This window comes from Diplotaxodon limnothrissa, linkage group LG11 (assembly GCF_057381915.1).
Source record: "Diplotaxodon limnothrissa isolate DT_005_m linkage group LG11, D_limnothrissa_male_GT1.1, whole genome shotgun sequence".
Classification (NCBI taxonomy): Eukaryota; Metazoa; Chordata; class Actinopteri; order Cichliformes; family Cichlidae; genus Diplotaxodon; species Diplotaxodon limnothrissa.
The window spans coordinates 338,143-482,321 of record NC_140606.1 but is presented as its reverse complement, the minus strand read 5'-3'; the positions used below and the strand labels follow the sequence as shown (position 1 = coordinate 482,321).

Here is a 144,179-nt window from a genome sequence, read left to right as displayed (position 1 = left end):
TGGGATCTTCCTTTCCAACGTACGCTCACTCAGGAATAAGATAGACGAGCTGGCCCTGATAAGAAGCATGAACAGAGACTTTGCCTCCTCCTGTGTCTTATGTTTTACGGAGTCGTGGCTCTGTGAGGACATCCTGGACAGCGCGCTCAAGCTGGAGGGTTTTCATCTGCTGCGCGCGGACCGGCAGGCCTCTCTCTCTGATAAGACCACAGGTGGAGGTGTCTGCTTCTACATTAATAGTGGCTGGTGCACAGATGTAACAGTGATTGCTCAGCACTGCTCTTCCTCTCTGGAATACCTTTTTATTCACTGCAAACCGTTTTATTCTCCGCGGGAGTTCGCTTCATTCATCCTGGCCGCTGTTTACATCCCGCCAGATGCGGATGTGCAGGCAGCTCAGTGCGCACTCGCGGAGCAGATACTGCACATGGAGCGGACATTCCCGGACTCTCTCATCATTGCTCTTGGGGACTTTAACAAAGCCAATCTGAGCCATGAGCTTCCAAAATACAAGCAGTATATTAAATGCCCCACCAGAGAGGAGAGGACATTAGACCACTGTTACAGCACGATCAGCGGGGCCTGTTGGAGCCAAGTCCAGGCCAATAATTTCACTCAGTTACATCATGCCATATTTAAGTATTTGTCATGATCTTTAAGTTTCCATTATAATCTTGATCATTTTATGTTATAATGTAATATGCTGTGCTCCATAAATTAATCCTGCTTTATTAGTCTGTTGTTGTTGTAAAGTGTTGGTAGATGTCGCCTCGTTTTTTTTGCTACCGGAAGGCATCCAAGCGACTGAACAAGAGCACGAGTCAGAAACTTTACGTTCTGCAGAAGCGGCAAAGAAGGACCGAAGGCTGCCGCTACAGGGCCCCGCGCTTCACTCGGACTTTCTGACCACGTCATGATCCACCTAATCCCCGCGTACAGACAGAGGCTGAAGCTCTCCAAACCTGTCGTGAGGACCAAAAAACTGTGGAGCAACGAGGCTGTGGAGGAGCTTCGCACGTGTTTGGAGTCTACAGACTGGGACACAATGAAGGCTGCTTCTAACAGCTTGGACGAGTTTATGGACACTGTCACCTTCTATGTCCACTTCTGTGAGGACAGCATTGTGCCATCACACACCAGGGTGAGTTATAACAATGACAAACCCTGGTTTACTCCTAAACTCAAAAAGCTGTGGCTGGAAAAGAGAAAGGCGTTCAGAAGCGGAGACAGGGACTGCTACAGAGAGGCCAAGTACAGGTTCACTAAAGAAGTGGACGTTGCTAAACATCAGCACTCTGAGAAGATGCAGCAGCAGATCTCAGAGAATGACTCGGCCTCTGTGTGGAAAGGTTTTAGGAATATCACCAACTACAAGCCTAAAACCCCCCACTCCACTGATGACTTGCTCTTGGCCAACACCCTCAACGACTTCTACTGCCGTTTTGACGAGCCATCAGGCAGCCTTCACACCTCCAACGGCCCCAACAATAGAGACACTTTGGACACTCATTCCCCCACCTATCCCCCCTCCATAGAGCCATCACCACCTTCAAACCGTTCACCTACAACACCCCCCTCCTCACCCCACACAAAAGAGGATTTCACACCACCTCCTCCCACCACAACTCTTCATATTCATGAAGCAGATGTGAGGAAGCAGTTTAAGAGTCTGAATGCTCGAAAAGCTCCCGGCCCAGACGGCGTGTCTCCTGCCACCCTCAGACACTGTGCAAACGAGCTGGCCCCAGTGTTTTCTGGCATTTTCAACTCCTCACTGCAGGCACGCCATGTGCCTGCCTGCTTCAAGTCCTCCACCATAATCCCTGTCCCCAAGAAACCTAGGATCACTGGACTAAATGACTACAGACCCGTGGCTCTGACATCTGTGGTCATGAAGTCATTTGAGCGCCTGGTTCTCTCCTACCTCAAGACCCTCACGGCCCCCCTCCTGGACCCCCTGCAGTTTGCATACAGAGCCAACAGGTCTATAGATGACGCCATCAACATGGCTCTACACTTCATCCTGCAGCATCTGGACTCCCCAGAAACCTACGCCAGGATCCTGTTTGTGGACTTCAGCTCTGCCTTCAACACCATCCTTCCAGACCATCTCCGAGGCAAGCTTTCCCAGATGAATGTGCCTGATCCCATCTGCCGGTGGATCACTGACTTCCTGACGGACAGGAAGCAGCATGTGAGGCTGGGAAAGAACGTCCCCACTCGGCGACACATCCGCCGGGGGTCAAACTCTGGTAATTGGTGATTCTGTTCTCAGACGTGAAGCTAGAGACACCGGCAACCATAGTTGTTGAGAGATTTTTTAGTTTTGTGTTATGTTTATTTGTAGCCTCATTTAAAGGAAGAAGAGCTTGTGAGTTGGACAATTGAAGGAAGGGAGTGAGGCACTGTGTGCAGAAAATATGTGCTGTGTCAGCTAAACAGTTACTTCCTGTTTCAACAGATAAGCTCCGGTTAACAGACAAGTTAACGGTCTCTCTCTCTCCTTTTATGGAAATGTTTTGAGATCTATACATACCAAGCTATCTCCTGTTTCAACAGACAAGCTAAAGGTCTCTCCTTTTAAGGAGATATTATCAGTTCCATACATGCCACTCCTACTGCTCTGGAAACTTGCTTGAAGTATAAATAAAGAATGTGCTAAGAGCCCTGGGCGGTTTCCTCTGTGTCACATCTGTTGTGCACACGTTGGTGCAGAACAGATCGGACCGTGACGGGGGATCGCCCATGTATATGTACATGTAAAAAGATATCTGAGTCTGAGTTTCTTTGCCTTCTAACAATTTTCTCCTCACATTTTCTTGGTCCTCCGAGCCGGAGTAGGAAGCATCAACTGTATTGTTGCGACTCCAAACAGAGGTCTACACTGTATCCTGCCGTCGTGGAAAGCTGCGCTGAAGTCTGTCGACAGCCTCCTCTAGGTAGGAGTGAAAGTCCAGAGACGTGAAATTCGGGTTCTGGCCAGTGTCATTAAGTGGTCCACGACGTTGGGATCCAGTGGCTGACCTTCAACATAGCCAGAGAATCTTGGGGAGGTAAAGAAACCACTCACTTACACTCGCGTAAAACGAACTTAGGTCTTATCCGCCGAAAGGATTTAATGAGTCTGATCCACTGCACGGATCTGTAAAAATAGGAGTAATCCACCGAAAGGATTTCAAATTAAAAGTTTTTAAGGACTGATCCACCGAAAGGGTCCACGTGTAAGAAAAGGACTAAATCCGCCGAAAGGATTTCAAATTAGGAATTTTTAGGACTGACCTGCTGAAAAGGTCTGCGCGACTGTGTAAATGTTTGTGTTTTCTGTGTGTTGAGAGTGAATTGATTTAAACAGCACAATACGCTGCTGAATCACTCTCACTGTTATTGTTATTTTATTTCCTGTCAGTAGCTGAAGTACTGGTGACAAAAGAGAACGGTTGAGTTTCATCTCATAAAACTGACACCGCTCCAGAATAGCTGGAGTAGAAGGGCGTGTCAATAACCACTCTTATTCGTCTAATACCAGAGAAGGCTCTGCAGTTCTGTTTTAATGGGTAATCAGCCCACTAAGTTTACTGTTGACGAACAGTGGTTAGAAAAGGAAGGAAAATGTAGCCCATCTGCACTATCGCAACTTAAAGAAGCACTACTCAAAGAAGTAGGAGAAACAAAAGATTTTTTTAAAAAAAGGAAAACGCACACAAGAATTAGAATATTTCCAAGTGTGGAAGCGAGAGGTAACAGACAGGGACAGAGAGGAAATACAGGCAGAGGAAGAGGAGGATTTAGAGGAAAAGGGCCAGAGATACGTAGGACAGACAGACTTATGCGAAAGAAGTGAAGAAAGAGATAATACGTGCTGGAATTGTGGCAAGGAAGGGCATTTTGCCAGAGATTGCAGACATAAAACAGACAAACAACAATATTCAAATGAATGACTAAATGAGAAAAAGCCAAATGAAAATGACAAAAGTGACGCAGAAGTATTTAATGTCCATCAATTAGTTTCTGAAGTAAAAGGCAAACCTACACTGACAGTATATGTTAATGGCAAACCAGTGCAGATGTTATGTGATACAGGAGTATGTAAAACTGTTTTGAACAGAAAACCACAGGAAGTACAATTCTCAGAAGATACTTTAATAGTAAAATCAGCATCAGGTCACACTACAGTGCAGTGACTGATAAAACCCTTATTAAGTGAAAACTAGAGATCAAAATAGTTTAAAGTAGTTTAAAAAGGTTGGAAACAGACCCCACCGAATAGATATAAATATAAGAAGTACAAAAATAAAATAAACAAAGACAAAATTACATTAGAACTTATTTTTAACGTATTGAAACTAATAATAGGAAGGATAACAACCTGTAAACTGATATTAACAATGAAACATAGTTGGCATGACGACCATGCCCAGAATGTATAAAATGAATAAAAGGAAAAAAATCACACGAAAACCTTTTAAATAAAATAGAGAGATGTATAAGGTACATTAAGGCTGTGTCATTGTTCAGCCAAGGAAAGTGTGTGAAAAGGTAAATGTCTCCAGCTTGGGAAAGGGTGAAACTGCAGATCACCCGAAGCCCTTGATGGATACAAAATAATATATAAAATATATAATAATAAACTACTTGGTTCGCCATGCAACAGAGAGAATGAATGTGACCGAAGGTTGGATCTGAGATGAGACAAACAGAAGACCAGTCTAAAAAGTAGGCACAAACCTGCTCAGAGAAAAAGCAAATTTGTACAGATTGGATGAATTCTAAATTATCTGTTTGCTGAGTAAGATGATCCTAACTATTAAATTGGCTCAGTAGTAGTATAGTGGTATACACTAATAAAATATTGTAATATACTATTGTTATTATATAGAAAGAAAAAGATGATAATATTAATAATGATATAATATTAATAATAAGAAGCAACCTAGTCAGTTATGATGTGAGATGGACGATTGTTATGAAGTAGTCTGCATCAAGCTTAAGGTTTGCACAAACTCAGTATAATGACATATGAGATGAGGAAAATAAAGAAACTATCTAAACTAATTAAGTGCATAGAGGCACTTGACCTGCTTAAAAACCTGTCATTTATTCTAGTTAAAATATTACTGAGATATAGAGCACATCACACAATAACAACTAATAAGCCAAACCCTGTAGACAACAGCTAAAGCTACAGGATTGAGAAGCTGAATTAAATATGTGGACACCGCTAAGTTGATGAGCATGTTACACATTTTCTTTTATTTTTTATTTATTTGTTTTTTAGAGCAGAAGCTGCATAAAAGCCAACACATGCAGCTGTCTGTGAGCTCAGTTTTTTCCCCTCACACTTCTGCTCTGTTTCAGTAGCAGCATTTTTCTTTTTGTGTCCTGACTCATGTATGTTTTCTGTTTTGTTTGATTATTTTATTTTGTTGGTTTGGAAGCGAATTTGTGACCATACTTGTGGATCACAGTGACACATAGTGATTAGGCATATGATTTACAAATGCCTAGTTTTAGAACTGTGAGCAATTCAAAGTTTAAAAAAATATATATATATAAAAAACCCTAACTTCAAAGTTTGAAATATGTAAGATGTGTGAGATGGGTGAATTCTTTGAAAAACTAGAAATTACCTAAAAATGCATTAAGTGAAAATGTAATGTTGCATCTATAGAGAAGAAAGAAGAAGCATTCAGTTATTTAAAAATAGGCATTACAGACAGATACAGTTTTAGCACTGCCTGACTATGATAAGCCTTTCTACTTGCGTGTAGATAGAGGAGCAGGTTATATGAAAGCTGTGATAACACAGGCGTTTGGAGGAAAACAATGCTCATTAACATTCCTGGTGAAACTTAGACTCGTGTAAATTAGACTCTGTTGCGTCAGGCCTGCCTGCATGTGCAAGCCTGTGTAGCCGCAGCAGAGGCAGTAAAAGAGTCAGCTGCACGTATGCAGTCATATGTACATATGAATTGCACGCAGGCCAAAATATAAATATATACACTGACAGCCAGTTTGTTCTTTCAGCAGTGCACCACTTTGCAAAAATTTGGCATAACAGAGGTATGGTCACCTCTACGGGTAACCCAGTGCAACACGGCAGCTTATTAAAAATCTTATTGGAAGTGATCACCTTGCCAAAACAATTGGCACTTTGCAAATGTGCAGCACATCAAAAAGACAATTTTATTGTCACAAAAGGAAATAATTTTGCAGATCAAGCAGCAAAACAGGCTGCACAACAATCGGCAGAGCTACTAGTATCCGACTACTGCCCACAAATACCACTTGATGTACTAAAAACCGAACAAAAAGCTGCAACAATCACTGAACAGAACAAGTGGCTGAAATGTGGAGCACAACTGAAAGATGACTTAATGGTCTGTGATGGAAAACCAATATTATCAGAGTCGTTACGCAGGACAGCGGCTGTAGTGACACATGATGTAACACATGTGTCAACAGGAGGGAAATATAGTATAGATAAACAATACACACTTTTACACTATAAATTTTGAAACTTCAGCGAAAAATTTGTAAGAACATGCCTATTCTGTCAAAAACACAACTCACAAGGAAAAGTTAAGACCTAAGAGAGGCCAGTTCTCCACAACATCCACATGGATTTTATTGAATTGAATGAATGTCAAGGATCAAAATATGCCTTAGTGATCATAGATGTGTTTTCAAACTGACCAGAGATATATCCAGTAAAAAGCAGAGGCAATCTCCATTGCAAAATGTTTATGTAATCATTTTATTCCAACATATGCTATCCCTTCTCTGACAAGATCAGACAATGGGACACATTTTGTCAATGATGTGATCAGTAAGGTCTCTGAAGCACTAGGATTCAGCATAAGAAATCATTGTGCATATCATCTATGGAGTGCAGGGTTAGTAGAGAGAACTAACGGCACCATAAAACAGAGACTCAGAAAATGCCTGCAATACATAAAAATGCAAAGAGTTTAGTTTATTTAAAAGGCAGTGTGTGTGAGAGGATTATGAAATTATTGTGTGAATGACGCTACATTTTAGATTAAAAGTTAGTAGAATTACAGAGGGTTTGTAGATTGTAAATACAAAATGAGTTTGATTAGCCTGTAGAAACACAAAAGAGAGTAACAGGAAGTGTGTGTGTGACAGGACCTTTGCATGCCCATAAAAGGAGTGAGCACCCAGAGAGAAAAACAGAAGAGACAGACTCTAGCCAGATGAAGCAAATGGAGGCTTTAAGAAAAGAAATGAAAATGATATTAATGGTATGGTTTAGTGTGTCAATACAGGTCACAAATAGATAAAGGTGGACTTTTCTCAACCTAGAATTTTGAGCATAGCAGCAAAATCATAGATTAACATAATTGTGAGAAAACAGGCCAAAGTTTGGCTTAAAATTTTACAGCTTGACCTCCCACTTGTCCCGATCCTGAGAAGAAGCTCAAAGGACAATTAATCTCCCGATGAAGACCAACAGAATATCGTGAACCTGAAGAATTAACAGCAGGCTGGTAAGAACAGTGTGACATAACTGTTTAAAGGCACTGAATGTGATATTTTGCCTGGCTGGGACTTAATCTAAAAGGAAAATACTGAAAAGAAACAGAGAAGAAACAGATTGTGTTTGCTGGAGATTTAAGACAACAAAGGACACTTTGAGAAGGGTACAGGGGCCAGTGGGAAGGTGAAGCCCAGAGGAGTATAATTGGGTTGAAATTGAAGCCTGAACTCATGATGGTGTTTAGAGATGTCCACCAGATCACAACAAAGAGGTAAACAAAAATAGAAAACACACATATATAAATTGTTACATGTGAAATTATTTTTGGAAAGAATCAGAAGTAAGATAGTTTGAATCAGACCTCAGTGAAAAGATGCATGATTTGATGCAAGTGAACCAATAGATAAATCTGTTAGAAAGACAACTTTAGTAGAATGGATAGCAAAACTAGTAGAAAATAGGGATATTGTTTTGAACTGCTGTGCGACGCTTCTCAAGTCTCTTGCAGATTAAAGCCAGGCGATTGGGTCCTTATACAAGTACTCCAGAGAAAGAATTGGAACTCACCCCGGTGGGAAGGTCCATACCAAGTACTCCTAACGACGCCAAAAGCTTGCAAAATCGCTGAGAGGCCCTCTTGGATCCACCAGAGCCATTGCAAAAAAGTGGAAGTGAGTGACAGCACAACCTAAAAGACACCACCACCCCGACTCTTTGGTGATCTACAGGTGAAGGGAGGGCTGATTGGGTATATCCCGCCTTCTACTTCTCGCCTGTAGTCTACTCACCAGAGTAAATCGGTGTGTCTGGTCATCATGAAGATTATTCTGTTTACCACCTTGGCCCTGCTGCTTACAGCATGGACCCTGATGCACTTAATGGATCAAGAAGCCAACTTGCATAGGAGGGCATGGACATATGACAACTCACACCTGGCTGAAGTGACACAGGACCACATCCATCCCTGGATGAACAACGCCTGGTATAGATACATATATAATCGCACAGAAGGCAAAGATTGTTATATATGCTTACACATGCCTGCTACAACACAGCATGCTACATTATATGGCAGACCTATGAACATGACTCAAGTGACATGCGCAGCAAGCTTTGCCAGTCTAGGTTATCAATATTCAGGAATTGTCCTAAACCACAGCGACCCCCTGACTATTGGACTATCGTTTTGGGCTGTTTTTAAATGCATCGACCACCATCAACAAAGAGCAAAATCAGGAAATTGATGCCATAAGAATAACTGTTATGCAACACCGAGTTGCCCTGGACATGATCTTGGCAGAAAAGGGCGGACTGTGTGTTTTGTTCAATACAGCTTGTTGTACATATATTTCAGACAATGTGCATTCTGATAATATGACAAATGCTCTACAATTACTTAGAAATGTTCAACAGGCACAGGTAACCGATTGAGCAAATTCACAAAGTAATTGGTGGGATTGGTTTATGAGCGGCTCATGGAGAACATTGATGTTTAAGGTTTTGATGTTTATTGGCCAAATACTTATCATGTTTTGTATCTTTACTACATGCATTATCCCCTGTGTAAGAGGAATGGTATCAAGAATGATATCCCAATCTCTTGTTGCATATGTCACTGTGCCAGACGAGGAGGAAGGAGAAGACGATGAGTATGAAACTAATGTGACGAATGATTATGTTTGAATGATACACATTTTATGACGACCAGACCGAAAGCACTCACAATGTAGGGTCTATGACTGAAACACATTGAAGTATCTGTTTAAATTTGCTACAACAGGAGAGAATGTTGAGAGATTTTTTAGTTTTGTGTTATGTTTATTTGTAGCTTCATTTAAAGGAAGAAGAGCTTGTGAGTTGGACAATTGAAGGAAGGGAGTGAGGCACTGTGTGCAGAAAATATGTGCTGTGTCAGCTAAACAGTTACTTCCTGTTTCAACAGATAAGCTCCGGTTAACAGACAAGTTAACGGTCTCTCTCTCTCCTTTTATGGAAATGTTTTGAGATCTATACATACCAAGCTATCTCCTGTTTCAACAGACAAGCTAAAGGTCTCTCCTTTTAAGGAGATATTATCAGTTCCATACATGCCACTCCTACTGCTCTGGAAACTTACTTGAAGTATAAATAAAGAATGTGCTGAGAGCCCTGGGCGGTTTCCTCTGTGTCACATCTGTTGTGCACATGCTGGTGCAGAACAGATCGGACCGTGACGGGGGATCGCCCATGTATATGTACATGTAAAAAGATATCTGAGTCTGAGTTTCTTTGCCTTCTAACAATAGTCAATTGTCTTCCAGGGGCCAGAGCAGGCGACATTGAAGGAAATTTAAAACTGCTGGCTAAGGGTAAACGTAAATTCAGTAAAATCATAATTCACGTCGGCAGTAATGACACCCGGTTACGCCAATCGGAGGTCACTAAAATCAATATTGAATCGGTGTGCAACTTTGCCAAAACAATGTGGGACTGTAGTTTTCTCTGGTCCCCTCCCCAATCAGACCAGGAGTGACATGTTTAGCTGCATGTTCTCCTTAAATTGCTGTCTGTCTGAGTGGTGTCCCAGAAACGATGTGGGCTTCATAGATAATTGGCAAACCTTCTGGAGGAAACCTGGTCTTGTTAGGAGAGACGGCATCCATCCCACTTTGGATGGAGCAGCTCTCATTTCTAGAAATATGTCAAATTTATTAAACCCCCCAAAATATGAGTATCCAGAGTTGGTACCAGGAAGCAGAGTTGCAGTCTTACACGCCTCTCTGCAGCTTCTCTCCTCCTGCTACCCCCCAAAAACCCATCTCCATAGAGACTGTGTCAGCTTCCAAACAGACAAAAAACAAACTAAAAACCAGCAACAAACAACTTAAACATAAACAATTACAAAGAAAGAACAATACAGTATCCACATCTGAACCAAAGAGTAAAACAGTGAAATGTGGATTATTAAATATTAGGTCTCTCTCCTCCAAGTCTCTGTTAGTACATGACTTAATAATTGATCAACAAATCGATTTACTCTGCCTTACAGAAACCTGGTTGCAGCAGGATGATTATGTTAGTTTAAATGAATCAACACCCCCGAGTCATTCTAACTACCAGAAATCTCGAAGCACAGGCCGAGGGGGCGGTGTGGCAGCAATTTTTCACACCGGCCTATTAATTAATGAAAGACCAAGACAGACTTTTAATTCATTTGAAAGCCTGATGCTTAACATTGTCCACCCCAGCTGTGAAACTCAGAAACCAGTCTTACTTGTTATCATCTATCGTCCACCTGGGTCTTACAGAGTTTCTGTCTGATTTCTCAGACTTTATATCTAATTTAGTTCTGAGCTCAGATAAAATAATTACTGTGGGTGATTTTAACATCCATGTAGATGCTAAAAATGACAGCCTCAACATGGCATTTAATCTGTTATTAGACTCAATTGGTTTCTCTCAAAATGTAAAAGAACCCACCCACCACTTTAATCACACTCTAGATCTTGTTTTAACATATGGCATAGAAACTGAACATTTAACAGTGTTTCCTGAAAACCCTCTCCTGTCTGATCATTTCCTGATAACATTTACATTTACAATAATTGATTACACAGCGGTGGAGAGTAGACTTTATCAAAGTAGATGTCTTTCTGAAAGCGCTGTAACTAAGTTTAAGAATATAATCCTCCCACTGTTATCATCTTCAATGCCCTGTACCAACACAGAGCAGAGCAGCTATCTGAACGCTACCCCAACAGAGGCTGATTATCTTGTTAATAATTTCACCTCCTCACTACGTACGACTCTGGATACTGTAGCTCCTGTGAAAACTAAGGTCTCTAATCAGAAGTACCTGACTCCGTGGTATAATTCTCAAACACGTAGCCTAAAGCAGATGACTCGTAATCTGGAGAGGAAATGGCGTGTCACAAATATAGAGGATCATTATTTAGCCTGGAGAAATAGTTTGCTGCTTTATAAGAAAGCCCTCCGCAAAGCCAGAACATCTTACTATTCATCACTGATTGAAGAAAATAAGAACAACCCCAGGTTTCTCTTCAGCTCTGTAGCCAGGCTGACAAAAAGTCAGAGCTCTTTTGAGCCAACCATCCCTTTAATGTTAACTAGTAATGACTTCATGAACTTCTTCACAAATAAAATTCTTATCATTAGAGAAAAAATTACCAATAATCATCCCACAGATGTAATATTATCTACAGCTACTCTTAGTACCATTGATGTTAAGTTAGACTCTTTTTCTCTAATTGATCTTTCTGAGTTAACTTCAATAATTACTTCCTCCAAACCATCAACGTGTCTTTTAGACCCCATTCCTACAAAACTGCTCAAAGAAGTCCTGCCATTAATTAATTCTTCGATCTTAAATATGATCAACCTATCTCTAATAATCAGCTATGTACCACAGGCCTTCAAGCTGGCTGTAGTTAAACCTTTACTCAAAAAGCCATCTCTAGACCCAGCAGTCTTAGTTAATTATAGGCCAATCTCCAACCTTCCTTTCATATCAAACATCCTTGAAAGAGTAGTTGTCAAACAGCTAACAGATCATCTGCAGAGGAATGGTTTATTTGAAGAGTTTCAGTCAGGTTTCAGAGCTCATCACAGCACAGAAACAGCTTTAGTGAAGGTTACAAATGATCTTCTTATGGCCTCTGACAGTGGACTCATCTCTGTGCTTGTCCTGCTAGACCTCAGTGCAGCGTTCGATACTGTCGACCATAATATCCTATTAGAGCGATTAGAACATGCTGTAGGTATTACAGGTACTGTGCTGCAGTGGTTTGTATCATATCTATCTAATAGACTCCAGTTTGTGCATGTAAATGGAGAGTCCTCTTCACACACTGAGGTTAATTATGGAGTTCCACAGGGTTCAGTGCTAGGACCAATTCTGTTTACATTATACATGCTTCCCTTAGGCAGCATCATCAGAAGACATAGCATACATTTACACTGCTATGCTGATGACACCCAGCTCTATCTGTCCATGAAGCCAGATAACACACACCAATGAGTTAAACTGCAGGAATGTCTTAAAGACATGAAGACCTGGATGGCCGCTAACTTTCTGCTTCTTAATTCAGATCAAACTGAGGTTATTGTACTCGGCCCTGAAAATCTTAGAAATATGGTATCTAAGCAGATTCTTCCTCTGGATGGCATTACCTTGGCCTCCAGTAACGCTGTGAGGAACCTTGGAGTCATTTTTGACCAGGATATGTCCTTCAACGCACATATTAAACAAATATGTAGGACTGCTTTCTTCCATTTGTGCAACATCTCTAAAGTTAGAAATATCCTGTCTCAGAGTGACGCTGAAAAACTAGTTCATGCATTTATTACTTCCAGGCTGGACGACTGTAATTCATTATTATCAGGATGTCCAAAAAACTCACTGAAAAGCCTTCAGCTAATCCAAAATGCTGCAGCAAGAGTCCTGACAGGGACTAGAAAGAGAGAGAATATTTCTCCTGTATTGGCTTCCCTTCATTGGCTTCCTGTTAAATCCAGAATTGAATTCAAAATCCTGCTCCTCACATACAAGGTCTTAAATAATCAGGCCCCATCTTATCTTAATGACCTTGTAGTACCATATCACCCTATTAGAGCGCTTCGCTCTCGCTCTGCAGGCCTACTTGTTGTTCCTAGAGTATTTAAAAGTAGAATGGGAGGCAGAGCCTTCAGTTTTCAGGCCCCTCTTCTGTGGAACCAGCTTCCAGTTTGGATTCAGGAGAGAGACACTATCTCTACTTTTAAGATTAGGCTTCGAACTTTCCTTTTTGCTAAAGCATATAGTTAGGGCTGGACCAGGTGACCCTGAATCCTCCCTTAGTTATGCTGCAATAGACGTAGGCTGCCGGGGGATTCCCATGATGCATTGAGTTTTTCCTTTCCAGTCACCTTTCTCACTCACTATGTATTAACAGACCTCTCTGCATTGAATCATATCTGTTATTAACCTCTGTCTCTCTTCCACAGCATGTCTTTATCCTGTCTTCCTTCTCTCACCCCAACCGGTCGCAGCAGATGGCCCCGCCCCTCCCTGAGCCTGGTTCTGCCGGAGGTTTCTTCCTGTTAAAAGGGAGTTTTTCCTTCCCACTGTCGCCAAAGTGCTTGCTCATTGGGGGTCATATGATTGTTGGGTTTTTCTCTGTATCTATGAAGCGCCTTGAGGCGACTTTTGTTGTGATTTGGCGCTATATAAATAAAATTGAATTGAATTGAATTGAATTGAACGTCTTGGACTCCCCGACCATCAGCACCGGCTCCCCTCAGGGCTGTGTTCTTTCTCCTCTGCTCTTCTCCCTGTACACCAACTGCTGCACTCCACACTGTATATAAATGCCACTTGTTTTGCACATATTCAACTCTGTATATTTTATATATTTTATTATTATTATCATTATTATTATTTTTTTTTTTTTACTATTTAATTTGTAAAAATGTGTATACACACACACACACACACACACACACACACACACACACAGGAAAATATTTAGTATACACATCCAGAAATGCATACACTATTATATATTGTACATATATTTATTAGTTTCAGGTTGGCCATTCTTGTATTTTGCTCGTTTGTGTTGTTGTGTTTGCACATCTGTTGCTTGTGGGGCTCGCACACAAGAATTTCACTCGCATGTGCTGTGCCAGTGTGCCTGCACATGTGATGTGACAATAAAAGTGATTTGATTTGATTTGATTTGATTTGATTTGATTTGCTGCACCTCCACCCACCAGTCTGTCAAGCTAATCAAGTTTGCAGATGACACCACCGTTATTGGACTCATCTCGGACGGGGATGAGTCTGCCTACAGGAGGGAGGTTGAACGACTGGTGTCCTGGTGCAGCCACAACAACCTGGTGCTGAATGCCCAGAAGACAGTGGAGATTATTGTGGACTTCAGGAAGCACACAGCCCCACTCCCCCCCATCATCCTGACTGACACCCTCATCACCTCTGTGGACTCATTCCGCTTCCTGGGTACCACCATCACCCAGGACCTGAAGTGGGAGCCCACCATCACCTCCGTCATTAAGAAAGCCCAGCAGAGGATGTACTTCCTGAGGCAGCTGAAGAAATTCAACCTGCCAACACGGACGATGATGCAATTCTACACTGCAATTATCGAGTCCATCCTCACCTCCTCCATCACCGTGTGGTACGCTGGAGCCACTATCAGGGACAAACAGAGACTGCAGCGTGTTGTGCGCTCTGCTGAGAAGGTGATTGGCTGCAGACTCCCATCTCTGCAGGACCTGTACACCTCCAGGACACTGGGCCGTGCAGCTCGGATCTCAGCTGACCCTTCTCACCCTGGACACAGTCTGTTTGACCTGCTCCCCTCAGGCAGGAGGCTCCGGTCCATTCGCACCAGAACCTCTCGCCATAAGAACAGTTTCTTCCCCTCTGTTGTTGAACACATGAACAATAACCGTATGACTGTTCCCACCACTAACACATGACCCTACGCTGTGTTCACTGCATCATTCCATGTTTGGCATTGATCACCACCTGCATTCATGTATATATCTATCTACTTAGCACTTTTAATTCTTATTCTTATTTTTATTTTTATATCTATTTAAGCGTTTATGACAGTATGTTTGCACTAAGCACCACAGCAATTTCCTAATGTTGTAAACCTGCTCAACATTTGGCAATAAAACCCTTTCTGATTCTGATTCTGATTCTGAAAAAATATGAAAACAAAAAGAAGATGCACATTCTCTGTCATATAGACCTGCATGAATAAACTTTCTGAATCCTTTATCATCCGCAACTGAAAATAGTTGTGGATGATTACTATACCTTTCTAATGTGACGTTGTTGTCCCTGGCTCTCTTTCTCTCTCTCTCCCTCCCGCTCTGTTCCTGTGCTACTGCGAGTGTAACTACCGCCCCTCCCCCCTCTTCCCAGCACAAAGCACAAGGCTCGCGTGCGGAGTGAAGCGGAAAAAAAGTGCGAGAGAGAGAGAGGGTGAGAGAAAGAAAAAATAAACCCACGACTCCCAATAAGGAGCCGGCTCGCGTCATTCACTTCAATGAGTCGGCTCTAAGAGCTGTTTCGTTCGCGACTGACACATCACTAGTTACACAGAATCGAGGAAGATTTGAAGCTGTTGTATAATGGTGTCAAAATCCAAACACGGAGGGGTGATATGGATTTGTTTGGTGCTGTTGTCTCAGTTTGTGGTGATACACTTGCACAACATGAGCTGGCCGGTTTTAAGGAATAAGTTGGATTTGCATATAGTAAGTGTAGGCATTGCGAAATGCAAATAAATTTTGATGAACAGAAGTTTTACTAAAGGGACAATAGAAAAACATATTAAAGAATGTTGCGAAATAGAAAAAGCTTCTTGAAATCAGCTCTGAGAGCCACCTATGGTTATAAACAGAAGAAGTAAGCTAATTGATTTTCCTGCATTTGACTTAATTCAGCAAACTCCACGAGATATAATGCACATCATTCTAGATGGTGTTGCGCCAATGGAAATTAAGTATGTGTTAAGCTATCTTCTTCTCTCTGGACAGCTTGAGTTGGATGTGTTCAATTCAGCCATGCAGAGTTTTCCATTGTCACCAATAGACATATGTGACAAACCCTGCTCCATCAGTGTCAGTACCCTGGCTTCTAATGACAATAAACTTAAACAGTCTTCAGGTCAAATGTTGATACTGTTAAAAATCATTCCTTTTCTGCTCAACACTATAGAGAAAAATGAATATGTCCAGTTTATTTTATTCAGATAGTTCAGGTTGTTTTTGCACCTGTTTTATCTGTACTGTGTATTAATACTGAAAAGTATGATTGAACATCATTTGAAACAGTTTAAGCAACTTTTTCCTGAGAATAATGTAACACCTAAGCAACATTACATGCTGCATCTTCCTGATCAAATTCTTCATTTGGGGCCTTTGGTAAGGTACATGTGCATGAGATTTGAAACCAAGCACTGTTTTTTTAAACAGTGGTCATCTAAACTGAACTTCAAAAATGTATACAAGTCTCTTGTGAACCATAATCACAGCTTTTTGAATGCTGTCAAAATGAAATGGGTACTCACCATCCAATTTTTGAACATAAAAAAGATTTGGGTCCTGTCTCTGAAGTTACAAACATGGAGTACATTACTGAAAAGATGAGAGGTTTTTTGGGAGTTTGTGGCATACAACATGGAGTCAAAGTAAAGTGGCTCATTCTTAATGGTAATAAGTACCTAAGTGAAAGATCTGTAATAATCACCAATACAAGTGACACAGTTCCTGTTTTTGGACTTATAAAAACATTTATGTGATAAACAGTTCATCATACTGTTTTGAATACCAGCTTTATGAGATTGCTGGCTTGAATTGAGATCTTTTGGCGTATGAAGTTGCAGTGCCCAATCTTGCCCAGGCAACAGAATTCATAGATGCTTTAAAGTTGGTTGATTATGCATTATATTATCTAGTCAATTTCAAAAGCAGTCTGTATGTTCCTATGTATGCACCCTGGACCCAGTGCAGGTGGTGGGAGACAGAAGGACTCTGGCCAAAATAACATCTCTGATGGACAGAGTCTCCCAGCCCATGCATGTAAATGTTGCTGAACTGCAGAGCTGCTTCAGTGACAGACTGCTGCATCCTCGATGCATGAAGGAGCGTTTCCGCAGGTCCTTCCTCCCTGCAGCTGTCAGACTGTACAATCAGAACTGCTCCCAACAAACATAGATGTTTACATCTGCGCTGTAACTGCAATAATTTAACCAACCGATTCGCACTACAACCTGGCTTTGCCTCTTATCTGTAGTTAATTTTATTTAATTTAATAACTGTACAGTACTCTGTTTATAGTAACCACTGTCCTTGATGTAAATATGTAAGAAAAAAATGTCTATGTTTCTGTTCCGTGTCTTGTGTGCTGTTTGTTTGTATATGTGTCTTTTTGGCTGCTGTTACAACCAAATTTCCCCTTGTGGGACAATTAAAGGATTATTCTATTCTATTCTATGTTCTGATAAAATATAAACTTGATGATGCAATGGCACTTAAATGTTAAAACACTGAAAGATAGGTGTTCAGTATATATTGCATGTAATTAGTTATTGTTCATGCTGTGGTAAGAATTTTATTGAAAACCTTGAAACAAGTTTTCTCTTCTGAAAATTATTAGTTGAGTATGCACCATATTGTCTAGTCAATTTCAAAGTATGTTCAGACAAAATATAAACTTGATGATGTAATGGCACTTAAAAGTTAAATGAACCACCACACTTAAAACATGTATGATGTTACACTGAATTTTGAATAAATGTGTCAATGTTGGTACAGCAAGTGTGAGTAGTTATTGGAAAACCTTGAAACAAGTTTTTCCTTCTAAAAATTATTCTGAAATATGCTGGATAATCTCAAATACAATCCTGTGAGATAATTTTGCCTAAAATGCATGCAAAACAACTATTTTTAAGATCTGGTAACTAAGTAAGAAATAATAGACATTTATTCTCTAAACAAGATTAAAATTCTACCATGTTCTGTTTTTGCTTAATATATTAGTCTCAAAACAAGAGGAAAAATACTTTTTGGCTAAATACAAGATTGCAAAACTTGGTAAGAACGACAATTTTTGCAGTTTGTGAAGCCTTGTTTTATTATTTATTGCTGCAGTCAGTGGAACATTTATAGAATAATGATACATTTCATGGAAACAAGTTTGAACTGATTATATCTAAATGAATCTCTAAAATCAGCTCCAAACAAATCATTAAAGAAGAGCAGTTCTTCACTGTAGTGAGACAGGAAGTCAAAGTTTCTGGTTAAAACAAGTAGAAGAAGAAACATGGAGCTGATAAAGTGTAACATGAGTTTGTCATGAAGAGGCTTCCTGCTCTGCAGCAAACTGTTAACTTTAAGTTGGATTAAGGACAAAGCTCAGCTAACAACAACTTCCATTAACACACTGAGCGTTTCTTTGATCTGCAGTCAAACAGTTTAAAGTGTCACTACAATAGAAACTACAATAGAAACATCATTTTAATGCTGCGCTCAGTAACAGGACAGAAAGCCTACAGCAAACATTTCTACATGTTGCTAAAGTCCAGACTCCATTTCTGCTTTTGTTTCATCCAAACTTCCTCATAAAAGCATGCCTGCTCAGTTTCACATCACTTTCCTGAACTCAGTCTCAGATGATCGTCTCCACCACAAACAGCACAAATCTGCTGCTCCATAGTTCACAGTAACGGGCTCACAACTGCATCAACGAGACAGAGTGGAATCAGAACAGCAGCAGGTTTGAATGTATCTTTTCACTCTGATATTACAGGAACCTTGTTTATAGAAGTTTAGACTTAGACTTTCTCCTTATCATCTTTTGGATAGGATAATAAAAATTCCCTCATGATGTCATTTTTATCTCCATTTGAATTCATATTTTCAATGAAAGCCATTTAACAGTGTTAACATTGAAAATAAGTGATGTGCAAACAGAATGATCATTTCTGAGGCCACAGAGAGAAAAGAGGAGCACAAACACTGGCTGTGAGCTCACTTCTCATGTCAGCACTCATGAACTAGGAGAGACCAAACAGCCACTTCACAAATGTATGGCACAACATAGAAGAGCCACCTCCACGGGACAAGACTTGGCTGTCGATCTGCATCTAAAGGACAAAGGTTACTCTTTCGAGGATGCCAATGTTCACATTTTGGACAGAGAGGACAGATGGTTTGAAAGAGGAGTAAAAGAAGCCATCTATGTCCACTGTGAGCGACCATCTTTGAACAGAGGCGGTGGTTTATGACACCAACTGTCTATAATCCAGTTTTGAGATCCTTTCCAGACGCCTTAACGCCCACTCACATCCTGGGCCATCTGACCTCAGGAAATCGCATGATAGGGTGGGGCCAGGTTTCACAATGAGTTCACCCGAAACCTTGGCTGATTGTGATTAGGTAGAGGATCATTAGGGGGTCCATTGTCCCTCTTTGGTGGGTTACTCCCACAGGGCTTAAATCTGGGACTCCCCACCATTTGACCCTAGAACTGAAGAAGCTTCTCGGATGAGAGGTGAAACGTCTTCAAGCAACTTAAAGAAGTCCAGACGCTTTTCTTTCCAAGCTCCTTAGACTACGATGACCTGGATGACTGAGAACCTTCACAGACAAAATTTCTTTCATGTTACACATTATATAATGAGTCAGTCAAAGAGGCCAGATCCTCTTACTTCAATAATCTCATAAATTTTCATAAAAATAACCCAAGAATTCTATTTGATACTATCAACAGTATTGTTTCTCCTCCAACTCAGCATGCTGTGTTACTTTCTGATGAAGACTGTAGCACTTTCCTCAATTACGTTGTAAAGAAGATGATGGACTTGAGATCCAAAATCTCCTCAAGTGCCTCCCCCTATGAAGATGCCCCTTGTTGTCCCGGGTCGTTTACTTCTTTTTCTCCAATCACACTCAATGACTTAATTGCAGTAATAGGTAAAATGAAATCCTCATCATGCTCCTTAGATATATTACCTCCCTCTGTCTTGTCTGGGACTCTCACCAGCATTGGTCCCACACTACTATCCATCATCAACAATTCACTGAGGCAAGGCTGTGTCCCGTCCTATTTTAAACATGCTGAGGTAACCCCTCTGTTACAAAAACAGAATCTAGATCCTACCTCCCCTAGTAGTTATCGTCCTATTTCAAGATTGCCATTCATAAGTAAATTACTAGAAAAGATTGTAGAAAATCAGTTCAGGTTAGGGATGGGTATTGATAAGATTTTCACGATTCCGATTCCATTTTCGATTCTGTTTAACGATTCGATTCTTTATCGATTCTCTTATCGATTCTTATTTTTATAAAAGGAGAACACAAGTTCGATTAGCTTAGAACTTCGTTTTATATCTTCTCTTTGAACAAGATAGAAATTTAGGAGTAACATGGCCTTACAAACCCAACAGTGAGATCTTAAGAGATCCAGCCTACTGCTCTTCAATGGGGTGTCACAGGGTCCCCAGGAAAAAAAAATTGTAAATGTAAAATAATAAAATAAATATTCTTCTGTAGCAATAACAAAGTGTAACATAAATTATTCTGTAGCAATTACACAAGAATATCCAGTAATGTCCCTGCCTACAATTAAACACATTCACTTACCAAAGTGAAATCGAGGGCATCTGCTGTGGCAGCCTTTTAACACAAACTTAGTCACTGCTTGGTGACATTCGTCTATCCTGGCCTGAAAGGAGACGCTACCGGTAGACTGCAGCGAGAACTGCCAGCATCTGAGCCAGCCAGACTCTGTCTGTCTCTCTCATCATGGTCACCTAAATGCACAGTAATGGCAGGTTTGTAATAAGGCAGATTGCGCTAACATAATATGCACTGTTAGTTGATTATTTACGTGCCGCATTAACGGGAGAGGACGTGCAAACGTTACCGCTGCTGCTGGGTTGAGATTCACGAGTCCGGAGCGGATTTAAAAACACGACATTCATTTAAGGTCATCGCGTGTTTTGTGAGCAAATGCTTTTGCATATTCGTAGTGTTTCCTCCCTTAAATGAAATATCTACTTTGCAAGTAAGTTGCCCTGTTGTCATCCGTTCTCGTAAAGTATAATCACACTTTTGAGTGTTTGAGCCGCTTAGGCGCCGTGTTTCCTGCCAGATAAATGACGCTCCGCAACGCGGTGACGTCATTCGGGGCGACTGGAATCGATAAGGGAATCGTTTGCAAAAATGGCAAACAATTCCAAGGAATTGAAACAGTGGGAACCGGTTCTCAACAAGAACCGGGTTTCGATACCCATCCCTAGTTCAGGTCCTTACTATGCCGATTGCAGATCTTTGACCCTTTTCAGTCTGGCTTTCAAAAGCAGCACTCTACGGAGACCGCTCTCTTAAGGGTCTATAATGATCTACTAATGGCATCTGATGCAGGAAATTGTTCCGTGATCATTTTGCTAGATCTTAGCGCAGCCTTTGACACCATCGACCACAAAATCCTACTCAACAGGCTGAAGGTTCTGGCTGGTGTATCTGGCACCGCCTTAGACTGGTTTTCTTCCTACTTATCAGACAGGACCCTTTCCGTTAGGACTGATAGGTTCTCCTCTAACACTGCTGCCCTAACCTGTGGGGTTCCACAGGGTTCAGTTTTGGGTCCATTATTATTTTCTTTTTATATGCTTCCTTTAGCTGGCATTATTCAGTCTTTTAGTGACCTGTCTTATCATTTCTATGCCGATGACATTCAGCTGTATATGTCCTTTAAGCCTCATCAGCTGGATAGGCTGTCCACCCTAGTCCAGGCTTTAACTCAAATCTCTGATTGGCTTTCTAACAATTACCTTGTTTTAAACATGAATAAGACAGAGACCATGATCATAGCTCCTCCTGATCTATATTCTAAAATGAGTCCGGTCCTTGCCCCTTTCTGTTCTTCTGCTGAGCCAAATATTCGAAATCTTGGAGTAATATTTGACTCTTCTCTGGGCTTTGACTCACACGTAAAATCTCTGTCTCGTTCCTGTTTCTTTCATTTAAGGAATATTTCTAAACTGCGACATATGGTCTCCTTAGCTGAACTGGAAAAAATTGTCCATGCATTTGTGTCATCGCGTTTAGATTATTGTAATTCCCTGTTTACCAGCTTGGATAAATCATCTCTTTCTCGCCTCCAAGCTATACAAAACGCAGCAGCCAGACTACTAACTCGCTCTAGCAAGCGAGCTCACATCACTCCTATTTTATGTTCTTTACATTGGCTCCCAATAGATTTTAGAATTTGTTTTAAAATCATTGTTTTAACGTACAGAGCACTAAACAGCCCCAGATTATTTATCCAAGCTTCTCACAAAATACACTACTGCTTGCCGCCGAGTTTGTTGGTTGCTCCCAGAACACGTCTGAAGACGAAAGGGGGCGGAGCCTTTCAGTCTGTGGCACCAAGGCTGTGGAACAGTCTGCCTCTACAACTACGTTTGGTTGACTCTGTGGAATCCTTTAAAAAACAGTTAAAAACTTTACTGTTTCAACAAGCTTTCTGTTGACCAATGCTTTTTACATTTTTATATTTTTAATTTACATTTAAACACTATATTGTGTATACTGTGCATTTTGCTATTTATCGTACCATTTATTTTAATCTCTGTGTGCAGCGCTTTGTGACTACCTGTCTATGAAAAGCGCTTAATAAATAAATTTTACTTACTTACCTACTTACTTATCAGTCTGTGAGCTGAAATCCTCTTTAGTGAAGACTGAATATAAACTAGTTTACACTAATGGACTCTCTGACACAAACAGCATGCCCAAGGTAATCACGCTGTCAGGGTTTCTGGGTCGTTGACCCAGTATTTTCAGTTCACGTTCACTGTTTATCTACTGCCTGTTCCACTTCCTGTTTTATTGTGTTAGCCTTGGTCTGTGTGCATTATGTTCAGTCCTCTTCCCATTTATCATTAGTTCATTAGGTTCAGCTGTTCACTCACCTGTCTCCAATCGTTGTCATTGTAGTCATGTATTTAAGCCCTCTCTTCCCTTCAGCCCTTGTCGTGTCATTGATGTTATGTTGTCGTTTCCGCCTGCGTTCAGTCAGCCAGCCATTCAGTCAGTCAGTCCTTCATTCATTCAGTCAGTCGTCCAGCCAGCCAGCCATTTCCTACCTCTGTTCTGTTTGTTCACTCACTTAAAATCAGAATCCGAATCCGAATCGTGTTTATTGGCCAAGTATATGCACAGACACATACAGGGAATTTGGTTCCGGCAGATGGTGGCTCACAAGCACAGCAATGTAAATCACACACACACACACACACACACACACATGTGTCTATATACACACATTACACATACATACACATACATACACAAAGCTGTGTAAACCAACTATAAATAACGAATCTAAACTTATATACATAAAATACAGAAATGAAATGAGGTGGAATGAATACTACAGAATGTACATAAGGTGCAGTTGCAGTCTGGCAGTGGGAGCAGTGTGACAGGTCAATTGTTAAGAAGGGAGATAGCGAGGGGAAAGAAACTGTTCCTATGTCGGGTGGTCCTGGTCTGCAGGCTTCTGTACCGTCTGCCAGAGGGCAGCAGATCAAAAAGTCTGTGTGCAGGGTGTGAGGGGTCTGCGATGATTTTCCCTGCCCGTTTCCTGGTTCTTGAGAGGTACAGATCCTGGATGGAGGGCAGGGGCGTGCCGATGATCCTTTCTGCTGCCCGTACAGTCCGCTGCAGTCTGCTCCTGTCCTGTTTAGTGGCTGCTCCATACCAGACTGTGATGGAGGAGCACAGGACAGACTCAATGACCGCAGTGTAGAACTGGATCAGCAGCTCCTGTGGAAGACTGTACTTCCCCAGTTGTCTCAGGAAGTACATCCTCTGCTGGGTCTTTTTGAGGATGGAGTTGATGTTGGTCTCCCACTTCAGGTCCTGGGAGATGGTGGTACCCAGGAACTTGAAGATCTTCACAGTCGACACAGGGCTGTCTGATATGGTGAGGGGGAGCAGAGTTGAGGGATGTCTCCTGAAGTCCACTGTCATCTCTACAGTCTTAAGAGTGTTCAGCTCCAGATTGTGCTGACTGCACCAGAGTACCAGCCGCTCAACTTCCTGCCGGTATGCAGACTCATCACCATCCTGAATGAGGCCAATGACAGTGGTGTCATCTGCAAACTTTAGGAGTTTGACAGCCGAGTTCTTGGAGGTGCAGTCGTTAGTGTAGAGGGAGAACAGTAGTGTCGAGAGGACACATCCTTGAGGGGCACCAATACTGAGGGACCGAGTTTCAGAGGTGATCTCCCCCAGCCTCACTTGTTGCTTTCTGTCTGTCAGGAAGCTGGTGATCCACTGACAGGTAGCTGGTGACACGCTGAGCTGGGAGAGTTTGGAGGAGAGAAGTTCAGGCACAATGGTGTTAAAAGCCGAACTAAAGTCCACAAACAGGACCCTGGCATAAGTTCCCGGGCGGTCAAGGTGTTGCAGGATGTAATGCAGCCCCATGTTCACTGCATCATCCACCGACCTGTTTGCCCGGTAGGCAAACTGCAGAGGGTCCAGCTGGTGGCCTGTAATGTCTTTCAGATGGGCTAACACCAGTTGTTCAAAGGATTTCATGACCACAGACGTCAAGGCGACAGGTCTGTAGTCATTCAGTCCTGTGATGGTGGGTTTCTTGGGAACAGGGATGATAGTGGAGCGTTTGAAGCAGGAGGGAACTTCACACAGCTCCAGGGATCTGTTGAAGATGCGAGTAAAGATGGGAGCCAGCTGTTCAGCACAGGTTTTGAGGCAGGAGGGTGAGACACCGTCTGGTCCGGGGGCTTTCCTGGGCTTCTGTTGAAAGCTGAATGTTCTAAAGCTAGACATTTTAAATGAGAATAAGAAAGAAAAGTATGTCTTTGTGCCCCCTTTTCCCTGTTAATGCCCTATCGGCCCCCCTGGCTAAACTTTGCTAGATCCGCCCCTGCACAGTTACCAGCCGTCAGCTACGTAGAAAAAGATCCTGGTGTAGAAAGTAATAGTAAATAAATTCTAACAACAGATTATCAAGGTTAAACGTGCTGCTGTTGTTCAGCCGCTGGTTTCCTCTTTCTGGTGCAAAGTGGGCCAAAAACAAACGAGAGACGGACTCATGACAGAAAAGCCGATCAGCTGATCATTGATCAGTTTCATGATTGAAGTAGCAGCAGGAGAGAGAGGGAGAGAGAGAGAGGCAGTCGCTCCATATATCGGTTGTTAAGCTTAATGCTGGAATGCTTTACAAACATTCAGAGATGAACTTACATGCTTGCTTTACTTTTCTCTGGGATAACTTTGTCAGAGATGAAATGCTGGGTTGTTAGCGAGGCTCCAAATGCTCAACCAGACTGCCGACTGTCACGGTTCTGGGTCAGTTTGACCCAGTATTTTGAGTTGTCATGTTTTTGCAGGTCTAGTTTAGTTCCATGTGTCATTTTCTGTCTGTCTCTCAGTGTCGAGTCTGCGTCTTTGTGTGATGGTTTCTTGTTCCTGTTTTATTGTGAAGGTCTGCGTCTCATGTGAGTGTGTGTGTATGTGTGTTCAGTTTTACCTCTGTCTCGTCTTGTTGATTACTCCCAGCTGTGTCCACCACCTGTGTGTAATTCCCCTGTGTTTCTCTGTGTGCATTTAAGTCGTGTCCTCTGTCATTGTAGTCGCTGGTCCGTCTGTGTATCCACCATGTCTCACCCGTGTGTTCTCCCTGCTGTCCATCGTCATTCTCCTCTGCTCGTTCTCATTCTTGTTCAGGTTTGTGCTCTGTAGTTTAGTTGTTTCCAGTCTAGTTCGTGCTCCATTTGCTGTTTGTCTATATTTATTTCGTATTTAATAAACCACCCTCACCCCTTTACAAGTGCCTGCTTTTGGATCCTCCTTTATTTCCCACACGGCTCATCGCACTCGCCGTGACAGTACGGACCAGCCCGATATGGATCCAGCGGCATTCACCCCACCCACGGAGCTTCTGGACATCATAACGAACTCTGCTTCAAAATTAATCAACCTGTGGCTAGAGCATGAGGGAGAAGCATTTCTCTACCTTCTGGAAGCCAGGCTACAACAGCTTATTTCCGATTATCCCTGGCTATTGGACTCACTGCACCCTCTGGTACAAAACTTCATTCTCCACGAACTACACCTCCACCCCCCCGCCGCTACTGCTCGCCCGCTCGCTTCAACGGAGGACGTGCCGTCCGTACCTCTGGAGGAGTTACCCGGCCCGTCGGAGCCGTCTCCACGGAGGAAGCGACGTTCGCGCCGCTGGCGCAGCACCCCACAGCCGGAGTTCAGAATGTCAGAGCAGCCGGCTGTGGTGAGTGAAAGGGACACTTTTGTTGACTCCGTTGCTTCTGTGACTGTTGTTTCTGGGGCAATTTTTTGTGTTTCTTCTGAGGATAACAATGATTTCTCACCCATGGCCATAGCTCCTAAGACTGCCTGTTCTGAACCCTCGTTCCATGTTTATGACCGTGTCCGCTCCATTGTCCCATCCTCACTTCCATCCCAGTCAAATGCCAGGCTTGTAACGCTGCCCTCAGTTCAGTCAGCATCCGCGCTGCCCTCAGTTCGTCAGCCACTCCACCACTTATTACGACTCCACTACAATCGTCTCCACTACCTGTAGGTCAGTCTGTAGCCGTATCGCTGCCTATTGCACTGTCGCCACCAGTTCAGCTGTCTGTCCGCTCGTTTACTCAGCCACCATCCTCACTGTCTCATTCAAAGCAGGGAACACACTTCACCACGATATCTGCTGGTTCTCTTAAGCTGGCCATGTCAGAGACAGTTGCTCCCTCTAGGGCCTCCCCAGAGGCTGGATGTCAGTCACCAGCCAACTCTGGACCGCTAGAGGTCAAGACGCCCCTAGAGGTCACCCGTCCGCCTCCGTCCTCTGCTGAGTGTATTTGGGAACACTTTCAGCCCTCCGAGGACTGCATCCCACTGTTGCTGCCTGAGTCAAGCCACTGTGCTGCTCAGCCCCAGCCAGTGTCCACACTGCCAGAGGTCTCCGTACCTGCTGTTTCAGTGTCTGTCTCCACTGGAGGGCCCGAGGAGCCCGTCCAGTCTCAAGCCACGTTAGCTGGGGGTTCAGGTGAACCCAGCCAGCGTCCTGCCTCATCGGCTGGAGGGCCAGAGTCGCCCGTCCGGTCTCAAGTCACGTCTGCTGGAGGGCCCGAGTCGCCCGTCCAGCTTCAGGTCTCGTCAGCTGGGGGTTCGGGAGAACCCAGCCAGCCTCAAGTCTTGTTAGCTGGAGGTTCCGAGGAGCCCGTCCAGCCTCATGTCACGTCTGCTGGAGGGCCCGAGTCGCCCGTCCAGCCTCAAGTCGCGTCTGCTGGAGGGCCCGAGTCGCCGTCCAGCCTCAAGTCGCGTCTGCTGGAGGGCCCGAGTCGCCCGTCCAGCCTCAAGTCGCGTCTGCTGGAGGGCCCGAGTCGCCCGTCCAGCCTCAAGTCACGTCTGCTGGAGGGCCCGAGTCGCCCGTCCAGCCTCAAGTCGCGTCTGCTGGAGGGCCCGAGTTGCCGTCCAGCCTCAAGTCGCGTCTGCTGGAGGGCCCGAGTCGCCCGTCCAGCCTCAAGTCGCGTCTGCTGGAGGGCCCGAGTCGCCGTCCAGCCTCAAGTCGCGTCTGCGTCTGCTGGAGGGCCCGAGTCGCCCGTCCAGCCTCAAGTCCCGTCTGCTGGAGGGCCCGAGCCGCCCGTCCAGCTTCAAGCCAAGTTAGCTGGTGGGTCCGAGGAGCCCACCCAGCACCACGCCTCGTCTGCTGAGGGTCCTGGAGGATCCAGCCAGCACATCCTTACATCTGCTGACGGTCCGGGGAAGTCTGTTCAGCCGTCATCTGCTGAATCATCCCCTGCGACTTCTACATCATCGCCATTCGCATCATCACCATTTGCATCACCGCCTGCAGCCGTCCCGCTGCCGTCGGGTCCCGCAGCCGTCCCGCTGCCGTCGGATCCAGCCTCTGTGTCTTCATCCACGCCTGGTCCAGCCTCGTCTTCGTCTTTGTCTGGTCCTGCCTCGTCTTCGTCTTTGTCTGGTCCTGCCTCGTCTTCGTCTGGTCCTGCCTCGTCTGGTCCTGCCTCGTCTGGTCCTGCGGTTGCCACACCGCCGTCAGGGCCAGCTCGACCCATTCCGCCTCGCCTCTGCCGGCCGTTTTCCGGGCCTCTAAGTCGGCATCATGGCCTTCGGGGACGGCCTCCAGAAAGAGTTTGTCGCCGCCGCTGGCATCGCGGCCGACCTCCGGACCTGCTCAGTGGCCGCCACTGCCTTCCAAGTGGTCGGCCTCCAGAACTGTTTGCCCGCCGTTGCCGTGTGCACGGTCGGCCTCCAGAACTGTTGGCCTGTCGCCGCCGTTGCTGTGTGCACGGCCGGCCTCCAGAACTGTCTTGGTCTTTGTGTTGTCGACCCCCGGGTCGACCCCCTGAACTTTTCTCGGACTCTTGTTGAGCTCTGGTTTGGTTTTGTTTTTGATCTGTTTTCCAGTGTGCTTGAACTGTTTGCTTGTGTTTTTGGACTCTTGTGCTCCTTGTTTTTTGTTTGGTTTCTGTCCCTCCGTCCTTGACCCCCTCCGCCCGCCCTGGTCTGGTGCTCTGTTTTTGTTCTGTTTTTTTGTTTTGGGCTGTCGGGAGCCAGCCCTTGGAGGTCAGGTTGTTTTGCAGCTGAGCTCTAATGAAACTCTGAGTCTATTTTGGTTTGTGCGACATGAAAACATTCGGGTGCCTCGGGCTGCACGCTGATCACAGTTCACAGGTTTTAAACAAGCGAGAACACGAAGACGACAAGTGTTTCCTTTTTTTTTTTTTTTTTTGCCTGTCCCGTTTGGCTCTTTTGCCATCAGAATTATTGTCTAAAGGCAAAGAAAGCTGCCCAACGGATTTACTTTACCAAATTGACCATCCCAGCCTTGCCGTAATGGTCCATTTGATTCACCTTTTATTGTTTATTTTATTTTCACTTGCTGAATACGGGACAGACTTGACTGGGGGAAAGAAGGGGAGAAAGAAAGAGGGAAAGAAAAACAGCTGAGAAGAGGGATGGGGGAGAAGGGCAAAAAACAAAAACCAACAGAATAAGCAGAGAAAAAAAATGCATATATCAATCACCTGGATCACCTGTTGAGAAAGAAAAAAAAAACAAGCAGAAGAAAACGAGAGCAATACATTAAACAACATCACGATGATATATGGGAATATAACAGTAAATACTAAATATTAAACATTATTGTGCAGCACGTAAGATCGACAGCGCACAGTGTGCTTTTAGGTAGGAGCGGAAAAGGGTGTAGTCTGTGTGTGTGAGCACCCGTGTGTACACCTGTGAGCATGAACGTGCTTGTTTTTAAAAGGTTCCTTCATATAATGTTCTGCTAGAGCATAGGTGTCAAACTCTGGCCCGCGGGCCAAATTTGGCCCGCAGCCTAATTACATTTGGCCCGTGAAGCCATACCAAATTACTATTACAGCTGGCCTACTGGTATTATACAGCTAATATATATATTGTTTAGTATTAAGCTTTGCTTGTTCCATATTAAGTTTTTCAGCAAAACGTGTTTGAGTCCATAAGAAAAGATTAATTCTTATATCTGGAGGAATAAATATATTTCAATAAATATTAACGTTAGCCTGCGACTTTGTTCCAGTTTTGAATTTTGGCCCACTGTGTATTTGAGTTTGACACCCCTGTGCTAGAGGGTGTGGGGAGCCACAGCCCCGTCCACCAGGGCATGAAGCAGGTATGGAGGAGATCAAAACTCCAGACATCCAGAGGCCCTCAGAACACAAGAGACCAAGGAAGACCAACAGAGGGGCAGCTGCGCCACTGTCCCAGAAAGAGCTGACGAGAGTCCCAGATGAGGGGTCACTCAGCAGCCGCGGAGGAGAAGCCAGGGGGGGTTGCAGTGACGTGCCCGTGAGCTCCGCAGGCAGCCAGCTGTGCCAGAGTGACCGAGCCCCAGGCCGAGAGGCCGAGGGCACCCCACCCCCGAAGTGGCCCGAGTGAGCCCCAGGCTCCAGGCCCCGATAAGCAGCCACCAAGGAGTGAGCCGGTGTGTACCTGGACGCCCATCCCCGGACACAAAGAACGACCAACGCACCGATGTCTGAGGGCGTCTGCCATTGGTAGGGGAAGTGGTGGGGGAGATAGGCCTCCATACCTTGGAGGACCTGGGATGTCCCCAGAGAGGTGACGTCTGATACGCGACCTGACATATGGACACAGACAAACAGGCACACACAGATACAAACATCCATTCGCCACCCTCATGCTCTCATAGATACAGAGAAAAACCCGACAATCATATGACCCCCTATGAGCTAGCACTTTGGCGACAGTGGGAAGGAAAAACTCCCTTTTAACAGGAAGAAACCTCCGGCAGAACCAGGCTCAGGGAGGGGCGACCATCTGCTGCGACCAGTTGGGGTGAGAGAAGGAAGACAGGATAAAGACATGCTGTGGAAGAGAGACAGAGGTTAATAACAAGTATGATTCAATGGAGAGATGTTTATTAACACATAGTGAGTGAGAAAGGTGACTGGAAAGGAAAAACTCAATGCATCATGGGAAGCCTACGTCTATTGCAGCATAACTAAGGGAGGATTAAGGGTCACCTGGTCCAGCCCTAACTATATGCTTTAGCAAAAAGGAATGTTTTAAGCCTAATCTTAAAAGTAGAGATAGTGTCTGTCTCCCGAATCCAAACTGGAAGCTGGTTGTGGTGGAGCGGGAAGAGGGAGGCAGCTGGAGATGGGGAGGGAAGAAAGGGAGGGGCAAGTGACCCCTCCCTGGGGCCAGCTCCCCCGCTGACCCCAGTAGGTACCCCTATACTCCGCAACCCGCCAGGGAAAGGGGGCCCAGGCCCATCCGGACCAGGGCCCAGTACAGCAGCGCCGCCCGGCCGCTCAGAGCCCGGTACAGTCCACCCGACCCCACCTCAGAGAAAACTGCACCCACCCCGTCATCCACTCATCTTCCAGACTACACAAGACAATAGACGCCCAGGCTGAGATCTTCCTCCACCTCTCCTGTATCTCCCCCTCCTGCAGAGTGAGTTCCTGAAGAGAGGACAGCTCCTGCAAGATGTAACAACCTCCCCCACCAGTTGAAGAGCCCCCCAGGTGGCTCGATGCACCGGCGGCACCCTGCGCCAGGACTGGGCCCCCATACACCCACCCACAACCCCGGCAACACACCAACAAGGACCCAAGCCCCCGAGGCCCAGCCAGGGCCCCAGCCCAGAGACGGAGCACCCCCAGAACCTCACGCCCGTCCCGGACCCACCCAGAGGCAGCCAGGCTACCAAGTCAGTAACCCACGTCCGTCAGCACAGACCCTCCCCTAGTCCCGCTGCACGCAGCCACGAGGAAACCGTCACCTAAGAGCCAACAGAGCCCTTAATAGGCCATGACCGCTACCCCGGGTTGAGCCCTCCAAGGAAGATGCTCCTGGGATTATAATGTTGATTACACCAAATATGTCTAGGGGAAGGTTGCTTTCCCTAACCACCATCTTCCCTGGTGTCCACTTTCTCTCTATATACTCAGACTACAACCTCTGTCTAACAAATTTTCAACCTTTTATAGTCTAACACAGTGTCTTCCAGGTTGGGCGATTCTCTCCGCTCTTCCTGCTCTTCTTACCCCTGTAGTTGAGGTCTCAGGTGTAACTAACAGTGAAGTGTTCCAATGTTTTTCTTGTGTTTATATTTGTAAGTTTCCTTTAATTGTGGAACTTTGTTTTGTAATTGGTGGTAGCGGAAGTAACATGCAGCACGGACTGAGTTTGTGGTGACACAAGAGCAGAGAAGCATGGCGCTCTGTGAGTTCTGCTGCATCGTCCTACTGCTTTAAACTGGACTTAAGTTTTAAAGAACACATAAGCTAAGTTAAATTAAACCCAATTGTGGACTCACAGTTGAGAGGAGTAGCGGCTCGCGCGAAGAACGGACTTTCTCCCGTTTGGCTACAGCAGGCAATGAGGGTGCCTCCGTTAATTTCAGTTTCAATGAAAGTGCCATAAAAAGGCATTTATGTGTCTATACCTTTGTTGTTTGGATTTACTGTGATAAGAGTTATTGTAAACATGTTGCTTATTGTAATTGTTTTGATGATGATGATGATGATGACGACGCTGAGTGATCTTGTCGCCGAACATTGAATAAATCATCTGTAAACAAGAACTTGTCCGCGTGGTGGCTGACGGGAGCTACATCAGGGCTTTGGACCTGCTCCGTCAGGTCCTCCTGGATTTCCTTCACACTCCGTCCGGGCTCCTCGGCCAGAGCACACTGGCTCCAGTGATACCAGGTCTCTCCCTTGCCTTTCATCTGGACCGCATGGGAGGTCCACTCCACCACCTCGAACAGTCTGGTCCACCTTGGCTCCTTAGTGTTATTGGTAATGCATCCAACCAATTTATTTTGGTCTGTGCACAGATTTTAGCCTATTTGTTTTTCAGATTCTGGTTCATTCTCTCTTCTTTACTTTGTGATTGTGGATGGTAAACTCTCTTTCCTTTGGTGGCCCATGCCTCTGGCCACCTAGTGCATGCATCCACACACACACACCAGTACATACCTACAACCCCTTAACTGTGTTATCATATCTGTAAAGTCTACGAAAATCTCCTGTCCTGGCTATGACAGAAGTGGGAAAGCCCCCATCTCCTGTCTCACTGTTGGTTTAGGGTTATACTGGTTGCAAATTGGGCATTTTTGCATGTGTAGTTTTATCATGTCTCTCAAGAATGGGTGCCACCAATGACACAAATCCCTCTCCTTTTGGGCAGTTCCCACTTGTCCTAGTCCATGGGCCTCTTCAATGACCCCGGTTCTGATTTCTGGGGGCAACACTGGTCGACTGTCTGGTCCTCTCCACAGTCCTTCATTCTCTGTTGCCCCTCTCTGCTTCCATACTGTCTTCTCTTGAGGTCTCACCCCCTTTTGAGCCTCTATGATCACCTCTCGAGTGACTTCTGGGTGATCCTCCCACTTACGCCTCATACTTAACATCTGTTTCCCTTCCTGATTGCCAGCAACTTTATTGGCTTCCTTGGCTGCCATATCATTTCCTTCGGCCACTTGAGTATTAGCCCCCTCCCCCTTTCTTCTGAAACAAAACTCAGCTTACTACACCTTTTGTTTTAGAGACATCTAAAAAGAAGTCTCTGTTATAATCAGGCACTGCCAAGTCTTCTGCCTTCGACAGGGCTTGTTTCAGTGTGATAAAATCCTGCTCAGCCTCCACTATCCAATTAAGTTTGCCGGTGGGGTTACGCATAACTTGCTCCTTCACCAAGTCACATAAGGGTTGAGTTAAACCCATGCAGTCTGGAATGTAGTGTCTGCTATACCCTGTCAAACCCCAAAATGACAACATGTCCTTCACCCTTAATGGTTTTGTGTGATTCAGAATCCCCGACTTTTGTAAGGAAATCGGTGTATACTGCGTCAACTCAAAGTTCAAAAGTGCGCAGTCAGTTAAGCCAACATCAGTGGGACCCTGACACCAAAGAGAGTTGGGCAAAGCTGCCAATGCCCGGAGAGCTTTGGATGATCCCTTTTTTTTCTCTTCCATGAACTCTGCTGATTCAGGGTTAGGGTTAGGGTTAACCAGTAGGACCATGTCTAAAGCCTCAAGATCAGTCCAATAAGTTTTACACCTGGAACAACAGGTGACACCAAGTATTTGTGTGAATACCCAATCAATGGATTTACCAGCCATTCTTACCATGGGACCCAAATCCTTAGCTTGGTGTTCTACATGTAAACCCAGTGACACATGGGGGATGGATTCATCCTGCATCTTATACCACACCATCTGCTCTGGTGTTAGTTCAACTAACGTAGGCACCCTCCATGGGCCAACATAAATCCCCTTCGAATGAATCTCCCATGATTTCTCTCCCAAATAGTTATCAAATAGATCCTCATACCACTCTGTATATTTAGTGTCATAAAGCAGAGTGACATGGTAGGGGTCCACAAAAGGAGAGTACATGTCCAGAGCCAGAATCCAGGGTTCCCACTTCAGGTACTGTGCCGGAATGCCTGTATCAGTGGTTAAGCACCCCCAGAAGATCTCTGAGTGTGACCGGAAAACCACAGTCAACAGTAGTGCCGTCTGGCAGGGTCACCAGTGGTCTATCAGGGCCACGTAGGATCATTGCTCCCAGTTTCATTAAGAGGTCCCATCCCAGAAGATTCACCGGGACAGAGTGAGAGATATCAAAAGGATGTGTGACTGATTGTCGACCCACTTGAGTTTTCAGTGGTTCAATGGCAGAGTTTGAGGTACCCCAGAGAAACTAAATTACTTCAACAGTGTCGTCAGATAGATGTGAACATCATCTTCATGATGGAAAAAGTTGCTCTACTGTCCATTAGGAATGGCAGTTCAGTGCTTGCCACCCTTAGAGACAACATAGGGTCCGCCTTTCCCTTGTTGTCCCGGTCTCCCTGTGGGGCGTGTCATTGCTGGTTATTGTGGCTCTCCTAACCTTGGTCGTCCCCCGACATCGGGAATTGGTGACACTTCTTTTTTCCTTTCACTTACCTCTCTTGCCCGCTTTCTACATTGTTCTGCCTCCTCCCCGAGCTTCACCGCTAGGGACCCTCGGTGCTTCAGGTCCACGCTTTTCCTTTCCAGCAGCTTCCTCACATCCTCCTGAACTTTCTTCTGAGCCTTATCCGGATCCCCGGAAGTGGAGGTGGCACACACTGCCTTAACCAACAGGTCCACCTGATCTCCTTGAGATTTCCACCATTTTCCTTTTCCCCATCCAGTGTCCTGTAATTCACGAACAAATTCTCCATCCATCCTGAAATACTTTACTTCTCACCTTTAATTCGCTAATTGTATTTATTTGTTTTTAAATTACTACTATTTATGTGTTATTATTATTATTTATTTATTATTACTATTTATTTATTATTATTTCACAGGCAATCCACTTTAATCCACTCTGTCCCTTTATTTTTTTACACACTCTCCCTTCACTTCTCGTTTTATGGCCTTCCAAACACAAACTCTGACTTCCTGTTACACACACACACAGCACCGTGCTGGAATTCTCTGCTTCTCTCAGGGTGCACACTAGTCTAATAACATAAAATAAAAAACAACCTTTTATTCAAACAACAACTTCACACAATGAACTGATAAGAGCTCTGGTTTTTAAAGAGTGTTCTAACTAATCCCAGTTTCTTCTCTGGGCCTCCAAACCCTTTACACAATTTCTGTGGGTACTTTGGAAAGGTCGCCGTTTTCCTTTCCAGGCCACCAACCCTAGTGCTTCCTTTAAATACAATTTTTCAGCGAGAGAGCAGGATTCAGGGGAGTCTTCTACTCAGCCATATATCCCCCTTCACGGCCTCACCTTTATGTGATATTTTCGGGGATCCTGAATTCCCCGGGCCTCCCAACCCAGTTTCTGGAACACCCCCGGGCCTGTACCCTCGTCAGGCGTACAGGAGGAACAACCACCTCCAAGGACAATGGGAATTTCGGGGGTCCTGAACTCCCCGGGCCTGCCAACCTAGCTCTGGAAATGCTGTCCGGGCCTATTGCCTCGTCAAACAATAAGTGGGATGCCACTCCAAGGGCAAAGACGGTGGTGCAGGGGAAATGTATAGGTTTCCCAGTCACCAACCCTCTATACAAGCACTTTGTTTTATCACAAACTTCTCTTTTTATGTTATTCTACACACGTCCCTTTTCTACTTTTACACAGCTTCTTATTATAATGTATATGAAGACAATGATACTGGAGATGTGAGCCCAATCATACTTTGGTATGCATTAAAAGCAGTTTTATGGGGAAAATTAATGGCTCTAACAGCAGCACAAAAAAGGCACGATTGGCTTTATATAAAAACTTAAATGTCTTGAGAAGGAGCACAAAAAATCTAAAAACTCACTAATTTTAGAAGAAATATCAGGTATTACAAAGTAAATTAATCAATTACTAAGAGAAGAAATAGAAAAAAAGGCAAGGTTTACACAGCAAACCTATTATGAATCAGGGCCGAAAGCAATCAAAATCCTAGCAAGAAGACTACGTAAAAAGCAGGCATCGATGACTGTTAATAAAGTTAGAAACCTGGACAGTAACAAACTACATTATATGCCCAATGAGATAGAAAATGAGTTTAAAAAATATGCGACTGTACTCATAACCGGTTGCAGCAGACCACGAAACAATCAGAAATTTCCTTGATCCACTCGACCTGCCCTCTGTAGGGGACAATCAAAACAAATTATTGATCTCACAAATTACTGATAAGGAATTAGAAGCAGCCATTGGCAAGCAGAAAACTAACAAAGCTCCAGGAAGTGGTGCCATCCAGTCTGAATTTGTTTAAAGAAGAACTCTAGCCACTCCTTTAATCCTGCTTTAATTGGACTTTGAAGCAGGGAATAGCCCCACCATCATGGGGAGAAGCCATTATCACAATTTTACCAAAAGAAGGCAAGAATAAAGAGTATTGCAAAAGAGTATTTGTGCTGAACAGTGGGGGGGGGGGGGGGGGTCAAGATCTCTGTCTAAATAAATAAATAAATCTGGGTAACTTCCCAGATGATTAAACATGCAACTATTTTGCTGGTAATAACTGAAATGAGTAAAGAAAATCAACAGCCTATTTATGCAAGATAATTCATAATTTTATTGGGGGAGTTATATTATAATAATGGATTGCATTTATATAGCGCTTTTCTAGGCACCCAAAGCGCTTTACAATTCCACTATTCATTCACTCTCACATTCACACACTGATGCAGGCAAACCACATTTATAGCCAAAGCTGCCCTGGGGCAGACTGACAGATGTGAGGCTGCCATATCGCGCCATCAGCCCAACATCAGTAGGTGGTAGGGTGAAGTGTCTTGCCCAAGGACACAACAACCAGGACAGATAGAGCTGGGGATCGAACTGGCAACCTTCCGGTTACAGATGAGCTTCCCAACCCCCTGAACCACAGTCAGTTGGTTGGATCTGATTATTGGGGGGGTCATAACCCCTCTAACCCCCCCCCCCCGGAATTTATGTCTCTGGCCTGACGGACAGAATTCAGCTTCATAGAGGTATAAAACAGGGCTGTGTCTTGTCACCAATTCTTTTTGCATTATATGCCAAGCCACTAGCGCAAGCAGTGTAGCAACACCCAAATGTAGTGGGAGTTACTCTAGTCAGACATCAGATTATTTACTGATGATATCGTTTATTTTCTTACGAGATCCTGAGAAATGTTTTCCAATTCTGATGCAATTATTCCATACTTACGAACACCTATCGGGCTACAAAATTAATGTATCCAAAACACAAATTCTATCATTTAACTATACACTGTCTCAAAAGATTAGAGACGAATATAAACTAAAGTGGCACTTGAACACCATGAAATATTTGTGCATAACATTGACAAAATCATTATCCGCTATGTTTGAGACAAACTACAACCAGGTGGAAGGTAACATAAAAAAGAACGGTGGTCAACAATACCTACAAATTTCTACTCTAGAATCAAGATAATAAAGATGAACGTTCTCCCAAGATTGCTATACTTGTACCAGTCACTCTCACCTCCTATACCTCAAAGTAAATTTAAAATATGGGACAAAATAATCTCAAGGTTTTTAATAAGATGGGAAAAAGCCAAGAACAAGGTTAACAACACTGCAACTCCTGAAGTGTAAGGTAGGGATGGCTTTGCCCAATCTAAGGGAATACTTTTACACAGCTCAATTTAGACCCCTTGTTTGTTGGTGTAGAACAGACTATGAGGCATGGTGGAAAGAAATTGAGAGAGAAATTGAGGGAAACAAAATACAAATTTTTATTTCCGACAAACAACTAATAACCTCTTATAAAAGTAGAATGAACCAATTCGTGAAATTTACATTAGACATATGGCACACAGTAATAGATAAATGCCAGTTAAAGGAAAAATTTTTTTTACTGAGATGGTTCAGACACGATAAAAATTTGATCAGACGTTTAAGCAATGGGAGTTAAAAGGGATTACAGCCGTTTGTACACTAATGAAAAATGGAACACTAATGAGTTTCCAACAACTAAAAAATAAATACAAATTGGAAAATAGAGACTTTTTTAGATACCGTAATTGTCGGGCTATAAGCCGCTACTTTTTGCACAAGCTTTGAACCCTGCGGCTTTTAGTCAGGTGCGGCTTTTCTATGGATTTTCCATGATTTTTGTGATATCGTAAGACGATTTGTTTTGTTTGTTCCGCTGTTGTACGGCACTACGTTGCCTGGCGGAAGGATCGAGGTTCAAGAGTGGTATGTTAGTCACATGTCCGTCCGCCAGGCAACGTAGTGCCGTACGAAGTAGCGCGAAAAACAAACTTCAAAGTAGCGCTACGCATTCAGCGGGAGGCGTGGATGACGAGCGGCGATAAACTTGCGAAAAGCAAGTTATGCCCAACTCCACCGGTGGATTCTGACATCGTGGAAAAGTGCGAAAACATCCACGATCACCAACGGATTTTGAAGGGCTGGACTGCTGCATGATGGAGAGGAGGACACCGCCACGGCCCTTCTGAGGGTGTTCGACTCTGACACTGACAACGAGGATTTCTTTGGTTTTGAAAGTGACAACGAAGGAGAGAAGCGGAGAGTGGATGACGAAGCCATCCTGAGCCTGTTCGTTTCCGACATTGGAGAAGAGGACTTTGGTGGTTTTAGAGTGCAGGAAGAAGAGAAAGATGGTGAATGACTGACTTTTCTTCTCCGTGTCACTTCACCTGAGCCTAAAAGGTAGTCCGAATCTATTTTTCTGGTGTGCTGTAGGTTACTGTTATGTACTACATGTGCAAATATGTACCCATAACTTGTTTTTCAAAATATTAATAAAAGGGGTGTGTCTCCAAACAGCCATCTCTTTCCTGACAATTCCCTTTGTGCATATTCTCTTACATATGATAAGTCAACATTGAAACACCTGCGGCTTTTAGTCAGGTGCGGCTAATGTATGTACAAAACAGGATTTTCCCCTGATTTTAGCTTGTGCGGCTAATATTCAGGTGCGCTTTGTAGTCCGGGAAATACGGTACTTACAAGTAAGGGACTAGTGTGCAAAACAAATAAAGACCGACTGGTTTGAAAAACCATTGGGTATAATCGGACTACTGACCACTTGCTATGAACAAAAACTGTTCAAAGCAATATCCACGTTCTACAGATTATTAGAAGAAGGTAGACAGGATACAACCTTTTACCTTAAAAAGAAATGGGAAACTGAACTGACAACAAATATAACAGAGAAGGAATGGTTCATTATATGTGAGATACAACACAGTTCAACGAATTTGCCGTTGTGGAGGGAATTTTGCTAGAAAAATTTGACCCGTTTTTTCTTTACACCCAAAATTAAAAGCAAACAGGTCTTAACTCCACAGAAATGATGGAGATTGTGTGGAGAAATGGAAGCTGATCATTCACAGGTATTTTGGAAGTGCATAAAAATAAAAAAGTATCGGGAAGATCTTAAAATGAACATAAATAATATTCCAGGTTATGCACTCCCAAACACCTGTCAAGTAATGTACCCTGGAAACATAAAGGGACTGGTAAATAAGGAGGACATCTATCTAGTAGAAATAATTCTAGCCACAACAAAGAAAGCAATCACAAAGAACTGGTTACAACCAGACCCTCACACTCAACAAGATTGGATTAGGATTTTGGAAGGAATCTCAGAGATGGAAAGAATTACATACAATATTAGACTGATTGGGTGTAAATAAGATAGACAATGGGGGAAGTGGAAAGCATTTTGAAGTGGTACTAAAAACAAGACATAATAAGAGATTTGCATGCAATGGAAGGTGAAAAAAAGAAATGTTGATCATGTCTGTGCTATTTAGAGCTCAGAGAAGCAGACACAATTTGTGAAGTCAAAATGTGTCTGCTTCCTGAACCTGTTGGTTAATGAGACGTCGAATGGCCGATTTAATGAATTCAAAGTAAAACTACTCTGTGTCCACCGGAATTCAGACTAAATGGAAATAAGGTAAGAAATGGCCAAAGGATATAAGCAGGAAGCTTCACTTTTCACATTATGTGAACTTTACTCTGACTTTGACTCAGTCTGAGCAGTTGGACGTCATATTTCTGGAGTGAACACATGAAGGTGTGGCCCTCTTACACGCTTCAAGTGTAGTCCCGCCTCCTTACAGGAAGCAGCTCACCTGTGTGTCCGTGTTTAGTGTCCAGGTGTGGAGTGGAACTTGTTGTTGGTGTGTGTGTTTGAAGAAACTGTAAGTTTGCTTTGTTTCCTCCTTTAAAAGTTTGTCTTTAAAATCTTTTGTGCTCTGAAGCAAATATCTACTCTGAGGGTTTGATGGATTTGTTTTTTGTTCATGACACTAAATTGAATAGTTTCAGACTGATTACGCTGCAGTTAAATCCCTAACTGATATTTTATTGAAAAGCAATCGGTCTAGAAGATAACTTTGAGTCTAAAAATGAATGAAATGTTTAACTCTGATTGGCTGGCCACATTAATCCTGAACTCACAGACACAGAGCGTTAGAGGATGGAGGAGGGTTCTTATTATTATTTGGGGCGACCATGGGTTGGGACGTTCATCTTGTAACCGGAAGGTTGCTGGTTTGATCTCCAGCTTTGTCTGTCTTGGTCATTGTGTCCTTGGGCAAGACACTTCACCTACCGCCTACTGGTGATGGCCAGAGGGGCCGATGGCGCGATATGGCAGCCTCGCTTCTGTCAGTCTGCCCCAGGGCAGCTGTGGCTACAACTGTAGCTGCTCTACCAGTGTGTGAATGTGAGAGTGAATGAATAGTGGAATTGTAAAGCGCTTTGAGGGTCTCGAAAAGCGCTATACAAATGCAATCCATTATTATTATTATTATTATTATTATTATTATTAACAGTGAGTCAGTGTGTGTCAGTGAATGCATTGTTTGTGCTTCCCAGCTCCATCTAGTAGACTGATAGTAGAAGTAGAGCAGCTGATGGCAGCTTCCTCTGCCTCACACTGCTGTCTGACTGCATTCAGCTGACGCTAAGATGAAGCAGGAAAGAAGCAGCTTGGGGACATTTGGACAGCACACATGATGGAAAGGAGGATTTCAGTTGATGTGCACATGAATGATTTGTGGTTCCTCTGCAGGTGAAGGTAGAAAGTGTGTGTGAGCTGATGTGAATGTAAATTCAGCAGCATGGATCAGTGTGAGGACAGAGAGGAGGGAGTCCCTCCCTCTAAAACCACTCTAAGTGGGGAACATGAGAACCAGACCAAAGCTCAGAGGTGAGATGAACCCAGCTGTGTGTCCTTACTTTCCTGAAAATTGTTGCGTTGATTTTATAGCCAGAAACCCCCTCCACAAAAAACAAAAAACCCCAGAGTCAACATATTTCAAATAGTACAGAGCCCCGCAAGGGACATGGGAAAAAAAAAAAAGAAGATGAAGTTTTATGAGATCTCGCAAAACTTTTGCTATATTTGAAGTTTACACAGCTACATTCTCGCCTGAAAATATTGTAAACGTTTATTTTGTGACCCAGAAAGAGTATTAAAACTAAGTAGCCGCCGCCATTGTTGGAAACTGGAATTTGCTGGGCCGCGCTTTGAATTCTGGGAGAGGTGACGAGCAAGACTGTTGGAATAGAGACAACCAATGGCACACAAAACAAGACGAGACAGCACTCTTTCACTTGCAAGGGAAGCTGGCAAAGGCCAAGAGCTGTTCACCCTTCACTTGAACTTAGCCAACCTTGAACCTGGCTTCCTTTGCAGCCCTTTTATTGAGTGAAAGCAGTTACATTGGAGACAAGCGTATGGGAGCAACGTCAGCGTCTGTGTGTGTGTGTGTGTGTGTGTGTGAATGTGTGGGTGTTATCCCCGCCATACCATACAAAGCATGACTTCTTATCAACGTTTCCAGTCGCCCCCACACAGGATTCAACATTTCAATGAACTTAACACACACGAGACATATATATAAGTCAGAGTCTCGCTGAACTATAAAAACCGGAAATTGCAAAAATTCATGCTTGCAATGGAAATGTTCTGAAGCTGAAAACAAGTCTTCTTATCATCTAGCTCTTTCTGCACAATGACAACCATATTAGGACACATAAAAGCAATGGTTATGTCTCTTTGCACAAATGACAATCTTAAAATAATCAACTCTAACAAAGGCGGCGAAGGCTATCCCAATTCAAAGGCTGTTACAAATGTGTCCCTCCTTGCCCAACTCCCAGCACATCGTGCCTCGACCTCCTGGTCAGCTTCACGCTGGCGGCCTCCGAAGGATGCGGCCTATTTTGCAAGATCTCACAAAAGTTTTGCGAGATCCTGAGTTACTTTTGGAAGATCTCGAAAAAGTTCATCTTCATTTTTTTCTCCCATGTCCGTCGCAAGGATCCGTAAAATAGAGTGGAATGAATGATTTTAATTAATTATTTTAGTGCTGAGTTGAAATTACAACTGAATTGTTAAAAAAATTAGGAAAAATGCAACAATTTGTTCTAAAAAAAAATCTTCATCATACAAAATAATTCAGTGTTTCTATAATGATTAGTTCATAGAACAAGATCTATAAGTATAACATACAGTTGATGTAACAGATCACAGATCATTTCTTTAGGTCTTAACAAGTCTTACAGCTGCTCTGTCCTATTTTCCATTTTTCAGTATTTTGACTCTCATATTTTATAGTTCAGAGATGGAGGAGTCTGTTCATGAGCAGCCCCTTGAAATGCTGGAGAATTTGGAAGTGGAGGAACTGGAACGTTTCCACTCCTACCTACAGGATGTACCTGTAACCATCAATAAGTGCCAACTAGAGAATGCAGACAAACTGGAAACTAGAGATCTGATGGCGCAGACATATACTAATGACCATGTGATGGAAGTGGCGACATCAATTTTGAAGAAGATGAAAGGTCAGTCAGAGGAAAAAGACATGAAACCCTTGGTGCAGTATGAAGACACAGAACTGGCAATTGTATCTCGTGAAATGTATTAAAAATTTACTCTGTATTAGTTTGATTTTAGTCTAGATTTGTGACTTAAAATTAGAGATGTGCAAAGCAGCTGATATTTGTATCTGTATTTGTATTTGTTGAGGGGGGAAAGGTATTTATATTTGTATTTGTATTCGAGTAAAATTCAAAATAGGCATAAAATTTTTGTGTTACACTTCTAATTAACGTTACAGAGTAAGTATTCTTTAATTATATCCAATATAATAATTATGAATATGCAGTATTAGTTGATGTTTTCCCATAAATGTAACGTCATTGAAAAGAAAATAGCATAACAGCCATTGCCTCATCCATGGTTAAACCAACAACTAATAAAATACCATTGGAACATTATGAACCCCCCCACCACCCGTCCTCTTGGAGGACGCTGAACAGACAACGAAACTGACTTGCAGGGGCAGAACATGGCTGTGATGATGAATTGGTGCTGGTAGAGGGGTTGGAGTTTGGGGGGGGGGGGTCCTCTCAGTACCAGGAGAGGATGCTTTAAGCTCATGTGATTATGCAGATGTTTGATATCTCTGCGTTTCACCTAAGTTAATGAGTGACGGGAAGCTATGCTAAGGTTAACTGGCCTATAGTCTACATCTTAAACGTACCATATAACTCACACAAGTGCATACAATTCAACACAACTACACAAGCATTGTTTTAACCTTTTTAACCGAACGTTAAGGTTACTCTGTCAACAGCCTGTTGTCTAAATTACCGAGCTAACAGAGCTACGTAAACAGAGTGAACATGAGAGCACTGCAGACGTCAATAATGCAGCGTAATGGAATAATCTCCCGATGTTTGCAAAAGTTATAATCTGCCTCCAGAACCCAGTTAAGGTGTAAAAAAATCTATTAAAAAAAAAGAAAAACTGATTCAGTTCAGTCTTTTTTTCGCTCAGCCAAGCCTTCTCTGTTGCTGTGTGAGGCAGCCCGTGTCAGTCACCTCTTTCACATATCACTCACTCATCTGGGCATGCACTGCGGTCTCATAAGGAAACTCAGCTTTTTGATATAAAGTTTTTCCTTGTTCCCAAATACAAATATTTTTTAAAGTATTTGTTCGAAATAAATATTCGTAAAAAACACGTTATTTGTGCCTCTCTGAATACCGTATTCGGGTTCAGCTCCACCCCTACTTCAAATCATGTTTGCAGGCAGATATTTTCATGTTGTTTTGAAGCCTCACAACTTTTTACTCTCAAAATACCAGTTTTATCATTCGTGATCTGCTGATAATATAACAGAGCAGCTAAACCGGTTGTGTCAGTTTGAGTCCAATGAGGCCAACGTGCTGAGACGAGTGTCTTCCTCACCTGCCCCTATCAGTGCGGGACTAACTTTTGCTTGACATAGTGGAAACTGTAGATCTGATGGTGCAGACATATACTAATGACCATGTGATAGAACTGACTACATCAATTTTAAAGATGAAAGAAGGTCAGTCAAAGGAAAAAGAAGACAAAGCCAGTTTTATTATTCAAAATGTGCTTGTTCCTTCAACAGGACATTCCTCAACCCAGGGAGCGTCACCATTATCACCAGAAGGTAAGAGTCAACATCAGCTATGGAAAAGCTAAATCTACACTATTACACATCATCACTGACATCACTGGGAATCAGGCAGGAAAAGAGGTCAAAGTCTTTAATCCCATGGGATACAAGCTGATATGGGCATTTGGATGTGGATTAAAATTTCAGATCAAAAATTCATGAAATTATTCATTCAAGATCCAATAAAGTGAAAAAAAAGTTACTTTGTCATATTTATACCAGACCTGAGGAACTAAGTGCTGACACTGATGCTTAGAACAGGTTTACGGTCCCCGTTGGACAGAAGAATTAGCCCTGATGAGCAGAGAAAGGTCCAATCTGAATATGGGGCAGACCAGGTGAGAAATGTGGTGGAGAGCAGAAAGGCAAGCAAGTAGGTCTGAGATGGATCTTCCTTTTTGTGGGTAAGAATTTTGAGATGTGTTGATAGAAGTGGAAGCCAGTAATAGTCTAACTGAGGAGTCTCTGAAACGGAGGATACGGGAGTCTTGTATTATTGTAGTCTTTACCTTGCAATATAAAGTGACTTGGGGCAAATGTTGTTGTGATTTGGCACTAAATAAATAAAATGGATTTGAAGGAGAGTTCGTCCGCTAGTCGAACCTCAGATACAGGAGGAACAATGCGGTTTTCGTCCTGGTCGCGGAACACTGGACCAGCTCTTTGTCCTCTCAAGGATACTTGAGGGTGCATGGGAGTTTGCCCAACCAGTCTACATGTGTTTTGTGGACTTGGAGAAGGCATTCGACCGTGTCCCTCAGGGTGTCCTGTGGGAGGTGCTGCGGGAGTATGGGGTGTCTGGCCCATTGCTACGGGCCATTCGATCCCTATACAACCATTGCAAGAGCTTGGTTCGCATTGCCGGCAATAAGTCGGACTCGTTCCTGGTGGGTGATGGGCTCCGCCAGGGCTGCCCTTTGTCACCGATTCTGTTCATATTTTTTATGGACAGGATTTCTAGGCGCAGCCAAGTGGAGGAGGGCTTTCACTTCAGTGGCCTCAGAATCTCATCTCTGCTTTTTGCGGATGATGTGGTTCTGTTGGCTTCATCGGGTGATGGCCTCCAGCTCGCACTGGAACGGTTCGCAGCCGAGTGTGAAGCAGCGGGAATGAGGATAAGCACCTCCAAATCTGAGGCCATGGTTCTCAGCCGGAAAAGGGTCGAGTGCCCACTCCAGGTCGGGGATGAGTTCCTGCCCCAAGTGGAGGAGTTCAAGTATCTCGGGGCATTGTTCACGAGTGATGGGAGAAGGGAGCCGGAGATCGACAGACGGATTGGTGCGGCGGCTGCAGTGATGCGGACGCTGCACCGGTCCGTCGTGGTGAAGAGGGAGCTGAGTGTAAAAGCGAAGCTCTCAATTTACCGGTCGATCTACGTCCCTACCCTCACCTATGGCCATGAGCTGTGGGTAGTGATCGAAAGAACGAGATTGCGGATGCAAGCGGCGGAAATGAGCTTCCTTCGAAGGGTGGCTGGCCTCTCCCTTAGAGATAGGGTGAGAAGTTCGGCCATCCGGGAGGGGCTCAGAGTAGAGCCACTGCTTCTCCACATCGAAAGGAGCCAGCTGAGGTGGTTCGGGCATCTGACAAGGATGCCCCCTGGGTGAGGTGTTCCAGGCATGTCCCACTGGGAGGAGGCCACGGGGCAGACCCAGGACACGCTGGAGAGATTATATCTCTCGGCTGGCCTGGGAACGCCTTGGTGTTCCCCTGGATAAGCTAGAGGAGGTGGCTGGGGAGAGGGAGGTCTGGGCTTCTCTGCTTAGGCTGCTGCCCCTGTGACCCGGCCCCAGATAAAGCGGAAGAAGATGGATGGATGGATGGAGTTGAAGTCAGGGAAGTTAATAAAAAAAAGGTCTAATCTCATAATAAGCATCTGAATCAAAACTGTGGCTGTAGTGAACTGTTCATCTAACTGATGGTTAAATGAGTCTAGTCAGATACAGCTAAGTGCTAATACAATTTAGCACATTTTTAAAAGCACTGTAGCTGTTTCTAATTGGTAGGTTTAAGCCTCCTACAGTAGACTGTAGGTTACTGTCTCTGGGTCGATGAGTCATGTTATGGGTCAGCTTCGGTCAGCCTGTCTGAGAGGTTTCCATTGCACAGTTGTATGCAATAGGCAGAAAGTGAAAGATAAAGAAACATAACCCAGTGAGTGATTGATTAGTTGATCATATGATCAATTGGATGAACTTCTGTTTATTTCCTTCTTGGAGTCTGCTGTGCCACCAGCTAAGAATCCTGGGGTACCTGCAAAACATGACTTAGTGGAGTACTTGGTGCAGAACCTATTTTTTTGGCAAGCATAGTTGTTTGGAGGTTTGCACACATCTCAGGAGAGATTTTGGCCCACTCCTCGTTACCTTTGCCTGCCACTTAGGAACTTGAAGTTTCAGCTGAATCCACAGACTTTCTACAGGACTGAGTATGAGGAGCTTGGAAGGAAAAGCATCTGGGCTTCTTTAAGTTTCTTAAAACTTAAAAAAAAACTTAAAGAAGTCTTTCCAAGTTTAGACTACGATAACCTGGACGTCTGAGAACCTTCACAGACATATAGGACTGAGGTTTGCAGACTGGCTAGGGTACTTGATGACCTTAATGTGCCTAATATTTATTTCTACTTTGCTGCCTCAGAGGTATTTATGGGGGTCACTGTCATGCTGCAAACCTCAATTCACAACCCATCTTCAGCATTTTGGCTCAGGGAAGAAAGCCCATGTGGAAGCCCTGCTTGGCATCGGAATCAGAAATCATACTAATCAGTTACACACAGGAGGGGTGGAACCTTTATATTCATAAATATAATTTTATCAGAATTCACTCACATAAAAAACTGAATTGTAATCTATTTGCACATCTTTCAAACAGAGTTAAGTTTACTAAGTGTCACGTTCCTGGGTCTGTTGACCCAGCGTTTTAAGTTTTACTTTATTTTGATATCTATGGTTTATGTTTAAGTTCATTGGGTTTTCTAAGTTCATTTGTTTATTAGTTTCCCCTTGTGTTTTCAACCCCTGTGTTAAGTCTTCCTTGTCCTTTATATGTTTCATGTATGCATGTCTTTTTAATTCTCAAGTTCATGTTGTCATGTTTGCATTTCATTATGTTTCCTGTTTAAGTTTGAAGAGGTCCTGTGTTCCTGTGTTCAATGTGTTTAGTTTTACGTTTCCCCTGTGATGTCGTTATGTGCATGTGTGTCAGCTGTTTCCCCATGTGTTCCCACTTCCCTCATTATCCTCCTGTGTGATTTAGTCCTGTGTTGTCAGTCATTCCTTGTCAGGTCGTCTGTTCTTTTCCATGCCATGCTCCTAGGTTTCCATGTTCCACGTTTAATGTTCCAGGTAACTTTGTATCAATGCCAACTTTCATGTTTAGGATTTTTCATGTTTATTTTTAGTTTCCCCAGTTTAGGTTGTTTGTTTAGTCTCATCTTTGTTTGCCTTAGTATTTTTCCATCAGCCATATTAAATGGCTCACTTCTTGTTAACATTCACGTTTTGTTCTATGTGTCTGCATTTTGGGTCCACTCCTCACATTTATACAGTCAGCTTCGCAGCCTGACTGTGACACTAAGTGACACATTCATGTTCATTTCTTCATCTATTAGAGGAGCTTGCCATGTTACGGACAGAATTTGTGAGGAGGGTGTCAATAGAAATCTTTACACAGCTCCTTGAAGCCCTTGTAAGTGATGGTGTTTTGGATGATCTGGAGAAAGAATCGATATTAGAAAAAAACCAAACCAGAGCAGATAAGGCTCGCTGCCTTATTGACACAGTGAAAAAAAAAGGAAACAAAGCCTGCAGGATAACTATCAACCATCTTGGGATTATAGATCCAGTTCTCTCCTCTCAACTGCATCACTCCTCATCTACAAAGAAAGGTGAGACCACATATCTGTAAAACAAAGGTTTTTTTTTTGTTTTGTTTTAACTCATTTTCATGTTTAAACAATTTTATTTAATTAGCAAACTGTTACATGTATGTCAATATTTTTGAAAATACATGTATTAAATTTTATTCATAAAACTGTTATCAATGAAGTTCTTAACACACTTGCCAGTTTATTAACATTGTAATTCATTATGGACTCATGTTCTCCAGTGTGATATCTCTACAGTTATAATAATTGAATTATTCATGCATTTTTAAAATTCTTATTCTTATTCTTATTATTACTGTAAAATAACTAGCTTGTAATTTAACCATGTCATCCATAGTTATTTTGGAAAAAAATGTTTACATCCAGCTGACGAAATACCTGTAAATACTTAGGACGTTTATGTACTTTATTTCTATTTGAATGATGCCATATAATATTAGAACCTAAAAACATCCTTAACATACCCTGAGGAGCTAACTTAGCCTTAGCTCCTCAGGTGTGGTACCCTACCCCCTAGGGTACCTATATGAAAACAATACAAACAAAATTTATTTTTGTCTTATGATACTGTAAAAGTTTCATGTCATATGAACATCTCACTTACATAACACACACAAACTTGTGGTTCTGAATCTACACAGTAACCCAAAGACATTTAAATTAACTTCAGTGATTTCTAAGTATTTATAGGCTGATTTTAAAACTTCCTTTTTATTTCAGAAATGTAATATTTGCACTGTAAGTGCTTACTTGACAAATTTCATCAGTTGGGGCTGGATCAAGTGAACCAGAAACATTCAATGTTAAACTATGACATTTCTAAGTTTTTCATTAGTCAATGCAGTGTTATTTTTGGCCTGCTAACATGGTGTCACTTAAGTCAAGGTTTTGAACTTTTGACTGGATTTTTCTTTTAAACTGACAAGAATATTAGAAAAAAAAAGTACATTTAATTGTGTTTTAATATAACATAAACAACTTCATCAGATAAAGATCTGTAGGAAAAGTATGTTTCCTGATTTTTGCCACTTTTTTCTTCTTATTTTAATTTCTGTTCTTTCTTCTTTTTTTTTTCATTCAGAGACTCTGCAGCCATGTCCGTCTAAATTCAAGTCTCATCTGAAGAAGAAGTATGAGCGTGTGGTCGAAGGGATCTCTGTAACATTAAGCAAAAACCTTCTCAATCAGATCTACACAGAGCTCTACATCACAGAGGGAGGGACTGCAGAGGTCAATGATGAACATGAGGTCAGACAGATTGAAACAGCATCCAGGAAACCAGACAGACCAGAAATAACAATCAGACAAGAAGACCTCTTTAAAGCCTCACCTGAAAGAGATGACCAAATCAGAACAGTGCTGACAAAGGGAGTGGCTGGCATTGGGAAAACAGTCATAACACAGAAATACACCCTGGACTGGGCTGAAGACAAAGCCAACCAGGACATCCAGTTGATATTTCCATTCACTTTCAGAGAGCTGAATGTGCTGAATGAGGAAAAGTTCAGCTTGGTGGGACTTGTTCATCACTTCTTTACTGAAATTGAAGAAGCAGGAATCTGCAGCCTTGAAGACTTCCGGGTTGTGTTCATCTTTGATGGTCTGGATGAGTGTCGACTTCCTCTGAACTTCCACAAGACTACAATCCTAACTGACCCTAGAGAGTCCACCTCAGTGGATGTGCTGCTGATAAACCTCATCAGGGGGAAACTGCTTCCCTCTGCTCACCTCTGGATAACCACACGTCCTGCAGCAGCCAATCAGATCCCTCATGACTATGTTGACATGGTGACAGAGGTCAGAGGGTTCACTGACCCACAGAAGGAGGAGTACTTCAGGAAGAGATTCAGAGATGAGGAGCAGGCCACCAGGATCATCTCCCACATCAAGACATCACGAACCCTCCACATCATGTGCCACATCCCAGTCTTCTGCTGGATCACTGCTACAGTTCTGGAGAATGTACTGAAAACCAGAGAGGGAGGACAGCTGCCCAAGACCCTGACTGAGATATACATCCACTTCCTGGTGGTTCAGGCCAAAGTGAAGAAGGTCAAGTATGATGGAGGAGATGAGACAGATCCACACTGGAGTCCAGAGAACAGGAAGGTGATTGAGTCTCTGGGAAAATTGGCTTTTGATCAGCTGCAGAAAGGAAACCTGATCTTCTATGAATCAGACCTGACAGAGTGTGGCATCGATATCAGAGCAGCCTCAGTGTACTCAGGAGTGTTCACACAGATCTTTAAAGAGGAGAGAGGACTGTACCAGGACAAGGTGTTCTGCTTCATCCATCTGACTGTTCAGGAGTTTCTGGCTGCTCTTCATGTCCATCTGACCTTCATCAACTCTGGACTCAATCTGATGGAAGAACAACAAACAACCTCTATGTGGTCTAAATTATTTAACAAATCAAATCTTCAAACTCTCCAAAAGAGTGCTGTGGACAAGGCCTTACAGAGTCCAAATGGACACCTGGACTTGTTCCTCCGCTTCCTCCTGGGTCTTTCACTGCAGACCAATCAGACTCTCGTACGAGGTCTGCTGACACAGACAGGAAGTAGCTCACAGACCAATCAGGGAACCGTCCAGTACATCAAGAAGAAGCTCAGTGAGAGTCTGCCTGCAGAGAAAATAATCAATCTTTTTCACTGTCTGAATGAACTGAATGATGGTTCTCTAGTGGAGGAGATACAACAGTCCCTGAGATCAGGACGTCTCTCCAGAGATAAACTGTCTCCTGCTCAGTGGTCAGCTCTGGTCTTCATCTTACTGTCATCAGAAAAAGATCTGGATGTGTTTGACCTGAAGAAATACTCTGCTTCAGAGGAGGCTCTTCTGAGGCTGCTGCCAGTGGTCAAAGCCTCCAACAAAGCTCTGTGAGTAAATATGTGATCATACCTTTATTTGGACATAATGCATAGTCAGTGATGTTTTTGATCAGAAGTCAGTAATTGATGATGACTTTGTGTTCTATTATTGGAAGAACTTGCATCTCTAAGTAGGGGAATTTTCTTCTTCAACTGTAACATTTTTCATGGCTTAATAATGTACTATTATCAAATTCACTGTAAAAAATAGAACCCAAACAAAAAAAAAAAAAACAACAGAAAAAAACTTTCTGTCACTGTCAGTTCTCACTCACCTATCTTTTCATCTTCCCAACAAAAAGTTGTGAATAACACAGAGCTGAAGGGTTTGTTTGTTTGTTTGTTTGTTTGTCTGTACAGTAGATCCTTCCTCAGTCAGTGTTTATCTATCTTGAGGCATGCTCATTCATTCAGGTAAAGAAACCTCAGAAAGTTTATTCTGTTCATCTGGACGTAGGATTTTCAGCGGGAGAAATGTTTTGACATCCAAGTGACTTCTTCAGTCTTGGCTGACTGCAGGTTTCGCCAACCTTATAAATAGTACCTTTCCATAGTGACTTAAACTAGCACACTTAATGGCTGTGAAGTCAGTTGCATGATTGTTAATATGCAAGTTGTCATGAGCATTGATCTATGGCAATTGGTTCCATTTATATAGAGATGAGAACTGCTGCAATCACAGCATTGTAAGATGGTGACAGATGTACTGTTAGGCCCTTCCTCGATTCAGATTTGGTCTTTCCCTTTTCATGCAAATGGCCTCCTTGACTCCGTGCTCAAACCAGTGTGTCACGGTTAACAGAGTGAGCCGTGTGGAGGAATAAATGAGGACCCAAATGCAGGCACTTGCTGATATGCCAGGGAGGTTTATTGCAAAACAAAACACAATGCGAAGATGGCAAAATGGAACCAAAAGTAACCTGAACTGGGAGAAACTAAACAACTAAAAAGCAAACCTGAACACGAAGGATGGAGAGCGAAGGTACATGAAGGATGACGTCAGGGAGAACACACGGTAGATTTACAGACAGACCAGCAATCAGCACACGAGTTCACACAACCTAAGTACACACTGAGGAACACAGGGAAATTACACACAGGTGGGGGTAACAGCTGGATCTTATGAGACAGGGGAAACGCTAACATCAGCGACCAACAGAGGGAGCAAAAAACAAAAGTCAGAATGCCAGTTCACGAAACCATAATAATAATAATGATAATAATAATAATAATAATAATATACAAAACCAAAATCACTGAGTTCATGGACTCAGGACCATGATACAGTGTTCCTCCGTGTCCTTGATGTGTACATCCTCATCATTGAGTGTCCACTGGCTTGTAGGTGTAAATAGACTGAAGCTTTTCTGAGTCCTGGCAGTGTTCATGCCTTTTTTTTCCCCCCACTTAAGCAATACTTGTAAGTCTGGTAGACTCACAACCTTTTGGAGTTTTAAATCAATCCAGCCATAAAGCAAATTATGTAAAGCTATGATGTTGTTTACTCCACCTTAGTTCCAAGCAATACAGACCACATGTACAGTGAGTATTTTGTATTTTTGCATTTCTTAAAGCACAGAGGGAAAAAAAATAAATGTTTAGCTTGAACAAGTATGTAAATCAAGGTTTCTTATTACTACTGATGCTTCCTTCTTTGCGCTTAATTGGAAGTTAAACAGATTCATGTCAGTCTGTAACAATAAGAATAACTTTCTACAATCTAGACTGAATCTACACTTGCTGGACTCCCTGTCCATCCTGAACACACAGTGTTTTTTGTTTTAGATGTTTAGCTTATTGATTAACCATGAATTTTATTGCTCACTGGCATTTTTCTTTGACTGATTATAATATGTGAACTGATATAATTTTTATAACAAATATTGCTTATTGTTCGTTGTTTTCAGGCTGACTCACTGTAACCTCTCAGAGAGAGTCTATAAAGCTCTGTCGTCAGTTCTTGGCTCCCAGTGTTCTAGCATGATAGAGCTGGACCTGAGCTACAACAGCCTGGAGAATTCAGAACTGGAGTTTCTATCTTCTGGACTGAAGAATCCACAATGTAAACTGAACACACTGAGGTCAGTTCAAATGATATTTTATTTTTCATCAGTTGACAAAATTAACCAATTAAATATTTTAGCCAAAACAAGTGAATTTAATTCATGTATTGTTATATATTACTAAGGAATTATGGGTTCCTGAAAAAATTGTATTGGATGTTATCAAACTTAATGACTCCTGATCACACTTTTACACAAGCATTGGTTTTAATGTTTGTCTTATTTTTCAGACTGAGTCAATGTAACCTCTCAGTGAAAAGTTTTGAAGCTCTGTCCTCAGTTCTCTGCTCCTCTCGTCTGAGAGAGCTGGACCTGAGCTGCAACAACATTTGGGATTCAGAAGTGAAACTTCTGTCTTCTGGACTGGAAAGTCCACAATGTACACTGAACATGCTGAGGTCAGATCAAATGATATTTTATTTTACATCAGTTGACAAATAACAACCAAAAAATCTGATGTCATTCATGTGTTGTTACATCTTAGTAAGGCATTTGAACACCAGTATTTCTTTATTGTTTGCTTTTATTTTTTCCCCAGGCTGAGTCATTGTAACCTCTCAGAGAGAAGCTGTGAAGCTCTGTCCTCAGCTCTCAGCTCTCAGTCCTCTAGTCTGAAAGAACTTGACCTTAATAACAATAGCCTGCAGGATTCAGGAGTGAAGTGTCTGTCTGTTTCACTGCAGAGTCCTCACTGTACACTGGAAACTCTCAGGTCAGGATTAAAACTTTTCCACTGATATATATTTTAATCTTAATTATATTATTGTGTAAACAGAAAAGCTTTATACAAAATATACACTGCCAGTCAAAGGTTTGGACACAAATTCTCGTTTAATGGTTTTTCTTTACTTTCATTACTATTTACATTGTAGATTATTCTCAATGAACACATAGGGAATCACATAGTTTTTTAAAAAAAAAGTGTGAAATAACTCAAAATATGTTTTATAGCTTGAATTACTTTAATTACTGCTTTGCACACTCTTGGCTTCATGAGGTAGTCACAATTCTTCTCCACTCATCTTAAATACACGAACATCACAGTGATGTGTGCTGAGCCCCTGCTATATTCCTTGTTCACACACGACTGTGTCGCTAAACATAGGTCCAACACCATAATCAAGTTTGTGGATGACACAACCATCATAGGCCTCATCATGAACAATGATGAGACTGCACTATTGAGAGTAGGTGATGGCACTGTACAAGTGGTGTCTGGATAATAACCTGTCTCTCAATGTCAGCAAAACAAGGGAAATGATAGTGGACTACCGGAAATCACCAGTCGGGGAACACTGGCCCATCCACATCAACGTTGTCAAGGTCGAAAGGGTAAGCAACTTCAGATTCCTTGGAGTCAACATCACTGAGGATCTCTCCTGGAACCTTCACACAGACACTGTAATCTGAAAAGCTCGCCAGCAACTGTAACACCTGTAGAAGTTTGAGATCATGTTGGCATTCATGCCAAACTTCCTCAGCCTCCTCAGGAAGTACAGGTGTGCAATTGAGAGCTTGCTGACGAGCTGCATCGCAGTTTGGTATGGGAGTTGCTCTGCCAGCAGCCAGAAATCACTACAGAACGTGGTGAAGGCAGCAGAGAACATCACTGGCATGAGGCTTCCTGCCATTCAGGGCATTTATCTTCAGCGGTGCCTCTGTAAAGCACACAGCATCATCAAGGACCACAGCCACCCAGCACGCCAGCTGTTTTCCATGTTACCATCTGGCAGATGTTACAGGCGCCTGTCTGCTTGGACTACAAGACTTAAAAACTGTTTTTACCATCGAGCCATTCGACACCTCAACACCTGAAAACACACCTCACTTCACAGGATGCAAACAGATACTGTCTTACAGTTGCTCAAGTACACTCTACAATCTGCACTGTTCACTTCACTTTTATCAATATTCACAAAAACTCATACTCTGTGCAATACTATACTGACTGCCACTTTTAATCTTGTACTGCACATGAACTTGAACCGCTGCTCACTCCTGCCACTTTATTCTCATGTGCAATTACGTTGACACCCCCCCTCAAGATTTCGATGGATAGGTATTGCTCTCCTTCTTGGTCATATTGCCCTTTACACAGCCTGGAGGTGTGTTTGGGGTCATTGTCCTGTTGAAAAATAAATGATGGTCCAACTAAACGCAAACTGGATGGGATAGGATATCACTGCAGGATCCATAAAGGCCTGATTAGCACAGTCTCCTCTGAAGAGTGGATGTAGAGAAATGTCTGCTACTGGAACTCTGTGTGGCATTTATCTGGGCTTTAATCTGAGATGCCCTTAACTTTTGCTTCCTGAGGCTGATAACACAGAAGAATTTATCCTCCGCAACAGAGGTGACTCTTAGTTGTGATATAGAGCGCTGTGGCAGGCTGGATCAGGAGTGAACTCACGGAGGCAGCTTTAATGCTCTATCAAAATTTAAATAATACAAAACCGGGAATAAGAAAACAAATCTAAAAAAACTGGGAAGTTAAGAACGTAGGAAAGTAGAAACCAGAAGCCTGGGAAAAACGCACAGCAATGTGCAAAGATGTGACTAGGGGCCCATAGGGCTTAAATGCACAGAGGATAATGAGGGAATGGGATACAGGAGCGAAACACAGCTGGAACCAATGGCAAATACTGAGACCCAGGCTGTATCCCAATTCAGGGTCTGCAGCCTTAAAGGCCGCATTTTAAGGCCGATTACGTCACAGCGACGCGACGAAGGCTGTCCCAATTCAAAGGCTGCTCGAAATGCGGCCCTCAAATGCGTCCTTCATTTCCCTGAATTTTAAGGACGTGGTGGTGTAGACTTCGTGGCCCAACATATCCCAGAATGCATAGCGCAGAGGTGGGTGTGGATAATTTTGCCGAAAAAAAAAACGGCGGATGAGGGGTGCCCGAAGAGTAAACTTTAAGTAAGTACTGAATATCATGTCACTTATTTATGTGCAAATGTTTAATAACGAAGATCATCAAAACATGACTGTTGGCCACATGTCGGCAAAGTTATGTGACATAAGTGACGTTTGTACTAACTTGGTTTTACAGCCTTTACTTTAAAATATACGCTGTTCAATAGCTGACCTTAATCTTACAGAGAATGATCAAAGCTCATGTAGAAACAAACAAACAAATGAACAAAAGATTTTCTCCTTCATTTCTGTCAAACAAAGCTGTATGAAACGTTTCCAGCTGTTAGTATCATGGTTGCTAGGCAACCTGGGCAGCGCAACGGAGGCTAGACCGTCCCATATCACAAGCCTCGCACTTCCGGCCTTAGCGGTCTTTAAGTACGCGGCCCTTGAGGATCGTTGAGGCTGCGTACTTTAAGGCTGCAGACCCTGAATTGGGATACAGCCATTGATACAAAACTGAAAACACTGAACACAGGACTTGGAACTGTCAAAATAAAACATGAAACATGCAACATTTACAAAGACGCGGACTTGACACTGTCACGGCTGACGAGGCAAGCCATGTGGAGGTGAAGAAAGGACCCAAATGCACCCAGAGGTTGTGATTTGAACGAGCTGTCAAAACCAGATGACTATTGCACACACTAGAGAGCAGGCTGGATGGATGCACTGGACCCTCCAGTGGGGACCAAAGATGGCTGAAATGATCCAGATGGCAGATGGCTGAATGGGCCCCTCGGACCCTCCAGAACCCCAAGCGGACACAAGGAAATGCTGGCTGGGCTCTCTAGAAGCCCCAGTGGATGAGGCAGATGCCGGTGTGGGAGCCACGGAGTGCTGGTTTGGCTAACCTGAGCCTCCAGCAGATGCAGGGCCAGAAGGTATGGGGACCCCTGGCTGTATGGGTAGCTGAACTGATGGCCGAACTGACGGTTGAGTAAATAGCTGAGCTACTGATTGAACTGCAGGCTGTGCTAATGGTTGAGCTGCACACCAGGGAGAAGGTTGAACTGCATACTGAGGAGAAAGCAGAGCTAATGGTTGAACTGCAACCTGAGCAGGTAACTGAACTGCAGACAACAGAGCAGGAGACTGAGCTAAGGGCGACTGAGCAGGAGACTGAATTAGAGACTGAGCAGACAGCAACACAGGAGACTGAACTAGAGACTGAACTGATGAAAAAACAGATAGCAGAGCTACATGGGTTTTGTCTACAAACCCATGTACTGGAAATCTCGTTTGGCTCTTTGTGGAAGAACTTCTAATCCCTGATCCTATGAGGTTCTGGAGCTGGTGTGGATGAGTCACCCAGCTTGACTCCCTTGGCGTACTTAGCCCTGCAGTTTAAATCTTATCAGTCACACTTGTGTCCCCTGGTTTCTTTCAGCAGCTCCTCTTTCTGGCTTCTCTGTATAAATTTACATGTTCCATACATAAAATGAAGCAAGATCACATACAGGCCAAAGTGTCATGCCATTGCTGGTCTGGATGGGATACACTGCCTGAAATGGAGGCAAACTCTAACCCACAGGTGAATCGTCCACAGTTACACTTTGCCCAGTGTCATAAAAGGCAAGGCAAGGCAAGGCAAATTTATTTGTATAGCACAATTCAACAACAAGGTGATTCAAAGTGCTTTACAGAGACATTAGAAACAAAAGCAAACAAAAAGCATGATTTAAAATTGATTAAAACAAGCAAACAAACAAACTAACTAAACACACACATTTCACACCTGTTCGCGCGATCTGAACCCTTATCGTAAGGGGAGCTACCAGTCCTTCTGTGGACGAGCTACTTTCTATTTTAAATTCCCTGAATTTAAAATACTCTCTAGACCCAGTCTAGACCCAGCTGGGGAGCTACCCAGAGCTCTAAACCCACTTAACAAACAAACAAACAAACAAACAAACAAACAAACAAACAAACAAACAAACAAACAAACAAACAAACAAACAAAACAGTATATAAAATCAAAACAGATAAAATCAGAACAGTAGATAAAATCAGTAGTTAAAGTTTTGAAATTTAAGCTTAACAAACAAACAAAACAGTATATAAAATCAAAACAGATAAAATCAGAAATAGATAAGATCAGTAGTTAGTGTTAGTATAAAAGGGGAACCCGGTCCACCCACTAGTCCCACACAGTGCAGACTGCCTTCTAACATGTCTTGATTCAGGATAATCAAATCTGATGATCCTTGAGAGCTTTCATGTGAAAGCTCTTCAGAGACATTGTAGCTCTAAAAATTTCTCTCCATGTCTCAGCATCCCTCGGACTTTCAGTCAACTCCCCTCTTGACCTGTATACACCAAGGATGAGGATCCCAATGTAGGCCTACAAATGTGTGATGTCTTCATGATGTTTTTTCTGCTGGTCACTGAAAATAAGTTTCACCTCAGGACTGGTTATATCCAGAATAATTTTCTGATTGACTTGATATCTTGAAAATGACTTGCTGCAAACATGTATGTCCTGGTAAAATTCGTCTTATGTTAGCAGCTGAGCAGGGACTCTGTCACTGAGGGATTCCAAGTGACGGCCACCTTTAGATTTACTTTCAGAACCAGAATGAAATTATTTCTAAATTATCCTCCTATTGTGAGACATCTTCCTCTTCCATGTCACTGTATGCCTGACTCTCTTCAAATATGAGTTCTAGAGTCCTCTGACAGCTCAACCTTTTGGTCACACTGATTGTGGAAGATTCTGTAATGTGACATGGAAGTGTTTATCTCTTTTGCCCTCTGGACTTGTGTTTTGTGTTTTTGTTTGTTTGTTTGTTTGTTTGTTTTTCTGTTAAAAATTTCAAATGGGTCAATATGAATATTGTACAAGGGATAAATGATCGCTCGATTCAACAGGTCTGTCAGTAATCAAGCCTGGGTGTGGCTAGTGAAATTGAATTCAGCATTCCAAAATGCAAATAAAAAAATATTGATCAATCACTCAGTTCATAATTTAGCATGAAAGGGAATTATTGTTTCACTGAGGTACTACATAGCCTGTGTGTGGTAGGCAGGAATATTTTTTTTCAATTCAGAAATGAAATCTTCATTTAAAAACTGCATTTCCTACTCAAGTTTTAATTTTCCAATATTAAAATTAATTTGATAGAACAGAGGCAACATTTTGTATTTTGGTCTAGACAACCCAAAATGTGATGTCAAATCAAATCAAATCACTTTTATTGTCACATCACATGTGCAGGTACACTGGTACAGTACATGTGAGTGAAATTCTTGTGTGCGAGCTTCACAAGCAACAGAGGTGTGCAAAAAATACAATAACGTAAAACAAGCAAAATATAAGAATGGCTAAATCTGAGACTAATAAATATATGTACAATATATAATAGTATATGCATTACTGGATGTGTATACTAGATATGTTTTTCTACATGTGTGTGTGTGTGTGTGTGTTTGTGTATACATATTTTACAAATTACATAGAGTAAACAATAAAATAAAATATACAGAGGTTGGTAGTTGGACATGTGCAAAACAAGTGGCATTAATGTACAGTGTGGAGCGCATAATGTTCAAGTTCCAGTAGTGAAGCTGAGGTGTCTATGACGTGTTCAGCAGTCTGATGGCCTGATGGAAAAAGCTGTCTCTCAGTCTGCTGGTTCGGGACCGGATGCTGCAGAACCTCCTTCCTGATGGAAGTAGTCTGAACAGTTTATAGCTGTGGTGACTGGAGTCCTTGATGATCCTCCCCGCTTTCCTCAGGCACCGCTTCCTTTAGATGTCCTGGAGGGAGGGAAGCTCACCTCCAATTATCCGTTCAGAGCACCGCACTACTCTCTGGAGAGCTTTGCGGTTGTAGGCGGTGCTGTTGCCGTACAAGGTGGTGATGCATCCAGTGAGGATGCTCTCAATGCTCTGCGGGGGCTCATGCCGAATCTTTTCAGTCTCCTGAGAAAGAAGAGACACTGCTGCGCCTTCTTCACTGTTTTGTTTATGTGTCCTGACCACGTAAGATCCTCAGCCAGATGTACACCAAGGAAGCGGAAGCTGCTCACTCTCTCTACAGCAGCGCCGTTGATGGTGATGGGGGTGTGTGCTTCTCTGCACCTCCAGAAGTCCACTATCAGCTCCTTTGTCTTTGCGACGTTGAGGGTGAGATGGTTGTCTTGACACCAGTGGGTCAGGGCGCTGACCTCCTCCCTGTAAGCCTCTCATCACCGTTGGTGATAAGACCCACCACTGTAGTGTCGTCCGCAAACTTCACAATGATGTTGGAGTTGTTAGTGGCCGTGCAGTCATGGGTGTAGAGTGAGTACAGGAGAGGGCTCAGTACACATCCCTGTGGAGCACCAGTGTTCAGTGTGATGGGGGATGAGGTGATGCTGCCCAGTCTGACCACTTGGCTTCTGTCAGACAGGAAGTTAAGGATCCAGCTGCAGAGGGAGCTGCTCAGTCCTAGATCCTGCAGTTTCCTGTCCAGCTTCGAGGGAACGATGGTATTGAATGCTGAGCTGTAATCTACAAACAGCATTCTCACATACGTGTCTCTCTTCTCCAGGTGTGACAGGGCAGTGTGTAGTGTCAGGGCTATGGCATCATCGGTGGACCTGTTGTGGCGGTATGCGAAATGTAGAGGGTCCAGTGAGTCGGGTAGTGAAGAGCAGATGAAGTCCCTGACCAGCTTCTCAAAGCATTTGCTTACGATGGGGGTCAGGGCTACAGGTCGCCAGTCATTCAATGAGGAGATGGTGGAGGATTTGGGTACAGGGACGATGGTGGCCATTTTGAAGCAGGCTGGGACTACAGACAGAGAGAGGGAAAGGTTGGCTGTATCCCAATTCAGGGTCTGCAGCCTTAAAGTACGCAGTCTCAACGATCCTCAAGGGCCGCGTACTTAAAGACCGCTAAGGCCGGAAGTGCGAGGCTTGTGAAATGGGACGGTCTAGCCTCCGTTGCGCTGCCCAGGTTGCCTAGCAACCATGATACTAACAGCTGGAAATGTTTCATACAGCTTTGTTTGACAGAAATGAAGGAGAAAATCTTTTGTTCATTTGTTTGTTTGTTTCTACATGAGCTTTGATCATTCTCTGTAAGATTAAGCTCAGCTATTGAATGGCGTATATTTTAAAGTAAAGGCTTTAAAACCAAGTTAGTACAAACGTCACTAATGTCACATAACTTTGCCGACATGTGGCCAACAGTCATGTTTTGATGATCTTCGTTATTAAACATTTGCACATAAATAAGTGACATAATATTCAGTACTTACTTAAAGTTTACTCTTCGGGCGCCCCTCATCCGCCGTTTTTTTCGGCAAAATTATCCACACCCACCGCCGCGCTATGCATTCTGGGATATGTTGGGCCACGAAGTCTACACCGCCACGTCCTTAAAATTCAGGGAAATGAAGGACGCATTTGAGGGCCGCATTTCGAGCAGCCTTTGAATTGGGACAGCCTTCGTTGCGTCGCTGTGACGTAATTGGCCTTAAAATGCGGCCTTTAAGGCTGCAGACCCTGAATTGGGATACAGCCGTTGAAGATGTGTGTAAACACTCCAGCCAGCTGAGCCGCGCATGACTTAAGGACTCGGCCGGGAATCCCGTCCGGACCAGTAGATTTGCGCGCGTTCACCTTCCTGAAGCACTTCCGCACATCCTCCTCAGACACAGTGTGCGCACTGACGTCATCCGCGGTGCGCGATGTCCACATGTGTAAATGCCAGGTCCTAGGAGGTTAACGATGCATGATGTTCTCCTACTGTAATGTCCTTTCTTACTACTGCTCTGATCTTCTTAACCAAATTCTCTTTGTCAATGCACTGCTCAGGTGAAGATTTGAATTTTCTTCTTGTTTGTTAATACTAATTAGCTATTTTTCAATAAATGTCTTTTCAATAAAAACACGAGGCACAATCAATATAAAGTCAACAGAGTGCATTCTAGCCACATTTAGACTAAAGAAATGGAAAGACAATGACAATGAGAACAGTGTTTTGCCAAACCAATCACGTGGCTGCAATAGCATGAGTGCACACTGAGAACAGTTTTCTTTAAGTTGAACATTTAAAGTTTTTGGTATTGAACAGAAACTCCGTTTTATTTTATTTTTCAGACTGAGTGGCTGTTTCCTCTCAGAGAGAAGCTGTGAAGCTCTGTCCTCAGTTCTCAGTTCCCAGTCCTCTAGTCTGAGAGAGCTGGACCTGAGTAACAACGACCTAAAAGATTCAGGAGTGAAGCTTCTGTCTACTGCACTGCAGAGTCCACACTGGAAACTTAACACTCTGAGGTCAGATCAAAGGATTTTTTTTTTCATCAAATGATGTAACTAACCAATTAAAACTTATTAAATGTGAGTTTTTTCCATTTATTTTTGTGTCATAGGTTTTTTTTTTTTTTCATTATTTCTAAATCACAGTAGATTGCCACATTTATAATGTGTTTAAAATAAGGAATTAGCTATTCTAGCAACTCGTCATTGCCCCATCAATACACATTAAATTCAGGTTTGTGTGTGTGTTCTTTGTTTTTAGACTAAGTGGCTGTTTCCTCTCAGAGAGAAGCTGTAAAGCTCTGTTCTTTTCATAACAGTACAATTAATCTTGTGATCAAATGCGGTCTATTTTTTGTCCTCTAATATGCACATTAAAGACAAAATATAATTCTGCTTTCTTTCCCGTGATCAGTATTGAAAAAATTGAAATCATCATTTCATCTTACTAAGAGCAACTATATTTATCCCATATTAGGTCCTTATCATTGGCTCCCTGTTGAAACAAGAATTAAAATCCAAATTCTTCCGCTATACAAAGTCCTGCTTATTCAGGTTCAATGATATGTTAAAGACCTCATGAGACCGTATTCTCCAAGCAGAGCACTTTACTCTGGTGCCTTTGGTCACCAGTATACCCTCACCCAGATCAGCAATGATATAGAAAAAGAGATCAAAACTGGAAGCAAAAGAAATCAGAACTAGAAGCAACAACACTAGAAGCAACAACACTGGGGAGAATTTCTCCCCAGTCTCATATTTTCAAACTGTTGCAATGCCGCCTGTTTAATCTGTAAATCTCTGAGACCTTCTGTACTGAAATGTAATTAAAATGGTAAAAAAACTGATGCAATAGTTTTGCTTCCAACCCAGCTGTGATAGTTCCATGTGGTAGGTTAAAAATAATCATTATGTGCACAACCAGCTGAAGCAACACTAAAACGGATGATGTGACATCATTTTCAGTGCTCACTGCCATGCAACGAGGTAAGCAGTGAGCATTAAACAGCCTTACTTGTGATTCGTTAGAGTATTTAAAAATAGACTTAGATTAGAATAGAATAGAATAGAATAGAATTCAACTTTATTGTCATTGCACATGCACAGGTATAGGGCAACGAAATGCAGTTTGCATCCATCCAGAAGTGCTTTAGTGATATAGATATATTACAATATATATTAGCAATAATATAGATATGTAAGGTTAGGGTTTCATTTTTGATAAAGCATATAGGTAGGGGTGGATCAGGTGACCCTGAATCCATCCTGAGTCGCGCTTCCACAGGTCTGGACTACTGGGGGAGTTCCCATGAAGTACTGAACATTTCTTCTCCACTCTTCTGCAACTTGAGCACATTAACATTTATCTCTGCTCTCTTGTAGATTGTATTTTGCTGTTTATGTTTTTTTCTCTCTTCAATTTTCCCTCATCCTGGTTCTGTTGGCAGTATCTTCACATTAAAATGGATATCTTCCTTCCATCTGTAGTCAAATACCGTGTAATAAACCACGGCAGACCAGATTTAGTATTTAGTATTTAGTATTTATTTATTTATTGTCATTGTCAAGAACAATGAAATTGCGTTTGGGGCTTCCATACAACCCAAAAAAAGAAGAAAATAATAAATACCCCTTAAAACCCAAGTGTACATATTTAACCCAGTGTGACTCCAATGCAATAAGACAATCCTTAGCAATAATGTTCGTAGAAATTCAGACAAAGACCTGAGAAACATGACAAAATACAACAATGCAACCCATTCAATATTATTGTGCTGTGAGATATATCAGATATGATAGTTATCTATTTAAGAAAGAGGGGGGGGCAGGAGGGGGAAGAGAATAAAGATATGATGCACCAATGCAGACCAGTTCATTGCTATTAAGAAGTTGGATATGGTTATTGTCTGTGAGAGGGGGGCAGAGAGTTCAGGAGCCTCACAGCCTGTGGATACAGGCTGTTGGCCAGTCTGGATGTTCTGGCCTGTATAGACCTGTACCTTCTCCCTGAGGGCAGCAGATGGAAAAGGTGGCGCGCAGGGTGATGTTGGTCCCGCAGGATACTGTGCACCCTCCTCAGACAGCGAGTGGGGAAGATATTACTGATCTCTGGCAGACTTGTTCCAATAATTCTGCCAGCTTCTTTCACCACCCGCTGGAGTGCTTGCTGATCGGCCTTGGTGCAGCTGGGGAACCACACTAGAAATCCATACGTCAGAACGCTGCTGATGGCACAGTTGTAGAAGTTCAACATCAGAGATCTGGGAATGTGTGCGCTCCGCAGTCTCCTCAGGTAGTAGAGGCGCTGTTGGGCCTTCCGTACAACTGAGGTGATATGGTTGCCCCAGGACAGGTCCTCGGTCACAGTTACCCCCAAGAATTTAAAACTGCTCACCCTCTCCACCGCCTCACTGCCAATGAAGAGAGGCAGATGGTTGTTATGGCCCCTCTTCCGGAAATCTACAATGATCTCCTTGGTCTTTTTGGTGTTTAAGACCAAGTTATTGTCGTGGCACCATGACTCTAGTTGTTGCACCTCTGTCCTATAGTTTGTCTCATCATTGTTGGATATAAGTCCGAGCACTGTAGTGTCATCTGCAAACTTAACAATGAGATTGGACGCGCAGGAGGAAATACAGTCATGGGTGAAGAGAGTGTATAGCAGAGGGCTCAGAACACACCCCTGAGGGGCACCGGTGTTGACCACAAGGGTGGAAGAGGTGTTCTTACCCACTCTGACACTCTGTCTACGGTTAGTGAGGAAGTCCACAATCCAGTTGCACAGAGAGGAGTTAAGTCCCAGTTGGTGGAGTTTGGGACGGAGTTTGTATGGCCGGATGGTATTAAAAGACATTTCTATGCTTTTTTAGCATCTTTATTGTACACTTTCGACACGGTTGCTGGTATACATTCAAATGACTGCAGCTGTCCTGCTGCCAGCTGTAACAAAAACCATCAACAGCTAGCAGAGCACAGATTTTAAGCCGGAAAGACATGCTTGTAGGTGCCATGCAGTTGAGTCAATCTCACCTGCAGCAGCATTTCAGCCCACGCTCCACCAAACCTGCAGCTCTTCCCACCTCCGCCTCTTTTGCTATGTAGCTGCAATTTTGGCCACCACTCGGGGCAGGCTCCGCCTTTGGCTGGCCCGGACCTGGTTCAATTGAATGGATAGAGTGAGTGAGGGTCATTGTATCTGAAAAAAGAAGAACAAAGGCAAAATTTGACTGAAGCATTTTCAGGTCAATTGTTTTGTGTGTCTGCAGTCTGTCAGGCTGTCTGATCACAGAGGAGGGCTGTACTTCTCTGGCCTCAGCTCTGAGCTCCAACCCCTCCCATCTGAGAGAGCTGGACCTGAGCTACAATCATCCAGGAACCTCAGGAATGAAGCTGCTGTCGGCTCAACTGAAGGATCCATGCTGGAGACTGGACACTCTCAGGTATGGAGAGAATTTCGGATAGAGGAAGAAGAGCTGGAAACATTTGCAGAAACATTAATGATAACTGACTTTTGCTTACCATTTATTCACCATTTGGACAGATCTCTGTTAGAGATGGCACGATACCACTTTTTTATGTCCGATACCGATATCATAAATTTGGATATTTGCCGATACCGATATGAATCCGATATAGTGTGTTTTTTAATCAATAAAACAGTTTTTTTAATATCTTGCTGCTTTTTGTATAAGTTCATACTCAAGTAAAAAAACAAAACAAAACACTAAATCTACTCTGTTATACCTGTATGTAAAAAATACACTGCACCCAAAATATTTCATAGTTCAGCAATACTGATCAATCTAATAAACTCAAACCTACTCCATCCTTCCTATTCTGGTATTTTAAAGAGTAAGCAACCTAACTAATAGGGCTCTAAAACTCCCAGCAAAGGAAAAAAAAAATAGGGAACCACCCCCCACCCTCCTCCCCATGATGCTTAATCGATGTAATCAACTTTAATTTGATGCAGTGTGAAAAAAAATGCACAGAAATAAATTATTTTCCAAGAATAATTAAATAGGTTCAACATCTTTCTTCAACAGAACTGCAGACTGCACAGATGGTATCTTCCCAAAGGAAAAAGTACTATAGCTTACTAGGGTATATTAGACTTAACAGTTACTATATACAGTAATGGACTTCTATACATTTTACATCAGATTAAAACTTTGGGTGTGAGATTCAGATAATTATTTATTAAAAGCTAGACATTTTAAATGAGAATAAGAAAGAAAAGTATGTCTTTGTGCCCCCCTTTCCCTGTTAATGCCCTATCGGCCCCCCTGGCTAAACTTTGTTAGACCCCGCCCCTGCACAGTTACCAGCCGTCAGCTGCGTAGAAAAAGATCCTGGTGTACAAAGTAATATTAACTAAATTCTAACAACAGCTTATCAAACTTAAACGTTCTGCCGTTGTTCAGCCGCTGGTTTCCTCTTTGTGCCGCGAAGTGGGCGATAAACAAACAAGAGAGAAAAGCCGATCAGCTGATCATTGATCAGTTTCATGATTGAAGTAGCAACAGGAGAGGGAGGGGGAGAGAGAGAGAGAGGCAGTCGCTCCATATATCGGTTGTTAAGCTTAAGGCTGGAATGCTTTACTAACATTCAGAGATGAACTTACACTCTTGATTTACTTCTCTCTGGGATCACTTCCTCAGAGATGAAATGTTGGTTTGGTAGCGAGGCTCCAAATACACACAGCCGCTCTATCACGTGATGCACACTGCTGCGACGTGCTACGGTTGTGAGCCGAGTATCGCCATGTCGCAAGTTTTGTGAGATGTTTTTTTGATATTTAATGGATCGGATTACATTTTTTTATTTTTCTCCGATACCTGATCCAGTAATTTAGGTCGGTATCGGACAGATACCGATACGTAATATCGGATCGGTCCAATACCTGATCCAGTAATTTAGGTCGGTATCGGACCGATACCGATACGTAATATCGGATCGGTCCATCTGTAATCTCTGTATGTTCAATGGTGCAGCGATTTTTAAGGGAAATTTTCATCCTCCCTTTTGACCAGATTAAGATCACATCTCTGTACAGAGACAGGTCTGCATACATTTATCCTAACTTACTGCAGACACTAAAAGCAGGGATAACTTTTAGCATAGCTTTATCAAAAGATGAAAAATAAATAATTATTAAAGCTTAATAATCAGAAAGTTTTTAGAACCTGTGATACAACAACCAAATAGAAATGCTTGATGAGCTTTGGCAGGTCTATAGAACAGACGGTAAATTTATCATGTTTGAACTAAGTGAGTGAGATGAAGAGTGATGGTGTAGATGGACTACATACACTGACTGTCATACAGCCTGACTGTGAATTTCTCTGTTAAATTTTTTTATGAAAGGGTGAGGATTTAAAAATGAATCCTGAAGACAGGTATATATGTAGAGGTGGAGGAAGTGACAAAAAAGGACCCTTTAGAGGCCAAAAGACAAAACTTAAAAATCAAGAAATCAAAGCAGACATAGGAAGCATGAAAAACAATAAGGGCTCCTTGAAGTCTCCAAATACTAAAGCTTATAGAAATGTAATATGCATTTAAGCTTGACATTAATTAGATAAGTGATGGACAGAATTTAACTTTGGTAAATAAAAATAAAACAAGCCTGAACAGCAAGGAAGAAATCATATACTTTAGGTCATCTCTCAAGCAGGAAACAAAAAGAAAACCAAATGTATTTCATTTTATGGACTCCATTTTCTTTCTTTCCTCCATCACGCCAGTGCCAAAACACTCATCACCTACATGCCTGAACAGCTTTTGCCCTTTTGCACACAGAAAATATGGCAGTCTCCTGATGCGTCTTATCATCTTTTTGCTGATGATATTCAGCTATAATACTCATTTAAGCCTTCTGAAGTTCATAAGCTCTCTGCTCCGATTGAGTGTTTAACCAACATTAAACAATGGTTGAACAACAATTGCTTACAGCTAAACCCAGACAAAACAGAATCTTTGATTATTGCACCAGACCAATGCCTGATATTAAACAGCAAATCGGTGATTTAGGTTCCTCACAGAAGCGTAACCTTAGAAATCTAGGTGTTACTTTTGATGAAGCTTTTTGTTTGGGGGGAAATTTAAATGAGCTGGTAGTAAGTAAGATAGTAAGCTTTTTTTCACTTGAGGAATGTTTCAAAACTTAGATCCATCATGTCAACAAGTGAACTTGAGATGATAATCCATCCTTATGTCTCTACAAGACTCAATTACTGTAACAGCCTGTTTACTTTTCTAAACAAGAAAGGGCTAGCTCGTCTACAGCCGTTGCAGAGTGAGCGAGGCTACTGACCCGATCGATCAAGGGAGCTTATATGACTCCTGTTTTAAAGTCGCTTCATTGGCTACCAATCAGATTTAGGTTCCTTTTTAGTTTTAACCTTTAGAGTACAGGGACATGCCCCTCCCTATATTGCTGATTTGATTCATACACATACCCCTTCTCAACCTGAGGTCATCAAATCAAAACCTTTTAGTGGTCCCCCATACTCGTTTTAGAACTCAAGGGGACTGATCTTTCCAAGCTGTTGCACCCAGACTGTGGATTGCACTTCCTCTACTTCTATGGTGTCTGGACTCGGTGGAGAATTTAAAAATGCAGCTAAAGACATTTTTATTTCAAAAAGCTTTTAATTAGACAAGGGGTTATGTTGTATTTATGATGTATTTATGACTGTATTGTGTTTTCTTTCCTTTCTTGTAAAGCACTTTGTGACACGTCTGTGCAAGGGGCTATATAAATAAACTTTACTTACTTACTTATGCAAGAATGCTCTTTGTTGACTTCAGCTCACCATGCAATACAGTTATTGCCTCCACACTGATTATTAAACTTGGAATCAGCAACTCCATCTGGACTTTCTGACCAACATGTCAAGTCATGCCAAAAATGCACTACCGCCATCACCCTTACAGACAACAACCTTGGCACTCCACAGGGCTTTGTGCTGAGCCCGTTCCTCTACTCCCTTTTCACCTGTGACTGCAGACCTAGGGTATGGATCCAACTGCATCATCAAGTCTGCAGATGACCCCAGTGATTGGTCTCATCAGTGACAATGATGAGTCTGACTATAGGGAAGAGGTAAAGCACCTAGTTGTATGGTGTGCTGACAATAACGTGCTCCTGAATACCAGCAAACATATAAGAGCTCCTTGTGGACTTCAGGAGAGCGAAGAGAGACACCCATGCCCCTAGGGCTGTTCAATATAATGATATATAGCAGATGACGATATAAAAACGTCTATCGTTTCATATTACACTATCATTTGTTCCATGCTGTCACAAAATAAACTGTTTACGGCAATATTGTTTCATTGTTTTGATGGTCACTGTAGTGGCTATATTAATTTCTTAACCCATTTAAGATGGCACAGCAACAAGATGCAGCGACCCAGAGTCAGAGTCGAAAGCCCGGACTTCAAACTATATACCAGTTTTAAATCATGTTGACTGGCCACGTAAAACTAGAGTTATGATAAAAAATAAATGCAATGTTTTTTGTCTGAATAATGTGTTTACAGCGGGAAGAGCAATATATACATTAAGTGAATATATACACGGGGGACACTATATGCAGTAAGTGGCATTGTGTGCAGCAAGTGGATGAATTCTCTACATTAAATGAATTAAATAAGAATACACTATCTGAACATTTTACAAAATAGACAATCTGAACATATTAAAAATTTTAAAAAATTGAAATGTACATTGTGCCGGTGGGTTCAGACTGTCTAGAAGAGAGTCCTGTCTCAGTCACTTATGGATGCTGTGAGATGGCGGGTGTGTGAGTGTGGGGGGAGGGCTTGTTATGGTTTAGGGCCCGGATGGCTTGGGGATAGAAGCTCCTCTTGAGTCTCTCTGTCCTTGCCCGGAGGATGCGGAACCTTCTACCAGATTGCAGAAGTTGGAACAGTTTGTTGTCAGGATGGGACGGGTCCTTCAGTATCTGCGCTGCTCTAGTCCGGCATCTCCTGGTGTAGGTGTCCTGAAGCGGGGGGAGAGCAATCCTGCAGCAGCGTTCTGCTGTACGGATCACTCTCTGAAGAGCTTTTTGGTCCTTCACACAGCTGTTCCCAAACCACGATGTCATGTTCTGTGTGAGGATGCTCTCCACAGCACCTGCATAGAAAGTCCTGAGGATCGCTGGCAAGGCCCTGAACTTCCTCAGTTGTCGTAGGTGGTACAGGCGCTGCCTAGCCTTTTAGGTCTGGACCTGAATGTGGGCAGCCCATGTCAGGTCTGAGGAGATGTGGACACCAAGATACTTGAAGGACTGCACCCTCTCCACTGGAGTTCCCTTGATGATAATGGGCTTGTAGTCTCTGTGCTGACTCCTTCTGAAGTCCACCACCAGCTCCTTGGTCTTGCCAACGTTCAGCTGGAGATGGTTATCCTGGCACCATGATGCCAGATTCTTCACTTCGTCAATGTAGGCCGTCTCATCGCTGTTGGAGATGGCACCTGTTACCTGGTTCTTATTTGAGAAGAGACATACGACTGAAAGTCCATAGTGGGTCAACACAAATGATTTTATTAAAACGCATATATGTGGTGAAGATGGGCTCTGCAAAACATCAGCCTCGATCTCCCCCGAACAATAGGTGGGTGTGATATTTATACTTATGATGACCAGTAACTCGCGTCACCGCAGATGAAAAACAACATGCATGTTCCAGTAATTCTATCTCAGGAGATATTCTAAAAAAGAACAGCTACTTCCTTTGTTCCTCCAGATGCTTCCTGTTATTACACTCTTCTGGGCTTATCAGAACTAAACTGTCACGTATGCAGGTACACAACATTTGCAGTCAGTTCACTCAGGCAGACTATGTGTCTGTGTTTTAACCTCAGTACATGACCCCCCTCTACGTCATCTGTTACCAGGCAAACATCCATAGCACAGGGCACACGGCCTTTATTTCATCTCTTAAACAATCATGTATAATATGTGTTAAATTGTATATATAGGCAATTCTTTCAGCTTGAACTTTGCTCCATTGATCAGTCGAACTCGCGCCTGCTGTAGCTTCAAACCATTAATTAACTTCAACCCTTTAATAAGCACAAAAAGGCAATATATGTGTATATAAGATTATAATGTAGTTATACTAACACCTGAAATACAGACTTTAATATAACATCATCAGTTTCAATAAATGTGTCAATGAAATGATAATAATGATAAATCATAAGTGATGCAACAGTAATAATAATGATTATGAATAGTAAAATAATATTTCATCCCGACACACCCAACACCACTGTGTCGTCAGCAAACTTCACAATGGTGTTGGAGCCATGGGTGGCCACACAGTCTGAAGTGTAGAGGGAGTAGAGCAGTGGTGAGAGGACACATCCCTGAGGTGCTCCTGTGTTGATGGTGATGCTGTTAGAGACGCATCTACTTAATTCGTGGCTGTGGCATGCTGGCTAACGTGGTTTTAACTTGGCTGTGTGAACAAATGGAGAAACTATGATTCCCCTTTTAACCATACAATGGATATGCCTACTGTTGCTTGGTTTTATCATTGGACTATGCAGTGTTTTTTATAGCCATATTAAAGGCTCGGACCTTTATGCAAATGACGGAATGCACTATTCAAAATTGGAACTGCTACATCTTAACACAAGGACTCGGCTGCCTCCCCAAACTTATGCGCGCTGTGTTGCTTTGGGGATAGCTCGCTGTCCACGCTATATTCACCGGGGCTGCCGTCATAATCTGCATGTGTATAATCATCCTGTGGGAAACGGACTTTCTCACCAAATACCATCTATTTGGTCAGCTTTCCGTCGTAACCCAACTAGACTGGACAGGAAAAAAAAGAGGTGCCAACATCACCAATTTTCAGCATCTGGAATTTGTACCATCTGGTGCTGTCACACATTCAGTCTTGGATTCTTCACCACTTAAATTGGCATTAATCAATGCAAGGTCCGTGGTGAACAAGACTTTCATATACCGTGACCTGTTTGTTTCTCATGGCTTGGAGTTTCTCTTTATTACTGAAACTTGGCTAACTACTGATGATCTAGCTGCTTTTGTGGAATTCACTCCTGAAAACTGTAACTTCCTTAACACACCTAGGACCTGCCGTCATGGAGGAGGCTTAGCAACAGTTTTCAGAGATCACTTTAAATGCAGAATACTACCCAGAAGTGTCTACACCAGTTTTGAACTGCAACTGTTTATGCTGGATCTGTCCTCTCCTGTACTCTGTGCTCTAGTTTATAGGCCTCCTCACCTTAACAAAGACTTCATTAAGGAATTTTCAGATTTTCTATCTGTGACATTACCAACCACTGATAGGCTTCTAATCCTTGGCGACTTCAATATCCATATGTGTTGCCCCTCTAAACCTTTGGTTAGGGAGTTTTTACAACTCTTGGACTCATTTAATCTGACCCAGTCTGTCAACGGCCCTACACACAAGCAGGGCCACACTCTTGACCTCATCTTGTCATCTGGGCTCTCAGTGATCGGCGTTGAAGTGATTGATGTGTGTCCGTCTGACCATAATTTCATTTTGTTTAATGTTCCAATTCCTCACTCATCCCCCAAACAAACCCAGGCCCCCTCTCTTATATGCCCTATAACACCTGAAACTGCTCCCCAATTCTCAGCTGTCTTCACTGCTGCATTTAAGTTACTTGAAGACGTTTCACCTCTCATCCGAGAAGCTTTTTCAGTTCTAAGGTCAAATGGTGGAGAGTCCCAGATATAAACCTAGTGGGAGTGACCCCCCACAGAGGGACAAAAGGACCCCCTGATGATCCTCTAATCGCCTGAGCCAAGGTGTGAAACTGGGTGTGGGTCCCAATCAGCCAGAGTTTTCGGGTGAGTTCACCATAGATGCCCTCTAGATCAAGATCAGCCAGACCCTGCAGGAACTGGAAATCCTTCTACCCTCTACAATCTTAGAAGAGGTTTACAAGTTTGTGGACAAGGCTCAGCGGGCCCAACACTATAAAGGAAAAGAAAGACAACGCAGGAAATTTCACACCTTGCTTTCAAAAACACACACTCCTCATCCTGAACCTACACAACCCAGAGAAGAAAACACACCTGCACAGACTGGGATGTATTCAAGGTGCAGGACACTGACAATCGTGTCGCATTGGACAGTTACACCTCCACTGTCTTGGACTACATCTGTTTCTGTGCGGACAATGTAACAACTTGGAAACGATTCCGTGTGTTCCCTAATAATCCACCCTGGATGACACACGGAGTTCAACAACTTATTCGAACAAGGAACAACGCTTTCAAATCCGGGGACCAGGAGGCATACAGTGCTGCCAGGGCCAACCTGAGAAGAGGCATCAAGACTGCCAAGCAGCAGCACAGGAGGCGTATCGAGGCCAGGTTTGAGAACAACACAAACCCAAGGCAGGTCTGGGAGGGCATCAGGGCTATCACGGACTACAAAAGAAGAACACCATCACCCTCAGCCAACAGTTCTACGCTGGCTGAGGATCTAAATCTCTTTTATGCCCGTTTTGACAGGGAGAACACCGACCCTGTCCTGTCCCCTCTCCCCTCAACCGACCCTGCTCCGGTCCTGAGCACTCATGAGCTGAGGCGTGTGTTCCGGAGCATTAACACCAGGAAGGCGGCCGGGCCGGATGGAGTGCTGGGCCGGGTGCTAAAAGACTGTGCTGCGGACCTGGCGGACGTCTTCACCTCTATATATAACACCCCGTTGTCCTGTTCACTGGTACCATCCTGTTTCAAAGCAGCAACCATCGTTCCCATCCCAAAACAGTCAAATGTCACATGTCTGAACGATTTCAGACCTGTGGCACTCACCCCCATTCCCGCCAAATGCCTGGAGAGACTGGTCATTAAACACATCAGAGCTGCTTTTCCACCATCCCTGGACTCGCACCAGTTTGCATACAGGGAGAACCGGTCAACCGAGGATGCGATCGCCACAGTGCTGCACACATTACTGAAGCACTTGGAACACAGGAACACCTATGCACGGCTCCTCTTTGTAGACTACAGCTCGGCTTTTAATACCATCCGGCCATACAAACTCCGTCCCAAACTCCACCAACTGGGACTTAACTCCTCTCTGTGCAACTGGATTGTGGACTTCCTCACTAACCGTAGACAGAGTGTCAGAGTGGGTAAGAACACCTCTTCCACCCTTGTGGTCAACACCGGTGCCCCTCAGGGGTGTGTTCTGAGCCCTCTGCTATACACTCTCTTCACCCATGACTGTATTTCCTCCTGCGCGTCCAATCTCATTGTTAAGTTTGCAGATGACACTACAGTGCTCGGACTTATATCCAACAATGATGAGACAAACTATAGGACAGAGGTGCAACAACTAGAGTCATGGTGCCACGACAATAACTTGGTCTTAAACACCAAAAAGACCAAGGAGATCATTGTAGATTTCCGGAAGAGGGGCCATAACAACCATCTGCCTCTCTTCATTGGCAGTGAGGTGGTGGAGAGGGTGAGCAGTTTTAAATTCTTGGGGGTAACTGTGACCGAGGACCTGTCCTGGGGCAACCATATCACCTCAGTTGTACGGAAGGCCCAACAGCGCCTCTACTACCTGAGGAGACTGCGGAGCGCACACATTCCCAGATCTCTGATGTTGAACTTCTACAACTGTGCCATCAGCAGCGTTCTGACGTATGGATTTCTAGTGTGGTTCCCCAGCTGCACCAAGGCCGATCAGCAAGCACTCCAGCGGGTGGTGAAAGAAGCTGGCAGAATTATTGGAACAAGTCTGCCAGAGATCAGTAATATCTTCCCCACTCGCTGTCTGAGGAGGGTGCACAGTATCCTGCGGGACCAACATCACCCTGCGCGCCACCTTTTCCATCTGCTGCCCTCAGGGAGAAGGTACAGGTCTATACAGGCCAGAACATCCAGACTGGCCAACAGCCTGTATCCACAGGCTGTGAGGCTCCTGAACTCTCTGCCCCCCTCTCACGGACAATAACCATATCCAACTTCTTAATAGCAATGAACTGGTCTGCATTGGTGCATCATATCTTTATTCTCTTCCCCCTCCTGCCCCCCCCCCCCCCCTCTTTCTTAAATAGATAACTATCATATCTGATATCATATCTCACAGTACAATAATATTGAATGGGTTGCATTGTTGTATTTTGTCATGTTTCTCAGGTCTTTGTCTGAATTTCTACGAACATTATTGCTAAGGATTGTCTTATTGCATTGGAGTCACACTGGGTTAAATATGTACACTTGGGTTTTAAGGGGTATTTATTATTTTCTTCTTTTTTTTGGGTTGTATGGAAGCCCCAAACGCAATTTCATTGTTCTTGACAATGACAATAAATAAATAAATACTAAATACTAAATACTAAAATACACCTGAAGACAGTCAGGAGAAATGGGTTAAGAACTTTTCAGACAGAATTCTCACTGAACCTGAAAAGAGAGTATTAGCCAAAGGACTCAATTTTGCCATTTCTCCACAACAGTTTCCCATAGTGGACCTCATCACAGCCACAGAATCTGCCATACGGATTAATAAATTATCACAGACAGAAGCAGAGCAAATCAGGATGAAAGTCTCAGCCACGCTCTCCAGTGCCAAAGTCCCTCCATCCAACCTCACAATACAGGAAAAGAAGGCCGTCGCTTCCCTGAGCAAAGACCACAACATCACTGTTTTACCAGCTGATAAGGGAAGATGCACCGTGGTCCTAAACACTACAGATTACCATACAAAGATCACTACTCTCCTCAGTGACAACAATACCTACGAAGCCTTAAAGCGAGACCCCACAAGCAGCTACAAAAAGAAAGTTATAGCTTGCCTTCAAGACTTTGAAAAGGACAAAATTATTGACCGCCTTACATATCACCGCCTTTACCCAGGGGATGCCATACCCTACATCTACGGACTTCCTAAAATCCACAAGGAAGCTGTCCCACTCAGACCCATAGTCAGTAGCATAAACTCAGCCACTTATAACATTGCTAAACACCTTGCTACCATCCTTGCTCCTCTCGTGGGGAACACCCCACACCACATCAAGAACTCCACCGACTTCACCGGCAAGGTCCAGAAACTTACCCTGGATCCAGATGAAACCATGGTGTCCTTTGATGTAGTCTCTCTCTTCACTTGCATACCCACCACGGAGGCCGTGGAGACTGTCAGAAAACGACTACAAGAAGAAAGCTCCTTGGAGGACAGGACCAACTTCACACCCGATCAGATTTGCACACTGTTAGACCTCTGCCTCACCACTACATATTTCAAATACAACGAAGGCTTTTACAGACAAAAACATGGCTGTGCCATGGGCTCCCCCGTGTCACCTATTGTAGCCAACCTTTACATGGAGGAAGTGGAAAGGAAGGCTCTTGGCTCTTTCAAAGGAAGAGTACCCAGCCACTGGTACAGATATGTGGACGACACCTGGGTCAAGATCAAGACACAAGAAGTGGAATCCTTCACTGCGCACATGGACGCTGTGGATAAAAACATCAAGTTCATCAGGGAAGACACAAAGGACAACTGTTTGCCTTTCCTGGACTGCGCTGTGCACATTGAGGAGAACGGCAACCTCAACATCGAGGTTTACCGGAAGCCCACACACACGGACCAGTACCTCCTCTTTGACTCCCATCACCCTCTGGAACACAAACTTGGAGTAATTAGGACCCTACACCACCGGGCAGAACATGTTCCCTCTAAGCCTGAAGGTAAAAAGAAGGAACACACACATGTAAAGGAAGCACTCAAAACGTGCGGCTATCCTAAATGGGCGTTCTTAAAGTCAGCAAAGAGGCACAGAAAAGAAGACCAGACACCAGCGAGGGAGGATAAGAAGGACAGACGCAACAACATTGTCATCCCCTATGTAGCCGGTGTATCAGAAAAACTCAGGAGGGTTTTCTCCAAGCATGACATCCCGGTGCATTTCAGACCCAGCAACACGCTCAGACACAAACTGGTTCACCCGAAAGACAAAACGCCAAAACACAGACTTAACAATGTGGTGTATGCTGTACAGTGCAGCGAGGAATGCTCAGACCTCTACATTGGAGAGACCAAACAGCCACTTCACAAGCGCATGGCACAACACAGAAGAGCCACCTCCACAGGACAAGACTCAGCAGTCCATCTGCATCTTAAGGATAAAGGACACTCCTTCGAGGATGCCAATGTTCACATTTTGGACAGAGAGGACAGATGGTTTGAAAGAGGAGTGAAAGAAGCCATCTATGTCCACTGTGAGCGACCAACTTTGAACAGAGGCGGTGGTTTACGACACCAACTGTCTGCCATCTATAATCCAGTTTTGAGATCCCTTCCCAGACGCCTTAACGCCCACTCACATCCTGGTCCATCTGATCTCAGGAATTCGCATGTTAAGGTGGGGCCAGGTTTCACAATGAACTCACCCGAAACTCCAGTTTCACACCTTGGCTCAGGCGATTAGAGGATCATCAGAGGGTCCTTTTGTCCCTCTGTGGGGGGTCACTCCCACTAGGTTTATATCTGGGACTCTCCACCATTTGACCTTAGAACTGAAGAAGCTGCTCGGATGAGAGGTGAAACATCTTCAAGTAACTTAAAGAAGTCCAGACGCTTTTCTTTGCAAGCTCCTTTGACTTCCACACTAGAAGTATTTCTCCAGTCTTGGAAAGACTCATTGTCTGTTTTTCATTGTGCTGATAAACTTTTTTCTGACTTTAAGGTTATTTCCCTGTCTGGATTAACTAAAATTGTAAACGCAGCTCGATGTACAACCTGTTTTTTGGATCCTCTACCAGCCTGGGCTATAAAGGAACTGTGGTCAAGGTCAAGGTCAAATATATTTATATAGCACATTTCAAACAGCCGATGCTGCACAAAGTGCTTAACAATATAAAAATGGCATTAAAAAGCAACAATGTAATACAATAATAACAATAAAAAACAATAATAGGACAATAAAAGAATTCAAACAATAACTAAAACTAATTCAAATAAGACCAAAATGCTTCGGTCATAGTGTGTTAAAAGCCAGGCATAGAAATGTGTCTTTAGTAATGATTTAAATTGCTCAAGTGTTTGTGCAGATCTAATATTTAAGGGGAGACTATTCCAAAGTCTGGGACCTGCCACAGAGAAGGATCTATCACCACGGGTTTGAGATAAGTCCGCGGGATTGACAGCATTAGTTTTGAGCTAGACCTCATGGTTTTTCCTGGAGCATAGGCAGAGAGGAGCTCAGACCGGTAAGGAGGTGCTCGGGCATTAAGTGACTTAAAAACAAAAAGTGAAAGTTTAAATTGGATCCTGTAGATCCTGCCAGTTAACAGGCGAGCAGCTGCATTTTGAACCATCTGAAGACGATGGATGGTGGCCTGATCTAGACCATAATACAATGAATTGCAGTAGTCCAACCTGCAAGTAAGAAAAAAGACGTTAGTCGGGAGGTATGGCTTTACCTTGGCCAGCTGTCTTAACTGAAAGAAGCAGGACTGAACTACTGCACTCACCTATTCAATTTAAAAGAACCATCAATGTAGACACCGAGGTTTTTTACATTAAGAGGAAAGGGCGCCCAGAGTGCTGTTGATATGATTAAAGTTGCCAAAAATGACAACCTCAGTTTTATTTTCATTTAGCTTTAAAAATTTTAATGACAACCACTGTTTGACATCGTCAGCGTAATGAGAGCTGCGGATGGTCTGACCCTGCTTTTAAAGGTAGATAAATCTGCCAATCATCAGCAAAACAGTGAAATGAAATGCTGTACCGCGAGAAGATGGAGCCCAATGGCAACAAATAGAGTGCGAACAGGGCAGGACCCAAAATAGAGCCTTGAGGTACACCGTATTAAAGAGGGGCTATTTTGGAGTTGTGAGGGCCCATATTGACATGAAAAGACCTTTCTGACAAATAGGACCGAAACCACTGTAGGGCAGATCCTTTTAGGACAGCATGAAATTCTAGCTGTGATAACAGGATGTCATGGTCGACTGTCTCAAAATCTGCTGACAAGTCCAACAATAAAAGGGCAGCAGGGCTGCCAGAGTCCAGAGTTAAAAGAATATCGTTAAAAACCCTTAAAAGTGCCGTCTCAGTGCTATGTAGTGATTTAAAACCAGATTGAAATTTTTCAGAGATCATATTAAAATCAAGGTGGGCCTGCAACTGTAGGTAGGCAGACCACTTTCTCCAAGACTTTAGATCAGGGGTGTCCAAACTTTTTGCAAAGAGGGCCAAATTTTATAAAGTGAAGATGCCTGGGGGCCAATGGTTCCTTTTGACTTTTTTTTTCCATAACAAAGTTACAGTACATAAAAAAATAATGAAGAACAATTTTAATAGTCACAATTACCTTTATTTTTAAAATAGAAATGTACCTAAATAAAAGACACTCAGGCAAGCATTTACAACTCTAAAGACACAATTCCGCCTTTCATTTATATCTGGAGAGTCAGACAACAGTGAACAAACTGTATAGAATACCCTAAATTTCCATGAGTTTGCAATATCTTTGCCTAATGAACATTTAAACAGGAGTTATGTTAGGTTTGTAGCATAAACCTATTCGCTGGAACGTTAAGGACAATCTGCTACGCAGCAAAAGCAAGACTCAAGGCACCAAAGTTCTCTGGTTACTCATGCATGAGGGAGACCTGGCTGGAGCCAAGCGTCGTTCCACCACTTGACCACTGTCAGACTCTCAGCCAGGTTTCCCCACAGCACTCCTTTTATTGTGGTTACATGAATATGCATAGGGTCATTAACATATAACATCTTACATAGGTATACATGTGAACAAAGAATACTGTGTGTGTGTGTGTGTGTGTGTGTGTGTGTGTGTGTGTGTGTGTGTGTGTGTGTGTGGGGACTGCTGATCAAAGGGTCAAACATCCTTGGTCAGGAAGAGGGTAGCCTCCCCCTCACCCTAGATGGTTCATCCTAGATAACACGGTGAGGAAGTCCTGCAGTTCATCTAAACAAAGAGCACTTAGACTAGAACAGACGCAACTACGTTAATCCTACCATAAAATAATAAGACACGGTATGACCTCTCATGCTCCCAAAGTGCTGTCTAATACACACAAAGTTTGCAGACTATCAAGGATCAAAACCTCTACCAATCTACAACTAATTACAAAACTCTAAGCATATATAAGTAAATATTTCTAAGCATAAATGACAATCAACAATACAAATCTAACATTTCCCCCCTTTTTGACCTTTATGCCTGAAAAGTTCCCAGGTATGAATACCTCATGTCTGACAGTTTCAATGCAAACATTTTTATACTCAGCATATGTCAAATCACCCTAAATTACTGTAAAAGTTACACAGTTTAATAAATGTATTAGCAGTTACCCCATTCATTGAGCTCATCTCATGGCAAACTGCATCTTACGAGCAAACAAAGAAATTGTTAATTTAATAGTGAAACTAAAAAAGTAACATTTTCAAAAACATCTCAGCTTGGTGATGCTTCCTCCGGGTGTGCACATCACATGTCTCTCTGCAGAGTGGTTTAAGCTCTGCAGGGCGTCATGAATGTCTCTTCCAGTTGTTTCCATCACTGTCCATAGGACCAGAGTCCAAATGTATGTAGAATAGACATTCAAACATACTAGTTGGTTTTGTTGTTTGTCAACATGGGTCTCAGCTATTTCCAAAGCTGCAGACCTCTCAGCACTCTAGTTTTATGGCCTCTTACCAGCCCCCATCACCTGACTTCAGACCTTCGTCTTGTGAGGGGGATATTTATGACTCCTTAATTGTCCACGCTCTGCAGAAAAAGCTCTCTGTGGAAAGGGTGCTGGGTTCCGTCATCTTACTGCTGTTATGATCCCAGCAGCCTTCAGAGTGTCATCGTATGCACAGTACAGTGGCACAGCGTTAGGTGATGTTCATAGGAAACTGCTGTTATCACCACCATAGCTTCTGGTTCCTGTGCTTTCACAGAATCATGATGTCATCCTCGAACTCCTTCTGCGCTGTCGATGGAGCTTGGCACGCTCCCCTCATCCCACGAGTTTTCATGTTCCAACGCTGCTGAAGGTTTAAGGCAGAGCACGTCGTACACCTTAGTTGTCTTCCTCAGCGTCAATATTGAATCTTTCATTTTATTTAAAATCTTGCTGTGGGAAGTCTCCTCTTGATTTCCTGGAAGCTTAGTAGCACAGCTCTCTGTGTGATGTCTGCTGTGCTGAAGATGATCTCTGATCCTCCTGAAGCCTCTCTCCCATCTTGTGGACGATCCTCTCCTCTATTTTGCAGGCAGTTTCATGGTCCTTGCTGTGGCTCCAAGGTCTGATCTCATGATGGGCCCCAACCAGCTTGACCTTTGACCTCAACCACTGCCTGGCTGTCAGCTATGCCTGGAATGTTTCACGCTTCTCACTGGGCCTCTGAAGATTTCTCAGGAGATTACTGCTGCACCTGTATTTCCTTGCTAAGAAGAAAAACTTCTATTTGGAGAGCATGTCAACAATCATCAAACCACATTCTTTAGTTCAGTGAACTTCACTTATAGGCCATCAAAGCCTCATCTGAACATGGATGCACCACTTGCATAGGTTTAATATTTGTAAATAAAACGGCTAATCACACAAATCACTGCAACAATAATAGTAAACATTGTTTAATGTTAATCCTTGGACCCCTCCTCTTGACGCATGGACACACCCATGCGTCAACTCACCAAACCTGGAGTCCAGTCTTAAAGAAAAAGATTAGCTAGATCATATCCCAGGCAACATCAGGGCATCTCCCCCCCTGGAGCAGCACCACCCTGGACCCATAATCCTGCAATGAAAATGTTAGTGTGCTTTGCATATTAAGTTTGCTTAACACCTGGCCCTCCCAGGAGCCTGCATACACACCATCATGGCCTGGAAAACAAAATCTGGAAGTAAAATCAAACTTCATACCTGTAAACAATTGTATCATAAGGACAAGAAGCATTCAACATCAGCAAGACAAGTGTCATGTGCAGGTTTTCTCAAATCAGTAAACTACAATTATTTTCATAAGTCGCCTCAGACATGGATCATCCCATGTACTCAGGCAACATTAATGTAATCGGTGACTGCTCTTAAGCAAAGTCACTCCACTTATATATTACTATTATGGGTTCAAAAGTGGCCAGCAAATGAGCCCATAATAAACTATTCCATAAATACCGTAATCTCTTATTTGTTTTACCCATGTCACTTGTCCGCTTCAGCTGAATCTACTGCAGCATTCTCAAAGAAACAAACATTAGCAAAACACATTGACTGCAGTCAGACAGAGGTCAGACACAGGTCAACAGGTTCCAGAGGTGCCATAAAAACACCATAAAGTCAACCCTAGCTGTGGAAAGAAGTAACACCAGTTCTCAACACAGGAAATTTCACACATGTTATTCACATTATCAAAGTAACCTTCACATTTTCCCATCAACACAATGCAACAGCATCACCACTCACAACCTGTAAACACAGTTTTCCTCACACATAAACCCAGAAATCCTGTAGTAGGAAAAAACATCAACCAGTTGTCCTGGTATAAATCGCATCATCAATTCACATGAAGAACTGGCATGCTGTAAGAAAAGAAAATGCAAATATTAGCGCTTGCGCAGGCGTATGCATACTTTGTCACAGTTATCTCTGTGAGCAACTCAAGCCTATGAATAACACACCTGATAAATGCACAGACACAGAAAATGGCATTTAAAAGGTTAAATCATCATGCAACCTCGAGTGTTGCTGTCATCTTTCTGCTCCTGTAAAAGGAAACACATGGGTTCATCTGCACCTTTGTCAGGTGGGGGTTAGCTTCACACAATCATGTTCAGTCAGTCAGTCAGATATTTTAAAATTCTTACTCATTCACTCAGTGGTTCCTTCTTTTGCTAATTGTGGAAATTATCATCGCATTCGTTTCCACGCTCAGCAAAACGACGTTATTTCAAAAAGAAAAATAATTTAGACTGGATTTCCTCGTTGAATCCTTTTTGGGGGGGACTCTCATTTCCTAATTGTCCCAAATAAGTGGCTTTCTCCTGAACCCATTTTAAATGTGGAGAAACTCACTTGCAACAATTTTCTTGACGACGTGTAACGCTTTTAATTCCCGACTTGCAGATCTGCTCAAAGAAAAGAAATTCACAAGCAAAAATCAGTGCTTGTTCAAAAATGAAAAATAAAAAATAACAGAGATTATCAAACCAAACTCTCAGTGCACTGTGAAAGTATCAAAATAAAAAGGCCTTGTTAAGTCATGACACAAGCTCCTCATCTCAGGAGGGTAAATCATACCATTAGCATGGTTTATCATACCATCATACTAATCGGCAAGCTCAACTTCACAACAAAAGAAAAATCATCAGCTAGATTCACTCCAAATCAACCATCAGCTGCACAACACACAACATAATCCTAATGTCTTATTAGCTATGAGTTTAATTACCAGGTCTGTGCTCTTCACTCATTTAGGCCACAGATCTATTTTATTCAATTTTCCTTTTCCCTTCATCATAAAACATGTGACATGCTGTCATGCACTTCACAAAACAGTCTGTTCTGACGTATTCAGAGTTGTGTATCTAAATACAGGATTCACTCGCACATCAAAGCAGGAAACTCAGTGTTTTAGAGTCTCCACTCAACACACAACAACTCCAACACATCTCATTCACTCGTGCTAGAATTCAGTCACCTTTCATTAATCTAAAACTGATCACTAATTTGCATATCAACTATTAACCCACTAAGTTGACAGGACGACAGAAAAGCATGTTCAAAATAGTATCACAAAAGACAATTTCCCTCATACAGTAAATTACATGTGCTGCCTCAATCAAGCAGGAAGCTTCTCCCAATTTACCATTTTAACAACTAAATTTATTGTCTGATCACTGGTTGGTCAAACCAGGATCTTTTTTCCCACAAAAGTTAAACTGTTGTCCTGCAACCTGGAGAGTCAATTTTTTGCATTAGATAAATTCAGTATTTAATAACAAGTGTCTGCTAAATTGACACTATTTTAACACTGATGAAAGATAACAAGCTAATTTTCATTACATGTGTTTGTGTTATTAGGCAGGTCTAATGCATGTCTGTGGAGCTGCATCTCCAGCAGAGCATGTTCTTAAAGCTGCCTTTCCTACACACTTCTCTGCTATTATTTAATCATTTCTTAACTAATGTGCTATGAGTCTTCATGAGTCATTTTGTGTTTGGAATTGTTAGTAGGGTTAATGCATGTTCTGCTTGTGTGTGTGTGATTTTGTATATGTTTCTATTTTCGCAATGTTTCAGACTCCGTCTCAATTTTCCAACTTAAGCAGTCAGTTTTGTTTTTCCCCAGGTTTGCTAACCCAAATTTTGATTTCCCACATTAAATAATTCCTATGTGTTCTCACCTAGTCTTCTCACTCTGTTGTCCTCTCACTCTTTTGTCCTCTCCCACTTCAACAGTCCCGGCAGTTCTCCTTCAGCTTTGTCCTGTGTCCCACTGTCTCTTCTTGCCATTTTACTCCACAGGTGGCAAATGTCAAACTCCAACTGTTCAGTTCTCCTCAAACGTTTTCTTCACATGCACAGTGAAGTCACAGCCACTCTCACTATTGTCCTCTGATGCGGTTGACTTCGTGCTAGTGGCTGAAGTGCTGCTGCTGCTGCCTTCCTGGGCGACTTCTTAGCAGCTGCTGCCGGTTTCTTGGCTTTGGCCGCGGCGGGCTTCTTGGCTTTGCTCTCAGTAGCCTTGTTCATCTTGAAGGATCCGGAGGTCCTGGTGCCCTTGGTCTGCACCAGAGTGCCCTTCGCCACCAGGCTCTTGATGGCGGTCTTGACACGGGCCTTGTTCTTGTCCACATCGTAGCCTCCGGCAGCCAGAGCCTTCTTGAGAGCGGCCACGGCTTTCACAATCAGCTCGCCCACGCTGAGGCCGACCTTCTTGGGCTTGGAAGTCATCGTCTTCTTCTTCTTGGCCTGAACCTCGGCGCAGGGCGTGTTTATGATGGAGCCTTTCCCACCACAGCGCTGGCACGTTGAACGCATCACGAAGGGTCCATTTCTTTCATGTCGCTAGCCAGCATGCTAGCTGCATGTGGCTTGCCCGAGTCACTCAGTCCTTTTTGAGCATTTCAACATGCTGCCACCGCCATCTTGCTCGCCCCTCCGTGGAATTCATCCAATCAGACAGGAAGATGGGTTTGCTTTCTTCTGCTGCTGCTGTTTATCCACATTGCTGCTGCTTTGCTGGGACTTTTTGTGCTCAGGACTTGCTGCTGTCTCTTTATCATGGAGCTGCATTCCTTATCTTCAGGGAGGAGTGAGCTCGCTTGTGAGGTTGAGAAACACATGGCACTGTAAATAAGTCAGCCAGAAACTTGGCCTGCATGTTTCCAATGATGTTAAACTATAACTTTCTTCCGACCGCTGCATGTGGAAAATTGATTCAGGTCTGCTTTTCACCTGAAAGTGACAAACTAAGACATTTTCATTATTATCATCACTGCTTAATCAACACACATCTCTCTCTCTCTCTCGCTCTGTGTTTTTGTGAACAGTCCTTTCTTAAAAGCAGAAAATGAAATTATAGTTGTTTTTTTTTGGTTGATCAACACAAAACCTTTTTCCTATGATTATTTTTTTCTACAATATAAATTCTCCCTCTTATTCACTCTTTTTTTTTTTTTTTATTTACAATAGCTGGTGACCTGCAAAATCACCGCTGTCACTCACAATCAAAGGCAATTACTCTTGCACAGTGCACAAAAACACTGTGATGTCAGACACATTCACACTCACTTTGTCATCTGCAAAAATAAATCACATGGCTGATGATATGTGCCATGGTGATCCGTAAATATGATCACCAGTTTATTTAACTATTTTTCAACCCAACAAACAAATAATCAAAAACATGATGCTGATGTTATGAACACTCTACACACAAGTCAAGATGCAGGAAAACTGCTCATGGAAACGTTGCACACTCCAGTTATCACAGTTATCATAGCGCTGTTTCCCTCTCTTAGAGTAGTTCTCAGACAGCTCTCGATCTGATAATGTGTAGCCTGCTCATCAGCTCAGAAGAAAAAAAAAAACTGCAACGCAACATCACACAGTAGTTGCTCTGCCCACAGTGGCAAAGTCTTACACTTTCATATTCAACACAGCTTCTCCATCATGTATTTTTAGATGTTTCATACAGGGTTGAGCATATTAGTTGTTTTCACAGGTGTGCTCTACATCTCAACAATGGTTCATAATAAGACGACAGTCTTCCACACAGGTCAAGTGCCTCTATGCACTTCAGTAGTTTAAATATTTATCTATATCACTTCACCTCACATGTCATCGTACTGAATTTAAGCAACCACAAGCGTAATGTAGATGACTTTTAACAACTATCCACCTCAATTAAATCTATGGTCTGGCACACAGGCTGCTGTCGATCAGGGCAAGCTAAAGAATAAACATTGTGTCAGCAAGGGGTGGGGGGAAAGCCATTCACCAGAGCATATCTTAAGTGCTGCTGATGTGGGCTGGCCTTCTCCACAGCTCTCCAAGGCTGGTGTGTTTTCTGAAAACTTCTAACATTTGAATCTCTTCCATTTATAAGCCTGCGATTAACCGCACGGCTCAGGTCCGCGTGACTGCGCTCGCGTGAACCCGCGCAGCTGTGGAGCCGTCGCTCTCTCTCTTTTTTTTTACATAAATACTTTGTGCTGCCAGGAGCAAAGTCCAGCACAAACGTCTGTCTCCCTCCGACTCACTCTTGGTTGCTTAGAAACCCATGATAACAACAACAGTCGGTGTCACAGACCACATGTTCTGCTCCGCACACACAACAACAACGACGACGACAATGACAACAACACAAAATAGGCCTACTGTCCAGCACAATCTGGACCCCGCGGAACTTCTCAACACCCCACTGAGCGGTGGAGAACTCACTACAGTACCCCACACAGCGGTCTGTATTTCGCCCCACTAAGACGGCGAACCAAAAAAAGTTCGAACTGCGCAACTCTGCGACTTAATGCTTCTGTACAAAAAACCCCACTGAGCGGCCTTGTACATCGCCCCACTTAGACGGCGAATTTTAGCCCCACTGAGCGGCCACGGGCAACACCCCACTGAGCGGTGAAGACGTAATTATAGCTATAAACTCTTTTTTTTTTTTTTTTTTTCTTACTTGGAGTTGCTTATTGCGTGTAGCGTCAGTCCCGAATCCCATCAATCGCCATCCATCGAGGAGAAAAAAAACAGACGGCTAATCCACCGGCCCGATGACGAATTCTCACGCCTCAGGACTTTGTTGCAGGACCTCTATAAGTCCTGGCTGACGTCAGTCTTTCGGTGTGTCTCTTTTCCCCTCGGTGAACGTCGACTCCAGGGATCCGGCTCTCGAAGGACCAATTAATGTTAGGTTTGTAGCATAAACCTATTCGCTGGAACGTTAAGGACAATCTGCTACGCAGCAAAAGCAAGACTCAAGGCACCAAAGTTCTCTGGTTACTCATGCATGAGGGAGACCTGGCTGGAGCCAAGCGTCGTTCCACCACTTGACCACTGTCAGACTCTCAGCCAGGTTTCCCCACAGCACTCCTTTTATTGTGGTTACATGAATATGCATAGGGTCATTAACATATAACATCTTACATAGGTATACATGTGAACAAAGAATACTGTGTGTGTGTGTGTGTGTGTGTGTGTGTGTGTGTGTGTGTGTGTGTGTGTGTGGGGACTGCTGATCAAAGGGTCAAACATCCTTGGTCAGGAAGAGGGTAGCCTCCCCCTCACCCTAGATGGTTCATCCTAGATAACACGGTGAGGAAGTCCTGCAGTTCATCTAAACAAAGAGCACTTAGACTAGAACAGACGCAACTACGTTAATCCTACCATAAAATAATAAGACACGGTATGACCTCTCATGCTCCCAAAGTGCTGTCTAATACACACAAAGTTTGCAGACTATCAAGGATCAAAACCTCTACCAATCTACAACTAATTACAAAACTCTAAGCATATATAAGTAAATATTTCTAAGCATAAATGACAATCAACAATACAAATCTAACAAGTTATAAGTAATGAAAAGTGTTCTGTTATCAATAAAGTTTTTTTTAAAGTGAATTTTGCCCTTGACTTTTACAAGACCTTTCAGGAAGCCAAAGTTTTTCACATCTACTGCACAACTGGAAGTTCACTTGCCGCAAGAAATAAACACATTTGTAAATTTACACAATATGTACACAACACACTCAACTATGAATTAAGAGCATAACATCAACAGTTAAAACCAAATCTTAAGAGTTTTAGAAAATACGTTTCCTTTTGTGGATTGCATTAGCATGCTTTATGCTTTTTACTGTTCAGGAACACATGACTAATGCAGGGATGTCACTCCTGGAGGCCTGCTCTTCATTTGATTCAACTGTGCTAAACCAGAAATAACTAAAACATGCATAGCAGCTCTCCAGTACAGAATTTGGACATCCCTGGACTAATGAGAGGGGTGATACTGAGATCTAGATTTTAGTAAAGCAATTAGGTCTGATTTGAGGGCAGTGGTTGAGATGCGTAAAATATCACGCAAGTGGGAGTCACTCATCCTTGATCTCAATCGGTTCTTGTTTAAGTTCATGACAGAGAATGTTTGCTCACACAAATATGTGGAACCAAATAAGCTCAGCATTTTCTTAGCAAGAGATCGCACTTCAGGAAACCTGTCTTTGTCTAGCTGCCGATAAAAGTCAACAAAAGAACACTGCCGGTGTTTTCCACTCATCGTCACACTGCAGCTCAATGAGCTCCAGCTGAAGCTGCGGAGGAGCATCATCAGGGTCCACGGAGAAGGGAGATGAGAAAAGCAGCATGTCTTTTTCAATAGCTGCAAAGTCCTGAAAGCGTTTATTAAATTCTCCAGAAAGAGACGCAATAGCTGTTGCGTACCTCTTCATTTGGACATTAATGTCCACTGGGAAACTGTCAATAACCTCTTTCAAAGCTGGGAAGTGTGCAGTACAGGGCTCTGTTAGGGACAAGTGTCTTTGGAAAAGTTGCAGTTTGGTTCCAAAGGCCTTGATGTGAGCGTATAGTTGGCTCACCACTGCGTCTTTTCCTTGAAGATTAACATTCAGCGCATTCAGATGCTTCGTAATGTCAACCAAAAAAGCCAGATTTGCCAGCCATACAGGATCAGACAGTTCTTCCATTGGTTGTCCCTTCTCATCTAAAAACTGTCTGATTTCCTCTCTGAGAGAGAAAAATTGCTGTAGTGCAGACCCCCGACTTAGCCACCTCACATCATTGTAATAAATTAAGCTACCATATTCAGCCTGGATGTCGTGAAGAAACTGCTTAAACTGTCGGTGGTACAGAGCTTTAGAGCGAATACAGTTGACTGTCTTTGCTACGGGTTTCATAACATCATCAAATTTGAGATGTTTGGCACAGAGAGCCTGCTGATGAATGATACAGTGAAGTTTAACAGCGTTACCTGCTTCTTTGCTGACTTTATTGCAGATCAGTGTGGACAATCCGCTTCGCTCACCAGCCATGGCAGGTGCACCATCAGTAATGATCCCAGAAACTTTACTCCATGGTAGTTTCATATCATCAACAGCTTCACAAACAGAAGCCAATTCTCTGCTTTGACCCTTAAGGCTTTTGAGATCCAGCAGCTCGTCTGTCACGTTCATCTTGTCGTCGACTCCTCGTAAATAAATCAGCAGTTGCGCGGTATATCCTCACCTCTTCGTGCCACAGTGATGCGTGCCAAGCAAGCATTCAGAAATTCTTGCTTCTTCTCGGGGCAAATGTTCTCCGCCATTTTCATGACACAGTCTTTGACAAACATACATTCAGTGAAAGGTTTGCCATGTTTAGCTATTAACATAGCCACTTCGTAGCTGGCTTTCGTGATATTTTCATGTGTCTCACAGGCCCGCGTGAAAAATCGCTGTTGCGAAGCCAGAGCAGCTTGGAGTTGCTTTACTTTTTCAGCGCGCTCACTCCCTGTTAGCTTGTTATATGCTGCAACATATAACAAGCTAACATGTTTAGTCTCGTAGTGTCTCCTAATGTTAAAATCCTTAAACAAGGCAACAGTCTCTTTACAAATCAGGCAAACACAATTGCCTCGAATTTCAGTTAAAAAATACTGCAATTCCCACCGCACCATCAACCTTTCTCTTTTTTTGTACAGTCGCTGATAGGTTTGTAGCATAAACCATATTGGTTGGAACGTTAAGGACAATTTAATTACACAGCAAAGCAAGACACGAGTAGGCAAAGATCTTTATGTTTCTCGTGCACGGGAGAGAACTGGACAAACGCCGTTCCTTCGCTTGACCCCAGTTGCTCTCATCTGCTCCCCCGTAACACTGCTCTTTTATTGAGGTTACATGAATATACATAGGTTCATTAACATACGACGTATACATACACACAAAGAGTACCTTGCCTGTGTGTTGTGTAAGTGTGTGTTTGTGTGTGTGTGTGTGTGTGTGTGTGTGTGTGTGGGGTCAGAGTGTGACCCCATAAACAACTTCCCTAACCCTGCTGGTTTGGAAGTCCAACAGTTCATCTAAACAAAAGGCACTTAGCCTAAAACAGATATAGACACGTTTATCCTACCATAAAACAATAAGAGAAGGTACGCCCTCTCCCATGCTCCCAGAATATGGGTGTGAATGCCAGAACACTCTGGAATGCACACCAAGCCTATGCAGACTGCCAAAGATCACACATCCTATCACTACACAATCGATTATACACCGCTAAGCATATATGTGTAGCCTGGTCTCAAATATCTATTTTAGACACTACAGGTTAAAAGGATATAAATATTGTCATGTAAAAACTTTATTGTAAATATTTCATATGTGTTTAAAAAAACAAAACAAGAGTTCAAATGCATTAAAAACGTGTTTAAAATCACAATAAATAGAAGTCAATTATAATTTAAGTGTTCATGGAGTTAAAGTTACAAGAAACACAAAGGTTTGTTATCTAATGTAAAACAAGGAAAACTTTGTATTTGCTTCAAGTTGTTTTACAAGCTCATTTTGGGTTGTCAATCTTGTATTTGTTTTATCCCATTGGTTGATGTAAACCTATTGTCCAATCAGACGTAAGGAAGGCGGGATCTAAGTGAGGCGAAGAAAAGAAAAACTAAGCTAGTGAGAGTCGGCAGCAGCACGTTACCGGAGGAGGTTGTGTACCAGAGCTAACGGGAGAATAGTCAAAACAATAGCCGTGGATGCAGAGTCTATGTTCCTGTTATGGACTGTTTTGCCCTGTGATGATGGACCGAGAGGAATTCTCTGGACCCTTCTGCTGTGGATAGGATTTCCGTGGGTTTGTCCCAGTGTGCTCAGCAGCCCATGTATGCCGCTAATTCCGACCACGTTGCCGAGTGGAGGCCGCATGGTCCCGAACCGAGCCTGCCCCTCAGCTTGTCCTCGCACTTAGCCCGAAGGATTTGTGAGTAGCCACGAGCACGTGCATTTTGTTTTCTGCTTGTTTATCAAGCGAAGCGGCCATTTGTGTTTTTTCTGGCCCAACGAGCCCGAGCAACGATCAGGCCTGCAACGGTTTCAGTAAATGAGCTCTAAAAGGTTACAAATTTGAACTGAACTAAAAAGGGGAATATCTTGGATAAATGTGTTGTTTCTAAAACATTGACTGTGAATAGAGGAAAAAACCATCCAATTGAATTGTAAGGAAACACTGCAGAACTTGGAATATTGTATTTTTTATTTTTATTTAAATCATATTTTGTTTTGACTAAATCTTACATGTTGAATTTAAAGTTTTGTGTTGTGTCATATTTATGATTTACAGAGTTTATAAGTGATAAGGGTTACTAAAGGTAAAAGAGAGGTTTAACATGTTAGATAAATTCATTATTCTTAGTGAAGATTAGACAGAACTCCTTATTTTCACTAAGTGGAGGCACCGCCAACATTAAGATTTCTAAGTACAAAGGTTAAAACTGGTTAGCTATCGTTTCTCCTGTTTACCAATAAAATAAGTAACGTACCCAGGGCCCCGCTCAGAGTACTATCACCATCTTAACCGAGGGTTAATCCAGAGCTACTTGAGTTGGGTGCTACACATTGGAGGCACCGCTGGGATTTTTTTTGTTGTATTATATAAATTTTAAGTTACCACTAAATCTGCTGTAACCTTAAAAGTAACTAAGAGTCACACTGGTCCTAAAAAGTAATTTCAATTCATTTCTTGTCTTCCCCCTACAAAGTAACTTGTTAAAACTATGGCCACTAAAAGTAATGTTTCACAACCAAATCTTGCAAATTGGTGCAGAGGTGAAGGGCTTGGTCAGGCAAATGCCATTCTAGTTCTTGGAGTGTCTGAAGAGGAGGAAATATCCACAGTAGAAGAAACCCTCGAACAAGTAAAAACCTTGGGCAAGGTAAGAGTGAGAGGAAAAATGTTTGATGCCAATAATCAAACCCTGACCATGTTATGTGAATGCCGTCAAGAAGTCGATCCTACCAAAGTTCCACCAGAGGTGATTTCAGTTAAAGAAGGAAGTAAATGGAAAATAGTTGTTGCAGAACAAGAAACAAACTCTGACCTATTCACAGAGAAGTTGGACAGATTTCTACATGATGAAGGGAAAACATTGGAGGATGTTAAAAGACTATGTGATCCTAGCACCTCATGGAACAGCAACCCCGAGTCAATCATTCGGGCGGTAGGTGATGTTTTGCAGTCCAAGCCAAATGAAAGCAATTCATACCGTCGTTTTAGAATCTTCTCTGGAGTCCACCCTACTCCACCTGGTGAAGACAATTTAGACAGCTGGTTAGAACAAGTAAAGTTCATGTCTGATGAGTATGAGTGCTCAGATAAGGAGAAACGCAGAAGGATTATTGAGAGTCTCAAAGGGCCAGCGCTGGAGATCATTCAAGCAGTGCGCATGTCTAATCCCATGGCAAACCATATGGATTACTTACAGGCATTGGAAAGTACCTTTGGAACCTCAGAATCCGGTGAGGAATTGTATCTCACATTCAGAACTATGCATCAAAGACAAGGTGAGTGCTTGTCTAACTTCTTGCTGAGACTGGAAAGATTACTGAACAAAGTAGTGCAAAAGGGAGGCCTACAAGTAGATGAAGCCAACAAAGCAAGACTTGAGCAACTCATTAAAGGTGCCACTGAATCAGACTTCATGCTGCTTCAGCTAGATCTAAGAGATAAGCGGAATGATCCCCCGACATTTTTAAGCCTACTCAAAGAAATTCGAGAAGAAGAGGAGCGTGAAGCTGCAAGACAAAAACTCAAAAAACCAGCACAGAGACCGCATGTGCATGCAGTGCAAGTAGCAAGTGAAACAGACTCTAAAGGCTGTCAGCAACATGATTTTCAGTCCGAAATTCAAGAGCTAAAAGAAAAGCTGAAAGAGCTCAACAAGCAGTCTCATTCTACGGAGTCAAGCCACAAAAAGATGTCCAGAGAAAAGAAAAAAGAGAAATCAGACACAAGCAGCGAAGTGCAACAGTTAAGAAAAGAAGTCAAAGAGCTGAAAACCCAGTTAAGTGTAATGTCAGTAAAGCCACAACATTATGCAAAAGAGAGGGGCCATTATTCTAAGTCCAAAGGAGACTTTAGTCCAAAGTCATCTACCTTTAAGCCAAAGAGTAGTAAAGAGTCAGATAATTTCTGCTACAGATGTGGAGAAAATGGCCATTTTGCAAACAAATGTACAGCTCCGGAGAATGCTCAAAAGGTAATCAAAAAGCTTATTCATCAAGTGCATGGAAGCCCACATGGACAAAGTCAAAGTACAGACGCTCAAGATCAGTGTGTTGCCCGAGTTAATACTACCAATGTTCCAACTCAAAGTGTCAACATACCGGAAGGTCTTATCGGTCCATCATCCATAGCTCCTATTAAGGTCAATAACATCTCATGCCATGGTCTTATGGATTCAGGGTCAACAGTGACCATTATCTTTGAGGATTGGTATAGAGCCAACATACCAACAGTCCCTATACAGCCCATTTCCAATCTAGCCATCTGGGGCCTATCAGCTGAGTCCTATCCCTACCATGGGTATGTAGTAGTAGAGATAGAGTTCCCTGAGGATGTAGCAGGTGTCAAGGGTCCCCTTAACGTCCTCGCTCTCGTCTGTCCTGAGCCCCCACAAGGTCATGAAACCCCTGTAGTGGTTGGTGATAGGTTTGTAGCATAAACCTATTCGCTGGAACGTTAAGACAATATAATTACACTGCAAGCAAGACGCAAGTAGGCAAACTTCTTCATGGTACTCGTGCACGGGAGAGAACCAGACAAACGCCGTTCCTTCGCTTGACCCCAGTAGCTCTCGTCCGTTCTCCCGTACCACTGTTCTTTTATTGAGGTTACATGAATATGCATAAGTTCATTAACATATGACGTCTACATACACACAAAGAGTACCTTGCCTGTGTGTGTGTGTGTGTGTGTGTGTGTGTGTGTGTGTGTGTGTGTGTGTGGCCTGCTGATCAAAGGGTCAAACATCCTTGGTCAGGAAGAGGGTAGCCTCCCCCTCACCCTAGATGGTTCATCCTAGATAACACGGTGAGGAAGTCCTGCAGTTCATCTAAACAAAGAGCACTTAGACTAGAACAGACGCAACTACGTTAATCCTACCATAAAACAATAAGACACGGTATGACCTCTCATGCTCCCAAAGTGCTGTCTAATACACACAAAGTTTGCAGACTATCAAGGATCAAAACCTCTACCAATCTACAACTAATTACAAAACTCTAAGCATATATAAGTAAATATTTCTAAGCATAAATGACAATCAACAATACAAATCTAACATTTCCCCCCTTTTTGACCTTTATGCTTGAAAAGTTCCCAGGTATGAATACCTCATGTCTGACAGTTTCAATGCAAACCTTTTTATACTCAGCATATGTCAAATCACCCTAAATTACTGAAAAGGTACACAGTTTAACAAATGTATTAGCAGTTATCCCATTCCTCATTGATCTCATCTCATGGCAAACTGCATCCCACAAACAAACAAATTGTTAATTTAATAGTGAAAATAAGAAGATAACATTTCCAAAAACATCTCAGCTTGGTGGTGCTTCCTCCGGGTGTGCACATCACATGTCTCTCTGCAGAGTGGTTTAAGCTCTGCAGGGCGTCATGAATGTCTCTTCCAGTTGTTTCCATCACTGTCCATAGGACCAGAGTCCAAATGTATGTAGAATAGACATTCAAACATACCAGTTGGTTTTGTTGTTCGTCAACATGGGTCTCAGCTATTTCCAAGCTGCAGACTTCTCAGCACTCTAGTTTTATGGCCTCTTACCAGCCCCCATCACCTGACTTCAGACCTTCGTCTTGTGAGGGGGATATTTATGACTCCTTAATTGTCCACGCTCTGCAGAAAAAGCTCTCTGTGGAAAGGGTACCGGGTTCCGTCATCTTACTGCTGTTATGATCCCAGCAGCCTTCAGAGTGTCATCGTATGCACAGTACAGTGGCACAGCGTTAGGTGATGTTCATAGGAAACTGCTGTTATCACCACCATAGCTTCTGGTTCCTGTGCTTTTCACAGAATCATGACGTCATCCTCGAACTCCTTCTGCGCTGTCGATGGAGCTTGGCACGCTCCCCTCATCCCTCGAGTTTTCATATCCCAACGCTGCTGAAGATTTAAGGCAGAGCACGTCGTACACCTTAATTGTCTTTCTCAGCGTCAATATTGAATGTTTCATTTTATTTAACATCTTGCTGTGGGAAGTCTCCTCTTGATCTCCTGGAAGCTCAGTAGCACAGCTCTCTGTGTGATGTCTGCTGTGCTGAAGATGATCTCTGATCCTCCTGAAGCCTCTCTCCTGGCCTCAGCTCCCATCCTGTGGACGATCCTCTCAGGCACTCCTTCTCGTCATGCATAGTCCTGATTTTGGGCCTGCTGGATCTGTCTCTCTTAGGTGAGAGTTGTCATGTGTCCATCTCCTCTGCCTTCCTCCTGGTTCAGCTGTTTCCGGCACCAGCTGGGGTCCTATAAGGATGAGCGTCGTAGTCAAGGTAACCAAGAGGGTCCTGGTCGCACACAGGTCCGTCACGCCTCGCACTTGGTTGCCCTAGAGTTGATCAGAGGCTGGAGGTTGAAGTGCGAGCTTACCCTACGGGGGCTCAATCAGCACTCCCCCCTCACCACTGAAACAACCAAGTGTGAGATTTCTCTATTGTGCTGTCTTGAGGGTGCCGGGGTTTCCTGGGACCTCGACCTCTTGCAGTGGCTCTGATAAATCCAGGAGGGTCTCTCGCTATTTTGCAGGCAGTTAAAATAGTCCTTGCTGTGGCTCCAAGGTCTGATCTCATGATGGGCCCCAACCAGCTTGACCTTTGACCTCAACCACTGCCTGGTCCTGTCAGCTATGCGCTTCTCACTGGGCCTCTGAAGATTTCTCAGGAGATTACTGCTGCACCTGTATTTCCTTGCTAGGAAGACAAACTATTTGGAGAGTATGTCAACAATCATCAAACCACATTCTTTAGTTCAGTGAACTTCACTTATAGGCCATCAAAGCCTCATCTGAACATGGGTGCACCACTTGCATAGGTTTAATATTTGTAAATAAAACGGCTAATCACACAAATCACTGCAACAATAATAGTAAACATTGCTTAATGTTACTCCTTGGACCCCACCTCTTGACGCATGGACACACCCATGCGCCAACACACCAAACCTGGATTCCTGTCTTAAAGAAAAAGATCAGCTAGATCATATCCCAGGCAACATCAGGGCATCTCCTCCCCTGGAGCAGCACCACCCTGGACCTATAATCCTGCAATAAAAATGTTAGTGTGTTTTGCATATTAAGTATGCTTAACACCTGGCTCTCCCAGGAGCCTGCATACACACCATCATGGCCTGGAAAGCAAAATCTGGAAGTGAAATCAAACTTCATACCTGTAAACAATTGTATCATAAGAGTAATAAGCATTCAACATCAGCAAGACAAGTGTCATGTGCAGGTTTTCTCAAATCAGTAACTACAACTATTACCCTAATTCACCTCAGACATGGATTATCCCATGTACTCTGTTAACATTAATGTAATCAGTGACTTCTCTTAAGCAAAGTCACTCCACTCATATATTATTATTATTATGGGTTCAAAAGTGGCCAGCAAATGAGCCCATAATAAACTATTCCATAAATACCGTAATCTCTTATTTGTTTTACTCATGTCACTTGTCCGCTTCAGCTGAATCTTCTAAACACAGTCTCAGAAAAACAAACATTAGCAATACACATTGACTATCCTGGTGGGCAGGCGTCGGCCATCCACATTCCAGAGGTGCCATAAAACACCATAACGTTAACACTCGCTGTGGAAAAAGTAACACTGGTCTCATCACAGTATGTCTCAAACTATATTAATTTCTCCATCAACATATAGCCTGTAACTACAGTTTTCTTCACACATAAACCCAGAAATCTTGTAGTAGAGAAACATTAGCCAGTATTCCTATAAATCACATGATCAAACACATGAAGAACCGTAATGCTGTAAAAACGAAAATGCAAATGTTAGCGCTTGCGCAGGCGTATGCATACTTTGTCACAGTTATCTCTGTGAGCACACAAGCTAGTGAATGACACACACATAGTAAATTCACAGACACAGAAAATGGCATTTAAAATGTTAAATCATCACGCAACCTCGAGTGTTGCTGTCATCTTTCTGCTCCTGTAAAGGGAAGCACACACAGACTCATCTGCACCCCTGCCAGGCGGGGGTCAACTTCACACAGTCGTGTTACATCAGTAAAGTCTTGTCAGCTTTTGTCAGCTTTTACCAGTCAGTCAGTTTTGTTTTCCTTTCACTCACTCATTCATGCATTCATTCTTTCTTTCTTTGCTGATAGTGGAACCCATCGTCGCATTTAGTTTCCACTCTCAGCAAAATGACGTAATTTCAAAAGAAAATGAAGAACTTTAGTTTGGATTACATCGCTGAATCCTTTTGGACTGGGACTGTCATTTAATAATTGTCCCAATAAGTGGCTTTCTCCAGAACCCATTTAAATGTGGAGAACTCACTTGGCACAATTTTCTCGACGACGTGTAGCGCTTTTAATTCCCGACGTGCAGATCTGCTTAAAGAACAGAGATTATCAAACAAAACTTTCAGTGCACTGTGAAAGTATCAAAATAAAAAGGCCTTGTTAAGTCATGACACAAACTCCTCATCTCAGGAGGGTAAATCATACCATTAGCATGGTTTATCATACCATCATACTAATCGGCAGGCTCAACTTCACAACAAAAGAAAAATCATCAGCTAGATTCACTCCAAACCAACCATCAGCTGCACAACACACAACATAATCCTAATGTCTTATTAGCTATGAGTTTAATTACCAGGTCTGTGCTTTCCACTCATTTAGGCCACAGATCTATTTTATTCAATTTTCCTTTTCCCTTCATCATAAAACATGTGACATGCTGTCATGCACTTCACAAAAGACGTTTGTTCTGACGTATTCAGAGTTGTGTATCTAAATACAGGATTCACCCGCACATCAAAGCAGGAAACTCAGTGTTTTAGAGTCTCTACTCAACACACAACAAACTCCAACACATCTCATTCACTCGTGCTAGAATTCAATCACCTTTCATTAATCTAAAACCAATCAACTAATTTGCATATCAGCTATTAACCCACTAAGTTGACAGGACGACAGGAAAGCATGTTCAAAATATTATCACAAAAGACAATTTCCCTCATACAGTAAATTACTTGCTGCATCAATCAAGCAGGAAGCTTCTCCCAATTTACCATTTTAACACTAAATTTATTGCCTGATCACTGATTTATCAAACCAGGATTTTTTTTTTCCCACAAAAGTTAAATTGTTGTCCTGCAACTTGGAGAGTCAATTTTTTTTTTTAGGATAAATTCAGTATTTGATAACAAGTGTCTGCTAAAGTGACACTATTGTAACACTGATGAAAGATAACAAGCTAATTTTCATTGCATGGGTGTTATTAGGCAGGTCTAATGCATGTCTGTGGATCTGCATATTCAGCAGAGCATGTTCTTAAAGCTGCCTTTCCTACACACTTCTCTGCTATTATTTGCTCATTTCTTAACTTCATGAGTCATTTTGTGTTTGGAATTGTTAGTAGAGTTAATTCTGCTTGTTTGTGTGATTTTGTATGTTTCTATTTGTTTCAGACTCCTTCACAATTTTCCAACTTAAGCAGTCAGTTTTCTTTTCCCAGGTTTGCTAACCCAAATTTTGATTTCCCACATTAAATAATTCCTATGTGTTCTCACCTAGTCTTCTCACTCTGTTGTCCTCTCCCACTTCAACAGTCCAACAGCCGGCAGTTCTCCTTCAGCTTTTTCCTGTGTCCCACTGTCTCTTCTTGCCATTTTACTCCACAGGTGGCAAATGTCAAACTCCAACTGTTCAGTTCTCCTCAAACGTTTTCTTCACATGCACAGTGAAGTCACAGCCACTCTCACTATTGTCCTCTGCCACTTCAATAGTCCAATAGCAGGCAGTTTCTCCTTCAGCTTTGTCCTGTCCCTCCTCTGATGCGGTTGACTTTGTGCTAGTGTCTGAAGTGCTGCTGCTGCCTTCTTGGGCGACTTCTTAGCAGCTGCTGCCGGTTTCTTGGCTTTGGCCGCGGCGGGCTTCTTGGCTTTGCTCTCAGTAGCCTTGTTCATCTTGAAGGATCTGGAGGCCCCGGTGCCCTTGGTCTGCACCAGAGTGCCCTTCGCCACCAGGCTCTTGATGGCGGTCTTGACATGGGCCTTGTTCTTGTCCACATCGTAGCCTCCGGCAGCCAGAGCCTTCTTGAGAGCGGCCACAGACAGGCCGTTGCGCTCCTTGGAAGCGGCCACGGCTTTCACAATCAGCTCGCCCACGCTGAGGCCGACCTTCTTGGGCTTGGAAGTCATCGTCTTCTTCTTCTTGGCCTGAACCTCGGCGCAGGGCGCAGGGCGTGTTTATGATGGAGCCTTTCCCACCACAGCGCTGGCACGTTGAACGCATCATGAAGGGTCCATTTCTTTCATGTCGCTAGCCAGCATGCTAGCCGCATGTGGCTTGCCCGAGTCACTCAGTCCTTTTTGAGCATTTCAACATGCTGCCGCCGCAGACCCTGGCCTCAGATCCAGCAAGTTTAGCGCGCTGATCTCCAAAAAAGTCCCGAAGGCCAGAAAGACGTCAAATAAGTGTCTCGTGCTGAGAACTCAAACAAAAACTCCTCTTCACGCTGCCATCTTGCTCGCCCCTCCGTGAAATTCAACCAATCAGACAGGAAGATGGGTTTGCTTTCTTCTTCTGCTGCTGTTTATCCACATTGCTGCTGCTTGTTGGGACTTTTTTGCTCAGGACTTGATGCTGTCTCTTTATCATGTTATTGCTTTGGAGCTGCATTCCTTGTCTTCAGGGAGGGGTGAGAGCTTGCTTGCTTGTGAGGTTGAGAGACACATACACATTGCGCTTTAAATAAGTCAGCCAGAAACTTGGCCTGCATGTTTCCAATGATGTTAAAATATAACTTTCTTCCGACTGCTGCATGTGGAAAATTGATTCAGGTCTGCTTTTCACCTGAAAGTGACAAACTAAGACATTTTCATTATTATCATCGCTGCTTAATCAACACACATCTCTCTCTCTCTGTTTTTGTGAACAATCCTTTCTTAAAAGCAAAAAATAAAATCGTGGTTGTTTTTGGCTGATCAACACAAAACCTTTTCCCTATGATTTATTTTTCATCTACAATATAAATTCTTCCTCTTTTTCATTTGCATAAATAAATCACATGGCCGATGATACCATGGTGATCCATAAATATAATCACCAGTTTATTAAATTATTTTTAACCCAACAAAACAAATAAACAAAAACATGATGCTGATGCTACACACACACACACGAGTCAAGATGCAGGAAAACTGCTCACGGGAACGCTGCACACTCTCTGTTTCCCCCTCTTTGAGTAGTTCTCAGACAGCTCTTGATCTGATAATGTGTAGCTTGCTCATCAGCTCAGAAAAAAACTGCAACGCAACATCACACAGTAGTTGCATGCTCTGCCCACAGCGGCAAAGTCTTACACTTTCATATTCAATACAGCTTCTCCATCATGTACTTTTAGATGTTTCATACAGGGTTCAGCATATTAGTTGTTTTCACAGGTGTGCTCCATATCTCAACAATGGCTCATAACAAGACGACAGTCTTTCACACAGGTCAAGTGCCTCTATGCACTTCATTAGTTTAAATATTTACCTATATCACTTCACCTCACATGTCATTGTACTGAATTTAAGCAACCACAAGCTTAATGTAGATTACTTTTAACAACTATCCACCTCAATTACGTCTATGGTCTGGCACACAGGCTGTTGTCGATCAGGGCAAGCTAAAGAGTTAACATTTTGTGTCAGCTGCCAGGAGCAAAGTCCAGCACAAACGTCTGTCTCCCTCCAACTCACTCTTGGTTGCTTAGAAACCCATGATAACAACAACAGTCGGTGTCACAGACCACGTGTTCTGCTCCGCACACACTCACACAACAACAACAACAAAAACGACGACGACAACAATGACAACAACATAAAATAGGCCTACTCCGGACTCACACCGGACCGCTCGGGACCCTGACCCAGTTGTGGGACGCTCACCCACTCGCGCGACAAAACCCAATGAAGGGACGCTCGGGACACACACCCAGGGCGATTTCAAAACCGGACACTCACCGGACGCTTGGGACCCTTGGGCGATTTAACCAAAACCTCTTTTTCGGGACACAAACCCAGTTATCGCTCCACAAAGCAGCGAACTTCTCAACGCCTCACAAAATGGCGGAGACTGCACAACGACACGGTTATAGAGTCGGCCTCTTCAAACTTACTTGGCGTTGCTTAGCGTGTAATATCAGCTTCGAATCCCGCCGATCGCCATTCATCGAGGAGAAAAGACAGACCGCGAATCCACAGGAACTTCCTGGCTGACGTCAGTCTTTCAGCGTGTCCCTCCTCCCCTCGGTGAATGCGATTCCAGGGCTCCGGCTCTCGAAGGACCAATTAATGATAGGTTTGTAGCATAAACCTATTCGCTGGAACGTTAAGACAATATAATTACACTGCAAGCAAGACGCAAGTAGGCAAACTTCTTCATGGTACTCGTGCACGGGAGAGAACCAGACAAACGCCGTTCCTTCGCTTGACCCCAGTAGCTCTCGTCCGTTCTCCCGTACCACTGTTCTTTTATTGAGGTTACATGAATATGCATAAGTTCATTAACATATGACGTCTACATACACACAAAGAGTACCTTGCCTGTGTGTGTGTGTGTGTGTGTGTGTGTGTGTGTGTGTGTGTGTGTGTGTGTGTGTGGCCTGCTGATCAAAGGGTCAAACATCCTTGGTCAGGAAGAGGGTAGCCTCCCCCTCACCCTAGATGGTTCATCCTAGATAACACGGTGAGGAAGTCCTGCAGTTCATCTAAACAAAGAGCACTTAGACTAGAACAGACGCAACTACGTTAATCCTACCATAAAACAATAAGACACGGTATGACCTCTCATGCTCCCAAAGTGCTGTCTAATACACACAAAGTTTGCAGACTATCAAGGATCAAAACCTCTACCAATCTACAACTAATTACAAAACTCTAAGCATATATAAGTAAATATTTCTAAGCATAAATGACAATCAACAATACAAATCTAACAGTTGGTACAAACGCTTTTCTGTTCAGCCGCCTATTTCAGCTGTGCAGAGATAGCGGTAGTGAGAACAAAGTCAGCTCCATGAGGATACAGGCAGTTTATGATAAAATCCAAACTCAGTCCCTAGGATCCCATGCAGCCGACGATCCCATAGGGCAAGTGAAATGGCAAGGTCCAGGGCCACTTACCATTGCTCCCGGAAAAAAATGTTATGCCACGTGTAAAGTAGAGCAGAAAAGAACTAAACCCCAAGATGTTGTTTTGGTTGAAGCACCTGCCATGCCCCAACTCCCATCCGGCGTGTTGGTCCAGCCAGGTGTTCTCCGTGAAAGTGACATGGATGAGAACAGTTTCATCGTTCTATTACAGAATGAGTCAGAAAAGCCTACCTCTATCCAAGTCGGCACAGTTATTGCCGAGATGCATGCAGTGGACGTAGTCACTGACCCTAAAGTTTTAGAACCTGAAGCTAGTACCGTAGCTCCCGAACTCTTTGATTTTGGTGACTCTCCTGTCCCTACAGAGTGGAAGAAAAGACTACAGCAAAGGCTAGCGCAGAGACGTAATGTTTTCTCTCTTGATGAATGGGATGTGGGGTTAGCTAAAAACGTAGAACATAACATCCGCCTTAGCAACTCTACCCCCTTCAGAGAGCGTTCACGTCGTTTAGCTCCGGCCGATATTAATGATGTACGACAACACCTACAGCAGTTGTTAGCTGCAGGCATTATCAAAGAGTCTCGAAGCCCATTCGCATCACCTATTGTTGTAGTGCGAAAAAAGAATGGCTCCATCAGAATCTGCATCGACTACAGAACTTTGAACAGTCGTACTATCCCCGACCAGTATACCATCCCTCGTATTGATGACGCCTTAGATTGTCTTACAGGCAGCAAATGGTTCTCAGTCCTCGATCTTAGGAGTGGGTACTACCAAATTGCCATGTCCGAGCAAGATAAGGAAAAGACTGCATTTATTTGCCCCCTGGGGTTCTATCAATTTGAACGAATGCCACAAGGCATCACAGGAGCCCCAGCCACTTTTCAGCGGCTCATGGAGAAGGCAGTGGGTGATATGCACCTTCTTCAAGTCCTAGTGTACCTTGACGACATAATCGTCTTTGGTAGAACACTCGAAGAGCATGAGCAACGTCTCCTCAAAGTCTTAGATCGCCTTGAGGAGTTTGGTCTGAAATTGTCACTTGACAAATGTCACTTCTGTCAGTCCCAAGTCAAATATGTTGGTCATATTGTCTCAAAAGATGGTATAGCCACGGATCCAGAAAAAGTAGAGGTTGTCAGGAACTGGCCAGAGCCAACAGATCTGAAAACTCTTCGCTCATTCCTTGGTTTCTGTGGGTATTATCGCAGATTTATTGCAAATTATTCAAGCATAGTCCGCCCATTAACTGAGCTTACCAAAGGTTATCCACCTACTCAGAAAAACAAGCGAGCTCAAACCAAATACCCAACCAAAACGTACCTCAAACCTTCTGAGCCATTCAAAGAGCGATGGGACCACTCCTGTCAAGCCGCATTCAGAAAAATCATTGAATGTCTGACCAATGCCCCTGTTTTGGCATTTGCAGACTCCACTAAACCTTATGTCTTACATGTGGATGCTAGCCTGAACGGGTTAGGTGCCGTGCTCAATCAAGAGTACCCTGAGGGCCTTAAGCCTGTTGCTTTTGCTAGCCGAAAGATCAGTGACTCAGAACGAAACTATCCGGTCCATCAACTGGAGTTCTTAGCACTTAAGTGGGCGGTCGTGGATAAATTTCATGACTATCTTTATGGAGCTAAGTTCACGGTTAGAACCGACAACAATCCCCTAACCTACGTGTTGACCACCGCAAAGCTAAATGCTGTTGGACATCGTTGGCTTGCAGCTTTAGCCACGTACGATTTCAACATCCAATATCGTCCTGGTCGTCACAACATAGACGCAGATCTATTGTCCCGACAACACACCAATGACACTGAATGGACAGATGTACCACAGTCTGCAATAAAAGCCATCTGTAAAAAGGAATCTATCTATGAAGCTACTAAGTCCCCTGTCAGGCTAGTAGACCAACTGGGAGTTCCTACATCCGTGATTCCAGAAACTTATGTCCTTCCAGTAAGCCTAAAAGCAACTTTGGAAGATCAATTGACTCCTACAGACTTACAAGTTGCTCAAGATCTGGACCCAGTCATTGGACCAGTCAAACAAGCCATCCAGACTGGAAAGCAACTTATCACATCCAAAAATTCACCACCTGACATGTCTTTGTTAAGTCGTGAGAGCAGGAAACTTGAACTGAGAGACAAAATACTATATCGACAGAGAAAACTGGACAATGGCACAGTTCACAAACAACTGGTTTTACCAGATCGATACAGAACAAGTGTAATGAGATCACTACATGATGAATGTGGACATCTAGGAGTCGAGAAGACAACAGAACTCCTCAAAGACCGTTTCTATTGGCCACGCATGAATGCTGATGTGGACCAGTACATCAAAACATGTGGACGTTGTGTCTCTCGCAAAACTCTCCCACAACGGTCGTCGCCACTCAGTCAAATCACTAGCAAAGGTCCTTTAGATCTAGTCTGTATTGACTTTCTCCAGATTGAACCAGATAACAAAGGAGTTGCTAATGTATTAGTAGTGACTGATCATTACACAAGGTACGCCCAGGCATTCCCTACAAAAGACCAAAAGTCAGTCACAGTTGCAAAAGTATTATGGGAGAAGTACTTTGTGCATTACGGATTACCTGCCCGGATACACTCAGATCAAGGTCGAGACTTTGAAAGTCGCCTTATCAAAGAGCTCTTGTCTATGCTAGGTATCCGAAAATCACGTACCTCACCATATCATCCGCAAGGAGATGCTCAGCCAGAACGTTTCAACAGAACCTTGCTATCAATGCTTGGAACTCTTGAAAATGTACAGAAACAAAACTGGAGTCAGCACATCAGCCAGTTAGTACATGCCTATAACTGCTCAAAGAATGAGTCTACTGGATATTCTCCATACTATCTAATGTTTGGACGTAATGCCAGATTACCCATTGACATTTGCTTTGGTGCTGTTCTTGAAGATGACGCGGAGATGACTCACCTGCAGTACGTCGACAAAATGAGGAAAGAACTCAAACAAGCATACCATCTAGCTACCGAGAATGCAACAAAGAACCATTTGAGGAACAAGTCACGTTATGACCAAAGAGTAAGAGACCAACCTTTACAAGAGGGAGACAGAGTTCTGATAAGAAACGTTGGCCTTACTGGTAAACACAAACTGCAAGACCGATGGAAGTCAATACCTTACATTGTCATCACACAGCTGCCAAACCTACCTGTGTACAAGGTAAAACCGGAACAAGGATCTGGAGGTGTCAAAACTCTACACAGAGACCATCTGCTACCAATCGGTTATCTTGTCAGAATCGCAGATAACTCAGTTTCACCTGAAAGAGTAAGAACACCAGTTACTAGAAGACGTCATGCCAACAGACGTCAGATACGGGACCAAGAAGATCGATTATCTGTTGTCTTGCCAGACTCCGAATCTGAGAATGAGTATGTCTACCAGTACCCCACCATTACCAGTGACCATATTCAGAGACATGAATTCAGGTCAGACAGACCTAACACAGAATCTCTTCCCTCTGATAATTCCCCCTCATCTGAGAGTGAACCGGAATTGGAGGAAGGACCTTCTGAAAGTTCTCATGAAGAGGTATGTCAGCCATCAAATGTGGAAGGAGATACCAGTGATACGGCTGCAGACACCGAAGTGGAGTTGAGGACTCCCGCAAGACCTAAAACCCGAAAGTCAAAGCGAGAGGTGAAACCAGTAATCCGTTTGACCTATGACAAACCTGGAGCGCAGTCTGAGGAACCTGTGACTATTGTACACCAAGGCATGGTTATACAGTTGAACCTCAGTAGCACCAGAGATAAAAACCATCATGTAAAACACTCTAAACACCCAAGGCATTACTCTGAGCCCAAGTCTAAAATCCTGCGTTAGATGAGGACATCTAAATATTTTAGACGGGGAGGGTGTAGCCTGGTCTCAAATATCTATTTTAGACACTACAGGTTAAAAGGATATAAATATTGTCATGTAAAAACTTTATTGTAAATATTTCATATGTGTTTAAAAAAACAAAACAAGAGTTCAAATGCATTAAAAACGTGTTTAAAATCACAATAAATAGAAGTCAATTATAATTTAAGTGTTCATGGAGTTAAAGTTACAAGAAACACAAAGGTTTGTTATCTAATGTAAAACAAGGAAAACTTTGTATTTGCTTCAAGTTGTTTTACAAGCTCATTTTGGGTTGTCAATCTTGTATTTGTTTTATCCCATTGGTTGATGTAAACCTATTGTCCAATCAGACGTAAGGAAGGCGGGATCTAAGTGAGGCGAAGAAAAGAAAAAACTAAGCTAGTGAGAGTCGGCAGCAGCACGTTACCGGAGGAGGTTGTGTACCAGAGCTAACGGGAGAATAGTCAAAACAATAGCCGTGGATGCAGAGTCTATGTTCCTGTTATGGACTGTTTTGCCCTGTGATGATGGACCGAGAGGAATTCTCTGGACCCTTCTGCTGTGGATAGGATTTCCGTGGGTTTGTCCCAGTGTGCTCAGCAGTCCATGTATGCCGCTAATTCCGACCACGTTGCCGAGTGGAGGCCGCATGGTCCCGAACCGAGCCTGCCCCTCAGCTTGTCCTCGCACTTAGCCCGAAGGATTTGTGAGTAGCCACGAGCACGTGCGTTTTGTTTTCTGCTTGTTTATCAAGCGAAGCGGCCATTTGTGTTTTTTCTGGCCCAACGAGCCCGAGCAACGATCAGGCCTGCAACGGTTTCAGTAAATGAGCTCTAAAAGGTTACAAATTTGAACTGAACTAAAAAGGGGAATATCTTGGATAAATGTGTTGTTTCTAAAACATTGACTGTGAATAGAGGAAAAAACCATCCAATTGAATTGTAAGGAAACACTGCAGAACTTGGAATATTGTATTTTTTATTTTTATTTAAATCATATTTTGTTTTGACTAAATCTTACATGTTGAATTTAAAGTTTTGTGTTGTGTCATATTTATGATTTACAGAGTTTATAAGTGATAAGGGTTACTAAAGGTAAAAGAGAGGTTTAACATGTTAGATAAATTCATTATTCTTAGTGAAGATTAGACAGAACTCCTTATTTTCACTAAGTGGAGGCACCGCCAACATTAAGATTTCTAAGTACAAAGGTTAAAACTGGTTAGCTATCGTTTCTCCTGTTTACCAATAAAATAAGTAACGTACCCAGGGCCCCGCTCAGAGTACTATCACCATCTTAACCGAGGGTTAATCCAGAGCTACTTGAGTTGGGTGCTACATATGTCATGGTCCTGGGCCATGTTGGCCCAGTGTTCTTAGTTTCCTTGTATGTTTGTATTTTGTTCCTTGCTTAGGCCATGTTTTCTGAGTTGCCCTGTTGTGTTGTTCCCTAAGTGTTCTCCCTTCATGGCTCTTACCCCCTGTGTGCCCCTCTGTGTATCTGTGAGCCCTCGTCTCTCCTTATGTTTTATTCCATGCTTCCCCTGCCCATTATGTCTAAGTTCTCCCCGTGCTCTCTCTTCCCCCTGTGTGCCCTCTATGTATTTATGAGCCCTCGTCCCCTTTCGTGTTTATTCCGTGTCTCCCCTGCCTGTTACGTTGGTGTTCTACTCGTGCTCTCTCTCCTCCTGTCTGAACCTCTGTACTTCCTGTTTCACCTCTCCCGTCAGTGTTCAGTTCACCCCGCCCTGTCTCGTTATGATTATCAGTGTCACCTGTGTTCCCCGTGTGTTCCCACTTCCCTCGTTAACCCTCTGTGTATTTCTGTCTGCGTCTCCCTCTGTTCAGCGTGACGTCGTCCCTCATGCTGCGTGGATTTCCCTGTGTCTCTCTCTCCGAGTGTTAGTTTACTTTTCCCAGTTTAGTTTTGTATTTCCTATGTCCTGCCTCTTCAGCAATAAAGCTGCCTTTTTGAGTTCATTCCCTCGTGCCTGTGAGTCCTGCATTTTGGGTCCTCCTCCTGCCTGCCACACAGCCGAGCCTTGACAGTACGACGTCACCAGACATGGACCCAGCAGGCTCCTCCCGGGAAAGCGATTTGGCCCGCATCTTCGGCCTGTGGGAGCGAGTTTCCCACGCCTCGGACATTAAAGCCGTGTCCATTGGGATAAACGCCATCGAGGCTATTCTCAAAGGGAATCCCCATCTCCACGAGCTCTCAGGATTTTCGGGCCTACTGTCCAATCTGCAGAAAGCCAAGGAGACAGTACAAATTCGCGAGCTCGTCATACCGCAACAGCGACCGCCACAATCGGGAAACGTTTCCACGCTGCTGCCACTGGACTCCTCTCCATCCACCCTCCACTCTGACTGTCACTCACCCGCTGCTTTTCTCGCAGCAATGTGGTCGGAGGATGAGGAGCCGGCCGCGATCTCTCCGTCGTTGCCGGTTTCCTCCATCACCGCACCTCCGGCTTCCCGAAGAAAACGGCATTCACGCCGCCGACGCGCCACCCCACAGCCGGACATTCGGCCTTCTAATTCACCTGCTGTGGTGAGTGAGAACTCTGTGTCTTTTCCAGACATTATGACTGTTCATTCAGGGGCTGTGTTTTGTGTGGCGGAAGTCAATGCGAGCTGCTTATCGCCTGCGCAGCCCTTCACAGCTCCGTTAGCTCCCTCGCAGCCCTTCACAGCTCTGTTAGCTCCCTCGCAGCCCTTCACAGCTCCGTTAGCTCCCTCGCGGCCCTTCACAGCTCCGTTAGCTCCCTCGCAGCCCTTCACAGCTCCGTTAGCTCCCTCGCAGCCCTTCACAGCTCCGTTAGCTCCCTCGCAGCCCTTCACAGCTCAGTTAGCTCCCTCGCCGCCACCCTCAGTTCAGTTAGCTCCCTCGCAGCCACCCTCAGTTCAGTCTCCTGTGTCCCCGCTAGCTCAGCCATTAACTCCACCACAAGCTCCATTTTCACCTCTACCATCGCTTCAGTCATCAGTTCGGTCTGCCACTCAGTCGCCCTTAGCTCCATCATCCACACTACCACCTGTTTCTCTTCCACCACAACCGTCACTACACCCAGCCACTCAGGCTGCTACTCAGTCAGTCATTCAACCCATAGCCCTGCCGTTACCATACCCTGTAGCTGAGCCACTAGCCGTCCGACCCACAGCCACTTCAGCCACTCCTTCACCCGTTACACCTCCACTACAACCATCACTGCAGTCTCCAGTGTCCCCAGTGCAGTCTCCAGTGTCCCCAGTGCAGTCTCCAGTGTCCCCAGTGCAGTCTCCAGTGTCCCCAGTGCAGCATCCCTTAGCACAGTCATCCACTCAATCACCAGCTCCACTTTCCCCTCAACTATCACTACCACCTCTAGCTCAATCTCCTGTGCACTCACCTCTGGTTCATTCTCCTGTGAAGTCATCTACTCCACTGCCTACTCCACTCTCACCACCTCCGTTACAACAGACATCAGTTCAGTCCCCTGTGCCAGTGCAGACGCCCTCAGTTCAGTCCCCCGTGCAGTTATCTACTTCACCACCATCAGTAGCTCAGCTCCCACTCTCATCCGCCTCTCCAGTAGCTCAGCTCGCACCTGAACCATTGGCCCAGTCCCCGATAGCAATACGGTCTTCTGTTCGGCTTAACATTCAGCCAGGGGTCCCAAACCTCTCTGGCTCTACATCAGCTCCTGCTGGAAGCTCGGATGAGCTCATCCAGGACTCCGTGGCTCCCACGCCGCCATCTACCTCGTCCGCTGGGGGTTCCAGTGAGCCCGGCCAGCACCTCCTCGTCTCCGCTGGAGGGTCCGAGGGGCCCGTTCAGCCTCCTGTCTCCGCTGGAGGGTCCGAGGGGCCCGTTCAGCCTCCTGTCTCCGCTGGAGGGTCCGAGGGGCCCGTTCAGCCTCCTGTCTCCGCTGGAGGGTCCGAGGGGCCCGTTCAGCCTCCTGTCTCCGCTGGAGGGTCCGAGGGGCCTGTCCAGCCTCACGCCGCATCAGCTGGAGGGCCCGAGGAGCCTGTCCAGCCGCCATCTGCGACCGCTTCGTCATCGCCTGGGCCAGCCTCTGCCTGTGCTTCTGCTACGCCTGGTCCGGCCTCAGCCTCTGCAGCTCCGCCTGGTCCGGCCTCAGCCTCTGCAGCTCCGCCTGGTCCGGCCTCAGAGTCTTCGTCCTCGTCTGGCCCGGCCTCAGAGTCTTCGTCCTCGTCTGGCCCGGCCTCAGAGTCTTCGTCCTCGTCTGGCCCGGCCTCAGAGCCTTCGTCTGCTGCAGCCTCCTCAGAGCCTTCGTCTGCTGCAGCCTCCTCAGAGCCTTCGTCTGCTGCAGCCTCAGCCTGTGCTTCGCCTGGTCCCGCCTTGACTGGTCCCGTCTCGACTGGTCCTGTGCCCACCGGGCCTCGGCCAGTACGCCTGACACTGGAGAGCCGCCGCCGCTGCCTTCCGCGCGGCCGGCCCCCGGACCGTCATCGCCTGAGTGGCCGCCGTCGCCTTCCGCACGGCCAGCCCCCGGACCGCCTTCGCCTGGGTGGCCGCCGTCGCCTTCCGCACGGTCGGCCCCCGGACCAGCGCTGTCATCGTCGCCGCCGCCTCCCGCGCGGTCGGCCTCCTGAACTGCTCCGTCGTCTCCTTCACCGCCGCCGTTGCCTTGCGCACGGCCGGCCTCCTGAACTGTTTCCACGTCGCCGCCGTTGCCTTGCGCACGGCCGGCCTCCTGAACTGTTTCCACGTCTCCGCCGTTGCCTTCCGCACGGTCGGCCTCCTGAACTGTTTCCACGTCTCCGCCGTTGCCTTCCGCATGGTCGGCCCCCTGAACTGCTCTGTGTTTGGGTTATTTTCTTGGGCTCCGGTGTTTGCTGTGCTCTTCTTTTGTTTTCTGTTCCGGGCCCTCCGTCCTGGGCCCCCGCGGCCCGCCCTGGGTTGTTTTCTGTTTGGTTTTGTTTTTCTGTGTTTGGGCTGTCTGGAGCCAGCCCTTGAGGGGGGGGGGTACTGTCATGGTCCTGGGCCATGTTGGCCCAGTGTTCTTAGTTTCCTTGTATGTTTGTATTTTGTTCCTTGCTTAGGCCATGTTTTCTGAGTTGCCCTGTTGTGTTGTTCCCTAAGTGTTCTCCCTTCATGGCTCTTACCCCCTGTGTGCCCCTCTGTGTATCTGTGAGCCCTCGTCTCTCCTTATGTTTTATTCCATGCTTCCCCTGCCCATTATGTCTAAGTTCTCCCCGTGCTCTCTCTTCCCCCTGTGTGCCCTCTATGTATTTATGAGCCCTCGTCCCCTTTCGTGTTTATTCCGTGTCTCCCCTGCCTGTTACGTTGGTGTTCTACTCGTGCTCTCTCTCCTCCTGTCTGAACCTCTGTACTTCCTGTTTCACCTCTCCCGTCAGTGTTCAGTTCACCCCGCCCTGTCTCGTTATGATTATCAGTGTCACCTGTGTTCCCCGTGTGTTCCCACTTCCCTCGTTAACCCTCTGTGTATTTCTGTCTGCGTCTCCCTCTGTTCAGCGTGACGTCGTCCCTCATGCTGCGTGGATTTCCCTGTGTCTCTCTCTCCGAGTGTTAGTTTACTTTTCCCAGTTTAGTTTTGTATTTCCTATGTCCTGCCTCTTCAGCAATAAAGCTGCCTTTTTGAGTTCATTCCCTCGTGCCTGTGAGTCCTGCATTTTGGGTCCTCCTCCTGCCTGCCACACAGCCGAGCCTTGACAACATATGGTTAAATATTTCTAAGCATAAATGACAATAAACAATATAAATCTAACAGTCGCCATGGCAGAAATGAGCAGAGAAGGGCGGGCTCGCAGCACAGGTGCAAGTAGCAGAAAAAATGTGCAGCCACCATGTGGTGAAAAAAGGAATTACACCTCTAAAGCCAGGATTTATTTATTCAGACTTGGAAAGTGAGCCATAAATTATACATAATTAGACTGAAGCTGTGGGCCACATTAAATCTGCCCGCAGGCCAATCACGGCCCGGACTTTGGACATGCCTGCTTTAGATAGAAAAGGAAGCTTTGAGATAGGCCTGTAGTTGGACAGAACAGTTGGGTCCAGGTTTTTTAAGAAGAAGCTCAACTATAGCTTGTTTAAAGCATGATGGGACGCAGGGACATATTAATTAATCTCAGGATAAAAGGCCCAACAGTATTAAAAGTGCTTTTAAGCAAGCTTGGAGGGAGACAATCAGAGGGGCAGTGTGATGATCTTAGGTTACTAACTACCGTGATCAAGTCATTAAGGGAGACGGGATCAAACTGCTCTAAGACAGCTGAGCACACAGGAGAAAGACTTGGATCTGAAGCAGCAGACAACGAGACAAGGGCCCTAATCGATAGGATCTTGTCATTAAAAAATGCTAAAAAATCATCGCACATACTTGGTGAAGAAGTGACTCCAGAATTATCACGTGAACTAAGAAAGCGATTAAGGACATTAAAAAGTACCTGAGGCCTGTGACTGTTTACTGACACTAAGTTTGAGACAAACTTTGTCTTTGCAGTTTTTACAGCTTCTTGGTGAGCAGAAAGACGAGTCCTTAAAATCTGTAGGGAAACATGCAATCTGTCCTTTTTCCATCTCCTTTCAGCGCGTCTGTAGTCACGTCTGAGGGAGCGCGTATGTTCATTTAACCACGGCTCTGATAAATGCTTAGCGCGCACAGTCCTGAGCGGAGCAATAGAGTCCAAGATATCAGTGCAGGTAGAATGAAGAATGTCCGAAAGGTCCTCAACACTTTTACAGTTAGAGTTCATTATTCCAGAGTCCATAAAGGCAGCAGAAAAAGCGGGCGCTGTTAGAGCATTAAGCGCTCACTTTTTGCGTGCTGGGACGTACGGCTTATCTACCGAGCAGCACAGCGTTAGAGTGAACAACACAGGAAGATGATCGGAGATATTTCGGATATTTCTGTGATGCACACATCTAGCCCGTGGGAGAGCACCAAGTCCAGTGTGTGACCTTTTTCATGCGTGGGACCGGTAACCCACTGGGTCAAGTTAAAAGAGTCAATAATATTTAAAAAGTCCTTGACCAAAAGTTTAGAGTCACAGCAGACATGGATGTTAAAATCACCAAGGATTAAAAAACTGTCAAATTTAAGAACGATTCCAGCCATAAAACCTGAAAACTCTTTGATAAAATCCTTGTTAAACTTGGGAGGGCAGTATATGAGGGCACACAGCAAAGGCGCAGCAGAATTCAGGTGTAACTCAAACAGCTGGAGTTCAAAACTAGAAAATGAGTCGTGCTGTAATGTTTGATGGCAATGAAATCGAGCCTCCCCCCCTACCAGAGGGCTAAGGGAGACTGAAGAATGAGAAATTAAGAGGAACCAGTTCCGAAAAAGCTACAGACTCACCGGGTTGAAGCCATGTTTCTGTCAGAAACAGAAATTCCAACTGTTGTGACTTTAGCAAGTCGTTTAATACAAACGTCTTGTTTGCTAATGATCTTACATTTAGTAAAGCCATTTGGAGTTTGCGACAACAGGCAGGATCCATCTAAAGATGCACTCTGCTGGTCCAGTAGTTCCACGAGAAGCATGGAGAAGAGCTCAGACTTTGATGAGTGTACCAGCCCGCTTTCCTCGTTTCCTCGGACGCTTCTTCCAGGAAGTGGTGTAGGAGTGTTGGCACAGATAAACCGGAATACAGGGCTCAAAAAGTGGTGGAGGAGGCCCATATCCTCCTCATCTCCTGTCTCCGTTTGTTTAAGTGCCAGGTCATACGATGCTTTGATTTCTAAGAGTAACTGGTGATTGTACACATGCAGAGCGAGCGCATTTTGGGATAAAATAGAAAAGGATAAGCCAAAGCAAAGCTAGCAGAGTTGACGGACGTGTCGCCATGCATACTGCTGGCGCCATCTTCCACGTGTATTCACAGTACACGGATTTCTCTGACGAACTGTCTGTATTAGGACCCTACATTCTGTTTCTTTTAAATACTTCGTTAACAACCGGAGTCTTCCCTGAATGTTTTAAATCAGCTGTGGTAGTACCAATCTTGAGTCGGACTGGATGTTGACATAGTTGCAAACTATAGACCCATCTCATATTTGTCTTTCTTATCTAAGGTCTTTGGAAAAGTGGTTTTTTAGCAGCTCACTGAGCATTTGTCAACAGACAATCTGTTTGAACCATTTCAGTCTGCTTTTAGACCAAATCACTTTAGTCAAAGTGGTAAAAGATCTACTGGTAAATGCAGACAATGATCGCTCTTCAGTTTTATTATTGCTGGATCTCAGTGTTGCATTTGTCACTGTGGATTACTGTATTTTATTGGATAGTCTAGAACAATTTATTGGAGTTACGGGAAATGTTTTATCATGGCTGAGATCCTACCTGTCTGGGAGATCTCACACTGTTAGTTTTAAAAATGATCTGACTTGAGGGGGTGCTCAGCTGGTTAATTACTTCCGATAAGGTAGGGATAACGACTGAGCTGATTTCTGAATGAACAGAAGTGACAGCAGCAGCTTGGGAAGATTTGATGAATTGAAAGACTGATTAGAGGGTCGATTGTGTCGAGGGTGGATGCCTGATGATGCTGGTGAAAGCACATGAGAAGTGAAGGGACGCCACGAAGGATTATGTGCACGGCGCAGTTTGGATGTCTTAAAAGGAGCGATAGAGAACAGAACCTGGCATCCCGGTGCCACGAAGGTTCGCCGGTGCTTTGCGAAGGCAGGAAAGATGGCAGTGAATCTGGCATCGCGGTGCCGAGCAGAGAAACTGGCAACTCTATATTAGAAAGCATGCTGCTGCGTTTGCGAATGAGGGATAAAGAGAGAACCTGGCATCTCGGTGTCAAGCTTGATATTGCATTCGTAAAGGAGGGACAGAGGAAGAGAACCTGGCATCACGGTGTCAAAAGCATCCTGCTGCATTTGCGAATGAGGAATAAAGAGAGAACCTGGCATCTCGGTGCCAGAGGGGTTTACTACTGCTTTGCAATAACGGATGCAGAGAAACTGGCAAAGTGGTGGAAGAAGATCACTGCTGCGATTACGAATGATGGATATAGAAGGAACCTGCTAGAAGATTTCGCTGCTGCTTTTGCCATGATAGATGGGCAGGGCCTGGCAACTCAGGTGTAAGAAGCTTGTCGCTGAAGTTTGGAAATTATAGATATAGCAAGAATCTGACACCAAAGTCCTAGAAGGGTTTGCCGCTGCTTTGCGATGATAGATGCGGAGAAACTGGCAGTTTGGTAGTAGAGAAGCTTAATGCTGCGTTGCAAATGGGAGATGAAGGAAAACCTGGCAACCCAGTGTCTTTTTAAAAAAAATCTTTAGCATATGTAGGGAAGCTGGCAACTCTGTGCCAAAGCATGCTGCATTTTGCATTGAGAACTGGGGGATTGACAACTGCTGCTTTTGCGAATGAGGGATAAAGGAAACCTGGCAACCCAGTGCCGAGGTTTGCTGCAGAGTTTAGCAAAGGAGGAATGAGTGGCTGAAAGCCTGGCAGGTCGGTGCTGAGGTTTGCTGCATAATTTGCAAAAGAGGGATGAGTGGCTGAGAACCTAGCAACCCAGTGCCCCGTTTGCTGCAGTTTAGTCAAGGAGGGATGAGTGGCTGAGATCCTGGCAACCCGGTGCCGAGGTTTGCTGCAGAATTTTGCAAAGGAGGGATGGAGAACTGGCAACTCGGTGCCTTCTTTTTTTATGCTGAGAAACTGCAACCTGATGGTGAAAAGCTTCCTGCTGCTTTTGCAGGAACAATGTGGTTTTCGTCCTGGTTGTGGAACACTGCACCAGCTCTACCAGTCTACATGTGTTTTGTGGACTTGGAGAAGGCATTCGACCATGTCCCTCGGGGTGTCCTGTGGGAGGTGCTGCGGGAGTACGGGGTGTCTGGCCCATTGCTACGGGCCATTCGATCCCTATACAACCGTTGCAATAGCTTGGTTCGCATAGCCGGCAATAAGTCGTACTCGTTCCCGGTGGGTGATGGGCTCCGCCAGGGCTGCCCTTTGTCACGATTCTGTTCATAACTTTTGCCCACTCCGGGTCAGGGACGAGTTCCTGCCACAAGTGGAGGAGTTCAAGTATCTCGGGGTCTTGTTCGCGAGTGATGGGAGAAGGGAGCCGGAGATGGACAGACGGATTGGTGCTACGGCTGCAGTTATGCGGACGATGCCACCCATCTGGTTTCCACTCAAACTTAGTAATCACCGAAGCATTTGGGTTCGGGTACTTCTGTCTGACAGCATTCCCCACTCTCCTGCACACGGCAGTAAGGTGTGGTGTCAGGAAGATCCACAACTCTTGCTATAATCTGCACCGCTTCTAATGCTGTTATAGTAATGCATCTTCCAGCTATGGCCCTGAAGTCTCCCAGAGCAAGTAGGGTGCCTGAAGTCACTATCCAATTGTCTCAGTAATTGGAGGCAGCATCTGTACCAAACCGGTACATAGGCGCCGAACTTTTATCAACACATCACCTGCCCCACCAGAGGTGAAAGGACACTGGACCACTGCTACACTACGGTCAAGGACGGCTACAAGGCACAATCCCGCCCTCCGTTTGGCAAATCTGATCACGCCTCCATCTTCCTCATGCCAAAATACAAACAAAGGCTGAAACAGGAAGTTCCGGTTCAGAGGAAGGTCGCGCGCTGGACGGATCAATCGGTGGCCGCGTTACAGGACGCACTCGATGACGCAGACTGGGGCATGTTCAGAAACAGCTCCGATGATGATGTCAACGTGTTTACGGAAGCGGTTGTGGGATTCATCGGGAAACTAGCGGATGATACCGTGGAGACAAAGACTATCACAACGTTTCCCAACCAGAAGCCGTGGGTGGATAAAACCATCCGCGACGCTCTGAGATCCCGCACCGCTGCCTACAACACGGGACTCACGACGGGGGACATGGACCCGTACAAAGCCGCGTCATATAACTTGCGGAGGGCGGTGAAAGAGGCGAAGCAGCGCTACGGGAGGAAACTAGAGTCACAACTCCAACAGAGTGACTCTAGGAGCCTGTGGAGGGGACTAAGGAACGCGGCCGTGACTCTGGCAGACGAGCTGAACACTTTCTATTCTCGCTTCGAGGCTGCAGCTAAGGACTCCAACAATGCTAGTGCTAGCGGCGCTAACGGCTGCAGATAGGAAGATACTGCCAGCACCGGAAACGTGCTCGTCATCTCCGAGCATGAAGTAAGGAGAGCCTTCAAGAGAGTGAACACCAGGAAAGCAGCAGGACCAGACGGCATCCCAGGTCGTATCCTCAGAGACTGCGCATACCAGCTAGCTCCTGTGTTCACTGAGATATTCAACATTTCTTTATCTCAGTCGGTGATCCCCACATGCTTCAAAGAGTCCATCATTGTTCCTGTCCCGAAGAAACCCCACCCTGCTTCTCTCAATGACTATCGCCCTGTAGCCCTCACCTCAGTAGTGATGAAGTGCTTTGAACGCCTGGTCAGAGACTTCATCATTTCTTCACTACCAGACACACTGGACCCACTACAGTTCGCTTACCGTCCAAATCGTTCCACAGACGATGCCATCTCTCATCTCCTCCACACATCACTCACTCACTTGGACACTAGAAGGGGGAATTATGTTAAAATGCTCTTCATAGACTACAGCTCTGCATTTAATACCATAATTCCCTCCACACTCACCACCAAGCTGGAGCATCTGGGACTCAGCTCATCTATGTGTCAGTGGATCTCCAACTTCCTAACTGGCAGACCACAGGCAGTAAGGATGGGCGGACATGTCTCAGCCTCCACCACTCTCAGCACTGGAGCCCCCCAGGGGTGTGTTCTGAGCCCCCTGCTGTACTCTTTGTACACATATGACTGTGTGGCCACTACCAGCTCCACCACCATCATCAAGTTTGCTGACGACACCGTCGTGGTGGGCCTGATCTCTGATAACAACGAGACGGCCTACCTGAAGGAGATTAGGAATCTGGAGAACTGGTGCCAGAGGAACAACCTCCTTCTAAACGTCAGTAAGACAAAGGAGCTGATAGTGGACTTCAGCACTAAGCAGGAGAGGAACTACCAGACCCCCGTCATCAACGAGTGCCCAGTGGAGAGAGTGGACAGCTTCAAATACCTCGGAGTTCACATCACGCAGGACCTGTCATGGTCCTGTCACATCAACACCGTGGTGAAAAAGGCCCGTCAGCGTCTCTACCACCTCAGACGCTTGAGAGACTTCCAACTGCCCTCCAAGGTGCTCAGGAACTTTTACTCGTGCACCATTGAGAGCATCCTGACGGGAAACATCTTAACCTGGTTCGGGAACAGCACCATGCAGGACAGACGAGCTCTACAGAGGGTTGTGCGGTCAGCTGAGCGCACCATCCGCTCCGAGCTCCCTGACCTGCACTCAATCTACAGCAGGCGGTGCTGGACCAAGGCCAGGAAGATCGTGAAGGACCTCAGCCATCCCAACAACAGACTGTTCTCTCTGTTGAGGTCAGGAAAGCAATTCCGCTCCCTGAAGACCAACACAGAGAGACTGAGGAGGAGCTTCTTCCCGCAGGCGATACGGTCTCTCAATCACACCACCACACAGTACTGACCCACACATATGGTTCTTACACACACACTGGACATTCTGGACATTGTTTTCACTTCATCACTTAAATCACTTTAAGCATATTTGCACTGCACAAGACATAATGTGGATTGCACAACACTGGTCACTACATTCTTCACTTCCAGTTAATACTTGTACAGCTGCTGTTATTGTGTATATATTTATTTATATTTCTTCATACATTCTTATATAGTTCTATATTGTGTATTGTGTATTTTGTTGTACAGTTATTTTATTTTCAACTTTAATTTATATATTTTATCTTATTCTTTCCCAGTTAAATTTACCCTTCATTCTAATTTGTGTTGTACAGTTATTTTATTTTCAACTTTAATTTATATATTTTATCTTATTCTTTCCCAGTTAAATTTACCCTTCATTCTAATTTGTGTTGTACAGTTATTTCATTTTTAACCTTAATTTATATTTTATTCCTTCCTAGTTAAATTTACCCTTTTTAATTTTTCATATTTATTTCCTATCTTATTCATAGCCTTTTCCTTTTTTGTTTTCTTTAGGTCACGAGCAGTTGTCCAAGCATTTCACTACATATCGTACTGTGTATGACTGTGTACATGACAAATAAAATTTGAATTTAGAGGCACTACAACGAGCTCGCTCCCCTCTGCACGGAATCTAGGCAGCCGAAAAACTTGGGCCCGCCCTCGTGCAGGCTTTCAACTGTGACGAGGATCCCACACCTCGATATAGCTATTCTGGGGTCCTCAACTTCCCAGATTGCCACCCTAGTTCCCGTCCCACGGGTCTCTAGCCTTTGTCTACTGCAGCAAATTGACAACAACTTAGCGAACAGACAATTTATATAAGCTCCAATGTGCACACTTTTGATTAAAGGTGGTGCTTACCTTTTTAAGATGACCCGGAGTGCTTCGTATTAAAGCATGTCAAGTAATATCATTCTAACACAGGCCTAGAAGAATTTGGAGAAGACAAGAGGTACACAGAAGGAGAGATATTGTTCCTCACCTTGCTAACTTTTTCAACAAAGAAAGAAAGAAAATTTTCAGTCATCATTTGATGAAATTGGGACAGCAGGTGGAGCTGGAGCAACAATATCACTAATGGTATCAAAAAGTACCTTGGGGTTACCTCTACTCTTTGAGACTAAGTCAGAGAAATAGGCAGCCCTTGCATTTTGAATTGAAGCATTAAAAGAAGCTAAAAGGTTGACACGCACATTTTAAGCAGCGAATGCTGTTGTTTATGCAGGGGGATGATTTTAAGACAGGAGCTAATCTGGATTTAAAAGGACAAATACTATCTAAAATAGAAAGACTAATTATTAAAAAGATTTCTTAATAAATCAACATCATTAGAGACAGGCAACACCAAATTAAAAACATCAGAAAATTAGCAGTAGTAGAGAAATATAAAGTTAAATATAATAGAATGAGGGTCAAAAGTCAGACACCGTCACACTGCCAAGTTTCAGTTCAAAATAAAAAAATGTAATTTTTTTGGAAAGAATAAATTAATTCAACAAGAATGTTTTATTGGTTATTGATCAGCCATTGAGAAGCGCCATGCTCAGTGAGGTAGAAGTCATGTCACTAACAGAACTGAGGGACGTAAATTCCATTCATTGCAGGGACAGAGGGCCAGACAACTGGAGAGTCTCGATAAACATTTGTAAGGTAACACGGTCCCATAGGTCCAGGCCCTACATGATCAAGTAGGGACATGGAAGAAAAATTCCCCTCCATACGAGCTGTCTGAGCACAGGTGACCAGAGATGCTAGGCGTCGCTTACCAGCTGAACCTGCTCTTTTACCTCTTCTGCTCCGCAATTTACGTGAGCCCAGAAGGGTACCTGTTGGCAACGTCTGTTGAAAATCCAGACTCTGGCAATGGAGGGTGGAACATACCGTTGTAGGAAGAGGAGGTATCCAGGCCCACCATAGTGGAGCGAATTGCCAGCAGCATCAGACGATCGTAGACTAAAGCGGCCAATACATCAGAGACAAAAAAGGAGAGCAGTAAGGTCGAAAAAAATAGCACTAGAGTAGAGCGAGAAAAACTGCAACCGGCAGCGGCTGAGCCAAACACAGGCGCCATCATCGCGGAAGCATTGAATTCCAGAACACACACATCCTGTGTGTGTTCTGGAATTCTTGGTTGTATGCTAACCAAGAGCAGTCACAGTTTAATATCTATTGTTCTAATTTGATGGAATAGAATAAATATTGTAAAATGAATGATTTTCTACTTCCCAGTTTGTCTTGGCAATGTGACAATAACTCAGACTGGAAGTGATCTTAATGACAAATGAATTTTCAGACTTTCAGAGGTCATGTACAGTAACCACACTGACACCAAGAGGAGAAAAACAGAGAGATAAAAGATAATGAAGGTGACAGTTTGAATCTGTCATATTTCATTCAATACAGTGTTGTACTGAAAGATCCAGGATCAGTCCAAATCATCATCAGTTTGATCCACGTATGGATTGAAGTGTATTCGTGAAAATGTTAGACTGTTCCTTTATCAGTGTCTAATAGTATGTATATGAGAGCCATGTAATATCCATGTGTGCGTGCTAAAAGAGACTGTGCTGGTCTGACCCCCCCTCCTCCTTTCAGGGTGGAGCCTGCTGGAGTCCAATGGTTGAGACCAGGTCTGAGGAAGTGTAAGTGTGTTTTTAATGGGATTCATGAAAACAAAGCAGCACACATTCAACTATCTTCAAACTGTCACATCTAGGGATGGGTATTGATAAGATTTTCACGATTCCGATTCCATTTTCGATTCTGTTTAACGATTCGATTCTTTATCGATTCTCTTATCGATTCTTTTTTTAAAAAAAAGGAGAACACTAAGGTCGATTAGCTTAGAACTTTGTTTTATATCTTCTCTTTGAACAAGATAGAAATTTAGGAGTAACATGACCTTACAAACCCAACAGTGAGATCTTAAGAGATCCACAGCCTACGGCTCTTCAATGGGGTGTCACAGGGTCCCCAGGAAAAAAATTGTAAATGTAAAATAATAAAATAAATATTCTTCTGTAGCAATAACAAAGTATAACATAAATGATTCTGTAGCAATTACACAAGAATATCCAGTAATGTCCCTGCCTACAATTAAACACATTCACTTACTGAAAATCATCTGCTGTGGCAAATGGGTTCAAGCCTTTTACCACAAACTTAGTCACTGCTTGGTGACATTCGTCTATCCTGGCCTGAAAGGAGACACTACCGGTAGACTGCAGCGAGAACTGCCAGCATCTGAGCCAGACTCTGTCTCTCTCATCATGGTCACTAAATGCACAGTAATGGCAGGTTTGTAATAAGGCAGATTGCGCTAACATAATATGCACTGTTAGTTGATTATTTACGTGCCGCATTAACGGGAGAGGACGTGCAAACGTTACCGCTGCTGCTGGGTTGAGATTCACGAGTCCGGAGCGGAATTAAAAACACGACATTCATTTAAGGTCATCGCGTGTTTTGTGAGCAAATGCTTTTGATATTTGTAGTGTTTCCTCCCTTAAATAAAATATCTACTTTGCAAGTATTGCAAGTTGTCCTGTTGTCATCCGTTCTCGTAAAGTTTAACCAAGCTTTTGAGCATTTGAGCCATTTAGGCGCCGTGTTTCCTGCCAGGTAAATGACGCTCCGTAACGTGGTGACATCATTCGGGGCGACTGGAATCGATAAGGGAATCGTTTGCAAAAATGGCAAACAATTCCAAGGAATTGAAACAATGGGAACCGGTTCTCAACAAGAACCGGTTTTTGATACCCATCCCTAGTCACATCACTCTTCTCACATCTCATCATCAAAGTGTCAATCAATGAACAGATGATGGATCAATAACTGCAGCTGGATTGTGTTTGTTCTCTCCATCAGATTCCTGTCAACTCACAATCGACACAAACACAGTAAACAGGAAACTTAAACTGTCTGACAACAACAGGAAGGTGAGACATGTGGAGGAGGTTCAGTCATATCCTGATCATCCAGACAGATTTGATGTTCATCCTCAATTGCTGTGTAGCAATGGTCTGACTGGTCGTTGTTACTGGGAGGTCGAGTGGAGAGGAGATGTTTCTATATCAGTGAGTTACAGTAAAATTGGAAGAAAAGGAAACAGTGCTGACTGTTTGTTTGGATGGAATGATCAGTCCTGGAATCTGGAGTGCTCTGCTCTTGGTCCTCTTTATGTCAGGCACAATAACAGAAAAACATCCATCTATTCCTTCCTTTCCTACTTGTCCTCCTCTGTGCCCTCTGGGACCTCCATGCTCTCCTTGCACTCCACCTTATCCTTTGCCCTCTCCTTGCCCTCCTTGACCTCCTCCTTGACCTCCTCCTTGCCCTCCTCATTGCCCTCCTCTGTCTCTAACAGAGTTGCAATTTACGTGGACTGTCCTGCTGGCACTCTGTCCTTCTACAGTGTCTCCTCTGACACTCTGATCCACCTCCACACCTTCAACACCACATTCACTCAAACTCTTTATCCTGGGTTTGGATTTGGGATCAAAGTTGCATTACCTATGTATGGGCTAATTAATAGAGGTATTTCTCCTGGTTCGTCAGTAACTCTGTGCTGAGTGGAGTGTAAAGAGTGTCCTCCTGTTAGAGAAACACTCTGACTATTGAACAGATAGTTCAGTCTCTACATGTCTGTCTCCTTCACTCAGAAACACGTTTTCAGATTCATGGATTCAAACAGTTGATGTTTTAAACTGTTCTAAATGATTCCTTGTAAACTTCTTCCTCTTCAGTCCTTTAAAGATGGAAACTCCCATTATTCCAGGATCCACGTGTTGTTTTTCTGTCTTTTTCCACTCAAAGCTTCACAGTGAATCTCAGTATGTTGTGTTTCTCTGAAGCTCAGTTCACAACCAGCTCCTCTGCATTTTCAACAAGTCTAAGCTCATTAAATGAATCCAAATGTTTGATTTCTCTTTCTTAATGTGATTTTTCCAAACTCTCCACATGCTCTCACTGTTTCACTCATTGTTGCAAGCTCATCATTTGAAAATGTTTCAGTAATATAAGCTGAAAATATTGGCACAGTAGCTTTTAATTGAGTTGTAATCATAATATGATTGTATTGAGGTATCCTAATGCATGTGACTTATCTAATAAATAGCAAGACTGCATTAACCATTTGAAACTAGTCTTGTCTTTTTCACAGAAACACTTGAACAAGAATATCGTGCAGTATGTTGGCAACAGCACAGTTATAATTCTTAGAAATATTCAAATATGTCTGTATAACATTCCATATGTCATGTATCACTTAAGTTTGTATAAAACATGAAAACGAACCGTAATGATGAAGACCCTTGTGGATTCTTGCAGTTTATATTATTCATAGTTTTGTATCCATGATTTATTTTACACTATTTGAATTAAGTTTTCACTAAAAGACAACGTCAAATCAGGTGATTTTTGAATTACATGAGTTTAGTTTATTATTTAACCCTGTCAAATGTGATTTTAGCTGATCGATGGTGTTACATAACAGTTTGATATGATAGGCTCTATGCTGCTGGTAGTGGATTTCAGCATTTATTAAATAAAGTATAACACACACAGTTAGGTAAGTGGCCAATACAAAATATGTGGTTGTATTGTATTGTATAAATGCCTTTATTTGTCGGTTGCAGTTGCCTGCAGCTGAGATTACAGACCTTGCCTACCGTACATACAATGCACAAACATCACATTGGGGAGACAAGTCAGGCTAGGTAGCAAAAAGGAAAAAATAATGAAATGTGTAACATAGAAGGGCAGTTCAGGAGAAAAAAAGAATTTCTGCTCATACTTATCCCCAAAAGTGAGTCAGCATGACGAGAAGACAAAAACTCCATGGCAAATAAGAAGCACAGATATCATCACACCATAACACCATGAAACACAGACAAGCAACATGGGGGAGTATACCAATCTGCACAGCTGCATCTGGGACGCTGCAATCGTGCAATCGCGCCTTCGGCTGAGCTGCTGTCCACATCGAATGGGAGGTAAGCATGGGAGGAGGCATTGGATTTTTGGAGGGGAGGGTGGTGGTGAGGACATATCAATATCAGTGTACATGTGTCATGGTCCCTGTGCCTTCTCAGTTGACTCAGTATGGCCACAAGTGTTTTCTGTTCTGTTGTGTCTCTACCGGGGCGGAGTCATGGCGACTCCAGCCCCTGTCTCTGACACCTGCAAACGATCATCTCATCATCACGCTCACTACTTAAGGCGGCTGCTGAGAATGCTTCGTCACTGGATTATTGTGTAACACTCGTCAGTGTCATCACTAGACTCTAGCTATCTTCAGAGTTTCATTCGTGCCGTGACTTACCTGCTCTTTTCTCCCTGTGCCAGACTCAACTTACCAGCCTGAGGACTGCCGCTATGGTAAGCTTTAAAGCCGGAGTGTGAGAGCTAAGCTGAGCGTCAGAGGAGGATTATTGTACATAGCCCTGTGTGTTTCCCGGAGACCCCCTTCCAGTGACCTTGACCTGTATATATCTGCACTTGGTGTCAGTTTGTCAATAAATTGTGAACTTTTGAGACGGTCTGCTTCTGAGTCTCTCCTGAGCCTGACAGAATAATCCAGCCATCATTATGGACTCAGCAGACTGCACCAATGTCTCTGGAAGAGCTTCTGCACCGACATTAACAATAGTACGGCTCAGTTGAGAGGTAGCATCACTTTTTTTTTTCCTTCTTTTTTGTTGCCCCGTTTGGATCTTTAGCGATCAGAATTGTTGTCTTAAGGCCAACAAAGATGCCAAGCGGATTTATTTTACCAAGTGGATCATCATGGCCTTGCCATATTGGTCCATTTGATTGACCTCTATTATAATTATGTATTTATTTTATTTTATTTTCGGTTGCTACAAACGGGACAGACATGACTGGAGGATAGGACAGGGAGAAAGAATAAAAGAAAGAGAGGGAGAGAAAGAAAAACAGAGGGGAGAAGAGACGTGAGAAAGGGGGGAAGAAAGAAAAAACAAACAAACAAAACACCTGGATCACCTGTATGGAGAAAAAAAAAACAGAAGAGAAAACAAACAAAAAAGAGCAACATAATAAAAAAACAGCACCATCACAATAAACTAGCTAGCAGTAGATAACAGTAGATACTAAATATTAAACGCTATTGTGCAGCACGCAAGATAGTGTCATGGTCCTGAGCCTGCCGACTCAGTGTTTTGTGTTTCCTTATGCTTTTGTTCATTCCGAGTATGTATTCTGTTGTGATTTGCCATTTGTTAGGTTTCTGTTCTTTGCCTGCCTGCTCCCACTTCTCTGTGTTCCCTCCGTCTGTCCATGGTGTCACACTGTCTGCTTGTGAATCTGTCTGTTTAGTTCTGTGTCTTGTCTGGTTCTGTGTCTGTGAGTTTCCTGTTTTATTGTGAAGGTCTCCGTCTGATGTGAGTGTGTTCAGTTTACGTTTCCCATGTCCTGTCAGCTCTGATTTCTCCCAGCTGTGTTGCCCTCCTGTCTCTCATCCCCTGATTACTGGTGTGTGTATTTAAGCCCTGTGTGTTCTCCTGCCTGTTGCCGGTTCGTCTGCGTCACTCGGTGTCCCTCGGTGTCCCACGGTGTCCCACGGTGTCCCAAGGTGTCCCTCGGTGTCCCACGGTGTCCCTCGGTGTCCCTCGGTGTCCCACGGTGTCCCACGGTGTCCTGTTCCTCATCTGCGTCTCTCTGTCTCTCATCCCTTTTGGTATCTTCTCAGGTTAGTTATTTAGTTTTCCCAGTTTAGGTTTCTTTAGTTTATTGTCCTCCCTCATTGCCTGTTTTGCCTCCACTTTGTAAATAAACATCACTAGCATTTTCATCCACTGCTTGCATTTTGGGTCCTTTCTCCCTCCAACACCACAGACAGACAGCGCACAATGTGCTTTGAGGCAGCAGCCACGAAAGGTGTAGTTCGCGTCTGTGAACACCCGTGTGTACACCTGTGTGCATACCTGTGTGGATCAGCATGCTTGTATTCCAATGGTTTCTCCATGTAACGATCTGCTAGGGAGTGTGGGGAGCCATAGCCCCGTCCCCCAGGGCATGAAGCAGGTATGGAGGAGATCCAGGCCCCAGACATCCAGAGGCCCCAGAGTACGAGGACCTGAGGAAGACCACCAAAAAGGGGGGGGGGGGGAACCGTGCCACCCTCCTGGGAAGAGCTGAGTAGAGCCCCAAATGAGAGGTCACCGAGCAGCTACAGAGCAGAGAGGGTTGCAGTGGCGTGCCCGCGGGCTCTGCCGGCAGCCAGCTGTGCCAGAGAGGACCAAGCTTCAGGCCCAGAGGCCGGAGGCCTGAGGGCACCCCACCCCCTGGAAGGGGCCCAGCCGGGCCACAGGCGCCAGGCCCCGCCAATCAGCCACCAGGAGTGAGCCGGTACATACATGAGCACCCAGCCCCAGTCGACAAGAACCACCAGCACACCAACATCTGAGGGCATCAGCCACCGGCAGGGAGTGTGGTGAGGGGACATAGGCCTCCGTACTTTGGAGGGCCTGAGATGTACCCAGAGAGGTTGAGTCTAATACCCAACCTGACATATAGACACAGACGAACAGGCGCACGCGGACACAAACGTGCATTCCCACCCCCATATACACAACCAAATACTCGGCACTCACCCAACGTGTAGACAGACACAAATAGATACTGCACAGACAGTCGCACTCCCCAAACATACTCTATATCCCAGGTCCAGGTACCCCCGCCCCCAGAGGGGCAAGCCGCACCTAGACCCAGGAGATGTAACCCTTCTCTCTGGGGTGGAGGCAAGCGGACCACCTCCTTATCTGCAGTAGCAGGGAGGCCCCGCATCCCAGACCCCAATCTGACGGCCAGCACCTCCTCCCAGCCCCCCAGCCCTGACGGCTAACAGAACTGGGATGAGTGAAGACCCCAAACCTCCCTACGCCCGCTCATATGTAGTGTTGCTGTGTGCTGTTCTAAGGTGCATTTAAAAGACAGGAGAGCATGGTTCATGCTTCCTATCAGAGAGCAGCACGGCTACTCCCGAAAACCCTCAGTGTCTATATGCATTTAAAATTTAGGGTAGGGCACCAGCGCCAGAGGTGGGTTGGAGTACACCGACCATCCTCTGGATGCTGTAAAATGTGTCCACCCCCAAGGCCCTATATGTATGTGTTATGTGAGAGTGTGAGTAATGTGGATGTCTAGGTTGCAGAATAAAATTGAGGCACAGGCGGCCAGAAGGGGACAGAGGGGGAGTGCCTCCCCTGCACCCTGGTGACATACCTGCACCCCAAGCCCTGCGTGTGTGGGTGTGGTAGAGCGGGAATAGGGAGGCAGCTGAGGATGGGGAGGGAAGAAATAATAATAATAATAATAATGGATTGGATTTCTTCTCTCTTGGCTCTCGGTGAAGGCGGTCGCACTTTTTCTCCTCTCCTCCTTCCCCTTATCTTCCCTGCTTAGCCTCTTGTGTCTTTGTCCTGTCTCGTGTGCATTACTTTTCCCTGGAACAGTCTCTCACTGTCGTTCTCTAAAACCTAAAAGAGAATTATGGATTTGATCAACTGGTCTCTGAATGCTATTGACACCCTCTTCTCAACGAAAAGTCTGGGCTCGGGAGAGCCTGAGTGCCCTGGAGGGACTTTCCCTGCCGGATACACGATGGATGGGTGGCAGAACTGGAGGATCTTGTGCCTGGCGGGACTGTCTATCGAGGACGCTGAAGACATCTACCTATTCGGAACCATGATAGCAGGGTTCTTGCTGATCGGAGCTGGCCTGGCCCTGACCTATCGGAGAAATAAGAGAGCGGAACCAGCTGTTCAACCCCCCCCCAAGGCTGACCGCTGGAATTGAAGCGACGGGACGAGGCGCGACCTCTCACACTGAACGCAGCATGGTTAACACCTTGGAGACGCTTACAGCTGCCGTGAAGACTCAAACTAACACCATTGAGCGTATGATGGGATACATCAGAGAGGGGCCTGCTCACAATGTCACCCTTGAGCGAAAGTTGGAACACATCGCAGAACGGCTCACTGCAGCTGTGGGGTCTCAGAATCAAAAGAATGACAACACCACGGAACAGAAGTTTGATACCATCATGGGGAGGCTCGCGGCTCTCCAACGGGAGATCGAGAGACCAGTGTCAGAGTGCTAAATTCGGAGCTGCTCCAACATATGGACACCACGGCGCCAGCTGCTTAGGCCCAAGGCTGGAGCCCACCAAAACAACTCCCTGATAACGACTGTTTGATGACTATTCTTCCCATCCCATGCAAGGCCACCTGAGTTGGCTGGCGGACTGTTTACTTAGCCTGATAGGGCGAAGGACACTGTCTCAGCTGAACTCTGGACACGCACACACATACACTCACACTGATGAGCACGCACTCATCCCCCTCCCTTTCCAAACGCCTTCGATGCTTGTTTCCTGCGGGGGAAGACGGCGGGTCTGTGTGCCGCGCTGAAATGGTAGCGCTGTATAGGACGACTGCTGTGTTCCTTCGGATTACCCCCCACCCCCCTATCCACCCCTGTGGCTAGTCACGTGCTCTAATGTTGTGATGTGGACATTAATGTGCTCTCTGTGCAGAGGAGTTTTTTTTGTTTCCTGTTCATGCTGTCCTCCCATAGGTGCCCAGCCTGAGAAGAGGTCTCTTTTTTTCCTCTTGTACTTTTTCCCATTGTTGTGTAATTTTTCAGTGTTTTCTCTGCAACGCTGCCGATCTCCGACTGTATTCCCATGTGATGTCTTTGTTGTGTGTGTAAGGGGGGGGGTCCTATTCCTCTGCGGGGCAACCTGCATATGGCCAATAAAGCAATCAATCAATCAATCAATCAATCAATTTATATAGCGCTTTTCAAGGCACCCAAAGTGCTTTACAATTCCACTATTCATTCACTCTCACATTCACACACTGGTGGAGGCAGCTACAGTTGTAGCCACAGCTGCCCTGGGGCAGACTGACAGAAGCGAGGCTGCCATATCGTGCCATCGGCCCCTCTGGCCAACACCAGTAGGCGGTATGGTAAAGTGTCTTGCCCAAGGACACAACGACCAGGACAGAGAGCCCGGGGATCGAACCGGCGACCTTCTGGTTACAGATGAGCTTCCCAACCCGCTGAGCCACGGTCACGGGGCAAGCGGCCCCTCCCTGGGGCCAGCTGACCCCAGTAGGCACCCCCACACTCTGGAACCCACCAGGGCAAGGGGGCCCAGGCCCATCCGGACCGGGGCCCGCAGCAGCAGCACCGCCCGGCCCCACAGAGTCTGGGGCAGCCCACCCGACTCCACCCCAGAGAAAACTGCACCCACCACATCATCCAATCATCTCCCAAACTACACAAGACAATGGACACCCAGGTTGAGTTCATTCTCCACCTCTCCTATATCTCTCCCCCACATGCAGAGTGAGCTCCTGTACAGGGAGTGCAGAATTATTAGGCAAATGAGTATTTTGTCCACATCATCCTCTTCATGCATGTTGTCTTACTCCAAGCTGTATTTGCTCGAAAGCCTACTACCAATTAAGCATATTAGGTGATGTGCATCTCTGTAATGAGAAGGGGTGTGGTCTAATGACATCAACACCCTATATCAGGTGTGCATAATTATTAGGCAACGTCCTTTCCTTTGGCAAAATGGGTCAAAAGAAGAACTTGACAGGCCCAGAAAAGTCAAAAATAGTGAGATATCTTGCAGAGGGATGCAGCAGTCTCAAAATTGCAAAGCTTCTGAAGCGTGATCATTGAACAATCAAGCCTTTCATTCAAAATAGTCAACAGGGTCGCAAGAAGCGTGTGGAAAAACCAAGGCGCCAAATAACTGCCCATGAACTGAGAAAAGTCAAGCGGGCAGCTGCCAAGATGCCACTTGCCACCAGTTTGGCCATATTTCAGAGCTGCAACATCACTGGAGTGCCCAAAAGCACAAGGTGTGCAATACTCAGAGACATGGCCAAGGTAAGAAAGGCTGAAAGACGACCACCACTGAACAAGACACACAAGCTAAAACGTCAAGACTGGGCCAAGAAATATCTCAAGACTGATTTTTCTAAGGTTTTATGGACTGATGAAATGAGAGTGAGTCTTGATGGGCCAGATGGATGGGCCTGTGGCTGGATTGGTAAAGGGCAGAGAGCTCCAGTCCGACTCAGACGCCAGCAAGGTGGAGGTGGAGTACTGGTTTGGGCTGGTATCATCAAAGATGAGCTTGTGGGGCCTTTTCGGGTTGAGGATGGAGTCAAGCTCAACTCCCAGTCCTACTGCCAGTTTCTGGAAGACACCTTCTTCAAGCAGTGGTACAGGAAGAAGTCTGCATCCTTCAAGAAAAACATGATTTTCATGCAGGACAATGCTCCATCACACGCGTCCAAGTACTCCACAGCGTGGCTGGCAAGAAAGGGTATAAAAGAAGAAAAACTAATGACATGGCCACCTTGTTCACCTGATCTGAACCCCATTGAGAACCTGTGGTCCATCATCAAATGTGAGATTTACAAGGAGGGAAAACAGTACACCTCTCTGAACAGTGTCTGGGAGGCTGTGGTTGCTGCTGCACGCAATGTTGATGGTGAACAGATCAAAACACTGACAGAATCCATGGATGGCAGGCTTTTGAGTGTCCTTGCAAAGAAAGGTGGCTATATTGGTCGCTGATTTGTTTTTGTTTTGTTTTTGAATGTCAGAAATGTATATTTGTGAATGTGGAGATGTTATATTGGTTTCACTGGTAAAATAAATAATTGAAATGGGTATATATTTGTTTTTTGTTGAGTTGCCTAATAATTATGCACAGTAATAGTCATCTGCACACACAGATATCCCCCTAAAATAGCTAGAACTAAAAACAAACTAAAAACTACTTCCAAAAACATTCAGCTTTGATATTAATGAGTTTTTTGGGTTCATTGAGAACATGGTTGTTGTTCAATAATAAAATTATTCCTCAAAAATACAACTTGCCTAATAATTCTGCACTCCCTGTATATGTCAGGGTTCCTGGGTCGGTGACCCAGTGTTTTCAGTTTTGTTCATGTTCAGTTTATTTTGCCACTTCCATGTTCTCACTTCCTGCTTTTCCTGTGTCAGCTCATCTCGTGTCATTAGCCAGATTATGTTCAGCTGTGTACTCACCGGTCTCTCATTATCATCCTCATCAGTCTATGTATTTAAGCCCTCTCTTCCCTTCAGCCCTTGTCGTGTCATTGATGTTATGTTGTCGTTTCCGCCTGCGTTCAGTCAGCTAGCCATTCAGTCTTTCAGTCAGTCAGTCGTCCACCCAGCCAGCCCTTTCCTACTCCTGTTCTGTTTGTTCACTCCGTTGACAATAAAGACCAACCTTCACCTACCTACTTGTGAGTCCATCATTTCGGTCCTCCTTCTCTCATCCACGACACTACTCCTGACAATATATATAGTCTTGGACCAAATCAGAAGGAATAATCGTGAAACTTTCATGTTGTTGCTGTGCTTTTCTCTCAGATGTGCAGACTTGTTTTAGCAGGCAGGGATGGTTTTGTTCTTTATTTACAAGATGAAATTGACTTTGGTCTAAAAATGTGTTGTTTTACCAGAATAGCCTTCTGTGCACCAACTACACGTAACAGCCTGTAAATAACAGCTCACCTGCAGTCTGTAAGTTTATACCTGTGATTTCTCTACTTTGTTTCTCTGAGATCATCTCTGTTAAACATATTTAACCTGTTTAACCTTTATTTAACCAGGAAGTGAAGGTTAGAAACTCTTTTGTGAGAGTGTGTTGAAGTGACAATGGCAGTTTGAACTTCATGTCAAAATGAATCCATCCTGTAGGACAGCGGTCCCCAACCTTTTTTGCGCCACGGACCGGTTTATGCCTGACAATATTTTCATGGACCGGCCTTTAAGGTGTCGCGGATAAATACAACAAAATAAAACTAGTACTGGTACCGAAAAAAAGAAAATTTATTCATAACACACGTGAAAAGACCAAGGAAAACCGAGTAAACGATAAAAACGATAACAAAATAACGCTGAAAACCGATAAAAACCCTGAAAACTATACATTTCACACCTGAGCCTCAACTCTCGCGGCCCGGTACCAAACGACTCACGGACCGGTACCGGTCCGAGGCCCGGGGGTTGGGGACCGCTGCTGTAGGACACAGTGGAGGCTCTTCAGGCTCTGCTCCACTCTGGTGTTCAGTCCTGAAGGTTGGAGCACAGGGACAGTTCAGGCTCCAGCAGTCAGCTGACATTTGATGGAAATCAGGGCAGAACAATTCCACTTCTGCTCTACCAGGAGGAGGCGCTGCAGGACGTGTCAGGAAAATACAGGCTGGAGGTGAAGCTGCATGTGCTTCAATGCAGCTCAGAGACAGCATCATGTGACCAGGTCCTGGTTGGTGTCAAACAAAGGCTTTTTTTTGTTTCTTTGTACTTATAAAATGCTAAAGAAGCATTTTCACATGTAATAAATGTGTTTTCATAGACAACATTAGAGCTGACAGTAATAACTGCACTCAGTACAATTCCATTTACACTAAATTAGAGCAAAAATCAATAAAGTCACTTTGTGTCTACATGAGATTAAGAGAAACTTTCTTCATCCCAGAGGGAAACTGAGCTGTCGGAGCAGCAAACATACAACAAACATCAAGCACTGATAGAAAATGAGTGTAGAAACACAGATATTGATGATGAATATTAAGATAAATAGATAAATATAGAGATATAAATACAAAAGTGTCACGGTGTAGAAAAGTGACAGCAGGCTGCACTGAGCTGTGATTGGTTCTGTTTGTTTCCCAGATTTGTGCCACCTACAACATCCCAACACCTGCTGATGTCCCCACTCTCAGTGTGAAAGTCCACACAGAGGTGGAGCCGACAGTTGAATCTGCCAGAGCCAGACTGACTGTGGAAATACATCCCTGTAAGTATGTGACAGGTTAGAGGAGAGCTCTGTACCAGTGTGGAGTCACTGTTGGTGGATGAAGAGCATGTGTGCACACACTGTTCAAACACAGCTACAGTGGGAAGAAGAAAACTACAAACATGGTGGTCCTGGATGTTCCTCAGAGTGTGAGTAATTAGACAGACTCTACCAACGCGTCATGTGATCACTGTGATAATGTCATCTCCACACAGTTCAAACGTGGCCTCCTGGTGAGTCGTGTTGGACCAAAGGAAGATCATGTTCTGGTGTCCTTAGAGGAGGTCAGAGAAGTCCACAGTGGGGACACCAGATGATGATCTTTGGTACAAACTGTGTCTGCAATTGTTTCTGTCTCGTCCAGTTATCAAAGGACACACCTATCAACCACAGAGATCATCCAGGAGCTCCCAGTGGACAACCTGAAGCCAGCCGTGGTCCAGATCTGTGACGACTACCAACCAGGTCCAAGTCTAACTAAGCTTTACTCCAACAGCACACTGACACACTTCAGAGGATTCATCAGACTGAACAGTTCATAAAAGCTGATGTTTCAATCAGTGACACACAGAAATGACACTTTCATGTTTTTCTACCACATATTTCTGTCAGGTGACCAGGCTGAGACACAATACATGTTTGTCTGTGACCTGCAGGTAAGAAGCTGTGACACACAAGTACACATGTACACCTTTCACACACATTCATGTTCACAGCATCAATGAAAAGGACCAACTTTGATCTTTAACTTTGATTCCTCAGAGTTTGTTAGAGATTTTCTACATTATACATTATAACCAAATCTCTATAATACAATATAATCAAGTGTGCCTTATATTCTAACCAAGTATGCCTTATATTTTGTGTGTTCATATATTTTCACATAACCAAGCCTATTGTTGAAGAATCACCTAACCAAGTCTATTGTTAAAGGAAAACATGATGCATTCCTTACCTCAGTGTCTGAGATGTTTGACAAGCATGATATAATGATGCATTCTTTACTTCAGTGTCTGTGATGTCAGATAAAGCATGATATACTTCTGTATTCTTATCCCAGTGTGTGAAAGATCAGATAAGCTGATTTAATGTTTAACCTCTCTTCAACTTCTGTTAAAAAAGGAAGTACTATGTAACCTGCTTTGCCCTATAAATAAAGGAAGCAAGCCTGCCCTCGGTGTGTGTGTCTTCTCAGAGACATTCACACCCGTGCGCACGCTCTTATACACTCTGAGTCGGTCTGCAGTTGTCTCATTTCTCTTACTTGTGTTTGAACAAATGTCTACCCCTGACAGAGTTTGAAGAAAGCGTAGCTAAATAATTCATGTTTAATAACAGGCAGGATGAAAATCTGGTCTTAGTCACTTTGAGTGTAAAAAGGAAACAAACTGCATCCATTTGTGCTTCTTGCACCAGGATCCTCCTCGTATCTTCCACAGCCAGGAAGTTCAGTTCTGCTCTCATGAAGCAGCAGGAAGATGTGAGGCTCAGAGTGAGGACTGAATATAGGCTGATGGCACACACTCAGCCTTTTGCAACTGCATGCACAGCTTTGAGTCATGTGACACTCGTGCCATCATGTTGATCACACCTCTCATTGTATATTCAATTTAATTCATCCATCCATCCATCTTCATCTGCTTTATCCGGCGCCCAGGATGCATCCTTGTCAGATGCCCGAACCACCTCAGCTGGCTCCTTTCGATGTGGAGGAGCAGCGGCTCTACTCTGAGCCCCTCCCGGATGGCCGAACTTCTCACCCTATCTTTAAGGGAGAGGCCAGCCACCCTTCGGAGGAAGCTCATTTCTGTCGCTTGTATCCGCGATCTCGTCCTTTCGGTCACTACCCACAGCTCGTGGCCATAGGTGAGGGTAGGGACATAGATCGACCGATAAATTGAGAGCTTCGCTTTTACACTCAGCTCCCTCTTCACCACGACCGGTGCAGCGTCCGCATCACTGTAGCCGCAGCACCAATCCGTCTGTCCATCTCCGGCTCCCTTCTCCCATCAGTTGCGAACAAGACCCCGAGATACTTGAACTCCTCCACTTGGTGCAGGAACTCATCCCCGACCTGGAGTGAGCACTCCACCCTTTTCCTGCTGAGAACCATGGCCTCAGATTTGGAGGCGCTGATCCTCATTCCTGCTGCTTCACACTCGGCTGCGAACCGTTCCAGTGCAAGCTGGAGGCCTTCACCCGATGAAGCCAACAGAACCACATCATCCGCAAAAAGCAGAGATGAGATTCTGAGGCCACTGAAGTGAAAGCCCTCCTCCACTTGGCTGCGCCTAGAAATCCTGTCCATAAAAATTATGAACAGAACCGGTGACAAAGGGCAGCCCTGGAGGAGCCCATCACCCACCGGGAACGAGTCCGACTTATTGCTGGCAATGCGAACCAAGCTCTTGCAACGGTTGTATAGGGATCGAATGTCGCGTAGCAATGGGCCAGACACCCCCATACTCCCGCAACACCTCCCACAGGACACCCCGAGGGACACAGTCAAATGCCTTCTCCAAGTCCACAAAACACATGTAGACTGGTTGGGCAAACTTCCATGCACCCGCAAGTATCCTTGAGAGGATAAAGAGCTGGTCCAGTGTTCCGCGACAAGGACGAAAATCGCATTGTTCCTCCTGTTTCCGAGGTTCGACTAGCGGACGAACTCTCCTTTCCAGCACTCTGGCATAAACTTTCCCAGGGAGGCTGAGGAGTGTGATCCCCTTGTAGTTGGAACACACCCTCCGGTCTCCCTTCTTAAAGATGGGGACCACCACCCCAGTCTGCCAGTCCAGGGGTACTGCCCCTGATCTCCACGCAACATTGTAGAGGCGTGTCAACCAGGACAGCCCTACAACGTCCAGAGCCTTCAGGAACTCGGGGCGGACCTCATCAACACCAGGGGCTCTGCCAACAAGGAGTTGTTTAACTGTCTCAGTGACCTCGCCCCCGGAAATTGGCGGGTTATTCCCCTCATCCCCAGACTCTGCTTCCTCCTCGGAAGACGTGTCAGTGGGATTAAGGAGGTCCTCGAAGTATTCCTTCCACCGCCTAACAATTTTCAGGCAGTGCAAGGAAGCTTTGTACTTTTAAGCTTTTAAGCTTGTACTTAATTAACTCCTCATTAATCTGTAACTATGGATTAAACTGTAAAACTGAAAAAATGTAAGAGAAGAGCTTCAGGTCCCCAGTGAGTGAGGGCAGAGAAGAATCAGCTTTATTTCAGATTTGAGAGATAAACTTTATATTTCAGTTTGTGATGATTCTGTTGTCTTTGTGATTACAGGAGCTGCCCTCAGATTCAGACCTCAGCACCACCCAGTGACAGCAGACAGATCATCCAACAAGTTCACATGTTAACTGCAAAATTAACTGATGAAAACAGTACAAAGGTTAAAGTACCACATGTGCTTTCAGTGAAAGCTGCAATTGTTTTATTGATAAAGTTAAAGGCAAAAAATCAAAAGCATTAATCACCCCTGTAACTGTGTCACTATATATCAGCATTAACAGGACCTCAGTTTGGTGTTTCACAGAGCTGTTGATCTCAGACCTGCACAGCTTGTTTAAAACACTTAAACATACTCAGCTGCATGAAGAGCACGTTTGAGTGTCTCTGACACAATTAAATAAAACTATATTTAACTATAAACTTGTGATCTGGAATTCCTTTACAGTTTTTGCAGATAGTGTTTTATTTATCATAAAGTGATTCAGTTATTCATGCCAGAGTAACCAGAGAGGATCATATATTTTTAAATATATAACTTTCTACATGACTGAATATAATATCTTTATGTAAAAGTCCGGAACCTCTGGGGAGTATCCGAGTATTTATAACATTACACAAACCAAAAGTCTCCATCACAGTGTTCATGAAATGCTGGGTTTCCATCTCGTGGGGTGGGCCTATGGTGGAGCTCTGAAAATTTCCCTGTGAGGGAGCTGCTGTTGAAGATGATGAGTCCTGCTTGATCAGTGCGTTGAGCTTCGGTCTTCTTGGTGTTTGTCAAATGATGCCTCTCTCAGTGGGTCAACAGAACTTATGGCACAGGACAGCTGTGATGAAAGAAAGGAAAGAAGATTCTCCAAACCTCTGGACCCAGAAACCCAGCTTAGTCCTCATGGTCTCCCTCCCTAGTTTCTCCCCAGGGTGAATGTAACTGTTGATACAATATTGAAAAGAACAAATTACACTACACTACTGAAACCTCTGTTTGCTGCTGTTTTTGAAATTTCCATGTTATCTGACTGTTGACGGCTCTGAAGATTTAAACCGTTTTAGATCAATTACACTCACAGTCTTAAATGTTAAAATCTCAAAGGACAGCATTACATTATTGATATTAACAGTAACTCTGGGCCTCTGTGGAGTGAGCAGCTGATCTCTCATTACTGTCTAAAAATGGATAACAAAACCGAAGGAGTGCTGAATCATTGAAAAATACAGAGTAACAGGTGTGTAGCATCGCTGACTAGGTAGCAACAAGCCCCCAACACATTGCGTATGCTAGCGGCTAATCTAGCAAACAAATTAACCAGAGTGATTTTAGATGTTTTAGAACTATAAGATGATAAGCTGTGGGTCTTTTTCATAACAGTGATGTGGTTGTATAGGACGAGCACAGAGATGAGTCCACTGTCAGATGCCATAAGAAGATCATTTGTAGCCAGTGTTGGGCAAGTTACTTTGAAAAAGTAATTAACTATAGTTACTAGTTACTTCTTCAAAAAAGTAACTGAGTTAGTTACTGAGTTACAATATTCTAAGTAATTAATTACTTGAAAAGTAACTATTGCGTTACTTTAAAAAAAATGTTTATCCCTCTGGGGTCCAAATGTTTAACCCTCTGGGGTCCAGGGTATAGTGTGTGTGTGAATGTGTGTGTGTGAATGGGTGGATGACTGGTTGTGTAACGTGCTTTGGGGTCCTTAGGGACTAGAAAAGCGCTATACAAATACAGGCCATTTACCATTTATAATTGGCCATTGTATTAACATAATTGATCTAAAATCAGACAAAAAACATGAAATCAGAGTAGAAAAAGTTATATTTTTACTGTAACAACCACAAACATGTTTAATGAATCATATTTCATTACTTTAATAGCAAATATAAATTGTCAATTTTAAAATCATATGCACAAGTTTTGCAAACAACAAAGTTATTTGCATCCATTTACCTTTTACCTTGATTTTTTAAATAACCATTTCAAACTATTTACAGAACAATCAGCTGTTCTTCAATAAGATGCCACACAAATTATTTGTGCCACCACAAAAATTATTTTCTGTCCACTATAAAGGAGAACATCACAGCCTGATACCTGCAGGTCTGACAGCAGCAGGTGTATCACTCCTTTTGCTACCTGGAGACAGCAGTCGCCTCATTGTTCTGACACACAACACAAAACTATCCACTACACTACACACCAACTACACAAGACAACACATTAACTACACACTGCAAACACGCTAAACGTCACAAATCTCTCACAACTGTATGGAACGCCAGGACTGCCATAATGAATTAATTAAATACACCATTAAATAATTAATTAAATGTGTCAATAATTAATTAAAATTGGAATTAATTAATTAATTAAATAGTTATGACACATGTAATTAATTAATTATTGACACATTTAATTAATTATTGATGTATTTCACATTTTAATTAATTATTGACACATTTAATTAATTATTGACACATTTAATTAATTATTTAATGATATATTTATTTATTTCATTTTGGCAGTCCTGGCGCCTGGCTCTCATCTTGAAATAATTTTATCTGTCAGCCTCACCCATCAAACTCAGGGGGCGGGGTTAACGCTGATCGAGTCAAAACCATTGCTTTGGCCTGGTGGCCATTGTTTCTAGCACACAACAACCGGCATGTGGAAGCTAACAGAACTGAACTTTGAAAAACCCTGTTTGTGTGTCACCAAATACCGTTTTAATATTTTTTTAGCCGAGAATGTAGTGGTTTAATCTTCATGTGTCTGGTCGGTTTGTCAAGATACAGCCTCTTTGCAAAAGTGCTTCGATGATTTCGGAGATGTCTGCCCAGTCTCACGGCAAAGCGTGGGATAGACCCGCTCGCCTCGCAAGCAATCCCACCGACAAAGCGCAGGCCCCGGTACACAGCTGTAGTAACCCCCGCTGACTTCTTTTACTGAGGTTATATTTATCGGTGCTTTATTTCCTGAAGTTCTTATGTGTCCTACGTGTTTCAGTCGCCAATTCTGAATTATAACTAACATTAAAAACATGTTTAAGGAGGAGAGAGAGCAAATAAATCTGTTTAACATCTGATCTTTGGGTTTTTGTTCAGTAATCAGGGTGACCTGTGTATAAACGCATAAAAGAGATAACGTTGGTGTTTCCGTCATGTACTGCTGGCTTTAACTGTACAAAGGTTGTTCGACACTATGAAACACATACAGACTTCATGATGTTCGGCTAATATTTTTATAGTGAATATTAATCATGAGGGTAAATGGCCCTGTACACCACGGAGCGAGGTCAGCATATCCACGATATCCTCAGCTCCATGAGTTAACACAGTTTCCCAGCTGACTATCTAACTGCCAACTATTCCAGAGACGTGAAAATATACAGCATAAAGAAAAATGTAAGAGACTCAGCAGCAGATTAGAATAACAGTTATACATTTAATAAATCACCAAATGAATCCAAGAAACGAGCAAACCTGTTCCGACAATTTGAGTTTGTATTCCCTCAGCTGCAGACTCGCTGCTGTTTAAATGTTTGAAAAGGAAGATTAGATATAAACAAACGTCAAACATAGACTCAGTCTGCCTTCACATTTGATATGAGGCCAGCACGTATAGTGGCTGTGTCCTGTTTTAAGATCATATATGTAAAATTGTTGTCTGACCTCCGTCGATCCAGCCGCTCAGAGTCCGTGGTTACCATGGTTACTGCATAAGCAGCTATAATGTTAACAGCTGGCACTGAGGAAACCTACCGGCAGCATGGGTGTTTATGTTTTTCATTGCAAAAGAACTGTCTGAATGGTTAACTGAAGTTAACTTGGATAAATTATAGTTAAGGAGTTTCACAGATAACGCCTACGTGAGCTGTGCGACTGTTCACCACTACACTGAAATCAGCAGGCTATTACTGAAATACACATGCTATATCATAAACTATGATATAAATAGGGAGGTCCTATTAACATGTTTAGTTTTATAGGACACCTTCCTGCCTTTAGTCTCCTTCATGAGCAGTATTACTTTTCTTCTAACATCCAGAAGTCTGCACGATGTGTTTCATAGTTTGTAACAAGCCTTTGACAGGTAAACATAACATGACCGAAAAAGCAAAAAGAAAGAAAAAAAAGAAAGAAAGAGAGAGAGTGTTGACATAAGAAGAGAAAATGCTCTCAATTATGGAGACAGGCAAATGGTTCATTTATGTTTGATGTGTGTTTATTCCTCCCTAAATATCGTCGGTGAAGTTTGCCATGCACGTCAGATTTTCCTGCGCATTTTTATACCTCTGCCAACAGAGAGAGAAAAAAAATCACATTCTAACAGACAGCTGGTGCTTAGAATACAGTTGAATAACTATTAAAAAACAGATGATATAATATTTCTGTCCAGGTTGCAGACTTCATGATGAACATGCTGTTGCAAATTCTGCTTCTCTCGATGGAAATGCGCCTTCTCTTTCCTCTTTGTATAAAAACATTTTAAAAGTCAGTTTAATCTCAAAATTCACTGTTAAATCCAAAACACACCAGATAAAGAAAAGCGAATAGTTCAGTCTAACACATGTGCCAGTGAACCATTAAACGTCTGTGAAACTATGCAGTTATGAAACGTAACTTTAACCTCAGCCAAACCGATTTGCTCAGTTGTAAATAAAACAGCGAAGTAAACGTGACCTGACAGACAGAACCTGAGTGAATGAAGTCCAGCGTTTAACCACTGAGAGCTAAAACTCAGCTGAGGTTTCAAAGCTGTGTGCCGGTGATTGGACATCAGCCGCTGATGAAGCTGGTTCGCCTATAAAGTGCTCTGTAAGGAAACAAGCTCCAGCAGCTCTGCACTCGGGGAAAACACTATATTTACTTATCTTGTGCAGAAAAATGCGCTGACATTGCTTTATATTGAGCACCGGCTGCCCAGTTAAACTGTGACTATCACCAGGTAACGTAGGCATGTTTCTTGAATTAGCAGCAGGTGTTAAACAGCTGACAGATGAGGAGGAGGATGCATGCAGGTAAACTGAGGGTCTGTTGAGCTGATCGCTGGTTTCGTGAGAAAAATGTCAGCTCGTTCTTTATGTTACAGAAGCACAGAGACACAAGACCAGGCGGAAAGAGACGATCGTTCGGTGAAAATGAGAATCTGCGAATGCAACATGTGGAACACGGAGAGTGGAATATGTAAACAAACCAGTTAACGTAACCCCTGGGTGCACTCTGCATACTAATTGTTAGCAGAGCTAGTGAAATCTCTGAAAACATCTGAGCACTTTTGCAAACATGTTCTATGTTGACAACCTGACCAGACATACGTCGCGACATTCGCGGCTAAAACACTGTTAAAAGTGTAGTTGGTGACAGAAAAACGGGGTATTTTAAAACTACACCACCACCATTGCTGCCTGTGATTTGATCTGCATTCTGGGATACCTGGCTGCCCCAAGTCTACACAAGCAATCGATTATCTAGGATCGACCTGTTTTGACTTACTTTGCATGGCAACCAATCAAATGTTAGAGAAGCTGCATGGGCAGCGTTAACCCCGCCCCCTGAGTTTGATGGGTGAGGCTGACAGATAAAATTATTTCAAGATGAGAGCCAGGCGCCAGGACTGCCAAAGTGAAATAAATAAATATATCATTAAATAATTAATTAAATGTGTCAATAATTAACTAAAATGTGAAATACATAAATAATTAATTAAATGTGTCAATAATTTATTAAAATGTGAAATACATAAATAATTAATTAAATGTGTCAATAATTTATTAATTACATGTGTCATAACTATTTATTTAATTAATTAATTCCAATTTTAATTAATTATTGCCACATTTAATTAATTATTTAATGGTGTATTTAATTAATTCATTATGGCAGTCCTGGCGCTCCATATTACGTGGCCTATCAACACAATTTAAAGACTGGTACATATTACCTTGTTGCTTTGTCTTTAAGTGGTCAGGTGATTGGCTTACCACAACTACTTTATTCTTCCTCAGTCAAACAGCAGCACTCATGCGATTGTTTTGCCCCCTGAGCTCCAGGTGTTGTGCTAGACAGTGATCGTGATTACTGTCCGCGGGAGCGTGCAGCTGCTTAAAGCTGTAGCGTCCAGATTACTTATGTAGTCAGCT

General features: G+C 43.8%; 1 protein-coding gene and 1 pseudogene across 1 annotated transcript; one reads left to right on the top strand and one right to left on the bottom strand.

Moving 5' to 3' along the window:
* Positions 1–41,222: 41,222 nt before the first annotated feature.
* Positions 41,223–124,491, top strand: LOC146622165 (NACHT, LRR and PYD domains-containing protein 3-like). The gene is made up of 12 exons (XM_085366074.1): positions 41,223–41,311; positions 42,725–42,951; positions 44,553–44,594; positions 48,211–48,486; positions 49,568–51,365; positions 53,264–53,437; positions 53,650–53,817; positions 53,958–54,131; positions 62,426–62,599; positions 65,848–66,021; positions 122,516–122,562; positions 123,788–124,491. The coding sequence occupies exons 1-12, from the start codon at positions 41,223–41,225 to the stop codon at positions 124,489–124,491; spliced, it is 4,047 nt and encodes a 1,348-aa protein (XP_085222200.1).
* LOC146622166 (histone H1-like) lies at positions 100,000–100,644 on the bottom strand (annotated as a pseudogene).
* Positions 124,492–144,179: the final 19,688 nt, after the last annotated feature.

What these genes read in the sequence shown, in the direction of transcription:
- LOC146622165 (XM_085366074.1), top strand. Translation starts at nt 41,223, where the DNA reads ATGGATCAGTGTGAGGACAGAGAGGAGGGAGTCCCTCCCTCTAAAACC. An exon ending in TGTAAACTGAACACACTGAG is followed by an intron (nt 53,438 to 53,649) that starts GTCAGTTCAAAT and finishes CTTATTTTTCAG; the next exon opens with ACTGAGTCAATGTAACCTCT. An exon ending in TGTACACTGGAAACTCTCAG is followed by an intron (nt 54,132 to 62,425) that starts GTCAGGATTAAA and finishes TTTATTTTTCAG; the next exon opens with ACTGAGTGGCTGTTTCCTCT.